At 40.1% G+C, this 126,469-nt stretch overlaps 2 protein-coding genes across 2 annotated transcripts; both read right to left on the reverse strand.

Annotated features, from left to right (window-relative positions):
- Positions 1–226: 226 nt before the first annotated feature.
- On the reverse strand, positions 227–70,186 carry agmo (alkylglycerol monooxygenase). The gene is made up of 13 exons (XM_074683786.1): positions 69,163–70,186; positions 61,207–61,337; positions 58,775–58,926; positions 42,021–42,124; positions 39,731–39,826; positions 37,693–37,759; positions 36,823–36,888; positions 36,111–36,190; positions 35,648–35,782; positions 31,130–31,246; positions 26,651–26,733; positions 23,777–23,882; positions 227–842 (listed from the first exon to the last, which is right to left on the reverse strand). The coding sequence occupies exons 1-13, from the start codon at positions 69,268–69,270 to the stop codon at positions 762–764; spliced, it is 1,326 nt and encodes a 441-aa protein (XP_074539887.1). The 5' UTR covers positions 69,271–70,186; the 3' UTR covers positions 227–761.
- Positions 70,187–74,763: 4,577 nt separating this feature from the next.
- On the reverse strand, positions 74,764–88,283 carry meox2a (mesenchyme homeobox 2a). Its single transcript, XM_074684091.1, has 3 exons — positions 87,481–88,283; positions 82,250–82,422; positions 74,764–75,518 (listed from the first exon to the last, which is right to left on the reverse strand). The coding sequence occupies exons 1-3, from the start codon at positions 88,043–88,045 to the stop codon at positions 75,300–75,302; spliced, it is 957 nt and encodes a 318-aa protein (XP_074540192.1). The 5' UTR covers positions 88,046–88,283; the 3' UTR covers positions 74,764–75,299.
- Positions 88,284–126,469: the final 38,186 nt, after the last annotated feature.

A 126,469-nucleotide genomic window follows, 5' to 3' on the forward strand; every position in this document is an offset into this window, starting at 1 on the left:
TGCTTATACAAAGCTCAAAGTGCTTTTTAACAAACATCTTGAATCGTCCCTTCTTGCAGAACACAGGAGCAACAGGGAGCTATAGTGGAGGCAAACAGCACCACCTGCTGTGAAGTTCGCCCTCCCACACAAGATCTGCTGCTTCAGAGATTTTCACAGCTCTTCACGTCCTCCTTTGTGCTTCACGCTGTCTGCTTTTTTAAGAAAATGAAGAACAAAGGGTGGTCGGGTTGTGTTTTATTGCAATCAGAGGAGGAAAACATTGTATGGTACAGCTCTGTGCAAGTTAACTCTACAATTATCATCTATGAGTGTGAGCACTATCTGCTTTAAGAGGTATGTGTTGCATAGTTAAGGCATTACACGGCGGCTCAGGTGATACACAAAAACAGGTTATTGATTCATATTACTGTAATTATCACAGTAGCACCTTTGTTCAAACAGCACCAGGGACATTCAAAAAGAGGCTACTAATGCAGTGAGACAACACCATCTACCTTTCCTACGTTACGCTCTGACATGAAGCTTCAGTCAAAAACAGACGATAAACAGGTAAAATTCAAGTAAAAAGTGAATCAGGCAAACACGTTTGTTGTGCTTCTCTAATAAAAAACTGCAGATGTTGATGAATGGCACTAACAGACGAGGTTAAATACACGGTTAAAGGTGATTACAATGTGTTAATGTGGAATTATTCTGACAATTATGACTTAAAATATGAAAAGTCCTCCTCTCATCAGTCTGTGTCGTCTGCTGTGGACTCAGTCGGCTTTTTTCTTGATGCTGAGCAGCTGAGAGAAGCTCTGCAGGGCCCAGTACAGCAGAGAGAGGGAGACAAAGGCCTGGAAAAGAAGGAGAGGGGGTCACATCAGAGGGCTCCTGTTGGTCTGTTTCCTTCAAAATAAAAGCGTTGGCAATTTCAAAGGACAACGTGAAGAGGATTGAGACTTTAATTATGCTTTTGTGATGGAAAAAAATGAGCATTCAGAGACACAAGATGAGACTTAAGTTATGAAATGGTGAAGAAAAAATAGCTCATAATGCAGGATCAGAAATGTTTGGGGCTGAAAATGTTGTCTGCAGGTCAAAATAGTCTGAAAACAAAAAGAAAAACATCCTGACATAGTTTCCTCATATCGGCCCCTAATGGAGAACATGTTCCTTGGTCAGAAGCAGAGTTTGCTGCTTCTAAAGGTTATTTACAAAGCGTCTTAAGCCTTCAGAAAGCTCCAAAGGTGAAAAACTGAGAGGAGGAGGACTTTGAAGAAGCCTAAAAGTGGACACCAACACTGGACTTTCCCAACACGCAAAACACTGTTTCTACCACCTGAGACAGCTGTTTATCTGCTGATCCACCCCCTAAACAGTCCGGTTAATGAGCAGATGAGATTCTATAACATTCATAAAGTTATTCATATCAATAACAACAACAACATCATATGACAATAACTTTGCTTAAGCTCTTAAATCTCTGCTCTCGCGTTGGATTGCAGCGCGTACCAGGGTGTCTAGTTCTTTATTTACCCATGTCATTTGTTGTTTTGGTCGTTCTAACAAATCAAACAGTCTCTTAAAAAAAAAGGATGCCAGTGATCACAAGAAGTGCTGAGAGCTGAGTCTGCGTCCACCATTATAATCAAACACACTGAGCAGTAACACGACAAGCATAGACAGTAAACGGATCAATAAGCAAATCAATATAATTGATGTGTGAATGAGGTATGTTCAAACATTTTGGCGCTGTGTCACTATTAATTTAATTTAATTTAGCAGAGTTTTATCCATTCATTATTGGAAGCACGTGTCAATTCTGAGAGCAGAGTTGCTGAGGGGACTGTGAGAAGTTTTGGTGTCAAGAGACACTTGAGGAACAGGTGTAGTTTGATTTAGGCTGTTGTACAAACCACGTACTACACTAGTTGTGCCTGCTATTTTGGCCGAAATTCAGTATGTTATATATTTTTTTGCTCTAATTTCCCCCCCCCCCCCCAATACATTCCACAGAAAAAACATTAGAAATCATGAAATTACTGTTTTCATAACTAGCTCCAAGAAATCCAAAAATTAAAAAAAAAAAGCTTCCAAGCAAGTGAGACTACCACTTGTTGTATTTTGATCTGAAAAAAATAAAAAAGCTGCATTTAACCTAACTACAAACAAAACTACAGTTCCCATTAACTAAAACATGCACAAGTCACTGTGCTGTCACGTGTTTGATGTAACATTTTCCCCAAATCTAAAAAAAACCATTAGCAGTGTCAGTAACTAACTTCATTAAAACCTTGTTTCTAACAACACAGAGGCTGTTTTCTAAACCGCCTACTACACTAGCAGTGCCAACTGTTTTGGCCAAAATTCAGGATATAGTAGGCAGTATGTGAAAACTTGCAAAATCTGCAGTATGACAAAATCCGGGGATGTACTACTGATCACATTTGAAATGATACGGTACCGATGTCCGGTACTTTTTTGTGTTTATGTGGTAAAAATTATCAATTTGTTTTATAAATATATATTTATTTTTCAATTCAACATAATTATTCTTTAATATATAACAGTCTGATGTTGTGTTCATGTCCAGCATGGAAAATTGTCAACTCTTCCACTCCCTCACAGATACAAGGATGCGTTTAGGTACCTAAACATGGTACCTTTTAGCCGCGTTTCCACTAAGCAGTCTGGTTCGGCTCAGTACAGTTCAGTACGGTTTGGCACAGTTTGGTACAGTAAAGCCTGATCCTGTTTGTGTTTCCACAGCAAACTGTGCCCTCTTGTGGTAGGTGGCGTATAAGTCGGATGCTGAAAGCCGCAGCTGTTAAACAATAGCATGAAGCCGTAGCAGAGTTTACCCCGCTGATAAATCCAACTAAAAAGAAAAATGCAACACAGTAAACAAAGAGCAACGATGGAAGACATGCAGCATTTCGTCCTCTCTGTGATTGGCATGTAGCTCTTTGATACAAAGAACAATCAAGCTTTGTTTCAGAGAAGTCTGTGTGCCACCAGGAGAAATGCAGCCGCTGTTGTGGGGTAAGTGATGATTCTTTTGACCAATCAACGGTCTGCAGTGTTGTAGCTCCACCTTCAGAGAGTGGATCGGTTCAGTCTGGCACCCATACGCAAGGGTCCCAAAAAATGGGACGGCTCGTCTCGGTTATTTGGGGATCTGTCCCGGGATGAGTCAGTGAAAACGCCACAAAATGCGCACCGTACCTAGACGAACCGAACCAGTCTGCTTGGTGGAAATACTTTTGATTTTATGTGAATCGGTACCCTGTACTTTTGACAGACCTAATTTCGATTCCCATCCCTACTACTGATCCAGGAAAATTACTCAGTATGCAACAGACCAGTCTACCTGGCATACTGTTTCCCACAATGCACGGTGCTAACGCCGTTTGTCTATGCAGGTGGCAGGTTTCAGTGAATTACTGCCATCTACTGGAATGAGGCCCCGTTTACACGGAGACTCCCGCAACGATTCTTCCTTTGCGTTTTCAAAAGCCACCCGCGTTTACATGAGGACGGCGTGAAAATGATCCGCGTTCATACGACTCCAGGAGGAGAAGTCTCCTCTTCTGTTCTTTCTTTTTCTGCCGTTTTGTTGTGTGAGACGGTCGGCAATCCAACCATAACGCGCATTACCGCCAACTACTGGCTCAACTGGAAATGTGGCTGAGCGCAGAGCCTTCACCTAAAACTGCGAGTGCGCATGCGGTGACGTCAACGTTTCACCCTGAGACGCTCCGCTCTGTGTTTACACGAAGCTGGATGGAGGAGCGGATTCAGATCTTTCCACTCTGGGGAGTGTTTTCAAAAGTTTGCGTTTTCACTGAAAACGCAACGTGGTCTCGTCTAAACGGAAGGCCAAAACGCAAAGAAATGTTTGCGGAATCGACCGTTTTCGGCGTCGTGCAAACGGGGCCTGAGTCAGCAATACAACTACAATACAACAACTCTAACGTTAGACAGTCTGTGAGATAGAAGTGGAGTGATGTGAAAGAAACACACGATCTTTTTACTTCCAGTTAGAGGCGTTTACTTCTGGATACGTACGTGGATTATATGGATGTGGTTTTTCCATCAGCTGTAAAAATAAAAATCCCTTCCAGATTTTTTTTTTTTTCTGTATTGAAAATCAAATGTAATGATTCTGCTGTGATATGTTAAGCAAAATAACTAAAATGGCAACATCTGCCCAAAGTTTGTGTTGTACATTTAAAATAAAGGTAAAATAAAATCCATCAGATGTAGCTCCATTTTCTCTGAAACTAAAAAACCAGAGTAGTATATGACAAAACAGACCCCTACATACTACAAAAAGCCTTAGAGACTGTATGACAGAAACTCCTGAAAGAAACAGTCAACAAACATTCATATGGTAAAAATACAGGAGAGAGGAAAAAGACATTTCATCATGTTTATGTTGTTTGAAACAGTAAAATGATATTTGTCTCCTGCTATAAGAAATAGACGAGCTGTTATCTTGTCCTCAGTGGAAATCAAGCCGAATCAAAATAACCCATGAAAAGTCAAAGACAAAAACACAAGAGCAGAGAAAGTGTGACAGATATCATTTACGAGCAGTGAGCAGAAAGACAAACAGTGGAAGTGAATTCTAATTGAAAGAAAACAGAGCGCCTGATGTGGAGAAGGAGCTCGGAGCTCTTCTCCCTCGGCGCTCTCAGGACGGAGTCAGGAGGTCAGCGTCACGGGGGACCAGAGGAGAGGAGAGGAGGAGAGGAGGAGGGGGTACTTCTACCAGAAACAGCCGGGCCTCCACCCCTCGCTGCGTTCTGGCTCATAAACTGCATCCTACATCGCAGCTCGAGCCAAAACCGGACCGCAGTCCATCACAGGCAGAACGGCCTGATGGGAAAAAAAGCAGCGTTTCCTCGCGGACACGGCAGCTGTTTTCCTCAGAGAGACACAAAAAGAGAGAATAACACAAAGCTCTCTCTGCGCTCCACCTCTCACTACCTGCTCTGGAGTCTGAGAGCTGAGTGACGGACCAAACAGAGGGAGCGAAGGAGCGAAGGAGTGAAGGCCGCCTTCTTTTTGTCCACCGACCCTGATCCTCTGAGCACAAACATTCCCCTGACACTGTTTGATGATTTCAAACTTCAGCCTCATGAATCTCACAGTCACAGTTTTATTCAAGTTAGAAACTCTGTTTGAGCTGAGACTTTGTTGTTAACTTCAGTATTTATAGTTCATGTTACTCAAAGATTTATGGAAGACGATTTCTGCCCAGGTAAAAAAACCTTGCTTAATGAAACAATAAACAGTAATGATACAAGATTAAAAATGTGGAGAAACTAGATACAAAGCCAAAAAAGGTAATAGAAAATTGAATGAGATACTAAAATTAAGTAATGAGATTTTTTTTTAAACTATACTTCTTCTACATATTTTTTTTCTTTTACCTATCTTTTATATATTTTATATACTTTAATATACTCTTTTATTACTGTGAAGCACTTTGTGACGTTTGTCTGTGAAAAGCGCTATATAAATAAAGTTTACTTACTTACTTACCTACTTACTTAATTACTTAGATAAGTAAAAAACAAGACTCAAAAAATTTGACATTTTGAAAAACTGTATACAAATTTTGAGATAAAAAGTTGATACTATGAGGTAGTAAGAAATTATAATTTACTGTTTTAAAATATGATAAAAAGATGAAAAAAATAAAATAAAAATAAAAAGCCAAAGAGTCAGAAACTTTTTTAATTATTTTTTTTCAATTTTCAAAATACAAAAGAAAGTTTTTAACTTCTTTTCTCTCTTTAAAAAAAAGTTTTTTTTCCCCCCTTTTTTTTCTTCAATTTTTTTTCTTTATAAATTTTTTAAACTTTTTCCCTTTAAAAAAGTTTTTGAGTTCTTTTCTTTAAAAGATTTTTTTTTCTTTATTAATTTTTTTTTTCATTTTTTTAATGTTTTTTGGGATTCTTTTTGCATTTATTTGATAGGGCCGGTAAAGGTAGAGAAGTAATATGGGAAGGGAGCAAAAAGTGGTAGAAGTTTTGTATCAGAGGGTTGAGACAGGGAATCAAACCAGCAACTGTTGCAGCAAGGATGACGGCCTTTAAAAAACAACAAAAAAAAAAAAATCATAGCATACCGTCAATCCACCAAACAAACTGTCGTAACCCAGCAAAAAAAAAAAAAAGGAATTTTACCTTAAAGCTCTGGACATCACTAATTAGTTAGTTTTTTGACAGTTTTATATAAAACAAAACTTAATTTGTTGTGACTTATTGGCGGTCAATTTATGCTCAAAGATGCATCAGATTCACAAAATTCACAGATGAAGCTTTGCTTGGTCTACAAAACCAGGATGACTTCAGAGCTTGTGAGGCCTCCATGGAAAACTACAGCTTCATTGATGATTTACAGATAAATAAAAATACATATCAAATTCTGCATCAAATAAAACTTTTTTTTGTGTGTGTTTTCAAATCATTGATGACTTTGGAGCAAGAAGGAACCAAACAGATGTTTGAATAGATGAACGACTAAAACAGGAAATAAACTGGAACAAATGAAACTGATGCAGGGATTATTCCCGCTTTTGATTAGTTTAACGAAACTAAAGACAAACAAACAAATACAAAGGAAATAACTTATGGGCAACAGAAAACTTTGTCCTTGGGGGATACTTTGAGATTTTGATGATTTTATGGTTAAACCAACAGAAATAATTAAGGTGTTTTCTCCCCTAACTTTTTGGTCTTTTACCTTTAAAGAAAGGACGGTACAAAAGGAGAGTAAGTGCAGCACGTTGATGAACTCACTCACAGCTTTAAAGGAAGAGGTGAGACGTGCAGACTCACTTGCTGAATTAATCTGTTTCCCAACCTGTTTTTTTACCCTGAACATTCATTTTCAACATCACCACTCAAATTCGAGACGCGGATTTCAAACTATCGCTAACGGCATCACGTCCTTCATGGAGACGGATTGAGATCGAGACGTTTGGCGCAACCTCACAAATCACATTTCCCTCAAACGGCCTGAAGCCTGACAGACGTTTCTATCAAAGCCGCATGTGGAGGCAGAAGACGGGCACCTACTTTCCCTCCACATGTATCCCACTTCTCTTCACTTTAATGGACTCTGAAGAAGTCCATGTGGGACAGATTACATCGAGGAAGGAAGCCGGTTTGATCGTCTACAAATAAGCACTACGGCCCGGCGGAGGCCGCTTCCAAAGTAGAGATCTCAGCGAATCAGATCACACTCACTTTGTTTTGGGTTGAAGGTGCTTTGTTAGGGGCAGTTTGAACATGTGGATCGAGATTTTCTTTTTTTTTTTTTTAAATCTCCAAAGACGAAATCATTAAACTGGTTCAGCTCTGACTAAATTGACGTGGAGATGTCCAGAAAAGCCACCAACATAAATTATCTGTACACAGCTTTGGCACAGCACAGTCAAGCTTAAAATAAAGTCACTCTCTGTGACATTAAACACCCCAGGGTGCACTGCGTTTCCCTGGTGACCGTGCTCCGGCTCTCAGCGGGTGAACGCGGCACAGCCGAGCTGCTCTCCTGCACAGCTGCACTCGTGACTGAAATGAAAACAGAGCAGAATGGCTGCTGTCAGGCCCGTGATGTACGACCTGTAATAGGATGTTTGCAGAGCGCCTGCTCCATATGGCAGCTGCAGCCCAGCAGAGCGGACCCGACCTTATCCGGAAAGAGTCCAGAGATTTTTAAAGCAGCAATGCTGGATGTTGGATTTTAAGAAAGTATAAAATATTTCATGCACGCCTCCTCTCGCAGAGATCCATCCCTGCCTCTTCATCACAAACAGCTTCACGTCTCCGTGCGCGGGCTGTTGGAGCAGACGCAGGAAGGATACGCTGAGCAGGTTAATGCCCCCCCAGAGAGCCCCCGAGTGGAGCCGGCTCTGTAGCCCAGCCATGAGAAACGCTGCCATCACACTCCCACGCACACACACTCATGAGCAGCGCGGCCAGACAAAACACATGTGAAACTGCTCCTCGCTGAACGTGTAGCAAAGACGCGGAGCGGTTTGATGCTGCGCAGATTTCAGATGATACAGTTGTTTGGAGGTTTTCACATCTGTTTTTTTTGGTCCTGATTTACCGTGTGCTGAAGAGGCCGCATGTAAGGTCAATAATGACTCAAACAGACTGTTGTGAATCATTGAAAACATCCTGGAGAATTGTTCCTGTCAGATCTGTTCAGTTCGCCTCACACCACAGCAGCTTTGTCAAACTTCACCCTCAATAAGAGACGACTTCACATCATCATGAGCAGTCTGCTGGGTGGCCTGACCCGATCCTGAAGTGGTCACACGTCGAGGTGGGGTGGAAGAGGCCAAACCTGACTCATTCACTATCCCATTGGTTAGGGATGCAGAGAGGCGGACAATTCCTGGTTAATTTCCAAAATCTCTTAAGAAACTTTCCATGAAAAGTTTAGCTTGGGAAATCTGGAAATATTCTGAATTGTTTTTATCAGAACTTCATGTTGTCCTCGCCTCTAATGATCTTGCGCTGTGGGCTTCCTGCACAGTGCATAAAGTGGGTGTGGCCTGCAGTCAACAAAGTGCAGCTATGTGGTTGAGAAATGGCATAGATATTTAGCTGAAATTGCATTAAATCTTTTTGTTTTAGCCCATATTATGCTACAATTAATACACCCTAACTTTATTCAAAGAGGCTATGAGGAGTTTCAAAGTGATCTTGAAAAAGTCCATCCATCCATCCATCTTCTTCCGCTTATCCGGGGTCGGGTTGCGGGGGCAGCAGCCTAAGTAGGGAAGCCCAGACTTCCCTCTCCCTTGCCACTTCATCTAGCTCTTCCGGGAGGATCCCAAGACGTTCCCAGGCCAGCCGAGAGATGTAGTCTCTCCAGTCTCTTGAAAAAGTCTCCCCTAGCTAAAGGCTAATTAGCCTTTAGCTAGGGCTGTATCACTCTATAAAACAGGAGCTAAACTGTTTGTGCTAATGTTGATTCCAAACCACAGTCAGCAGTTATTCTGCAGTGGTCTGTTCAAACTTGAGTCTATCAATAAAATGAGCGAGGTTACGTTAGCTCTGATTGGTAGATGACTGGCAGGTAGGGTTGCCAACTTTGAGGCCTGACTACCAATAGCAGAGTGGGGCACCAGTTGTGGTAATGTATTTGCTAAAGTTTCATGTTGATAAGTAAGACTAAGTATTTTCTTTAAGTTCCAGTGATTTGAGCGTTCCCACTCACGTCTGTGTTTTTGTATCCTTTGCTTTTCACTGGGGCACGGGGTGAAGTACCAGATGCAGCCACAGCCACGGACATGTATACTTCTGATTTCTTCTGACTTTCTCTCAACCATTTAATAATGAGCACTTATTCCACTCTTAAAATCAACCAATCAACTGTCGCTATTAGTAGGCGGAGATCAACTCATGTTGAATTCGGGCAGAATGGTGCTAGGTCCGTGATACACGCGCATTTTTGGAGGCTACAAGTCACGCAAGATGTTTATTGTTTAAATATATTTTGATGATGTGAAATCAGCATTTTCCAAACAAAAATGTATATCTAAAAAAAACAAAAAAAACAAATCAACTTTTTACATCAAAGGCTAGCTGACTCCTCCAGTGACCAGAGGCATCCTATCGTCGAAGGATATTCTCCCTTCCATCTATAAATGACCCTCCTCTCTGTGCTTCACCTCACTTTTCTTTTCTCTCTTCCATCCTCTTTGGTTTCATGTTCCTCTTTGTCAATTTCTTTCTTTTTCTTTGCCAGAAATGCATCCAGTGCATTCTGTTTTTATCTCTTGGTCATGTTTGCACTACTCTCTGTGACTTGTTTTCTGTGGAATGGGAATATTAATATTAATATGAGCCAAAAACAAAGCACACGTCACGTGACTCAAGGTCCTCCCCCGTGGATATTTACCACAATTTACAATTTACAAGCACGTTTCACAGAGAGGTTTCAAGTTTTTATGAGTTTATGTTTTATTCAGTTGGGCATATTTGGCAAAAAAAAAAAAAAGGAAAGAAAAAAAAAAAACTCAGAAAAAATAGGTGAGGTCCGGACCTCGCTGACCTCATACCTGGCTACAGCCATGATGGTGCTGTGTTCAAGGCAAACTGAAAATACAGGACAAATCGCATCCCATATTGATTCAAAACGAGACGCAATGCTTAAGTGTGAAATATGAGACGATTCCGTATTTTACAGGACAGATGACAACCCTACCAGCAAGACCTGAATTCTGGCCATGTCCTGCCAGCGCTCATGTTAGTACTGATGTTACACATTACCGACCTGTCTTACAGCACAGGCTGTCAGTAGTGCTATGTATGGACAGCTACTAAACCACTGAATGAACTGACATAGTAGCACCGGGGTGCTAGCACTACATAAGGCTGGCTGCTAACAAACAACAGCGCTACTTAACTGTTCTGATAAATACCTTACCACGTTCCGTTGTATCCGGTAAAAAGTTGTCTTGAACAAAGAAAGTTAGCTAAAAAATAAGCAGACGCCTGGTTAAAAGTTACATCTTTACGACAGTGTGCGTGACACTCCAGGCCAGAAGGTGGCACTGCAGTCCAATTAAAACAGATCCTCATTGTATCTTTGAAGCAAATTTTTGATTTGGACATCACACCAAAACTTATTTGTCACTGTCCCAACTATTACAAGAGTGGACAGAAAGGAGACAACAGGAGATTAAATGTTCAGCTAATGTCCGATAATTCTGGGATTGTAACTAAAGGGGACACGATCCTTCTCAGTGGACCAATCACAAGGTTTGAGGTTAACTATGTAGTTTCATTTTGGAGGAGGAGCTAAGGCCAAGAGACGCTTGTTATGGAGGTGAAAAAATGTAGATTCAGTAACAACTGAAGAAAATACTCAGTCCAACAAAGCCTGGAGCCAAACTACATTGGAGTGGAGATGGACCGGACATGGATCTGGTAGAAGTCCGGCATATAACAGAGTTTTGGCTTTAAAAGTCTCCTTCTACTGTCTGAAATGGTTCCCATCTCAGGAGTTGGTTTGTTGTGGCTTGTGTTTGGAGAGGAGTGAGTAACTGCTTGTTTTGAACTTCCAGTTAAAGTCCTCATAAAAGATAAACACCAACATGTAATTTAGAGAGACTGTTTTAAGAGATTTTAGGAGTTACAAACTAATTCTCCAGGAAGAGTTAACCCTGTATCAGACAACAGTATCCGAAATAAAAAGATGCATCTGTTTTTCTAAATCATGCTTTGTTTATAACCATATTCATTAAAGTACAAGTTCAAAGCCAGCTGCTCTTAAAAGCATCCTGTGTTTCTGAAAATCAGTGATCAAACTCACCAATCTGAAGCTGTAATCAGCTCAATGATGAGAAAAAATGCCTCCTCTCTTCCAGCCTGCTCTGAGGTGTTAGCATAACAAACACACTAATTGAAGATCTACTGCCCAGCTTCAGTTTATTTGACTTAGAGGAAGAAATGCAGAATCTGAAGTCAGATCAGATAGACTCTTAAAAGAACATAAACACGCCCAAACAAAAGCATTTAACCAGAAAAGGCTGAATGGAAAGTAGAAAGCTGGAGACAAAGGGATGCTGGGAAGTTTAACAACTGAATGAACTGCTAAGAGCTGCTGTGACGTGAGGAAAGGCGCTCCACATCCCTGCGTTTTGGCTTTGGTAGCAATACTCCTGCTGATCAATCAGGCAATCAAATGTCCGCAAGATCCCAGTCCAAATCCCCGTCCAGGAACTATCTGAACTCGGCCTGCTGATTACAAATTGATTCTCTGTCAGGGCGGACGCGTTTAGCCGTACAGTAGAAGAGAAGCTAATTGTGGATCAATACGAGTCGACGGCGGCTTCAGTCTAAAAGTAAAACCAAACTCATGACCCCTGCTGCTGACAGACGCTGGCAGCTCGAGGCTCATTTCAGGCGACGCAGTGAAGCTTGAACTGCGATAAAGAGAAGAGTTTTGTTTCACTGCAGTATCAGACGTGTGATTGTTAGCCAGGGAGCCAATGAGCACGGAGGACAGAGGGAGGGATTAATAAACTGAGAGGAGACTGATGACAGCTTTCACTCTCATAAAGATTACTGAGTCAGTATGAGAAGGCTGCGTTCAGGATCACTGAGAGATTTTACTGGAAGAACTCTTTGACTTATCTGTTTTTGAAGTTTGTGAAAGTTTTTCAGACCGAGCAGAACACATAGAGCTCGTTGTTTACGCAAGTTTAAGACACAACAACACAGGCAGCAGAGAAAAAAGGTGCCGAAAGTGAAAGTAATGGTTTCTTTCTTTAAGGAATTAAAAATTAATTTTGAATAAGTTGCTTTACTTAGCAGCCATGTCTTCACAGAAAAAAACGCCACTGTCACTTTGATTCTAAGAAACTCAACAACTCTTACAGCTGATGTCTTTAAAGGAATGATTTCATCGTGGTGTGAAAGCCACAAGACCAGATTAAAGCTTTGAAATGCAGCAGAAAATTAATCCAGAGTGCAATATCAGAAATATTTGGGGCTAAAAATGATGTTAGCAGGTCAAAATGTGACGTCATGACTAGTGCTGTCAGGTGATTAAAAAAATCTATCTGATTAATTAAATGATTTGTAATTAATTAATCGAATTAATCACATTTTTATCTCATATCTGCTTAAGGTCTCCAAACATAAATTCTGAATTCTAGGATATTACAAAATCGTAGAGCTGACTATCAAATAAATACACAAAGAAAAGAAGATTCGTAAATCCACTTTTTTTCAAATGGCCAATAGTGTTCAACCATTTTCTGTGGGTGAGAGCGGTCTGCTCTTTGGACGAGAGCTCAGCATGGATATGAGGAGAAGATGTGAGATGCCAGAGGCATAGCGAGACGCTGAAAGTCAGAAAAGTTCAGACAGCTCACGCTCCAACTGAGGATGTGTCATGGTAGTTCAGAGAGAAAGAGCAGCACCATTGTGAGAAAAGACGACAGAGATCATGGAGAGGATCAAAGGATGGAGCGCCCGAGATGGATTTGATCAGAAAAAGTGCATCTTGTCTGATTTTTGGATCAAAATCAGGAAGAGAACATGGAAGAAGAGAGTCCACTCTTCTTAGGTAGTTTTGGTGTTTACATAGTCAGAGAAAACAAGATTATTTGGGTCTTGAAATGGCTGGCAGACTTAATTATGCATCAATTTTTATAACTTTTATAATTTGCGGTGTAACTAATTTATCTTATTAACACATTAAAGTGACAGCCCTATTTATAAAATGTTACTTTTGTCTTTAAAAAGCCTGTAATAACCTTGCCCCTCTCTATTTGTCTGATTTAGTGTGTGTTAGGAACCCCACTTGGGTATTACAGTCCTCAAACCAGCTCATGCTGAAAGTCCCCAGAGCAAGCAGTTGCTTGGCCAGACTCTGGAACAAGCTGGCCCCTGAAATGTGCACCACAACTGATTTTGGGCTTTTTAAAGAGTCTGTGAGGAGTTTGAAAGTGATCTTGAAAAAGTCTCTCTTCTAGACATATGTCTGATCATAATCCACACTTTAAAATGAGATTATCAGCGCCAATATTACAGGTTACAGGTTATTATAAACTGCTATTTCTTAGCTTCTAATTCGGGTCATCCAGGACTGGATTGATATACGACACATCTAAGTCTCAATGACAACACCACGCTGGCTGATGAAGTTTAGTAGAGAGAAGAGATAAAACACAGAGATCTGTGTTTTTCTCTGCTGAAAACGATTTCTGTGATTAATTTTGTAGTGATGGTGGACACTGGAGCCTGTCAGACAGAAAAAGGACAGAAGAGCAGAAGAAAGAGAAACAAGAGAGTGATAGAGCACAAGCTAAATGCTAACACAGGGGCTAAGCTGTTTGTGCTAATGTTGATTCCAACCCACAGTCAGCAGTTATTCTGCAGTGGTCTGTTCAAACTTGAGAGTTTGTCAATAAAATGAAGAGTGAGGTTACGTTAGCTCTGATTGGTAGATGACTGGCAGGACAGAACCAGGACAAACGTTACACATTACAGACATGTCTTAGAGCACTGGGCTGCTAGCTGCTCTAAATATAAACAGCTACTAAACTACTTAGAAACTGACAGTGTTTACTTGTTGTCAAGTTAGCCTACAGATACATCAGGGCACTGGGCTTCCGATAGCACTACATATAGCCGGCTACTACAATGTTAGCTTGATGTCACGTTTCAAACCGTAGCGCTTCGTAACTGTACCTTACCTCGGCGTGTTGTATCCAGTAAAAAGTTGACTTGAACAAAGAAAAGACTGGCTTTTAACACACAGTAGTGGGGTGAGATATTTTGCCATTATAATTGTATTGTATTGTCTTTATATTGAATTTGAATTTTTCTGACGTTGTTGGTTTTAATGGAAAGCACTTTGGCCACCTTGTGTGTTGTAAAAGGCTCTACTAATTACAAATAAAGAGTAGTCAGAAAATATGACCATCAGTGACGACGTGCACTTCAGCCACAGAGACTCAGTGTTTGTGTTTCCTCTCCTCCAGAGCCGTTTTCGTCAGGTTCAATCAGGTTCACGTGTTGGCTTTGGATCTGGATCATAAACTGTGTGACTGTTGTGTTTCACTCATGAGTTAAAGCACAAATAGGAAGACAAATTCAAAAGCAAGTCAACGCCGGCCTCAGAAAACCAAGCCCTGAAAGCCAAACTAAATACTGCTGGAGATCCCCCAGAGGACCAATTTCTGCGAGATTTCCACAGCTTTACCTGGCAAGTGGTTTGACAACATAAACCAAGCGGTTACTCTTTGACGGGCTCGATCCCCTGCACATTGAGTGATAATATTTCACACTGCGTACGCTCGACCACCCCGCTGTTTACTCCAACGGAACAGTCCTGCCCGCCGCTTCTCTTTCAAATCCCTCCATTTTCTCCCTGGGAGGAGATTTCCTTTCCTTTCCACTCCTGCGAGCGCTCACATGATGTCATGCTCGCAGAGTTTCCACTGCTGCAAACAATCCCGTTAACCTCTGCGCTGCTTCTCGCTACCACACATTCCTGCTTCAGATAGAAAAAAGAGGCTGTTGACCTCCCACACCTGAGGGCCGGGGAGTGGAAACACCTCCCTCTGATAACGCCGACCTCTCGCTGCGAGAGCGGGAAACACGGGGCGGGATGGACCAAGCTTTCACAGAGGAGTCAAGTGATGTGTTAAAGCTAAATCCGCCCTGAGCCTTTGTGTTTGACGGGCTCTCCATAATATTGTTCTGACCTCCTCCAGCATTCGTCTCCCCCTCATAGAGCGGCACTTTGTGACTGGAAAAGGATGAAACGATGGAAAATCAAACAGGGTGTGAGAACTATTTAAAAGCTTTTTAATATCTTGGATTGAGCTGGATTATGCAGATTTGAGTCTGCTTCTCCAGTGTCAAACTTGCATGAGTCAATAAACCACTTCTTGAACTCATTTATCTAAAGGACACACAGCATGTCATCCGTATAGGAAACAAAAGAAAAACAGACAAAGTTAACCCTTTGACCTCAGAAAGAAACAAGTCTCTTACTACAGTAGTTTTGAGATCAAGAGAAACTCACAGAACACAAAATCAGACAAAGTTTTTTGACGTCACAAGAGTAGGGGCCCATAAGTCTCCAGTCCCTCTTAGATTTTACGCCAAACAGACACTCACACACTTCCTTGAGCCATCAGTTCACCTAGAGAGCGCCCTGTTGATGATGGCTGCCTGTTGCAGCAGCTCTCTCTTCTTTGACTGTTTCTTGACATTATTTGGTCACTCTTTTGTAATCTTTGTATTTGGAGTGGATCATTACTCTGTATGGCTCATTTGTTGGTCATGGACACCAAAGTGGTTTTGTCTTCAGCGATATTTTTACTACTTTTTCTCCTGTGTTTGTCTGGAGATCCTACATGTAACCATGGCTGCATTGTTTACATGTGAAATCAGCTGTTAGCAGCCTGTAGCATGTCAATGCTAACTGGTGCTAGGCCGGATGTTTCCCCACAAGGTGAGGAGAAGGAGGTGAAGAGGACGTGCTGGTTCTCAGGTGTGAGCTAAGAAGTGACGACATGAACCTGTGCTTCCATCCATCGTTATTGGGAACGTAAGATCTATCTCCAATAAGATGGATGAGCTAGCCATGCTAACCCAGCAACAGCGGGAATACCAGAAGGCAGAGTAGCATCATGCTATTCACAGACAGGAGACAGAGACTGAACAGACTGCTGAAGAAGCTCAGTCCTGGACCCTGTGGAGGTGGAGGCTGGCTGAACTGGACAATGATGGACAAGCTGTCAGCATCTATTTTCTTATGGAGCTTTTTGCACTTTCTATACACTTTCTTACTTTTGTTTTCTTAACTGACTCCTCCTTAATTTCCCCTCTTTTCTATTCTATTCTAAATCACAGAGGGAAAGTCTAGCGGGAGAGGAAGTCATGCACGGAAACTACTTAAAAACACCCATAAACTTTCAAAATAAAACAAACTGTGTCAAAACCAGAGTATATTTGGCTTGACTACAACAACAAATGGACATCATGAGTGGAGCCAGACCAGGAGTCAACAGGTTTAAGGTTTACAGACTTTTTTTTTTTATTCAGAAAAGTTAAAACAAATGTAACACGGGAATAAAGGATTTTTTTTAATGTATTTTTATTTTAACTCTATAATCTAAAAAACTGATTCTGAAGACCTGAATACACTTTTTTCTCTCAGTCGTAGACAACAGGTGTATTTTTATGCTCCCTGCCCTGTAATAACTCTGCAGTAACTGCAGTTCAAAGTTGATTTAAGAGAAAAACACTTTCGTTCCTCTGACATGTACACGTTTCTGCTCAGCAGCATGTTTCCACGAGCCTCCGGGCAAACTGTCTGAAAACATGTGTTACATCATTACAGCACAAACACTGAGACCCTCCCTCCTCTCAGACTGCCACACACTCAGCACACAGAGGAGCATGTGTGAGTGGACACACACACACACACACACACACACGCACAGACTGTAACAAACACCAGCAGACATTAAAACCCAATCAGGTTCAACAAGCCTGTAATAAAAAAGCAGTTAAACTGTTGTGACATTCTGCCCCTGAGGTCACAGTGGTACTGATTCTACTTCCTGTTCGTGAGGAAACTGCACTAACTGAGGATTGGATAAAACAAAGTGATATAATTTGTTGGATGCCAAACTTCTGAATTTGCCATTTGAGTCTAATTTAAGTAGAAATGCCATTACAGGAGTCAAGCTCCCACAGATTGGCTGCTTTTTTCTGATTTGGAGAAAAATAAGAGAGGAGGAGAGAAAAAGTTTGTGCCACCACAAAAACCTGAAATCAGGACAGATGTGAAGTAATATAACGATCGTTTCTGTCCAAATGTGGTGACTATTGCTACAAAAAACTGAAACTCATGAAATGAAACGGGTTACTAAACCAGTGTGTGATGTTAAAGCTTCACGTTCACTTCTTGAATACAGGTTTTTGTAAGAGATTTCCTAAAAGCAACCAGCAACTTGTTTGGTTTTAATGCAACTTTAAGCCATAGACGTTATGGAAATGTATCCTCTACAATTCTCTGTGCTTTCTTCCTTGTCATTTCCGAAGGGCAACATCCGGTTTTAGAAGACTGGAGGCTATTGGCTTCATTTCACTGCATCAGGAACAGATGAGTAACGCCGGAGAGACTATGTACAATTTTTTTTACAGTCTATCGTCCTTTTTGCACAGCTCCAGTTGCACCTTGTATCTTCTGTTTCTCATAATAATTATTATTATTATGTTTTTCAGTTAATATTCTCAATCTTTTATTTTTACAATAATAATAATGATGATGATGATAATAATAATAATAATGATAAAAATAATAATAATAATAATAATAATAATTTTTATTATTATTATCATTATTATTATTATTATTATAATTATTATTATTGTTATTATTATTATTATTATTATTATTATTATTATTATTATTATTATTATATGTATTTTTGTAAATGTGCTTATTTTTTCATCTTAACTTTTTCTGTATTCTATTGGCATTTTTATTATTTTCTTGTTAATTGTTAGCACCAACACAGCAAGACAAATTCCTTGTATATTCAAATGTACTTGGCAATAAAACTTGATTCTGACTCTGATTTTAGTTAATTGCTGAGACAGACAATTTTAAGGATTTTTAAGTTAAAGCAGTTCAAGCAAAAATACTACTTAATAGCCACTGCTGATTATTCACTGATTAATCAAATGGTTCCGGCCCCCATGCAGAAAAAAAGGAGGTAAAGGTCTTTAAAAAATTAAAATGACTGTGAAAAGTTATTGTAGACAAGTTAGATATGATAAATTTATCATTGAAATCTAAGTACATACATTTTTTATTCATCACGTTTCGCATTGTTTACATGTGAAATCAGCTGTTAGCTGGGATCTCAATGCTAACTGGTGCAAGGCCGGATGGTTCCCACAAGGTGAGGAGAAGGAGGTGAGGACAACGTGCTGGTTCTCAGGTGTAAGCTAAGAAGTGATGACATGGACCTGTCCTTCCATCCATCGTTATTGGGAACGTAAGATCTATCTCCAATAAGATGGACGAGCTAGCTGTGCTAACCCAGCAACAGAGGGAATACCAGAAGGCAGAGTAGCATCATGGTATTCACAGACATGTGAATAATATTCTATTCTATTCTGTTCTATTCTGTTCTATTCAACAGACAAATCCAGAAACAGGTTTTGTGTTTATTTATTTCAAGATATTAAGAAACAAAAATGAGGTCTGAATTACTAGTAGCAAGTAAAGATATCTGCCAGTGGGGTAAGAAAAATGTGTCTTGATACAACAAACTTTTCTCTTACAAACTTTTCTCTCTTGCAGATTTTTTTTTTTTTACTTTTCACAAGAAATCTAGGCCTCATTTTTGCCTTTAAATAACTTGAAATCAGATATTATTCTGGACCCGTCAGGTGAATGTGGCTCATATTAAGTCTAAAAAGTCACTTTTTACCGAAAGCAAGACAAAAACACTTTGTAAGATTAAGGTTTTTTTTGTGATAAAGCTCAAAGAATCAACAACGAAACACGAGCAATCACATCATGTGCGTGCGTGAGGTTGAACCCAAGTTCACAGCCTCTCTCCACACAAACAGATGCTTATACTGGCTTACAGCAAACACACGTAACACCCCACACATAACGTCTTCATGAGAGCGACACAGACTCTGGTTTGGGCCAGCGAGTGGGCGGCTGGGAGCGAAAGAGGCAGCCCTGGTTTACGGGTCAAGCCTGCAGCTTTACAAGGGAAATCTCCAGAGCTGCTATAAATACCGCTGTGAGCTTTAAGGGTGCCGTATATCACACCACTGGGTTTGAAGGACCACAAACCAACCCAGTTTTTGTAGTTTTTTTTCTGCAGTCCCTCCCTTTACTTTTTTCTGAGCCTGAATACAATTAAATGTGAGTTCCCCCTCCTCCATTTCAAGTGACGCTTAATTGACTGGCACCACTTCAAAACCCGCCTCCCGTCTGAGACAAAGAGCTGGCCGTTCACCTCATGCGTCACACTCGTATATCATTAAAGCAGCTTAAAGTTTGAGGGTGGTTTTCTTTTTCCTGCCTCTTCTTTCATTCTGAGCAAAGGGTTCGAACATGTCAAGAGTCTTTTCAAGTAGATTTGAGGTTTTTCAACGAGCCCCACCTGCAAGCGAGACGTTTATTCAGCTCAACCTGATGTACTGCGACTTAAAATGAGGCCTAATGACTCGTTGTAGGAAGCGACACAGGCGTGGAGCACGTGCAGCGTAAATCAAGATCTCTTCGCTCCAGAGCTGATTGGATCTGCGCTCGGTTTGAGACGCAGCTTTAAGCAAACCATAAGTCATTCACTTTTATTTAGTTTGTGAGAGAAAGAAAAGGCTGGGAAAGCCTGGAGTCGTCTCTCGAACACCTGAGCGCAGCAGATGTGGAGTCGCAGCGTAATAAAAAAGCTGCGATTCAGCGCTCACGTGCAAATCTCATCAGCCAGCTCTAGTTAGCAGCAGACGGCGCTAATTGGTTCCAGAAGTGTTGCTCTGGTTCACACCGGCTGGGACGGCGAGCAGCGAGGGCGAGTAATGAGAGGTCAGCCGCCATCTACAGTCGGGCTGCCAGAGCCAGAAAGAAACGCCAATTTTTTGGTCAATTGGGCGACGCATCTGGACTCGTAGATCACAGGCCTGCAGGGCTGGACTTAGCACCCAGCTCATACACAAACCAGACCACACAACACACACAGTCACTGCCAAACAGGCTCCACACACACTCACACACACACACACACACCAGGGACGCATGATTGAGTCGTATGAAGATCTGAATGAAAACGCTTCATTTACACTTTTAACTGGACGATTATTTCAGGATTGAGGGAGTTTTATTTCCTCTCCTCTGGCAGCACATCACTGAAATGTTCCCTCATTTCTCTTCCTGTTTTCACTTCATGTCTGATTAACTTTGTCTCTCAGATTTTTCTCCAGAATCTTTTTATGCTTAAAAAAATGTCATGTTTTCCTAGAAAGAAAAAAATAAAAAGGGAGATTGGAGCCGTAAGCTGCAGCTCAGTTTTAAGCAGATTAAACTTCTGTTTTTCAGGTGTAGTCGAGTGTTTTGTTGCTTTGTGCTAATCATCTTAAAAGCTCTGAATCTGGAGCTCCAGGATTTGGATCCGTAAGCTGGATAATTCTCGCATATGTGAAGAAAATGAACGGTGGCTAAAGCTACAAAAGTGTGCAAGAGTTAATGTTTACTTTGACCGACTGAAGTTTGTTTATAGGATTTGAAAAAAGCGGATGTATTTAAAAGAAAATCTACCAAACACTGTAGGAATGTAGCTGAATTCCTGGGTTAATAAACCCAAACCCTAAAAACAGCCCGATTTTGGGGGTTGTACTTTCCAGATGTTCAGGAACTTTGGTGGGCGGGGCCTGCAAGCTGAATGTTTCTGATTGGTGGAGCACCCACAGTGCTTTTATTCCCTGCCCCTCTTCCAGCTGTGATGGACTTGGTTCAATAATTCCTAATTAGGGCTTTCAAAATTGACACAATAGTAATGTGTTTATTCAAATTTATCCTAAAGCCACTAACTTAGGTAAAACACAATTAACTGATGTTAAGCTGTTTTGGTCAGAAACAGCCCTCTCACACCCGCTATTGTTCAAAAATGAAAAAAGAAAAAAAAAGTGTGATCTATTCGAGATTAATTGCGAGTTAATTATGAACAATCATATGATTAATCGTGATTAAATATCTTAATCGATTGACAGCCCCATTCCTTAACAACGGTCTTCTTTGAGTCTGATAGTGTAAATGTGTCTCTGTCAGCTCCCGGTTTAAAGAGTGACCCTCTAAACTGGAGACCTTCATCTGAACGTGTCAGTGGAAATCCAGTTTACAGCAGCTGTTCAAACACAGGAGAAGTCCTCAGGAATGGATCTTATTTTAGTAATTAACATTCTGTTAAGGAACGGCCTGTTTAGCTGCAGCGTTAGCCCCATGCAAAACTGCAAATAATCGTTCAGTTAACGTATTACACCAAGAAAGAGACGCAGGTGTAGATTAAGTCATAATTAAGGGGAATCTTCTGGAAAACCCCATCAAACAGAGTCCAACTCAGTGGCGTGGCGTGGGGATTTTTTTTGAGGAAGCCAAGTGAGACAAAGCCTCTAATCTGTATGATTTTTAGGGAGTGTGGTACATAAAAGACTATGTTGCAGCTTGTATATCGCTATTTCATGTAATGGAGCGACCTGTTAGAGCGCCCAGAGAGCGCTTATTTTACTTACTTTGAACAACGACACACGCCCTTTCACTCTCCCACCCTCAGTCACTTATTCACACACGTACATTGTCCTCTTGACTTAGCTTAAACATCGTATTAATTAATTCAACCGCCCACTTAAACACACAACCGGCCGCTTCATGCACACTGCTAATGTGCTGATATCACTGATTTCATTGATGATGGCTTGATGATGATGAGGATACTGTGATTTGATTGGTTTGAGGCCAAAGACGGGGTGGCTTCCCTTGACACAGTCTTGGCCAATCACAGGTGAGCAGTGTCATGACCGCAGCCTCATCTGATTGGTTAATCATTCTTTTTTTTTTCGCGAAGGGACGCCAACTCTGCTTGGCTTCCTTGCGGACAACAGTGTGCAGTATCATATTTTCACCACTCATTCAAAGCATAACATTTAGGAGGGCGCTGTTTTACACATCGTAAAATGCTCAATAAGTAGAGGAGAGAAATAAGGAGGAGATGACAGTGATGAAACACAGAAGAATTATCGAAACTGTTATAAAGGAGTATTTTCATTAAAACACAGCTACAGTCGGAAAAAAGTGAGGAAGCATGGCTTCCCTTGGCCTCCGGGAGAAAACGCCACTGGTCCAACTGCGCATGTCTATCACTCATAAACAGCAATAAACTTGGTGAGCAGTAATGGTGTGACTGAGAGAAGATCAAGAAAAACATTTTTTAGTTGGAGAAACACAAACAGTTGTTATCTGTGAGTCGATCAGGTAATTAAAGAGAAAGAGAAAGTTTGGCGATCTTGACCAGAGTAAATGTGTGTGGTGTTTCTGAGCCCACAGTAGAAAAACCTCTATAATAAAATCAGTAATATGAAAGCTGCTTTGAGGAACAAGCACCACAGCAATGCCTCAGTACCTCTATGAATAACTCTTAAAGCAGTTTATGAACTCCAACATTTCACCACACACATCTTGGAAGTCCTGACGTATAAAAGCAAAGAGGGGATCAAATTTGTTAAACTGAAAGCAGTGAGCCCTGCTAGTTTGTCTTCCTTATTTTATCTGTTCACTGAAAGAATGTGTCTCCTAAATCTAAATTTGCTGTATACACATCCTCACCTTTCCAAAGGATTGTCCTCTGTCTTTGCATATTTCGTCTCAGACAATATCGTGTTGCGCAATGTCTGCCTTTAAACAGCCGAACAGGAGCTATTATCCTGCCGTTAGCGCCTGTAATAGTGGGGTGTACCATGCAAACTGCTAATCAACTTTTCTTTTCACCGTTAGTACAAACAGTCCCTTTTCCCTGCTAATGGCTTGTCATGCATACAGGCCCAGGAGGCTCACTTTTAAGCGGGAAACAACGATCGATGACTGCTATCTTCATGCTTTAGACAGGGAAGCAGCCCAGTTTGAGGCTTTTGAAAAACCCTTCAACCTATGACGGCTTTGTCACCAGCACTTCATCTCTTTCCAAGTGTCAACAAATCCATCAACGGTGAAATAAAGCACCATCCATCCCAGCACAGGCTGAAGCTCCTCCATGCTAACAGGCTAACTTCAGTGCTACACGGCCTCTCTGTCTCCTTCTTTAGTGTCCTTTTAAGGTTCAATGTTCACAGTTTTTAGTTGTACATGGACCCACAGTCCAGACACCTAGGATATCTTGTGAGGGGCTCTGTCAGACTTGAGTTGTATAAAAAGGTTCAAATAGAGAATATAAAAACTTTAAATAAGGAATCTAAAGCAATTTGAATAAAGAATACAGAAAAACAATAAAGCACTTTTAATTTTGTTGAAGGGCCTTTGTTGTTGCCTTACTGCCCTCTTCTGGTCTGGTGGTGTTTTGCAATCACTTTTATTTTTTCTTGATATGTCATTGTCCAGTTTTGCATGATCTCCCCGGGACTTAGGCCCCATGTTGAAAATGCAGACTAACTATGGACTGCTGGGAGAGTTTCGTTTTGGAGAATCAGAAGAGACACTTCTCAGGTCTTACCTCAGTGGGGACAGCTAGCGAAGACAGCGGGGGCGTCACATAGTCATACTTCTGCATCGTCACCATGATGACACAGCGCACAAACTCCAGGATGGCTGCTGTCGGCCTGGAAGACAAGGAAACATCAGCCAAGAGCTTTAAGTATAAAACACTTTTAACTTATCAAACTCCTGGCCTTAAAATGCCCCCGTCTGTGATATTTTAAGGGTAAAATTCTGAATTTTGGTGGAGAAAGCTTCCTAAGATTAAGAACTGTCAGTACATTGACAAAAATAGGAGTTTAACTTCGTATAAAAGCATGTAAACTGTTTCTCTGATCCTCTTCACTGTCAGGCCAAAAGTTCAACACCCCAAAATAAGCGACAACTTCAAAATGAGGCCTGAACTATTCTGAAGTAACGCACAGTTTATGTGACTTGAATCAAAGCTAACCCACTTAGCCTGTCCAAAGCAGCCTGTGGCAGCCGTCACATCATATTTTCAGCCCAGCTCGCTGCCACCAGGAGCCGAGCCAGAAGTGTTGAACGCTGCCAGAGCTCAGTCAGACGATAGTTTGAAGACAAACTCTCCAACGTTCAGCTCGGTTAGTTTTCAACTTGTGAGGTGTTGTTGTTAGCATGACAGCTGTGCTAGCTGAAGCTAAACTCATAGAAAACACTTCTTCATGCACTCCCTCTCTGTCGCAGGCTGTCCATTAATCAAGCTCTTTCACAAGTAAAGGATGTTTAATGTTTTCTTGTGGCAGATCTTCATTAACAAACACAGATTTACATTTCAGCACATTAAAACTCTTTATCACATGAGTATCATATGGGCAACCTGTACGTTTGTTTGTTTTTTTGTCTTTTAAAGAGTCAGAAATCATCCCTGAAATGCTCATTTTTTCTTCTTTTAGGGAACCATTTGAATTTGTTTTAGGCTACATTTAATATCTGAACAGTTTTGGTAATGAAAACGGCTTGCATTAATTATTGCATGTCATTGGACCATCGTTGCATGTAGATTTCTATGCAGAATTATAATAACAGGGATAATTCCATAAAGCTGGGCTTTTCTTCTTAAAGGAGATGTTTTAATTTTTGTGCTAGCCCAAATGGTTGAGTAGCTAGGCTTATTTGAAGAGCACTTCTGGTGGGTTTTAAAGCTCCTGCGAGGAACTTCAGTTTGGGTCAGTTTTGGCGCCCCCTGTAGGCAAAGTGGTTCATTACCTTGTCTGGGTGTGAAGGTCTTTGTGCACAGAGCACATTTTTTTCGTACAAAATTGACGCACATTAAAAAAGAAATTTGACACTCTCAAGCCAAAAGTTTCATTCATTATAATTTTTTCGGAAGAGGTTTGTTTTTTTTTAGTTTTCTCGCATCCGTCCTGTTGGTTTCCAGGGTAGTTTGGCCATTCAGAGACACCGTAGGCAGCTTGCAACATCATATTTTACATTTTCCAAAACATTTTCCCTACACATTTCAGGCTATGTTTGGATGATGAATAAAGACTTGTGTAGGTGTGTGTGTGTGTGTTTGTCTGTGTGTGCGTGCATACCACGGAAAACACAAACAAATACTGACAGCCGCAGCTCTGGATCAATCGCTTGATGACTGTGTGATGATTCCATTTTTCTCATAAAGCAAATTTCCCAATAAATGTTAATTAATCAGATTATTAATTAATCAGATTTAGCGTGCAGGGTGTCTTTGAGTGACACTTTTTTGTTTGATTACAGATTTTTTTAAAAATATCCGAAAATAGTGGATTCAGTGTACAAGGGCATTAAGAGTTTTTTTTTTTTTGCGATGAAAACCTCCTCCTGCTTCCTTTGAAACAATTTTTTTTTCGAGAGCAACGGTCTGCAACCCCCGGGTCTGGAGCCTCATGCAGCTCTTTGACTCCTTTGCTGTGGCTCCTTGTAGCTTTAAAAAGTATTATTGAAATAAGGAGTCTTATTTCTCTTATAGGGGATGTTGAAGATTTAAGATATTGACACCAAATAAAATTGTGCGTCAAGACATTATAAAAAATGATGAGTTGAGCAACATTATTGATATATATTATTAAATTCAAGTTAATAATTTCATTTTTTTCTTAATTTGGAACATTCATTTACTTAAACTTTTTCTAAAATTTAGCAAATTGTGGAAGTTCCAAAATTGTTTGAAAATTTTGAGTATTTTATGCATTTCAAAATTTTTAGAGTTTTTTGTCAATTTTTTTAAATTCTGAAAATTTGTTGAAATTTTTTTGCAAATTTCAAGTTTTTTAATTTTATGCAAATTGCATTCTGTTTTTTTTTTTATTTGAAAAAAATTCAAACGTCAAAAAAATATTTAAATCTTTCTTTTTTCATTTTTTTGTGAATTTTTTAATTTAAAACATTTTGGAAATATATTTGCAAATTTATTAAGAATTTAAAAAAATACTTTTTGTCTTTATTGTGAGGATAAAGTAGATTTTGTGGCTCGGAAATGACTTTGATCCAGGTGAGCTGAGGAAAAATGGCACTTATGACAATAAAGGTTGCAGACCCCTGATCTAGAGACTTGAATTGTTAAATAATTATAAATATGTTGAGGAGAAAATCATAAGAAATGAATGAAATAGGCTCTATTCAGGGTGATTTGCATCCACCATGTCTTCTGCCAGAAGAAGCAGGAAGCAGATGATGTCATGTGACAGGAACCACTTGGAAACTATTTTTTACAAACCAAAATCTTAGTAAGTTGTCAACTTGCATATAAGTAGAAAACGTTGTTTTAGTTATGTTGAGACTTTTTATTGTGAGTAGAAAATGACAGTGATAGACTAAGGCAAAACAGGTTAAACTGTAAATCCTGTAGGAGTCTACCAATCATTCAGAGGATGAGCAAATGTCAGTGCCGTACCTCTGATCGATGATGTAGCCCATTGAGGTGAGGGTGAGCAGGATGTACAGAACCATTCCCAGGATGGTGAACTGCGACAGAATCTAGGATCCAGAAAGAAAGAAAAAAATTGCATGGCATGAGAAATGTGGTTGGGGAAAAGAGACATTAGAACCTAAACCTTAAATTAATCTCATGGCTGGTTGAGTTACGATCACAGCAGGGCTCACAGGGAGAGCAGAGAGAAACCACACGGCTGTTAGCCTGTTGACGCCGCGCTGCCAACCAAAACATGTCTGACCTTCAAAATAAGTGCACTGGCACATTCGGCATCCTGCAGAACGCAGCGCAATCTGCCTCTTACTCTGCACTGACATGCCTGGTTTGCACCAATGCTCTAATCAGCCCAGATGGGTCTTGACGGGGGGACTCAACCACAGGAGAAGAGAGTTCAGTCTGCAGCCCCTGCACGGAGCCAAAATAACCAAAGTCCCTGCAGAAGTTCCACGCAGATTGGAGGCTGACCTTTTCTGAGCGTTTTTGGACGCACACACGAAACTGACAGAAGAACAGGACGTGATGTACTGCCTAATTTTCGTTCCCTAACCTACGGCCTTGGCTGAGGGCAGCAGCTGGAAGCTCAGCGTCTCCTGAGGATGCCGCAGGCTGTCAGCTTCGGTTTGGGTTTCTCCGACACTCAATACAGAGCTCGACAGCCAGATTTCACTGACTGCTCCCATACTGTGCAGCCTTATATAGTAAACACAAAATCAAGCCATCAACAGGATGCAATAAAACACCACGTCTTTATGTTTATCCAAGAGCTGTAATCCATAAACCCCCGTAAGAGCTGCATTATCCAAGCCTCATAAGGGATCTGATACAATCATACTTTCCGTGAATCAAACGTGGGATTTTCTGGCCTGGATCCATCTTCCAGAGTGAGTCAGACTGAGCCGTCAAAACATATTAAAGCTGAGTGATTATTGTGCTAAAGGTCAAAGGCTACAGGTACAGTTATTTTTAGAAAGTAGCGTTATTAAGGGATGATTATTTTGGTATCAGAGGTCACATGAAGGCATCTGTGTGTTTAACCCCGAGGGATGAACTTACAGTCACATGATCTCCTCCTTTGTTTGGATATCTATCACCCCAGGGCGCTGCTCATTCAGGAGAAAATCCCCCACAAATCCCCGGGCTTTTGCTCGTCAGGTGGAGTCAGACTTACAAACGTGCACTGTTTCTTTCATCATCTAATTTTCTGTGTGACTAAACAGCAAACTGCAGCAGTAACAGCTGAGGACAGAATGAGAATTAACATCTGCTGGCAGTAGAGTGATGGTGTGATGTTGTCCCCTGAGATGGAGCAGATTAACTCATTATTCAGGATGTTGCTGTCGAGTTTTTTATCATAAAGCTCTTGAAGGATTGTTGGAGCGAGATATCACTGAGTTAAAAACCTTTAGTCCAGCAGAAACGTCAAAATACTGAGTTTTCTTGTAACATATACGTTTTTTGTTTTCCTTTATTTACTTTTTGAAGCTTTTGTGCCTGTATTCAGAGAGGAAATGCAGCGGATAGAGCAGGAAACATGGTGAGAATGCAGGATGGATTTGAACCCAGGACATCCAACAGAGGGTTATCCTAAAAGGCACAAAATCACTTCAGTAAAAACCACAACCTGATTCCTTTTGGATAATTTCCCATCACACTCCTGGAAAGGAAAAATATAAAAACGGAGGAAACTCGAGAAGTGTTGGAAATCAGTTTGCAATAAGAGGGGTGCTCACTGCAAAATACTCTGGACTATTTTGAGTTCACCTTTCTTCCAAAGTCAGCAAAGTCAAGATATTTTGGTGACAATTTGGAAAATCCTCTCGAACATGTGGGATGGAGTATTTTAAGAGTGAGTCCATTTTCCCTAATCTGCTCAAAATGATCAGCGCTGCACCGAGCTGCTTCTTTCTGTCAGGAAAAATGTGGGCACTGAGTAAAGAAAGCTCATTGGACAGGCATTGCAGAAGAAAAATGCAGAGTGTGAGGTTGGATGTGATTAAGCATCAACTTGTTGATTTGTTGCACCAACGTGTGTACTGGACTAAAAGGGGAGGAGCTAAAGTTAGCTAAGCAGCTAGCAACCATGTTTGTTTTAGGGCAGTCCTAACAATTATTTTTCAAATGATTAATCTGGCAACTACTTCTTTTTTTGATTAATGGATTAATCTAACAACTATTTTTTTGATTAACCGATTAATTTAGCAACTACTTCTTTTTTGATTAATCAATTAATCTAACAACTATTTTTTTGATTAACCAATTAATTTAGCAACTACTTCTTTTTTGATTAATCAATTAATCTAACAACTATTTTTTGATTAATCGATTAATCTACCAATTAATTTTTAATTAATCAATTAATCGAACAACTATTTTTCGATTAATCTATTAATCTAACAACTTTTTTTGATTAATCGTTTAATCTAACAACTATTTTTCTGAATATTTCTTTAATTTAATGATTATTTAGCAGTACTTGATCAGTGTAACTGATGCATGTTGGTGTTATTTCTCCTTCCTTTAAATTTCATTTAATTAAAAAAATGACTAAGAAAATTATAGGATACATAATATGACTTAAAATAGTGTTTACTAACAAGAATCAATTATTGTGGTCCAACAAATTAATGTTAAGATCAACGTATGTTCATAAATTATTGTTGGTTGTTAAAAATGCAAATTAGCAAATAACTGAATAGAAAAAAAATGCAGTGAACTGAAGTTACAGATGAGCGTTTACCGCCTGGTATTTCATTTCACCCTATGGCTATAATAATAAAAGTAATGATAAAACACATGGGCTGTCAATATTCACATCAATGAATTATTATAGTCGGTGTAGTTGATTACTTTGACTAACCGTTGCAGCCAGAAAACTCTTCTGGTTTTATTTACAAATCAGGAAATGATCTACAAAAGGGACACTATCAGCCTGAGACACATTTCTATTTTAAACATTCGGCATAAAAATCGAGAATCTACTGCAAGTGATTGGATTTTGGCATCTAAAGAGTTTGGTTCCTGGCATTTGTAGGAAAGCATTGTGCAGAAAAAAGCATGAATTGCCACATTTATTGCCTCTAATCAGAAGTCTGCACATTATGGCAGGCTCTAATCTTCTCTTAGATGTTTTTAAACTCTAATTCCAGCCTCACTTCTTGAGTCGCCTGCTGTGCTGTAAAGAATGAATCTCAACTTTAAGTCCTCTGTATCTACCTGTGAGCTACAGTTACAGCTGAGGAGCTCCAAACTTAGTAAAAGACTGACATAGGTATGAAAATCTGAGTTAAACTTTACATTAGGATGATGCAAAACTCAAGATGACTTAACAACCCAACCCTCAAAGCTGTAACTCAGGCAACAGCAGGTATTTAAGTCTAAATTCTGCACTTATAAAAACCTCACATGTCGAGTTGAGTTGCCTTAAGATGAGAAATGAGGACGTGGTCACTTCCCCTTTCAGCCTCTAATAGTCAGAGATCATCAGAGGTATAATAAAGCGCACACGTTGGCCGGCTGATGATGTAATTGAAGAGTAGCCTGGACCTGTTAGAAATAACCTTGTTTTCATGGCTTTGAATTAACGCTGCGCCCATAAATTGTCCGGCAGTGTATCATCAATTGTCAAGCTAAATAAGCAGCTAGCGAACACGTGTGTATAAATACATAAGAGTGACATGATTTATCGCCGCGCCCGGGCGCTCACTTTGTTATTTTCCCTCCAAGTCCTGATTGCTGCATCCTGAAGGCTGTTTGGGTTGGGAAATGGTTGACTTGACAATTAAGGCGTTTGTGTTCACTGCTGGACCACCAGCTGGTGTTTCATTCGCAGCAAAGGGGAGGAAACCTCGACCCTGGACGGGAGGTGTGTGAGTGTTTGTGTTTAACAGAGCGAGGGGTGGGGGACCACAACTGAAGCAGCAGCGTGGAGGTAGCCATCACGAGAAGACGGGACGTTTTATTTGGGAGTTTGAAGGGGCTGGGCGTGACAGAACTCTCTGGCTAACCAAAAGTATGCCTGGGGAAAAAAGGCTTCCAAAGATAACTGCAGAGGAGACCTGTTTCCTTTTTTTCTGAGGGAGGAGGAGGAAGGGGGTCTCTTGGCTCGTGGAGTGGAAAATAATAGACAAAGGTTGTTCTGGAGGGAGCGTCCATCACTCATTCTGCCATGGTGTGAGACAGAGCTGCTCTTTGCTGCAGGATAAGTAGAGGACTCCTCTAAAGCACGGAGCACCCACAACAAACACACGGTATAATTGAGTCAAATAATGTCTTAGTCACAAATTAAGAACCCAGGACCACCAAGGCTTACTTTTTATGAGGGGTTACAAGGGCATGAACGCTGCGGTAGCTGCAGTAAACCAGGTTGTCTCACCGAAAAGAAAAAGCTTGGGCGATATGAACCCAAACCTTTGATTTCCAGGCTTTGTTAGATAAACATACCGTCTTGTTTTCAAACAGGTCATGGTAAGCCCATAACACCAGCAGGAAGTGGAGGACCACATAAACTTGTTGAGGAAAAGACCAGCCAGGAGGATGAGGGATTTCCTTTCCAGTCACCTGAACAAAGAGAGAAACAAACGGTCAGCTTTCCAAAGTGCTTAAGATTGATTTATCATATTTTAATCAGTTTCCTAACAAAAGTAATTTAACAAAAAATAAAATTCAAATAAAAAAGGAAGAGTAAAACAAAACATATTTTACTGTAAGATAAGGTAAGATCTAATCTGAGATAGGCATTTTGATGAAGTGAGTACAGGACAAGAAGATACATGTGTGTGTGTGTGTATATATATATATATATATATATATATATATATATATATATATATATATATATATATATATATATATACACAATATGGTTGTTGGTACGATAGAACACAATGGGATAAGATACAATAAGATAGGATATGATATGTATTATAATACAATATGGTATGATAAGATGTGATACGGTACTGTATGATACAAAATGGTACGATACGACTGTACAATACAGTATGGCACAGAATGACTACAATACAGTATGCCAAGTCAAGGACAATACTGTACTGTACAATGCTGTATGATAAGATATGGTAATGGCAAGGAACAGTTAGTGACAGTATGATATGGTTTGGAACGGTATAGTACAGTATGGAATGATTTGGTATAGAACGGTATGGTACAGTATGGAATGGTTTGATATGGAACGGTATGGTACAGTATGGAATGGTTTGGTATGGAATGGTTTGGTATGGAATGGTATGGTACAGTATGGTACGGTACGATATGCTACGTTACATTATGTTATGGTACAATATGGAATGGTACGGTATGGAACGGTACGATACGGAATAGTACGGTACGGAACAGTACGGTACGTAATGGTACGGCACGTTATGGTACAGTATGGTGCGATATAATAATAATAATAATAATGATACAATATATTAAAATGCCATACGCTTGATACAATGTAGCATGATACAGTACGGTACAATGAGATAAGATACGCCACGGTACGGAGCGGTACGGTTTGATATGCAATGGCATGGTACGGCATGGAATGGTTTGGTATGGAATTGTATGATATGGAATGGATTGGTATGGTATGGAACGGTGCGGTACGTTTTCTAACGGTACGATACATAAAGTTACGTTAAGATACGTTACGTTACAGTATGTTACGTTATGTTACGGTACAGTATGGAATGGTACGGCATGGAACAGTACGAAACGGAACAGTACGGTATGGAACAGTACGGTACGTAATGGTACGGCACGTTATGGTGCAGTATGGTGCGATATATGTTATAATACAATATGCTACAATACCATACGCTTGATACAATGTAGCATGATACAGTACGGTACGGTACAATGAGATAAGATACTCCACTACATGGCACAACACCATACAGGACTTTTCTGGTTCCAGCTGAGGAGGTTAGATTAATTCATTCGCTGTAAATAAGATGATATACCAATCATCTGACATGACCCCAAAAGCTCCCATATGCAATGGTTTTCAAAAGTTGCTTGTTGTTTTACAAAAAGTGGTTTTTGTTGTGATTTTCTTTCTCACATGTGCAGCTATTCTGTCACTAAGTTTGGCGTGCTCCGGCTCAAACTCCTCCAGGATTTATTGGATGAGGCGGTTTCCTCAGAACAGAAGGGAACATATGAGTCCTTCTGCAAGAATTCCCTGAGTCATTGACCTGTTTTTGTGCTTCTTATTAATAAGTAATCAGGCCTCAGGGCTTTTTGTTGAAACTGCATCCTTTTTGGGAACGGAGCTCGGGACATTTGGCCAATCACAGATCCCTGCCTCCCATTCAGGGGGTTTCCCAGGATCCCGAGGAACTGAATCACCACATGTGGGTTCCCCCAAAATCCCATCCTCCAACCCTGAAGGTATTTCAGAAAGCTGCTCTGTATTTTCTCACTTTGAGGCTCGACTTCTCTTTTTTTACTCCCATATCTTTCCTTTTTTTCCTGCCTCACTCAAAAATATCAATAAGCAGACGTCGACTTGATTCACTTTCAGGATATTTCGGCTGAGCTGAAGCTCTGACCCCCCTGCTGAGTTTAGGAGCCGGTTTAATTGTGAAGTTAAAATGGAGTTTTTTTTGGTGTGAAATACAAAGAAACTAAAAATGTGACACCATCAGCGTTATTTCAAAGCTAACCAACTGGAGCCTGGGTTTCTCTCTCTACACACACACACACCAACATTTACACTTTAAATGCATGTGGTTTTAATCCCGCAGACTGCTTTTAAAGACGGTGAAAATGAACTTATTGTGTTCCCTCTACAAAGCTTTTATTTGATGTGGCAGTTCCTCGTAAAACTTGCAGAAAATGTGAATCCTTCAATCAGGAATGCTCTGAGTCATTTGGGTCTGTGTTTAGCGTGTCAGGATGACGGATAATGAAGCCTGAGGCCTTTACTGTGAGAATCTGTCGCTTCGAGTCAGCCTGAGCCTTTTTATGTCATGTCTTTGATATATTTATTTCACTTGTATTTCATTTCTGTATTCCATTTTTGTAGCTCTAAAATTTCCTTCAGAACAAATCAAGCTCAACTGTATCTTATTAAAAACTTCAAATGAAGCCAAGGCTAGTTTTCACGTCAGTTTAAAAACTCACCCTGCCTTTAATTGAGACAGGCCTCGACTCATTTTCTCAGATGTTACAGCTTCAGCCTTCTCCTGCCTGTGTTTATGAATTGTGCCCAGTGCAGCTTCCAGGCTTGATATCATCCACCTTAGTTAGTCTAAGAAGCCTGATAGGTGTACAGCTGCTATAAAACTATTAACCAATCAGAGGAGACCTAACAAGTCTGCCCAACACAACCACGGCCAATGAAATAAGAAAAATGCAATATCTTAACACTAGAACCTAAGAAACTACTTTTGTATTCCCCATTGGCAGATTTTTCTTTTTTGTTTACGTTTTTGAGGCAGATCAGGGGTCATTTCTTCTCTGTTAATATCTTGAAATAAGAAATTTTCCTATACATATTTAGCATCAATTAATCATTTTGTCTAAATTTACAGTTTTTACTAAAACAGAGTAGCTACCCACGTAAAATCAAAAGGTGCCATATTTAGGGACTTAAAAGCATCCTTGTGACTGTGAAGAAGTGGAAGAGTAGACAATTTTCCATGCTGGACATGAACACAACATTGCAAGTTTATATATTAAAGAATAGCCAACCTGTACCAAACTGTACTGATCTAAACCAGACTGCTTGGTGGAAATGGGGCTTAATAATTGGGGTCGTTCTTTACTTGTGTCAATAAAGTACACCAGTAGACCCCATCCAGCAAATTAGGTTGAGTTGTAAATAAAGTGGACAGATCTGTTGAACTTTAATCACTTTATCTCAGGGATGGAACAGTTTGCAAAAAAAAATCCAAACTGTTCGTTCGTTCGTTGTTTTCCTCCCTCAGCTCAGGGTTTGTGTTTTTCATTTTTCTCTGTCTTTTTTTCATAAGCACGCATGGCGCGAACTAGTACAGCTGGATAGTTGTGGAGAGGCGTGTGTTGTTTACATGATGAGTGGAGGAGGCAGAGTCAGAGGGTGCACCTGTGGTGTTGAGTCTTTCTGCTGTCCAGGAGCTCTTTAGATTCAGTGTGAGCTCTGATGATGGCAGTAAGAAAGTGGAGGATGCCAACTCGGAGACTTTGTCGCAACATTTAATGACTTTTCAGACCCCTCTGGTGAGTTTTTTTTTTAAGACGACAACTGGAGAATCTGAGATTAAATGGTCAGTGTGTGTGAGCCCCTCCCTTAGATGAAATCTAAGTGTGTGTCTCATTATGGTCACTTCTGCCAGTCCCCAGCCCAGATAAAAGAGGAGGGTTGATTTTTAGACATTAAAAACAAGAATGGACAGAAGAAAGTTAACTTGTGGTTAAAACATATTTATGATGTTGTGTTTTACCTGCTTTCTGTCTCTCCCACATTATTTCTCTCTCCTACAGAGTCCATGTCAATTACATGCAAATGGATTATTATACAAACTAGACAGCAGCGTCATTTAGTGACTTTTAGTGACTTCTGGGACAGCTGTTGAAACTAGCAGTGCTTCACTCAGCTTTAATGATGTTTGAAATGGAAACAGCCTCATCCTTTCAGGTTTTTCATGACTATACATGACAGAGATGATTAAAAAATAATCTGTTAACAGTGGATTAGTTGGGGAAATGGTAATCTGGGGTGTTAAAAACAACAATGTACACTGAACCGAATCGATAACCGTGACCACAAAACCACGATAACCATGCATGTTTCATGATCAGGATTTGAGAGGCAAAAAAAAAAGGGACAATACTTTCAGATCTGTCAGGTGTTCTGACAATTTTGGCCACCACTGCATTTTGAGAGGAAAAATTGGGATCATCTTCCACTCCTGTCAAGGTGTTTCTCCTAGTTTGTAAGTGGTTTAGTCATATTTGTTTGATACTCACCACAGGATTGTCCACATGGTCCCCGAGCCGACCTTTGCCAGGTGACCAGCTCGGACCCTTGAGGAAAGTTGACACCCTGTCGGCCATGGTCTTGTAAGTTTGGGAGCGTCCCCACAAATAGAAGTAGTAGTGAAGCTGAAAGAGACCAAAATGTATAATTAATTTTTTCTGACGCCGTGTTAATGAACCCAGAGAAGAAATCCTGAGTTCCTGCATTCAACCTCACTCAGGCTGCGAAAGCAATCACAACACCCCCTTCCTGGTGTCTCACTCTACTGGCCTCCTCCACCTCCGTCAGGCACTTTGTTTGGAGTAAAGTAATAATGTTTTGGTTACAAAAATGGCCGCTCAGCCAGAGAAGGAAACACGAGCTCAGGCTTCATCTGCTGGAGGTGTTTAGACTGAGACAGATGGTGGCGAGCGGCCGGCTGTAGACGCAGCATTGATGGACGATAAGACTCACCTGGATGTAGAGGATTTCAAAGGTGTTGATGGGAAACACGAGGCCGAAGACGACTTTCTCTTTCTCCTCTGCAAACGTGCCTGAAGACGTGGACGTGGACAGGGGGTTAAACATTCAGATCGACTTCTTCCATGTTTCCTTCCTGATGCTTGAGCTTGAAATTGATTTGATGCAATAACAGCGTGATTTAAAAAACGATGCCTATTGTTATGATTTCCAACAGCTGTGAGCTCCTGACTCAGCATGGACGTGATGCAAACAGCAGACGCTGCGGTTGAGTGAACCTCTTATGAAACATAAACCCCACAGAGTTCTCGTGTGACGGTCAGTAATAACTGGAAGGAATATAAATAAATACACGTCTTTGTGAAGAAGATTTGTTTGACACTGCTCTTCTCGCAGTGGACAGTCTGTGTAATAACTGCCACTGATACTTTGCATTTCCTACACATCTTCTGGAGCTTTTCCACCTGCTCAAACACAGATGAGCTTCTTCAGACAATCATCAGACTCTTCCTTCCTTTATTCTGCTGCTGTCTGCTTGTTTCACACAACAAATAAGTGGCTATTACAGAAAATCCACAGAGTGATTAAACGCTGCATTAGACTGACATTATGGAGGACACATTTGTCCACAGGGGGCGCCAAAATCAACAGAAGCCCACACACAGTTCCACCAGCATTCACATAATCAAACAACACTTAGACCTACCAAACAACCGGTCCCATATGATCAGGATCCCTCCATAGTTCTTGTCGATGCAGTACAGGTTTCTTCCTGTTGGGATAGTACAAATCATTTTTAAAATCTCATCAAACATAACACCAAAGTTTGTGACACCATGCAGACTTTGAGTCATATAATTCCAGGTTTTCGCACTTAATTTTACGTATCAACCTGCACGAGATTAAACTGAAGCCTTATCTATGCTTCTGCAATGATGTGTCTGCAATACTCCTCCAAAACACATGAGGGCAGTGTGGCCCGTACTGCTAATCATCAGATCGCCTGTTTCTGGTTCTCTTATGTTTTTTAGCTTGCTTTTGAGCAATTATGGCTGAATGGTGTCATATCAAAGCTAATAGATGTTACTGTTTATCGTAAGGGGGTGCGGAGAGAGGACATGTCAGGGGAGACGAAATATTCGGCAATGATTTATGACTGGAAATGTCACAAATACAGGAAATAGGAATTATTTTGGCACTAGATAGCAGCACCTGCAGCCAAAAATAACTTGAAGCACTTTGTCTCACTATCTTGTATTTAGGCCTCATTCTAATTTCAAGCAAATTTTCGAGCACATTTCTCTTGTAATTCAGACCTCATTTTAGTTTTTAAACAACTTAAATTAAGACATTTTTCTGGACTGATAAGTCAAATGTGGCATACATCGAGTATCGAGTTACTTAAAATAAGACAAAAACACTTCATAAGATTTCAGCTTTTTTGCAGTATACATGGGGCACACTCTGTCAGCAGTCTGCCAAACCAGCATCCCAATTAACCAAAATGAGCCTCATCTCACAGGTTTGTTGTTGTTTTAACAACGTAGAGTAGATTATTTCCCTCCTCTAGTCTCACCGTGATGAACTCTGTGATGCTTCGGGGTGTTGAAGATCCACTCCAGAGGTCCAAGATCTTTGATCAGCTGAAACAAAATAACAAAAAAAGTGTGTTCAGCTTCCTGTATGAATGGACTATGGGCATCAGGGCCTTCGAGGCTGCTGCTCCCCGTCTGTGGAACGCCCTCCCGACCACCTCAGGGCTCCACGGACGGTGGACTCTTTTAAAAAAGGACTAAAAACCTTTTTATTCTGTATCGCCTTTCCGGATTAATTCTGTTGTTTACAATTATTGCTGACTGTTTTTACTGGGTTGTTTTTATTTTATTTTTTTTTAATTGCCTTTATTAATGTTTTTATTGTTTTTATCTTTCCTTCTGTGCACTTTGAGATTTGCCTGCAAATGTAAAGTGCATTATAAATAAAATCCATTAATTATTATTATTATTATTATGAATGTGACACGTAAAAATTAGATGCACAAGACTGCGCGAGAGATCGCGTGAGGCTTTTACACTTTTTTTTAACACCCGTCCGTTGGTGTCCATTCCCAAACTGCAGGGGGCGGTGTATCACAAACGTACGTCTACCAGAACACTGAACGAGACTCGAAGAATTTTGCCTTTGTTTACAACACATTTACACATCTTTCTCTGAGACTTTTCCAGTCTTTTTTAACCAATTCCTCTTCTCTGCCGAGAGTGGCCACAATTTCACGCCATGAATTATTTACCACTTGGTTATCATGGTGATCTCTGTGTGAAGAGTCATACAGATGCCTGTATTTCTGCACTTCAACCACTAGGAGATCCTGTTCTTCCACCATCTTGTCAGCACGTCTCCTTTCGGCAGGATAGAAATTTTCAGGTGTGCACGGCGGAAATTTTCCATGAGAAAAGGACCGCGTGAGGGGTCTTAGGTGTGAAAATGACGTCATTCATCCACATTTGAATTCATTTTGTTTAACAATCTAAATCATGTTTTTTTTGCTAAAAAAATCTTCTTTTTCAATTTAAGTCCTTCATTTAAGTATTTGTTTTTGAGATGGGTCGGAAAAATGTTGAGATGTCAGATCTTCTGAATAAATCCTAAAAACTAACTCACATGTGATGTACATTTTTGGGGGAAATATGGCTCCTGATATAGTCTGTAGACATCATCTTTCAACTTTTTCACATGGTCTGGTGTTAAAAAACCAAGCTAAAAATCAGAAATATGGAAGGGTCGCAATCGAAATCAAATCTGCACCCCAAAAATTATAAAAGAATCAAATCGGGGGGAAAGCATATCATCTCAGCCCTAATAAATAAGATTGATAAAAAAGGATTAAGAGGTAAAAAAATCTAATGTGAATAGACTTCTATAAAATCATGATGACTGTTGGGATCATTTCCTTGTCTTGGATATCAAACAGATCCATCAGAGCGTCATGACAGATTATATTTCCCACGTCTCCCCTCTTGATGGTGATTCCCTGATATTTTTGATGTTTTGCGTTAACACCACCGACCCCTCAGCCTGAAGAAAAAGTGCACCGCTGGTCAGAACGTCCCATGATTCATTATTTCCATGTAATGGCCGCGTCTGGCAGCCGAGCGTGAGAGTTTCACCGTGAATGAAAAGGGTCTCCACCACTTCTCTCTGAGGCTCTGCTGCCGCGAACAGAGTGCCAATAAATTACGTGACATCAAAAAAAGGCGGCCATAAAGGAGGCATAAATTACATCCCCTCAGAAAATTGTGACTATTACGACTGTTTTCACTAATAGTGCACTTAAAGATGGAAGGCGTCTCAAGCCCATTCATCCCCTCTGAAGACTGTAAAAGTGATACTCCCAGTCGCTTTAAAGGCAGAGTGGTCATGCTTCTGTTTGGAATATTTCATAAAATCTCATTATTTTTTATTGAACACAGGTTCCACTGCAGCGCTGCGTCTACAAAGGCTGGACTCAGCAGACGGATTGTTTCTGGCGCGGGGAGTATGATGACTTTACAGGCTCAGGGTTATTTCTGTGACTGCAGAGCTACAGAGTCTTTAACCAGTGTGTGAGCGTTTACCTCTGTGTGGATCCAGAACTGGTACAGGAGGTTTAGCTGGATGTGGACAGCGAAAATGGAGGGGGGCGCAACCAGAGCCAGCGGCAGGTAAAAGATCTGAAGAGGAGAGAAATGAAGACAGCTGAGAAACATCCTGTGATACACCTGGATTCACCTCTAGGGGTCTGACTCTAGACTTGAATTTGACTGGTCTACAGGCTCCAAGAAAGGGGAGTAATTCTCTACAAGAGGAACAACATGAATCTGCTGGAAGGATCCTGTCACATTCCCCTCTGCCTGTTGACACTGTGGTAAAAAGGTTAAGACTACGTCTCAGGCTGGTTTTGAGGAATAATGAAAGTTAGCTGCACAATCAATGCAACAATCAATGATTGAGGAAAGTGGAGCAGCATCCTGTCCTGCAATCCGGGCAACAGCAGCAGAGCTGAAGAGTTTAAGCCAACAATGTTTAAAGTTGTGACATTTGACTTATTCTTGTTCAAAGGTTTGTCAACGTGAACACTCTGAGAAGAAGGAGAGCTGGATGAAGACAAAGTTCAACAGAAGAATTTCTGCAGATGTCTTGTTCACCTTGTCTGATGTTATCTTTCCATTATCTCTTTACTGCTTTTACTGAAAAGGCAAACTCTGGTCTCAGTGGTTTGGGGCTGGCTGCAGGAAGACCAGAAACCACAAACACACCAATTTAAAAAAAAAGCAGATTTTACAGAATTAAAAAAAAATTTACAGCCTGGTACGAAAACGTCTTAGGTATGGAATGCTAGTTTTAATCGCTTATGGTACTGACAGGTCAGAAATCCCAATATGGCTCCCCTCGGACAAAAGGCTTCATTCCTCTGTATCAGGAGCAGATGGGTGACATCACGGAGACTACATTCATATATTACACAGTCTATGATTTTACCTTTTGAGGTCACAGGGGCTACAGCGTATCCTAGTTGTCTTTGGGTGCAAGGAAGGATTCACCCTGGACGGGTCACCTGACATTCACGCACACACTCACTCGGGATGGGTACCAAATTAGGTACTTTTATAGATAACGATCAAATTCTGTCAAAAGTACCCGGTACTGATTCACGTTGCTAGGCGCTGCCCTGTTGGCTATGGCTGCCTTTTGCAGCAGCTTTCTCTTCTTTGTCTGTTTCTTGTAATTTTTTCATCTCTTTTTCGTAATCTTTGTATTTGGAGTGGATCATTGCTTTCTATGGCTCATTTGTTGGTCATGGACACCAAACTTTTTGTGTCTTCAGTGATATTTTTTACTACTTTTTCTCCTGTGTTTGTCTGGAGATCCTTCATGTAACCATGGCTGCATTGTTTACATGTGAAATCAGCTGTTAGCAGCCTGTAGCATGTCAATGCTAACTGGTGCAAGGCCAGATGTTCCTAACAAGGTGAGGAGAAGGAGGTGAGGACGACGTGCTGGTTCTCAGGTGTGAGCTAAGAAGTGACAACATGGACCTGTCCTTCCATCCATCGTTATTGGGAACATAAGATCTATCTCCAATAAGATGGACGAGCTAGCCGTGCTAACCTAGTAACAGAGGGAATACCAGAAGGCAGAGTAGCATCATGCTATTCACAGACATGGCTAACAGAGCTAACATCAGACACCAACTCCACATTGGAAGAGCTTCACCTGCTGTGAGCAGACAGGATCCAGGAGACAGAGACTGAACAGACTGCTGAAGAAGCTCAGTCCTGGACCCTGTGGAGGTGGAGGCTGGCTGACTGGACAATGATGGACAAGCTGTCATCATCTATTTTATTATGGAGCTTTTTGCACTTTCTATACACTTTCTTACTTTAGTTTTCTTGATTGATGCTGTGATTTCAATTCTTTTGTACTTGTTACAATGACAATAAAGTTCTATTCTATTCTTTTCTATTCTATTATATTCTATGCTATTCTATTTTGTCGTGTCGCCTGTTTTTATTGTTTCTCTTTATTGATTGTTAAAGAAATCTCATTTTGGGTTTCTAGTATTTCCAAGGCACGTGCATCAGGGTCTGAACGTCAAATCACCAAAACCACTCAACTGGCTTCAGTTTTTGATCAAACATTACCAAAGAAAGAGTAAATGGTGTGTTTGTGTTGGAGTGGAACAAGCTGCTGATTTGGCAAAGTTTTGTAAACATGGGGTTAGCGCCAAACAAACTGGACACAGAGGACAACAAGGAAATAAGATATAGGAAGCAGGTAATCCTCCATAGGAAAGATGCTTCATTAATTCTGCCGTCAAAACACGGGATACTTTGAGGTTGAGGACATTTGGCGGTGAAATCTTACCCATGACGTGAACTGCTGCGTGAGCGACTGTCTGAGGGCGGTGGTGAGGTTGTAGTACTCTGAACTGTGGTGAACCTGGTGAGCAGCCCAGATGAAGGACACCTCTGCGGAGAAAAACACACACACACATCCAGCTTATTCTGACGCCAAAGAGTCCAAATCTCATACGAGGTTATCAGTTTCTCCACCTGCTCATTAATGTGTTACAGAGCTGACAGCGGCGATGTTATTTTCATGAGATTCACACTCCAGCCTTGAACCCTCACACACATATTCAGCTGTCTTTACGAGTGATTTATCTGAAAAATCAACCCCAAGATAAGAAACTAGATACCTCCATCCCCTGAAGGAGTCGTTTCGGCCCCGCTTCTGGCCGGCCGTGATGAAAAGTTGAGCCTTGAGTTTAGCCGGCCGCTCAGGCTGAAGCGGGGTTCAGGTTATTATGACTGTGGGGTATTTGGGCTGCAGCTGGTCAGAGTCCAGCTCCACGTCCCAGTGCTCCAGTTTACATTCCTCTGCTGTGTTGTGATACTTGCTACATTAATATCTGTGTTACACTTCGTTTTTACATACAAGGGAACATGCTTGTTAAGTTTCACTGGATCTCCGGGCCGCTTTCCGGACCACCCCGTCTCTGGTCTGTGCTTTTTGGCACCTCCAGTCCACTTTGGCTTCTGCAGCCGTCCTACAGAGAATAGTAACCTTCAAATATCACTGAACCACAAACCCCCGTATAGACTGTGTACGGTGAAATGTCTTATTTATAATAAAAAGGAGCTGCAGTTATTGAACAAGGTTTCAGTTTTACGAGGCAGCCTTGATGTGTGATCGAGGGGTGAATTATCAAACAATTAAAGTTGAGTAAAAACAATAAAAAGGATGAATGAATGTGGTCACACTGGGTTTGGAAAGAAGCTGTAATCTCTAGAAGTTTATTCCCTGTGTGTACACAAATCCTTATTTAAACTTCAAAAAGATTTTTTTGTTAATCCAAAGTTTGTCAAAGGTCTCATCAGTTTCAAATTCCTTTCCTTAAAGGGAGAAGTCACATATGTTGGGAAATACGCCTGTTTGCCCTTTGGAAAGGAATTAAGATAAAAGGATCCAAATAAGGGCAGAAAAATACTGCAGAAAAAAATCAGATGTTTCTCAATCTTTTCTTTCTGGAAGTTGGAATATGAAAAAAAAAAGTTTTTATACCAGATAACTTCTGTTTATATATGAATCTTTTAAGGCTGTCAGCGTTTAACACATTAATGACAATGAGGACACGGTTTAACAAGTTTTTAAAATCCTATCCTGTTTTTTTGGGACACCTAAGTTTAGTCCCGTCTACAGCTGCTCTCTTAGAGCCTCAGCAGTGACACCTGTGGCTGGAATCGGTAGTGTTTGTCCAGGATAAAAACTCTGTTTCCCATGAGCACCATCACCCACTATTAAAAAGATGGACTGTTTTCCAAACCACCTACTACAAACTACATGTGAATGTAGTATGTAGTAGGAGTTACATACTGTCTACTGCTTTTGCCTGTAGTATGTAGTATGACTGATCTGTTGGGTCTGTTTTGTAGTATACTACTCTGGTTTTAAGTTTCAGAAGCGAAGCTACACATGATTGATTTTCTATTTTGCCTTTATTATAAATGTACGAAACAAGCTATGGGCAGATCTTGGCATTTTATTTATTTTGTTAATCATATCACACAGAATCATCATTTTTGATTTCTAATCTTACACCAAAAGTTAAATCATTGACTGAAAATAAATCTGAAAGTATTTTTATTTTTACAGCTGATGTAAAAAACACTTCTATATAATCCACATATGGTTTAAAAAGTGAATCAGTGTTTTATATGGGCTTTGATAAATTTGTAGCAGTAAACACCTCTTTTATGACTGGAAGTGACAAGATTTACAGGTGTTTCTTTTTCATCACTTCACTTCTATCTCCCAGACCGTCTAACATTAGTGTTGTATTGTAGTTGTAATGTTGAATCATTCCACTAGATGGCAGTAATTCACCAAAACCTGCCACCCACATAGACAAACAGCATTAGCGTTGTGCATTGTGGGAAACAGTATGCCAGGTAGACTGGTCCATTGCATACTGAGAAACTTTCCTGGATCAGTAGAACATCCGGGGATTTTTAGTATACTGCAGATTTTGTACGTTTTCACATACTGACTACTACAGACTGATTTTCAGCTTAAATAGTTGGCTGTGCTAGTGTAGAAGGCAGTTTGGAAAACAGACATCTTCTTTTTAGTTTAAGAACTTTTGCCAGGAAGTATTTATTTGTAGTTAAGTGTGGTATTGTTTAAAATATGACAACATTCAAACTTTATAAACTCTGTAATGTGTAATGTTAGTGAATCCTGGTTATGTCCTACCAGTGCTCATCTACCCTGCAAAACCTGAAATCTTATGAAGCGTTTTTGTTTTTGTTTTTTTTTTTCAATTGAAAATGTCTTTTGAGACTTAATATGAGCCACATTTGCCTGACCAGTTCAGAAAAATGTCTTGTTTCAAGTCATTTAAAGACGAAACGAGGTCTGAATTGCTGTAACAAGTTTTAAAAAATCTGCCAATGGAACAAGAGAAAAGTTGCTTGTATTAAGACATTACTCTAGTTTCAAGCAAACTTTCGAGCAAAATGATTTTACTCGTTACAAGGAAAATTTAGGCCTCATTTTTGTCTTGAAATAACTTAAAACAAAACATTTTTCTGGACTGATCAACTGAATGTGGCTCATATCAAGTATCATTAGACAATTTTTACTTAAAATAAGACAAAAACACTTGATAAGATTTCTGTTTTCTGCAGTGTACCAACTCCAACCTCACCAATCAGAGCTAACGTAACCTCACTCTTCATTTTATTGATAGACTCTCAAGTTTGAACAGACCACTGCAGAATAACTGCTGACTGTGGGTTGGAGTGAACATTAGCACAAATAGCCTAACCCGTGTTTTACCTCGTGCTCTATAACTCTCTAGTTCAGCTTTCTTCAAGAAAAAGGACAGATCTCTCTTCTTCACTGCTAAACTTTACCAGCCTGCATGGTGTCCAAATGCTTCTTGCAACATCTGTTTTTCAAAAACATGCGCGCTCATTTTGTTTAAACTGGAACTATGAAATGTCAACAATATGAAATTATGAGGAGAAAATGTTTTTCAAAATCGAGAGAAATCAATTTATCTGCAGTATCACTTCGCTTGCTTCTTGATAAACTGTTGAGGATTTTTCTGAGGCTGCCACATTAAGAGTTAAATGCCAATTGTTGATTGGATGGATTTTATTTCCAGCTCTATTCATCCTCCAAAAGCAAACGATGGTCATGAATGAAAGGAAAGAGAAGAAGACTTATAGTATCTACGGGAGTTAAGCTGAATAATTATGACAGCTCTTCCGCTTTGAACCATGGGGGATTCAGAGAGGAACGGCCCGGCTAAGAGACATATCCAGAGGATAATCCAGCCTTTGTTTAATTCCAGGAGCCCTGAGTCTTTCCCCTTTTTCCTCCTCACTGGAATGGTGCTTGGCAGGGCCCAGGACGAAGGGCGGTTAAGATTGATGCCGCTTGTCACTGATAGGAAGTAGGAGAGGCTAGGCTTCACTGCAAGCCCATGTCCTCATCTCTGGACTCGGCAGGACGCTGCATAGTTTGGCAGGGCCTATTCAGGAGGGAAACCCTGTTAATGGTGAGAACCAATGCCACAGAGCCCACGATCCCAGATAGAGGACAGGAACGCTGGGGATGGGGCTTCCATCTGGCCTCCCCAAAGCAGGCTTTCTCAGGGACGAGGGTGGGAGCACGCTAACCAGCTGACTGACAGGTCAAAACTGTAGTTTACCCGGCGAATCAAGGTGATGTCATCTTTCAATTCCAGGTTACAGTTGAGTTATATCATGACACGTAATCAGGGCCTATAAGTTATAATCAGTCATGTAATGTGACTGAGTTAGGCGTAACAGACTGTTTACGTCCACTTCAAGCCTGTCAGGAGAGTGCTTACATAACCAGAGTCATACAAACCCAGGAACCAAAGTCCTACTGAGCGCCATAAATCCACTGGAGTAGGAGCCAGCTGTAAGGGCCAAAAATTATCAAAGTGTTGCTTGATAACTCTGCTATAAAAAGAAAGTATGACTAGTGAAAAGAAAAACAACCAGCATAAAAGGAGGTCTTAATTGACTCCTTTAAACAAGCTAAAGTGTATGAAACAGTTCCATCAATCAGCTGCCTGATCATCACCCTCAGCGACAAGTTCCTGGCACCGACACACGCGTGCAGGCCTCTGAGTGGTGGGCTCAGCTGTCAATCACGACGGTAATGGCGTGTGAACAGGCCTGCAGTGTTTGGATTGGAGGGCTCTTGGACGGGGTGCCAACGCAAACACGGAGCAGTGGACTCGGAGGGACGGTGGTCCGACTCCCCTCTGCAGCTGCCATACTTCATGCTGTCCACACGGCTCAGTCACACACACTAAACTAAACACACTCACCCCGGTCAGGCCCACTTTCAGCTCCCAAAAACACAAGTAAAACCAAGTAAAGACAGCAAGGAGTGATGGAAAGTGGCTTTTTCTTTCATATCTAATTTAATGACAACCTGTTTCAATTTATGATATTATTACTGATATTAAAAACTTTAGAGAGGGGGACTTTCCATTTTTTAAGTCTTTCTACTGTCCTTCCTGTTGTAGCTTTGCATGAGTCAAAGCTAAAAAAAAAATCCCTATTTTTCTCACAGTGCTGTTTTAGGACATGCTTATTTCAGCCTCTGTCTTCACCACTTCTAAAACCCCCTTCCCTCTGATTGGCAAGCCCTCTAAAGCCTCTCGAAAGAAAAACTATGGGCAGACCTTGGTGTTTGAGGCCCACCCTTCCAATGTGTCATAAACCAGTCAGAAGATCAGAACTTGATGATCTTATCATTTCAGCGAGTCTCATGCAAATCTCTTGCTTTTTAGATTTTTAGAACAGCCATTTTCAGAGCATCTTGAACAATCTTTAAAGACCCAAATAATCTTGTTTTCTCTGACTATGTAAACACCAAAACTACCTAAGAAGAGTGGACCCTCTTCATTTATGTCTCTCTTCCTGTTTTTGATCCAAAAATCAGACAAAACATACTTTTTTTGATCGCGTTCATCTCAGGTGCTCCATCCTTTCATCCTCTCCATGATCTCACGCCGCCCTTTCTCTCTGAACCACAGCGACACATCCTCAGTTGGAGCGTGAGCTTCCTGAACTTTTCTGACTTGCAGCGTCTCACAATGTCTCTGTCATCTCATATCTTCTCCTCATATCCATGCTGAGCTCCCATCAAAGAGCACACCGCTCTCACCCACAGTAGTTTACGATCAGGATTTTGATTGACAAGCTCCGTCAGACCCCATCTCTATAGACGTCCATGACAGCGAACACGGACGTTTTAATGCCGGCCAGTTGAAAAAGATGGATTTACAAATCTTTTCTTCTTCCTGTCTTCATTTGATTGGTCATGCCCTACTATATGTCCTAAAATTCAGATTCTTTATTCGGGGACCTTAGGCAGAAATATGATAAAAATGCAATTAATTAGATTGATTAATTACAAATCCTGTAATTAGGTAGATTAATTTTGTTAATCACCTGACAGCACTGATTCACATGTTGTAGGAATCCTTGAATCAACTGATCAAAATTGTCAGTTCTTAAAGGAACTTAAGATTCTCACAAGATCTTCACATGACCTAACAATGTTTTGCTGAAATAATGACATCATCAGAGAAGGATTTTCTAATTGATTTATGACATGTAAGAGACCAAGGTTTGCCCATAGCTCTGCTCCAGTAGACCTCCAAATGTTGGCCAATCAGAGACAAGGGGGCTTGTGGAGCAGGGAGTTTTAAAGGGACGGCAGCTAAAGCAAAGTGTTTCATGCAGAGGCTGAAATAAGTGTTTTTTCTAAAAAAAACAGTGTCAAAAAACAAGCTGTAAGTCATGTAAAGCTACTACAGGAGTACCACAGAATAAGACAGAATAAGGACAAAAAAAGCACAATACCTCCACTTTAAAGTGTACTTTTAGTAATACTGATGGCTTTCTTTCTTTATTTTTAGAGTGTGAAGCATTTTAACTGCTATCTATGCTAGGTTTGTCATTTCTTACTCAAAATCAAGTCAGAATTTGAAGTGAAAACAGATTTAACTCTCACAGAAATAATGAAGAAGTCTGAATGACCTGCAAACCAGGATCAACAGAAACTGAAAAAGTCCAGTCAGAGGTTTGTCGTCTGCAGCGTCAGCAGTGGAAGTCTGCTCGTCCATCAACGCTCTGACAGAGGGAAGTTACTTCATACAGTGAGAGGAGCACATGAGGGCAGCAGACAGCCGGACTTTGGCCTCTGCCGAGCCCAGCGACCCTCCTCTGAACACTGTGTTCATACTGACTGTGCAGACATGATCCAGACAGAGTGAATGCACACTGACCTATAGATCACTGTTGATGTTATCTCTGCTTCCCATGAGGCCTTTCTCTCACTCCCTTATGCTGCCGTGAGCAGGACCCCCTCACATCCTGACCAAAGCCAGCAAACCTAAAGGGAACCCGGATTCTTTAGCCAGCCCCACAACCTGCACCGGGCCAGGAACTCGCCGTCACAGTGAAGATTTATGGAGCCAGGGGGGCAGGTTAATCCCCCACCCCAAACAACACCCCCCAACCCTTTCACCCTGCCACACAGCCACACAGCCAGGAGGAGCTCCTCTTTAAACAATAACATCCACATCAGCTGGTCGTCCTCGGGGACGGAGGATGGAGAGGAGGTGGAGAAGTGCTGAGCACATCTGTTTGTCTTAACAACTGCTGCTGTCTGCAGCGCTGAAGAGTAGGAGGCGTGTGGACACAGCAGCTAATACATTGCAAAAAACGGAAATCTGATCAAGGGTTTTTGTCTCGATTTCGGAGAAAACTGTCTCATTACACTTGATTTGAGACACTTTCAACAGAAAAAATTGCTTGAAACTAGAATAATGTCTTGATACAAGTAGCTTTTCTCTTGTTCGGTTGGCAGAGTTTATTTTTTCATGTTACAAGTAAGTCAGACCTCATTTTTGTCTTTAAATAACTTGAAACAAAACATTTTTCTGGACTGATCAGGTGAATGTGGCCCATATTAAGTCTAAAAAGACATTTTCTCCTGAAAATAAGACAAAAACACTTGACAAGATTTCATTTTTTTCTAGTGTATGAAAGGGTATAGAGACGTTAGGGAGGGAACGGCTCAGTGTTCATTGTTGTTGTTTTTAACACCCCAGATTAGGGATGCACCGATCTGATCCTGGTATTGGGTATCCAGCCCCTCAAAGCTGGATCAGGTATTGGTGGGGAAGGATCGGTCCAAACACTAAGGCTAAACTATGATTTAGTCTACAAGGTATAAAATTTACAAACAGTCATTTCTATAAATTGGGAAGCATTTTTTAAACAAAACTTGGGTTAGACACATAAAAACTCATAATTTAAAGTTCCCATATTATGCAAAAATCACTTTATTAAGTCTTTTAGTGAAATTTGTGGGTCTTTGGCTTTCCTCCCAGCCCACAAAATGTGATATTTAATGACAAAACCTGTTCTTAGTAGTGCTTGTGAATGTAAAATCCTGACCTAAAAGGAGCTGTTTGGATTTTGGGGATTTGCCAATGTCAGCGATTCCCTTTTTTGACCAATCAGGAGCAAGTCTGACCTGATTGGTCCACCGGAGCAGATACCCCCAAACCTCCTCCCCGCTGCTGGAGAGAAAGCTCTCCAGCAGTGGGGGGGGAGTGCCAAAGTTGAAGAGCCATCACTGCTCTGTTTTTGGCTGTAAACAGCCACATAGTTCCATCATGCACAAGCTTCCCATCTCGGAAGAAGACAAAACTAAGTGTCTAGAGTTCATTTATCATTGAAATGTTCCAGCTACTCTCAGTAAAACTGAGCATATGTGTGCTAGTCACTTCACGGCCGACTGCTTTTCCAACTTTGGACAGTCCAACAGAGGGCTAGAGAATAGACTGGTCCTGAATCCAGGCGCATTACCAACCATCCACCAACAAACCTGGGACCCTGGAAATGTGAGTATTTTAAATGCTGTGTGCTGTGGAGCAGATGGAAGAGCTTTTCCTCAGTGCCCCCCCCTGTCTCTGTGTTAGCGTCAGGATGCTAACTTTAGCTGCAGTTAGCCTGTTGTTTTAGCCTGTAATGTTACGGTAAACGAGCTTCGCTGTTTTCTAAACATTGTGCACTCGGAGCTCGTGGCGCCGCTCTCAGTGACGTGGAAGAGCGGGGCAGTATCAGCGGTGGCTCATTTACATATGAAGGCCACGCCCACTAAATCAGAGCGTTCTGAACAGAGGGGCTATGAGAGCCTGGAAACAATGCTGCTGTACTTGATTTATTGGCTTTTTGGACCAAAACATGTTACTACCATTTCACGAAGACATCAATGATCCATATTACACTCCAGAAAAGGAGCAGAATATGGGACCTTTAACATCATTAAAGCTGAGTGAAGCACTGCTAGTTTCAACAGCTGTCCCAGAAGTCACTAAAAGTCACTAAATGACGCTGCTGTCTAATCTGTATAGTTATCCATTTGAATGTAATTGTCATGGACTCTGTAGGAGAGAGAAATAATGTGGGAGAGACAGAAAGCAGGTAAAACACAGCATCATAAATATGTAGGGGACTATAAATTAACTTTCTTCTGTCCATTCTTGGTTTTTTTTTATGTCTAAATATCAACCCTCCTCCTTTGTCTGGGCTGGGGACCAACAGAAGTGACCATAATGAGACACACACTTGTGTGACTTAATCTAGGGGAGGGACTCACACACGCTGATCATTTAACCTCAGATTCTCCAAACTAGAAAGTCGCAAGAATTGTCGTCTTTAAAAAAACTCTTCAGAGGGTCTGAAAAGCCATTAAATGTAGCGACAAAGTCATGAAACTTGTGTTTGGTTGAAGTCAGCCTCCAGAGACTGGTACCAACTGTAGATGTTGTGTTTACGAACCCTGACAGATAAACTCTCCTCTTTCTGCTCTTCAGGATTCCTCTGAGCTAAAAGCGTAGCGCGGCACGGTCAGTGCGGTGAGACAAAAGCGGCGTGACTCCATTACCTCGTGTATAATCAGCGCTCGGACAGCTGACTGGCTGATTAGTGGCCTCTGACTGGATATAGACGCTGCCTGGAGGCAGAGCTGCTATTAGTGGTGTTTGTGATATGAGGTTAGAATAAACAGAATCAACAGGCCTGTCAACAACCGCCCCATCCTATAGCTCACTCTAAACATCAGCTGTCAGACGGGATCAGGAGGTTTGAACAAATATAGGCGGACGAGATGACGCTGGGTTGAGGGACGCTGTTTTTGATTCCCGTCATACTTCAGGTTACTGAACCTTTAGGTTTATATAAGGTGAGTCAGGGGCTGTTAATGCATAAACCAGGGGTGAACTCTATCACAGGGTTTTGGAGGTTGAATTTCAGAGCTTATTCTTATTTTTAGAGCCTTCAACAGTTTCCCTCTGTCCTTATTCGATCGCTGAGGTCTTTTTCTCTCAAACACACCACCTCTCAGGTCACTTTCTGAAAAATATACTCAAACTAGAAGCTGAAATTTTCAGTCTTTTTCCTTGGATTATTCGACTGTTGCTATTGCCTCTTGTTTTGAGCTTCTGGTACCTCCAGCTGCAACAGGGGAACTTCAAGCTAGCGTTCAACAAAACTAAGTTGCAACAGACCCACAAACCCACATATTCAGCTCTACAGCTCATCCTTACAAACTTTGCACCATTAAACCCTGTGGTTCCCAAATGGGGGTACGCGAGGGCACTACAGAGGGTACGCGAGATTCAAAAAAGTATTTTCAAAAAATAGCAACCAAGCAAAATTCCTTAAGCACCATTCATTTAATTAATGTTTGAATCAAATATAAGTCAAAGTTTATAAATTGAGTAATGTATCCAAACAACACAAATAGTACAGCGCTGTGTTTTTGTCTTTTTGCCTTTCTTTTTGTCTTTTTTCTGTCTTTTTTTCCAAACCAAAACTGCTTTGCGCTTGTTAGGGGGCACATTAGCAGAAAAAAACACATCATGGGGGCACATCACTAAAAAAAAGTTTGCAAACCACTGATTTAACCCACTTAGAGTCAACATTTATGAGTTTTTACTTTCAAGGCTTGGTGCAACTTGTGGGTCATTTCATATGATGTTATCATTTGTAAGATATGTGAGGGAAGGAATGCTGTGCATGTTTTGGGTTTTTTATAATTCTCTTAGAGAAAGTGGAAATTTTGTGTTAACTCTGATTTCTGTTTATGAACATCTTTTTTACAGCTGACACCATCTGACATTACCTACATGTCACATCCGGTCAGAAAAGAGATAAACCTGCACATGTGGCATCCAGGGCATGTCAGCCCATCACTAACCAAGGTGCCCGCTTCCATCGCTCCCTGCTTTAAGTCCCACCCTGCCGCTTCGCTCATATCAATTATTAATTGGAGCCTTAGACCTCAAATAGGAAGGAGATAACAAAATATTTCAACTCAGACACTGTAGATTTTGGTCCAGATTTGGACATGCATCAGACTCGCTGTGAGCGGAAACAAGCAAAACTGCCGCTTTGTGCTCATTTTAAAATTTGGCCGCTGCACTCCCCGCCTCCTTGCATGCTCTGGCAGCATCTGCCCTTAAACCAAGGGGCAACATCCAATTTAGAAAAAGGAGGCCAATGCAGAAGTGCTAAAAGTTGCTGTTCATCAAGAATCCGCCTGAGGCTGGCTGCAGAAAGACTGGAAGTCACGTACACACCCAGTCATAAAAACAGACTTTTACGGCATTAAAAATATTCACAGCCTGGTTCAAAACACAGCTTGGGTCTGAAACGGTAACTTTGCTATGTGCACACACTGTACAAGGGATGATTTTTTTCTAACTCAGCGGTTTAGAAGTTATTAGGATCGTATGATTATCCAATCAGAGACACAGCTCTGATTGGATAATCAAGAGACGGTCACTGACAAGGGCTCTGGAGTTGTTAAAGAGGAAGCTTGAAGCCCTTGGATCGGCTTTGTTTCACTGTTTCAGGAACAGACATGAGTTGTCGTGGAGACTATGTCCATGTTTCGCAGTCTATGGTATATACATGTAAATGTTGCATCTAGTTAAATGGGTTAAAAGAGAAATAAAGAGGCTTTCCAACATTATAAGATTTATTGCCAAAAAAATAATCTTCTAAACACAAATTTCCTTACTTTCTGTTTTTAAATAAAGGTAAGAAGTCAACTCCGTCCAAAGATGCAACAAGATGAAAAATATAAAGACAGACCCTTTTGTTTTTTAATGTTAAAAGTATTTATTTTTCAAGTTTTATCAATTTTTTTGCATTATTTTTCTATTTTTACATCTGTAATGTGAAGTAGGGATGGGTACCTTTCACATTTGAAATGATACGGTACCAATGCCAGGTACCTGGCAATCAGTACTAGTACTCAACAGTACCGTTTTGAGGTACTTTTTGTGTTTATGTGGTAAAAATACCAATTTGTTCAATCATAAAACATATATATTTTTTAACAATTTAACATATTTATTCGTAAATATATAATCTTGTAATGCTGTATTCATGTCCAGTAAGGAAAATCAACTATTCTTCCACTCCCTCACAGTCACAAGGATGCATTTAGGTACCTAAACACGGTACCTTTTGGCTTTACTTGAACCATTACCCGTTACTTTTGACAGAATTTGGTTGGTACCTATAAAAGTACCTAACTCGGCACCCATCCCTAATGTGAAGTGTTTCTAGAGGCAAGTTTAGGTCAAAGACACCAAACAGGTTGAACTTGCAGCTGCAAAAGGACACAATTATTAAACATGATGGTGCTGCTCATGTCGTGTTTGTGCGTTTTTTGGTTGAAAAAAAAACAACAACATAAAAATACACCAAATTTCCTGTTTCCATTTGGTTTTCATGGCGGTGACTGCTCCTGTGATTATCACTCCATCATGTGGCCAGCGAGAGATTAAAAAACAGCAAAACTCAAGTAATGCAAGTTATTTCACCCAACTGTTCAGGGACGATTGATTAAACAGTCTGTATGGAGTCATTTGTTAAAGATTTAACTGTTTGCAAGTCTTTGGACATTTTTATGAATGCATGTATCTACTTTCTGTCTGTTTCTATTTTGAGCTGCAAACAGTCAAAATGCAGAGGAGTTACAAATCCTGTCCGTCAGAGACCAAAGGTTAATCCTGATTTCCTTTGAAAAAATTAAAAATAAGAAACTCAACAAGTAGACTAATTTCTGCCAGAAAGTAGAACACTCTGAAACGAGTCGTATGGATTTTGGGACAGGCACCAATGATAAGAGTTTAAGTAAACACCAATACCCAGAGTTTCGAGAAACGACAAAGGTCATTCAAATATTTGAAACTCCACATTAACCCCGTCTGCTGCCACATCTGCAGGTGGCTCATGTACATTCAGACCAGCTGCCAAGCAAAGGTCGCTCATGTTTCACTCAGTCATAAACATTATTTCCTAACATTTCCTGATTTTCATCCCTCAGACGGGGCCGTACCCCTCTGCGCTCTCAATCTGCGGCTACGATCAGCATCAGCGTCTGGAGGGAGCGAAGCCAAGCAGTCACGTGACCTCAGGAAAGATGGCATCAGCCTGCACACAGACGGCCTCTCAGAAAGACTTTCCATGTAATTATCTTTCCTCTTTCCTTTCATGTGGGAGTCATAAGAGGGAAAATATGAACATAAGGGCCATAAAAGTGCTCAAAGTGAAAGTGATATTTTACACTCAGGCTAATAAGGGCTCACATTTCCCTGCAGAGGATGTCGCTTCTGCCTCTTTCTGCAGATTTCTGTCCCAATCTTCCCCTTGTTATGCAACAGGAGGATTTATAGCTCATATGTCTGGACACAATAGGATCACAGATGCTGTATTCCTGCTGTTTGGAGGCTGGATTGTGAAACCGCTCCAAGATATGAGTGCAATAAAAGAAGACAGGCACTCCTAAAGAGGGGTTACATGAAGATTTGACACTCATTAAACAGCAGAAAAATACTTTCTACCCACATCCTACATCTGTGTCATTCCTCAGAGCTTCATTACAGGCAGCTCTCGTCCCACACGCTGGAATATTTTGGTTGAACTTCGCTGCGGAAAGAGCCGGAGGTCAGAATCTGGTTGACCGAGACGACCTCGGCTGACCGGAGTGAGGGGTGAGGACCGTGCCGGTCCTGCGCTGCGGTCAGGGAAAGCCGCCTCACGTTGGGAACAAACGGGAAAGCTTATATCCTGCGGGCACACAGCACCAGACAATTATCCACAATGTTCCATAATAACAACCCCAACAGGCTGCGAAAGGAGGAAATAAAGAAAGTGGAAAGTTTCTGAGACACAGAGATGATTGAGCTGCCCAAAAATAAAAGAATTCAGACCCAATGAACCAAGAGGGTACGTGATCCTGAAGACGTCATTTTTCTGCATCATCAGACGGAGAGGGCAATAACAGGAACACACACTTCATAAAAACCTCAGTGAGTGTTACTCAGCAGACACAAAATCTCTGTAAACAAGGTAACTAAGCTGCTTAAACAAGTTCATCTTGAAATCACAAATTAAAGAAACTGAAACCAGGCCAGTTTGCTCCCCACAGCGAACAGAAGAGTGTTTGACAGAGCTGAGGTATCACTTGGTGTCAATTTGGTGTTAGTTGTAGGTTTGTAAGATAATTTGTTTCCTGACAGTGTTGAAAATTATGATGACCCAGTGCATATTTCATTTTCCAGATCTTAGTATTCAGAATATTGCCAGGATCTGGATCGTACTTTTACATCTGTCAGAAATTATGGTGACCTTGTCTTGTATTGTTTTGCAAAGCAATCCAACCATTTATGGTGGAGTTATATACACATACGGTGAAAACAGCCCTATCTCATAATGATAAAGAATCCTTTAAAAAGTCCTGGATCCAGACGGTGATCCAGATCACCCCCAAAACGTAATCACTTCTTCCTTATCCTATTTTGAACATTTCCTGAAAATTTCATCAAGATTCATTAGATACTTTTTGAGTTATGTTGTTCACAAAGGTATTCATCAACTAAAAAAGGAAGTTAACACTTATTTATCTTTGTCTCAGTGAAAACACCTTTTGAAAACATGAATTTAACACATTAAAAACACTACTGGACTCGTCTTTTGAGCCAAAAATGAAGGAACTTAAAAGATGTGGCTAGGGATGGATTGATCAATAACCCGTTCTTGTTAAGAATCAATCAACAATGGTTAGCCTTAATGCTTAACGACTGTCAATTCTTTGCAGTACACCAGAGATGCCGGACCTTATAGGTCCTCAGATGATGTGCTACACGTCGATCACGCTCATTAGTCAGCAGCAGCATGTTTAAGACAATGGTGACGCTGACAACACAAAGCGCAATTTGTGCAACACCACCAATGTGTTAAAACTAGTGCTGTCAGGCGATTAAAATGACAGGATTTGTAATTAATTAATCTAATTAATCAAATTTTAATATCATATCTGCTTAAAGTCTCCAAATAAAGAAACTAAATTTAAGGACATTAGAAAATATTAGGGCATGACTGACCAAATGAAGACAGGAAGAAGAGAAGGTTTGTAAATCAATTTTTTCAACTGGCCGACATTAATACGTCCGTGTTCGCTGTCATCGACGTCTATAGAGGCGGGGTCTGGAGGAGCTTGTCAATCAGAATCATGATTGTTAACTACTGTGGGTGAGAGAAGTGTGCTCTTTGGATGAGAGCTCAGCATGGATATGAGGAGAAGATGTGAGATGACAGAGACATAGCGAGACGCTGCAAGTCAGAAAAGTTAAGGCAGCTCCCACTCCAACTCAGGATGTGTCGCGGTAGTTCAGAAAGAAAGAGTGGCACCATCATGAGAAAAGACGACGGAGATCATGGAGAGGATCCAAGGATGGAGCGCCTGAGATGAACGCGATGAAAAAAAGTATGTTTTTTCTGTTTTTTGGATCAAAAACAGGAAGAGAGACATGGAAGAAGAGAGTCCACTCTTCTTAGGTAGTTTTGGTGTTTACATAGTCAGAGAAAACAAGATTATTTGGGTTTGGAAGATCGTTCAAGATGTTCTGAAAATGGCCGGCAGCCAATGAGCCACTAAGTTTTTCTTTATCTTGGGGACCAATGGCAAAGCGATCCACCCACTGACAAGCCAACATTTCTGACACCAAAGACTAACGGTCACTCATATGTTGGACATTAGAAACAAAGCAGAAAGAGATTCTTTGTCCAAGACCAAATGCTTTGATAGGGTTGGACAAAGACGGTGTAACAGTTATTTTTCCGTACCCACTAGTTAAAAAACAGAAAAGCTGATTTGTTGCAAAGAAATGCCTTCACAGTCACTGCACCATAACAGCAACAACATCATGCTCTGTCACGCCTTCAGAGCATGATCGAAAGAGAGGGTGCAAAAGAGTAAAAACAACCTCCACCTAGTACTCACCAAGAACGCCCTCAGTCACCTCACGGCCATGTAGGCCACTTGTTTTCCAGCCAAAGCAGAAAACAAACACGGTTTGTGTTCAGTCAGTTTCTAACACCAACACAGCCGCAGCGGACTTTCATCTAAAACTACGCTGACCAGACGGCGGGCAGCTTGATGAGCCAATGACACAATAAACATCAATGTGGGCCACAAATAAATGCCTCTTTCCGGTGAGCTGTGTGGCAGGCGAGCAGCTGGCACGTGCATCAGAGAGCCAACACACACACAAACACACACACACATGGCAAAATACAGACTGACATCTGCAGAAACACTGTGACCAGTACACATTTTATATTTCTGGTTTTACAGTGATGCTTTCGGATGTTGTTGCAGCTTTAGAGCCATGACTACAAACATCTCTGTGCTGCAAGACCGCAGCCCTCAGGAGACCGTGACCTCTCACATGTGCACGGCTCTGAAGCAGCTGCATGTAACTCAAAAATAATTGCTTCCGTCAAAAAGTGCAGGGAAGCATGATGTGTGTATCTGCAGGGTTCTTCTCTGCAGGGAAGGCAACTAAATCAAGATTTAACAAGCATTAATCAGCACACAGCTCTGTCGTTTTCTGCTCATGTTATCGGAGGGAAACTTTGAGAAGGAGGGCAAAGATCTTCAGTTTGGTGCTGGAAGATGAAGAGATTATTTAGCAAAGTAAACTAACTCATAAATGAAAACAGCAAAAGATGCTCCAAAACTATGGAAGTGGAGTAACATCCTGTCCTGCAATCCAGACAACAGCTTTTCGACTCGCTCAAGTGATATCACCATCACTTTCTCCAGCTCCTGTTATTCATAGAAATGCGAGCGTTGCTTAAAAAAGGGAACAAGTTTGCTCCCAAATAAGTCGTCTCAGTTGTCTCGACGTGGTTTAGTTCTGCCGAGGAGGACCTTGAGAAAAACCACCGTCCTCTGAAAAGTTAGTCCAAAGTCTGGGGCAACTAAAAACAGCAGCGCAACTAATTTGTTCCACCGTCATGATCAGAGGCTGGCATACCGAGTGCTGAGTGCGGTACTGTGAGCGCCACAAGAAAATAGCAACAAATGTTTTTAGGGTAAAAGGTCATGAAAAGTAAACACCTATTCTTATTTCAGTGTCTAACACCTGTTTGAAACATGTGAGGTACGTGTCATACACTGGTACCAACCGTGAGCAAGACGATGGACCCAGTAGTAGCAGAAGTCTACGACCAGGAAGGAGAACCACCAAGTCCAGGCAGAGTCCCAGGGCAGCTCCATTATACGGTATTTGTCCCACACGTACATGTAAGTAGTCAGCTCACATCCTCTGATCAGCAACCTGAGAGGGCACAGTCAGAGATCTGTGTGAGCACAGTTATTTCTGTTTACTGGATACAACAAAGTAGGTTACAATAAGGATTATGATTCAACAAATTAGTCTAAAATGATTTGTTAGAGTTTGATATGTGACATTTCTAAGCATAATGAAACATTACGATCCAGTGAGTTACTCTGCTTTGCATACTCTTAGGATGCATTATGTTACATTGTGTGATGTTGTAAGAGTGCTTTATGCTATGCTATGTTGTGTTAGGTTCCGTAATGTTATGTTACATTGTGTTACCCAGTGTTGTGCAGTGTTCGATTCTGTAATGTAACACTATGTAACACTACGTAAGGCTACATAACATAGCACAATGCAACATTATGTAACACTACGTAACTGAACAATACGATATGTTGCAACTCAACTCAATGACAACTTAGACCTAGAGCATCAGTTTCAGTATCACTTCAGGGCACTGTTTGGCATTTTGTCCAAGCTCACACTGCAAGCAAACCATCTCACCAACCGATGTTACATTGTGTAAAGTTATGGGATTTACGCATCACAGTGTTACCCAGTATTGTGAAGTGTTACAATACATAACGTTACATAGTATTAAGAAAAGTAACGTTTTGTGATGTTAAGTTATGCAGTGTCAAATATATTACAATATGTGGTGTAACATAATGTTGCATAGTGTTATGTTATGTAGCCTTACATAGTGTTAAATAGTGTTACATTACGTAACGTTGCAAAATGTTACATAACATGATGTAGTAGGTGATGTAGTGTTCTGCAGTGTTACCTTATGTGATGTTACGCAGTGTTACAATACATAGCGTTATTTAGTGCTATACAGTGTTATGCTCTGCAGTGTAACATATTGTTATGTACTGTATATTAAGTAATGTTAGATAGAATGACAAAGTGTAACGTATTGTAATGTTGAGTTATGTAGTGTTAAATAGGGTTACAATACATAGTGTTACATTATGTTGCATAGAGTTAAGTAACGTAGCCAATCGTAGTGTTACATTAAGTAATGCTACATAGTGTTAAATAGTGTTGTGTTATGCAATGTTGCATTGTGTTATGTAACATAGTTTTACGTAATGTAACATTACATAGTGTTATGTTATGTTGTGTTACATTGCATGATGTTACATAATGCTAAGTAGTGTTCTGTAGATTCCTTACATGATGTTATGAAGTGTTCTGTAGTGTTACCTTATTTCATGTTACGTAGCAACATAGTGTTATGTTGTGTTACATAGTGTTGTGAAATGCAATGTTACATATTGTCATGTAGTGTTACATGACGCAATGTTAAGTTATGCAGTATTGCATTACATCAGGGGTCATCAACGTGGTGCCCATGGGCACCTGGGTGCCTGCACGACCCACTTAGTGTGCCCTCAAGGCATGTTCCAAAAAACAGCACTGGCCACAATGGAGCTCCTTCCTACCATCATTGTTCTGTAAATCATTAATAATAATTGCGAAATAATTAACATTGACCTATGAGCAGTCTCTTCACACAGTATTACTACTTTTTCTTTGTTTAATGTTATTAAAAATTGATATGTGGAATTTTGTTCAGAAAGTTTTTATCAGACAAGTAGCCCTTCATGCCACTCATTTCCCATGAGGAAGCCCTCGGTCTCAAAAAAGTTTGGTGACCCGTGCGTTACATAGTGTTGTGTTATGTTATGTTATGTTATGTTGTGATATTTTGTGTAGTTTTAGGTTGTGTTTACTTTGTGTTACATTATTGTGTGCGCTGAATTAAGTTGCTCTATGTTATTTTACGTCACATTGCATTGCACTGCATTATGTTGCATTATGTTGCTTCAATATTACTTCCACATAGCTTTATGTTATGCTGTGTTGTGTTATAATACATTCTGAAAACATACAGTACATAACAATTTGGTATTTTGTGTTATAGTATAACATGACACACTAAGAAATTATATGGCACTATTTGAAATGTTTTAAATGGACAAGGAAAACTCAATTTTTATTCCCTTATCTGAGATCCCTATGTCTTTGGAGCAGCAAAATGTTCAAGCTTCTCCTAGAGGACCCCAAAGTGTAGATAGAAACTATACTTCATAATCATCAGTTCAAATTTTACTAATTGGGATGACATTTTGTTCAACTTCTCTGTTCATTGTCGTTACTCTCTGTCCCTATAATAGATAAAGTGATAAAGTAACTGTCCTGTACATAGAGATAGAGAGAGTTTGTCAGATTTTTTGTGGGATGATGACAAGGTGCTTCATCACTCACATCGGGAGTCTGGAGATCATCCCAGCAGATATTGAGGTGAGTCCATCACCGAGCATGATCGCTGGAGATCCTGTCTTCAGAAAGCCCACAATCACCTCCAGCACCATCAGGCCAATGAAGAAAGGAGTGGCCTGGAGACACACACACACACACACACACACACACACACACACACACACACACACACACACACACACACACACACAGAAAATAATCTGTAACCATGATTCAGCATTGCTCCATACTATGAAAACACGGCAGTTTCAAGTCCACTGTTGCCTCTAGCAGTTTGTGTTGGGTTGAATATTTGTTTTGGCAGATAAACTTAAAGCTGGAGGACTTTCATGTCTTGTGATCCGTGATGTTTGTCTCACTGTGAGGCAGGAGCAGTGGGTTTAAAGCCACACTGAGCTGGCAGATCAGCGATCACAAACATTAGGGAAGAAATGCTCCACGTCATATTGTGTAGTAGCAGCTCGTTCCACGCTGAAACGACTTAAATCAAATGATCTTTGTTGAATTAAAGAGTTCCTCTGGATCACAAATAACGTGATACCAATTTTAAACACATGCTGAAGCAACAGGACGGATAAACGTTTCATCCAACATACAAACAAGCATGAGCTGCTCTCCACTTTAATCATCTATTTTCGAACACTTTGTTTGCTTATTTTAGACGCCACATGATTTCTTTTTTGTTCCTGGTTCAAACAAAAGTGGAAAAGATATTTAACTTCTGAACTAAAGTTTCTGAGCATGGATAACTTTCAGTAACTTGTCATGACAAAACAAATGGTAAACAGAAACCACAGAGTCAGTGACAGGCCTCTCCTCTAACTGTGCTGGAAACATGTAATAACCTCTTAATGGCTCTGTCAAATGTGGAACCAATTAGTGAGGGATGGAGTGAGCAAACGGGTCAGCTTCAGCGCCGCGTCAGACCTGCTGGTTAGCTTTAGCTCCCAGGCGCTCGTTGACCAAGTGACTGCAGTTGTAACCGGGACACATGGCCCCGCTGAGCGCCAGGAATGAGGGGCGTGACGAGGCCGCGGAGGAGCACATCTGCAGGTGGCCGGAGAGGAAACGTGCATGTGTGTGTGTGTGTGTGTGCTCATACACTCCAGCATGCAGGTGTGTGTGTGAAAGTGTGTGCATAAGCGAGGGCGAGAGCGTCACTGGGGACCTGCCATCACACGCAACGCTCCAACATCTGGCAGCAGACTGCAGAGCTGCAGTGAGTGGATGTGCTCACAGCGTTTATTCTGACTAAAAACTCTCCTCTGCAGTGGATAGTTTTTCCTTTGCAGCTCTGTGATCCTGACAAAAATATTCAGCGCTGAAAGATTTTTATCAAGCTGGGAGAAAAGGAAAAACTCTTCTCTTATCATTTTGTTTTTCACAAAAGTCTCCCATTTTCATCTCTGAATTTATATGTTGACAACATCTAGTTTGATTTAGACAAAACTATGATATCAATGAATATATTTATTGTCTGCTTCCTGGACCAACACGGCTGCAGCTGATGTCTGTCAAACATGGGTCTGGTTCTGGTTTTCTTGCCACTATTACTCACTGGGTGTTTCTTATTGTTTTTTTTTTTCATGTTATCTTTACATTGGCTCATGAATAACATGGATTTAAAGGAACAATTCTGGATGTTCATTAGGGCTGGGATGGTATGCTATTCTCCTGATTCAATTTTTTACCATTTTTGAGGTGCTGATTTGATTTAAAGGTCCCATATTATGCAAAAATCACTTCATTAAGTCTTCTAGTGAAATTTGTGTGTCTTTGGCTTTCCTCCCAGCCCACAAAATGTGATATTTAATGACAAACCTGTACTTAGTAGTTCTTGTGAATGTAAAATCCTGACCTAAAACAAGCTGTTTGGATTTTAGGTATTTGCCGACGTCAGCGATTCCCTTTTTTGACCAATCAGGAGCAAGTCTTACCTGATTGGTAGATGCCAAAGTTGAAGAGCCATCACTGCTCTGTTTTTGGCTGTAAACAGCCACATAGTTCCATGCACAAGCTTCCCATCTCGGAAGAAGACAGACTAAGTGTCTAGAGTTCATTTATCAAGGAAATGTTCCAGCTACACTCAGTAAAACTGTGCATGTGTGTGCTAGTCACTTCACGGCCGACTGCTTTTCCAACTTTGGACAGTCCAACAGAGGGCTAGCCAATAGACTGGTCCTGAATCCAGGCGCATTACCAACCATCCACCAACAAACAAAATGCTGTGTGCTGTGGAGCAGATGGAAGAGCTTTTCCTCAGTGCCCCCCCTGTCTCTGTGTTAGCTTCAGGATGCTAACTTAAGCTGTGGTTAGCCCGTTGTTTTAGCCTGTAATGTTACGGTGAATGAGCTTCGCTGTTTTCTAAACATTGTGCACTCGGAGCTTGTGGCGCCACTCTCAGTGACGCTGAAGAGCGAGGCGGTATCAGCGGTGGCTCATTTACATATGAAGGCCACGCCCACTAAATCTTTTTTCTTCGATATTTCCTATTTTTAGTTCATTTTTTTAACACCAGACCATGTCAAAAAAGTTGAATGATGATGGTGTCTATAGTAGGGATAACCCGATTGTCAGGGCCAATATTTGGCATTTTGGGGCATATCGGCAATGGCTACATCGGCTGATATGAAAACCAACTCAAAACTGTGTTGTTTTGGGTCTGATGCAGCCGCGCCGCTGTCTGCAGTCACTATGTTTTTGTATATTTTGATGTTTTTCTGCCTCTTAAAAATGATAAAAAATGTTTAAAATTGCAGACATTCAGGAGCTGCTTGTTGATGCTTCTCTGCACATAATTTCTCCCTGTCTACACTATGGAAGCCCTAGATGGTCAAAACATTTAAAATCAGTCATGTAAAACCAAACAGAAAATTAATTCAACTGTATTAGATGCCTGTAGAAAGGCAGCACAAACTAAATTCTGTCCAGTCTTTTTGCAGTTACATAGAAATTTTGGAAAACTTAATTTACTGTAGAAAACTTTAGCTATTTTTTAAGTTTTTATTTAACTTTATGAGACATGCTGCTAAGCCTGGGAGCTTTTTAATAAACATATGCTTGAAGGCATTTGAATGCAGTTAAGTGTTGGTTTTTGCATTGTTCAAATTTTTTTCTCCAATATATTCACTTTCACTACAAATGAATATCGGCCTCAAATATGGGTATCGGCCCCAAAAAATCCACATTAGTCTATCACTACTCTATAGAGTATATCTGGAGTCATATTTCATATTCTCCAACCGCCCAACATTCAGTGCCATTTTGTCAAAAGAAAAAGTAGTTACAACTTAAAAGGATTTGAAATATTTGTAAAACCAAGAGCCAGAATTACACTGAAGGAACAAAGTATTACAGCCAAAGGCATCTCTTTATTGAATGAACTGGACAGACTTTTTTCCAATCTAGTTTATAAACAAACACTGCTATGAAGAATTTGAATTTGAAATTGAAAAAAAAGATTGACAAAGAATCCTGATTTCGATATTGTTAAACAAAAAAACCTGATATATTGATCTTTAATTTTTTTCACCTGCCCCTAATATCAATGGAAGTATGTTTTTTGCACTTCCGACACTAGGAGCTTCTGTTCATTGGCACATCTCTGTGTGGAAGTCAGAAATTTCAGGAGGTGGGGAATTTTCTGCTTGAAAAGGACTGCACAAGGGGGGCGAGGCTGCAAAAATGACGCCACATGTCTGCACAAAGCAGCGGGTCAAGCATTAGCCAAACTTTAAAATCAGCAGCCAAAACAAAATGTTTCCGATAAGGGTTTTCTGAAACCCCAGCGAGAGAAAAATGGGGATTTTTCCAAGCTGTACATCATAGAAAGCTACTAGGAGGGTACCAAGGAGGCAGTATGAAGCCTCAAAAACTAGCACAATATCCCCTCTTTAAGTTTCTCTGTGAAAGATGATTTGAGGTGCATTAAAACTGACCATAATCAGAAATTTAAAGACAACTTAAAAAGGTATCTCAAATCAGAGCAATGGAATGAGGAGGAAAATTTGATAATCAACATGTACCATACCCCTCTTCAAAGTTTCATTCCTAAAAACAAAATGTTTTGACTCAGAATGAAACTACACTTGGCTGGCATGACAAGAATGAAGGTAAATGATTCTGATTGTTGTCTGATAAAGACTTTCACAGATGAAGGTTTATTCAATGAAAAATCATGATAAAAACATCTATTTTGTAACTCAGCATGCTTGCTTCTCATGTGAACTGTTTGTTGTGGTCTTCAATAATATTATTTTCTCCCCAATTTTGACGTTACATTAAACACAAAGACATTTGTTGACCAGATGTCTGTACTTTCCCCAAACAGCCTTTTTATAGGGTCACGGTCGGCCGATGTTTTCTGAGAACACGCAGGCTGACAACAGACTTTTATCACTGCTGTCTGAGGAAAATATTGTGTTTGCCTTTAAATCAGTGACTAGCTGAGAGACCTGGAAACAAGCCCCAGAAACCCATAATTCCAAACAACTCCAAAATAAGAAGATTTTGTTTTGCTTTTTCTAATTAATGAGGCCTGTTGGGATCAGAGAACAACGGCCGTGCAGAATAATTAATGACAAAATGCTGAGTCACAAAGTGCTCATACACACCCATGCTAACTGGTATCACCACAAAGCCCTGCAGCTATAACAAATCTGTTTAATCACGGTTGGTAGTGGATAATAGGAACTCCTGTTGTGAGGGTAATTGTTCTCCTCCCCTGATGTGCTCCATAAAACCTCATAACAAACATGTGTTGTTGAATCTGCAGCAGACATTGTCTGTCATAAATGACAACTCAGACGCTGTAAAATGACATTAGGTAGTGACAGAAAAACCTCAGTGTTGGTGTGGGAAACAACAGCTTTTTCCTTGTCTTGTTTTGCTGTATGAATGAACACGTTAGAGATCTTATTTCTAACCATTTTAAACGCATGTCACTCAAATTTAATAAAGACTACAATCATAATCTCTGATAATCTTCAATCCTAAAATCTCTTTCCTGTTTGGATTTATTGCACAGGGTCATTTAAGCACTGCACTTTAGACAAGGTTGGATAACTCTCTTATCTTGTACAGCAGGGAGGTCAAACTCCCCAAAAATAAAACCCTTTGCACACCAGACATATTTTTTGTGTGAATATTTCGTACATTATTTATTTTTTCAATGCAAACTTTATCACTAGCAACATTATTTCCCTGAGGGAAAATGTGGCTTTTATTTTTCGGACCTAAGATTGATTTTTTCAAAGTTTCGCTTTTGACGAGTACACAGCCGACCAATCAAAATGCTTGTTATTGACATATCACATACCAAAACATTCAACATGTCAAATCGCTTGAATCTGTTCATGTCCCAGCACTCAGTTCTTTACCACAAAAGACAAAAAAATGTTCGGAGAATAGCTGGGAAGAGTGAACATGGCGGCTCCAATTTTTTTGCAATTTCGTGCCGTTTATTTGGGTCGCCGTTGGTGTGTGCAAAGGCCTCAAGGCTGGTGGTTTAACAGTTTAGTCTCAGATAGGGATACTGAATTCTGTCAAAAGTACTGGTTACCGATTCACGTAAGATCAAAAGGTACCATGTTTAGGTATTTAAACACATCCTTGTGACTATGAGGGGGTGGAAGAGTAGGCGATTTTCCATGCTGGACATGAACACAGCATTACAAGGTTATATATTGAAGAACAGATATTTTAAATGGAAAAGAATTTACATTTTATGATTGGACAAATTAATATTTTTTACCACAAAAACACACAAAAGTACCAAAAATTGGTACAGTTGAATACCGATACCAATTGCCGGCCACCAACTTGAAAAGTCAAGTTTGTCTATTAAACTACTGTGACACTGAACTAAAGTTGCAAAAAAGTTATTGGCTGAAAGACGCAGTCAGTTGGTGTAACCAATAATTCTGATTAAAAAAAAATTGATTTTGTTAAAAAAAAAAGTTGCTATAAATATTACTTTAGAAGTATACTACACTGTAAAAAAATGTATTTCAAAATGATTTTAAACCAACTGACCCAAAAAACAGAAACATTGCTGTCTACAGCATCCAAACCCATAACCTACTGTAAGATTTTAAGAATATCCACATAATAAAAATATCAATATTCAGAGTAGAAATGTTGATGTTGTATCAAAGGTCAAAGTATTGCGATATACTGCCGTACCTATATTTTTTCCACACCATTAATTTCTAAATTTTTATTGATTAGGGGAAATAGCTTACAGCTTAAGATGCCATACAACCACTGCCAGGGGTTTATACCAAATTTCAACCAGGGGATGTTGAAAACAGTTAAAAAAAAAAAAACAATAAAAAATTTAAGATGAGATATCAGTCTGGTCATCTATTCAAATTTTATCTAAATATCCCAAATAAAAAAAGTTATTAGCATTTCATAATCAGGGAAGACGATGGTGAAAAATATCTTTTCTGTCAATTTTGGATGTCTAATATTGATCTTCTCCGATCCTTTACACCACTCCACCAAGTCACTTCAATGTCTTTATACTAAGTGATACAAAAGTCACACCCTGCTTAAATAAACTTTTTAACCAGCTTATTGTCAAAATCTAACTGTTAGCCATGAAAACTATCCAGTGATAGCAAAGAATTGAATGCAGTATCCCCTAAGTGTTTATCAACGTGGTGATGTTCTGTCTGATGTAATGTTGTCTTCTGGCACCGAATTATTATCTCAACCCATACGAGTGAAGCTTTACCTCATCTGTTGTCAGTATATCTGGCAAAAAAATGAAATCTTATGAAGTTATTTTGTCTTATTCTCAGTAGAAAATTTCTTTTTAGACTTAAAACGAGTCCAGAAAGAGACAAAAATGAGGTCTGAATTACAGGTAAAAATAAGCTGAATGTGGCTCATATCAAGTGTAGTAAGATAGTTTTTTACTTAAAATAATACAAAATAAGATTGTATTGATAAGATTTCTGTTTATTGCAGTGTAACGTTCCTATCTGATACCGTTGGAATAGTTCCAGTCATGGAGTCATACAAAATTAAAGACACACCTTTTGAGTGACTCACTATCAATTTTTTTTATCTATCTTCTTATTTGATTCTCTACTCCCCCTTTTTCTTTTCTTAATTTATTTAAACTGTTTTTATTTCAGCCACTTTCCATAAGTTTGTATATTCATACTTCCAGCCTTTCTGTCCTTTGCATCAATAGTAGTTTTACTGAACATTAATACAGCTTCTTTTTTTTTTCAAACTTTCTTGAGCACATTTATGCATGAATTTTGTTTTGTTTTCTTTCTAAATTTCTTTTTGTCCCTCAGTTAAGAAAAAAAGGAACACTGTAACCCAGATACGCTGGGTGTTCCATTTTTGTAATGAATAAAAAGCTAAATTGCACTGTGAGAGCACAATTATTATGTTTAATCATTATCTTTAAATGAATCCAAACCTTTCCGCCATTAATTTTTTCATTATAAGATGATATAATTTGGAAGTGTTGTACCAAATATTCATCACCTTTTGGTAGTTTGAAAGGCTGTAAAGCCAATTTTGCCAATGCCAAACTGAAACTCTGATTATTTGTGCACCACACACAGGAAAAAGCTCATAGTGATGGTGCAATTGCAGTTACTTTTTGGGTTGTTATCAAATCATAACTTTGTGATTGTAAATGCTAAGTTTGTAAATATTTAGTTCAAAGTTGAAGAAGCAAAATCTATGATTATCTGTTTTATAGGATCTGAAATTGGTAAATGTTTGGCATACTATTAGGTTAAAAACAATTTGAATTTTTTAAAAATCAAATCAATAAATCATCTTATCTTTGTAGCTTTAATAGAAGTTTTAATTTGCTTATTTGAGGACCCTGACTGCATGTTTCTTCAGGTTTCCTACACAGAGATATGAAACATATTTAACTGGAAGTGAATGAGAGAAGTTTCTACCCACCTGCTGCACATAGTGAGGGACTTCTTCCACCTTCTCAAACGAGGACTCGTTCGGTGTGAGCATGAAGAACATGCCCCGGACCCCCGCGGACATCACCTTCAGATCCATAGCTCCAGGCTCTGACTGACAGCACCGAGCTCACCGCTGCTGCAGGTGAGTTTTATACTACCTGAGCAGGTAATCTCTGAGTGGGCACGTTCCTCTGAGCCAGATTCCTCAGTTCGCTTATATAACAGCCTGTTTTCCTCTGGACTCTGAAGTAGGTCAATTATGAAATGAGTGCAGTCAGCAAACCTCTCACATTCAGGAAACCGAGTCCGGGTCAGTTTAGAGCAGCTGCAGGTTTCCGTTACAATCGATATGCGCAATATTCCGCTTCATTTATAGGACTCATGTTTACCTTTAGCTGTGGTGGGGCTGCTCAGTGACGTCGTCTGTCATTTAATCTCGCGAGGAGTGCCGTTGGCAGCTTCGGTCTTGCAGTTAATAGTGTCAAGTTTGCAAGGCAACTCAGGTAAAGTTATTCTTTACTGGAACACACTCGCTCACTGTTTGGTCAATGATTTAAATGTAAGAAGAGTACCAGAAAAAAAAAAATAGGGCTGTGGACAGGAAGACCGGAAGTGAAGGTTTCCCAAGACTTTATGATTAAAACATGCTAAGCTGCAACCTCCAGCTAAGTTCTATGAGTGCTAACGGTTTTAGCTCCTCGTGTGACCCCTTAAAGCAGAGTCCAAAAGCTTTAAAGGTAACATAAAACTAAACTATTTTAGGAACTAAACAAAGTGAAAACTGAATTCAGAGTTTCATCGGTGAACGTTACTCATTTACTGCCCAACCTGGCTAACTGAGGCTATAAACACGTTTAATAACTCACAGCCGGACGTCAATTATGTTTTTCACTGGTTTACACGCAGTCAATATTACGGATTCTGAAACATTCAGAATAATTCGTTTACATGCGTGAACAAACAGGGTTATTCCTCAGACAACATCTTGACACACGGAGAACGTCACAACGCAATACCCTACATTTCCACTTCTTCTTCTTCCTGTATCCATGGCAACAGCAGCAGCCCCGCGTACATGCGCAGAATGCAAACTAATGTTTGATATCAGGGATATCCCAGTAGGAGAATTCATCTCGCAATATTCAGGTTACAAAATGAGTAAATACATATTTAAATTGTGATTCTTTGATAGTTACGATATTTAATTTGCTTTTTTAACACCAGACTATTTGAAAAAGTTAAATGATGATGTTGATAATGTCTACAGACTATATCAGGAGCCATATTTCCCCCCCAAAAAAAACACATCACAAAAAAAAAGATTTTTTTTTTTTAAAAAGAATCCCAATTTTGATATTGTCAAACAAAAAATCCTGATATATCTATTTTCTATTTTTTTCCTCACCCCTAAATTTCAGTGTTTTGAAAACTGGAATATGAGCATATTGAGGTTAAATGTCTCCAGTTAGCTAAGCCACTCACAGCACACAAACACCAGTATCACAACCGACAACCAGACATTTTTTTGCTGCTTACAGTTTTACTTTAGGATTGTAAGGATGCTAACTCGCCTGAATAGAGCTGAACGTAGCTTCTGTTGCCAAAAATGTAAACAATAAACCTGTTTACAGCCTGTAGCAAAAAAAAAAAAAAAAAAAAAAAAAAGGATAGTCTGCATAGCTCATGTCTCTGTTTGCATTCAGGGTAGGGTGTCGAGATTCTGTCTGATCAGATCAATGTTAGCCCGAAAGAGAAAACTGAATGCGGAATTTCATGGTTATTTTATGGTAGGGCTAAGGTTAATTAATTAAATACAAGACTGTAGCAAACAACAACGATTAACAGCTGTTTTTGTTCATTTGGTGACTGAGGCCATGTCCACATGTAGCCTGGTATCTGAAAAACCGCAGCTTTATGTCACTAAAAAACAATGTTTTATGAAATCTTCGGCCAAAGTCAAGATTTTGGAAAACTCTAGTTTCATGTAGGCACCGATAAACAGAGTCACAGCTGAATGAAGGGGGCTCATTCTGATTGGCTGGCACAGGTTTTCACTTATCTGCGGATTTGCCCACTGTGTGTGGACCAAAGTATTTTCAAAAACAAATGAGTGGGGGGGTATTTGTTTCTGAAAATGTTGGGCTACATGCGTACAAGGCCTCAATGATCTTACAGAAATATCTGTCCTTTCAAAATAAAAGCACATTTTTCTCAAAACAGAATATAAAGCAGATGCAAGGTGGTAAAAGGCAAACTAAAAGTAGCACAATCAAAATGTTTTTGAATTAATTTCTTTTTCTAAAGACTAAACTAGAAATGCACAATAAAATCGGTTTATATCGGTATTGGCCAATATTGGCTTAAAAATGAAATATAAGATATCGGCCAACACTGTATTATTCACAACCATTTTGTTTAATTTGGGTTTAACTGCTGTACAGTTGCACTTCTCACATGTTCCCTGTGAAAAGACGTCATGTTGTCTAACTCTGTCAATTGTGAAATTGGCCAAATTTGCCCTGGTTGTGGGTATTTTTATAATTGTCTCAGTGAGAGTATCATCCAACTTTTAAGTAGGATGTATTTTTTTGTATTATAGTGTTTGAAAGTAATTCTCATGAACAAAAATGCAGTTTCAAGTATTTTTCTTATTTTGCACAAGAAATGAATAACACAAAAACATTGTGATAAGAGTATGCACCATAATACTTTTCATTACTTTCAATACAGGAGAAAGTTGATGATATCTGCAAATAGGTATGTGAAAATAATATCTGTAAGTATCGGCATATCGGATAAAAAAACAGTATTGTGCATCCCTAGATCACTGAAGTTAAAACACTATCACTCCTGATAAAAGTCAGTGTTGAAAGCGTTTGTTAACCGTCTTTCTTCGGATTTACAGCCTCTCTAGTTTAAGAAAGCAAGTTATCAATGTAAAAGTACATTGATAACTTGCAGGAACAGCGTTGGAAAATCAGCTGATATGGGGCCTGACTCAAGGCCATTCATGAGATTAGTTCAGTTAGGGTTATCATGATGTGACCTGGTGAAGGGCTGAGCTGATTTATGATGGAACAGACGGGTTTTACAGCAGGGTCAAACATTATTTAACTGAAGTTACACTGTTTCACATCAATCCGCGTTTTCAGAGCTAAATCTCAGTTTGATTTCAAATAGCAGAATTATTCCACTTTTGAAAATAAAATCAACCCTCTATGGTACCTTGTTGCCTCTAGGCATCATACCCTTTTTTGGCATTTTAGACTCCCATACAAAAATATGATTATATTAATCGACAAGTAAAGCTTAATATCTAATAGTTTAATTTTCTTCATCTGCTAATAATTTAAGAAATCATGTCAAAATGCAAATGTTACCCTGAGGCAACATCGTACCAGTACAGATTCACCATAAAAACATTTTGGTTACTGTCTTTGGGTTTAAAAACTTTTCAAAAACAAAGAGACTGGTCATTAAATTTTGTTTTTTGGACCTCTCCAGTTTTCACCTTAATAAATTTGATGTTAATTTTAGTAAAGCTCAGACTCACACTGTAGGTTCTGGTCTATTAGAGTGAACTTTGGGATCCTTCTTTACAGAGCAGTCTTAGATGCTCCACACATTTCTCCATCAATGAAAAGTGAAGAAGTGAAGTCTTTGATTAAATAGTTCATGTAAAGTTAGATAAAATATGTTGAGACTCCTTGACCCATTCATTTCAATGGGGTGTTCCTCAATGGTACAACATTCAGACATGAAATCTTCAAAAAAGAGTTATTTTCTAAAGTTTTTACACTTTCTATGGTATGCATTGTAAACTGTAGAAGGCATCAAGTATTTTCCATGTGTATTTGAAAAAAATGTGTTGCAATACAAATGAAAAACTCTTTCTTTTTCATCACTGACCATCATGGTACAGTGTTAGCTCAAGGCCACAAACCACAAAAAATATATAGAAAATGTATTTTTTTTTAAATGTCTTTAGATTATTATGTTTATTTGATCTACTTTAAAGATGCTATGAGGAAGATCTGTTTTTGATGCACTCTCCCGCCACCTTGTGGCCTGGAGTCTCCGCACACTGTCGTAGATTACTTTTAGTGAGGTGTGCGTTTGTTTTTTGAATTAAATGGAGATTGGATTGAAACAAATTTTCTTTGTTCAAGACAACTTTTTACTGGATACAACGCGCCGAGGTAAGGTATTTAACAGTACAGTTACGTAGCTTTACGGTTTGAAATGTGACATCAAGCAAACGTTGTAGCAACTGGCTATATTTTAGCCCGGTGCTCTGACGTATCTGTAGGCTAACGTGACAACAAGTAAACACTGTCAGTTTGTAAGTAGTGTAGTAGTCAGGCTAAAGGCTAATAAGCCTTTAGCTCTGCCAGTATCACTCTCCCCTTTATCTTTCTTCTGCTCTTCTGTCCTTTTTCTGTCTGACGGTTAGGCTCCGGTGTCCACCATCACAATAAAATTAATCACAGAAACCGTTTTCAGCATAGGAAAACACAGATCTCTGTGTTTTATCTTTTCTCTCTACTAAACTTAGTCAGCCGACGTGGTGTTGTCATAGAGACCTAGAGGTGCCATAAATCAATCTGGTTTTGGATGATCCGAACTGGAAGCTGAGAAGTAGTAATTTAAAATAACCTGTAACCAGTAATATTGGTGCTGATAATCTCATTTTAAAGAGTGGATTGTGACCAGGCATATATCTAGAACGAAATTTTTTTCAAAATCACTTATAAACTCCTCACAGCCCCTTTAAAACAAAAAAACACTCCAAACATTTTTTTTCTAAGTTGCATCACTATGCCTATTCGAGTAGGTTAAATTCAGATTTGTAAGCTTTGAGATAAATGTGCTTATTTTTGATATTTATGCATCAAACAGGGAAGAACCTGGAGACAGGCCTCAGCTGGTCGCTGCAGATGAAGTGGAAAGACACCTTTCTGAAGGTGAGTGTGCTGTGACTCACGTAAGTTAAGTTTTGTGTCAGATACTGAGCAGTGAGTGAAGAAGGAGACTGTCTTCTGTATTTCTGAATTCTTTGCAAAGAAAAATTTGATCTTATTAAACCTTGAGGGTTTCTCCAAGGGTCATAAAAAATGAAACCCCTCGCATGCAGTCCGAGGTTCCTCGTGGAAAAATTAGAATGCACAATCACAATGTGCTGAAAGGCGAGCTCATGTCATGAAATTATTTTCAACTGGATTTTGTAACAGAATCCGATCCTTTGCGGGTTCACTCTCAGACTCTTGGCAGGAGTCCCGACCCTGCCCCGAGGCTAAGGTGAATTTAGCATGCACCCTCATCACCAGCTTTCTGCACTCTTTGCAATGTTTAATTCATCTCGGCTCCACTTTGTGAAAAAACAGGCAGAGCAGCACGGACTGATGTGGACGGATGTCTGCGCTGATGGAAGAAAAAAAAAAGATTCAATGATTCGGAGTCCGTTTACCACTGGTTAAACTTTTATTTGATCTGCAACTGTCCCTGAAGGGATTAATGAAATGTCAGGTTTCAGATTTGTTTACAAAATGTCATCACCAGGCAGGAAAGTGTTGACCCACGAACTGTCAGTGCTGAAAGGTGTGGCTATAAAAATGTTTTTAAGGAAAGACAAAACGGAGAATTATATACAGATCATTTATATTAGCTCGGCTAATTTGACTTCCACACGCTTGATTTGATCAAATACTCATGACATGTAATGTACATCTTTACAGTAGAAACTGAAGTGCAGACTGATTGTTCAGCAGTGCAAATTTAAGACTTAGTCTGCTCCTTTTAAGACACACAACATGGAATGTTTACAATAATTTGACTAAATAGTGTTTTCCCCAACATTAAGTCAATTTATGCAGGGTAAAAAAAAATCAATAAAATTTTAAAGTGTTTCTTTTTTAACCACTGGTGCTTTGAAAAATGTCAACATCCCCTTTATGTGCTTGATTTGTACATTTTGCCTGCATGATGACAGCGTTACACACACTCCTCTGTACATCTGTACACTTTTTTAGCATCGTGGTATGACGATGGCGAACAGCAAACAGCAGTCCTTACAAGGACGGACCTGCACCAGAAGCAGGGCCGATTCTCCAAAGAGGGGGCGGGGCATCATAAGTGAGCATGCTCAGAGCTCTGGTCGCTGTCGTGACTGTCCTCATTGGCTAAGGAGTCCGTGGAGTGATGGAGCGCCGCGATGCCAGAGAACTCTGACGGCAGCAACGTCCCCTTTTTCACATTGACCAGTTCTTTCTCTCGAGCCGCTGCGCCCTGCTGGCCGCCTTTCACTCTTTTCCACTTCATCCTGCGGTTTTGGAACCAGACCTTCACCTGCAGAGCAGACAGATATAATCAGAGAGCAGAAAGAAAGAGGGACCGGCAGCAGCTTTGGGAGCTGTTTCTAACGCAGCGTTTACATTTAGACCTGGCCTCTACCTGTTTTTCCCTGACTCAACACCCGTCTCCGTATTTACGTCTCTCAGTTTGATGATTAAGCTGTTGCTTAAAACGGCGTGCACGTCAAGAAGCAGCAGAGGCCCTCTGAGTGTCGACACGTACGCCTGGAGGGAGTGGGGGGAGGAGAAGGGGGGGAGGCTCGCTCCTGTCACGCAGGGTGGGTAGAGTTTATTTTTGGGGAGTGTCACACTTCGGGGACTGAGCGGTCACATGGTCAGGAAGTGAGTTGACAGCACAAACGTTTGTCTTAAGCGTCAAGGGCGTGTGGCGTGCTGAGCCTCACCTCAGATTCTTTACAAGCCTCAGAGGAAGGGGGGGGGTCCAGCAAAGGATCACTTCTATATGCCAGGGTCTGATGTCCAAGGGTTACGTGCATACACACACACACACTCAGACCTGCACTGTACCTGGACTCTGAAACACCACACTGACAATAACACCAGGGATGAAGATAGCACCCTTTTGTAAGACGCTGAGAAGAGATTAGGTGATTCATAAACAGCTTAAAATATGCTCAATCTAAAAAAAAAGTAAATCAAGATTTACTCCTTTGTTTGTTTTGAAAAGAAATTTGAAGCAGTAACAGAAACCAGCGTTCTGAAAGCTAGTTTTCAAGAGTTTTAAGTGGACTAAGGCCTATTTACACAACCTTTCATCCCAAAACACTAAAAAAAATCTGCATTTACACTGAAAATGCTGTAGTAAGCATGCCAGGTCTGTAGTCGGCGCTATAACTGTCTTGTCCAGAAGCTGCTTTTGGTAGATCTCAACCGAAGTAGAGTTGGGCCGATCATCTGGTGTATTGGTGAATGCAAAGAGCAGAAGTGGAGCAACAGATGCACATTTTGTTAAAGACAGTCGCAGATTGAGCAGATTGAGCAGATTGAGCAGCACAAGCTCAACACGGTAGACCATGTCGATCATAACTTGTACTTGCGTGTAGCAGGGCGTGACGTCAGCATTTCAACTGAAAACTACAGCTTACTGTTAACATGACAACAGTGGTAGCAGCATTTCAAAAAAATTGCACTCTCAAGGCCGTTTTCAAATGTTTGGGTTATGCCAAGGCATAGCCTGTATGAAACATGGGCGAAGCATCCCAAGGTCACCTGTCTGTTCCTGAAACCGTGGAATGAAGCCAATCTGTGAACGCAGCCACATTTGCTACGACACCAGCTTTGAGTTCCTTTCAAACAGCTGCAGGGCACCCAGCAGCCACGTGACCTGAGCTGTGTCTCCGATTGGACAATCAAACGATCCTAATAACTCCTAAACTGCCAAGTTAGAAAAAAAGAAATCACCCTGATCAATGTATGCCGATAGTGAAATTTCAGACCCAAGCTGTTTTTTGATCCAGGCTGTAAATATGTTTTTAATGCTGTATAAGTCTGTTTTTATGACTGGGTGTGTAGGTGGCTTCCAGTCTTTCTGCAGCCAGCCTCATGAGGATTCTCAATGAACAGCAACTTTTAGCACTTCCACATAGGCTTCATTTTTACAAACCGGATGTTGCCCCTTGGTTTTAGGTTGACTAAAACGCCCTCCACTGGCACTGACATTAACCTTAAGTCACCTCAGGGGTTTCAAGAAATATGTGGAAAACAAATCAAACATTTTCTGCTAGCATGTTGTTGTTTTTTTTTCGGAAATTTTACCTCAATTTTTGGTTATATTTTTAAAATAATGGCTAAATCATGCAACTGTAAAATTTTATTTTTATCTATTTAAGAAGGAATTTTGTGATCCCATCTAGGGCTGAACAATTTATCGTTTTCAGATCGAAATCGCAATTTTAGACAATGAAGTTTTGAGATCGCCAAAGCAGCAATTTTTTTGCAGCGCGCCTGACTGACTCAGGATCTGTTGTGTCAAGTATTATACACATTCTGTTTTACAAATTTGTAGACAATCTATGTGTTAAAAGTGCTGGTAAGCAGGTCAACAACACAAAGCCTCTGTTTAGGAGTAGAAGTTGATGAAAACAGATTATTTATCATCACTATTGATGATTAAAAAATCGTGAATTGCAATATCTGCCAGAAAAATTAGATCTTTTCCTAAAATCGTTCAGCCCTACATGTGAATATCCCAAAGCTTGATTTGAAGAAAATCGTGAATCGAATTGAAATCACAATATCTGCCAGAAAAATCGCAATTCAATCTTTTCTTAAAATCGTTCAGCCCTAATCCCATCTATTAATTGTTAGCACGTTAGCTTCTGTCTTTCTCTCAGTTATCTTATTTTGAAATTGCAAAAGGAACTACCTCCTATTTTCCTGTTTTTTCAGCTCTAAACACAGAATCTCAGTATGAATTATTATTGAATTTATGAAGCATTTATAAAGATTGAAGCTAATATTGTGGTTTGAAAGTAAAAGTATTTTCTGAATCTACCAAAACAAAAGTCTCAGTTTGAGAATCATGAACCCTACTTTGGGAAATGCAGTCAAAGTTACACTCTGTGAGACCGAAATACATAAATTACACTAATTAACACCTATTTAGACTTTAATATTAAAAAAAAAAAAGCAGCACATCAACTCATAAAAAATGCTAATTTAAGCACCCATGTGGCGCCAATGGACCAATGCTTTATTAGCGCTAAGTATGCCGAGAAACATGTTTATGCTAATTCGACTTAAAGCAACAACTGCTAATTTTTCTTGCTATATGATTCACAACTCTGGAGACATTAAATCATCTATTTAATGTTGTCAAAAAATGGCATCAAGGGAACTCACAACACTTATTTTAATGCTGCTCCAATCGCTATAATTGACTGTGTCGTCACTGAAAACTTCAAGCTGAAATACTCATTCAAAGTTTGATGCAGCTTCAGCTGTTGAAAAAGCATCATTTGCCCAGATGTTTACACGTCTTAAAATACATGAATTTTGAGGGGATTTCTTTTAAAAACTTAAAGTCTCTCTTATATATTTTTTGTCCTTGTGTGAAATCCAAACACAGAGGAGTTCTGGCCCCGTAGCTCCTCCTCCACCATGGTCTACAATAAAACATCAATCAAATAACTCCAAACAGCTCATGCAGAATAAATCAAGCTCTGCAGCCGGCTGTTTGGATTGCCAATATTTACCTCACTATCTCCTGGCTGTATATTTTCCCTGACAAAAACTGACGTCACACATAACTTATCCTGTACGAGCTGAGGACATTTCATGCACTTTTTTCACGCTGCTTCGAGCCACAGAAAGATTAATTGCAACAGTCTGGGAGGCTGAAGTGGAATAATTATGGCAGGCGCTGTGAGTTGTGGGACTGTAGAGTTAAATGGAGTTTTCCCTGAGATCGAGGCACTTAGAGGTATTCCTTCAAGATTCTTACACCTCAGTAATAAGAAGCAAAAGCTGAGGGTTAGTAACGTGATTTATGATCCGTTCGTTTCTCCTCCGTCCTTCAGATTGAGCCGTAAGAAGCTAAATGCAGCTGTGCAGGTTTACTGCCCGACTTACTGAGGGAGGAACTTAAAACACACCTGCAGACATCTTTATTTCCTGGAAGAGATTCCCTTTGATGGACACTTTTATCTGAAGCCTCTCGCACTGTTGGAGCTTACTTTTTACGCAAAGCCCAGGTGGGAATTGAACCATGAACCCTGACATTGTTTCTGACATTCTTTGAGTAAAAGTTACAGTGAACTTAAGAAACCCAGAATACTTCCTTAGCATCTTCTACTACAGACAATAAAGGCATTCATAGCATTTATTTAGCCTCTTTCACAGGTCACATTAAAGCTACGGTATCTACCACTTTAAGAGGCAGCATTTTGCTTTCCCACATTTTAAACATTGCTTTAAAGTAACAATACTGGATGTTCAGACTAATCGTGCAGATTTTCAAATCTCAACATTTATTGTAGAAATCCCCAAATCTGTCTGTAAACTAGTCTAAACGGTCTGTTTCAAATACAGCACAAGATCTTCACAAGATCTTCATGAGACTTTCTGAAATGACAAGGTCATTGCTAGGGATGGATACCTTTCACATTTCAAACAATACAGTATAATATTAATTTGTTCAATAATAAAATCCCAAAGTTTTTCAATTTAACAAATTTATTTTTCAATACAGGAGGTCTTCAACTTTCATGGTTCTTGACTTGCGCTGTTTTGACTTTACGACGGCAGTAAATATATGTACATAAGAAAATAGAGAAGGTTTCGAATTTACCCTTCTCTGTTTGTAAGCTCCTATGACGCGTACTAGTTTTTGATGCGGAGTGCTACGCAGTCTATTTTGATTGTCTGAACTGTTTTCCCATGATTATGAAGTATAATACTTTCTTTTGGATAGTTATTTAGAGATTTAGGGGGTATTAAGGGTAAAAATCTGACTTGCGCGGAATTTAGAGTTATAACGCGTCATAGGGATGGTACTGGTTCGTAACTCTAGGACCGCCTGCATATAAACTTGCACTGCTGTGTTCATGTCCAGCATGGAAAACCGCCTACTCTTCCACTTCCTCACAGTCACAAGGATGCTTTTAGGGACCTAAACGTGGTACCTTTTGATTTCACATGAATTGGTACCCGGCACTACCAAGGAATTTGGTCAGTACCCATAAAAGAACGGAATTTGGTACCCATCCCTAGTCATCCCATAATTTTCTCCTGTCTGGTTTATGACCTCAAACACCAAGGTCTGACCACAGCTCTGCACTCTACAGGCCTCCAGAGGGTTGACCAATCAGAGGGTAGGGGGTTGTGGAGCCTTAGGCCTTGCACCATAGACTGTATTAAACATGGACGTAGCCTCCGTGACGTCTCCAATTGACTGCAACAACAACAACAGATCAAAGCCAAACCACGGACGCAGCCACATTTGATATGACGCCGGTTGCGAGTTTCCCTTAGGACAGCTTGTCAGTCACGTGACCTGAGCTGTGTCTCTGACTGGACAATCAAACAAGCCCAATAACTTCTAAACCGCCGAGTTAGAAAAAAAATTCACTCATCGTACAGTGTGTGCTGACAGTGAAGTCAGCGTTTTAGACCCAAACCGTTTTTTGAACCAGGCAGTAAATATGTTTTTTAATGCCGTAGAGTCTGTTTTTATGGCTGGGTGTGTACGTGACTTCTGGTCTTTCTGCAGCCAGCCCCAAGCGGATTTTTGATAAACAGCAACATTTGACATTTCGAAATAGGCGCCATTATTGCTAACCGGATGTTGCCCCTTGCCTTGTACAGACGTAGCCAGGTATTTTCAACCCCCACACACATGGTCGCCTGATAAGTGCACCAGAAGCATGCCAAACACATTTTTATCAGACGAAAAACCCGTGCCAGCCAATCAGAATGAACCCCCATCATTCAGCTGTGTTTCAGAAACAAAAACTTGGTTTTCCCAGTGTATATTTGAAACCATGAGTTTCCCAAAGTCTTCACTTTGAGCGGAGATTTAAGAAATCAACGTAGGCATGCAAAACTGTGGTTTAGCATTGATGATTGGTCTAAACCCAGATACCCAGCTACGCGTAGACATGGCCTTGTGGACGAACATTTTAACCCGTGTTTTAACCCGTGTTCTATCACTCTCCTGTTCAGCTTTCTTCTTCTCTGACCTCCTTTTTCTGTCAGACAGTTCAACTCCAGTGTCCACCATCACTACAAATAAATTCAAGAAATACTTTTCAGATCTTACTTCTCACTTCCATATTTTGCTGACTTTTGGTCTGCGTGTTTTCCTGGGAAAATCTGACCGGACTTCGGATACTGATGAATAGAAAGCTGCATCTGAGCTTTTAATACCACTGGCCAACTTGGCCCATGTTTAAATGGGTTAAATACATAACACAGCAGATTACACGAGGGGAGATTACATGTCTGAATCAATGATGGCTCTTTTCCAATTAGGTGCCCCCTTAATCTTTACCTTAAAAAAAAAAAAAGCACAATCCTGATACCCAGTGAGGCAGAGACTTTCGGGATATCATTGGTCTGAAAGTTACAGGTCAGAACGTCAACACGGGGAGGAATCTACACGACTTGATTTTTGTATCTTGCAGTGTGGTCTGTGCTGAAGCATCACCGTAATCTCTTCTCTAATTTCTCTAATCCGTCTGTTTTTTACATTCATCAACACTTAATCACACAGGGACATATCACTGGCAGGGTGTCAACTAAGTGTGACTTATAGCTTCCAAGCGGGTGTCAGAGAACAACGGGCTGTGCTCCGTTTCCTTCCCCCAACCATTTGTCTCCTGTTATTTATTTCGTGTGCTGCGTTTTTACAGCAGCCGGCCCACGCTCGGAGACCAATTTGTGCTTTCAGGGGTACTGGGAGAGAGGAAGTGACTTGCTAGACAGCGTTTCCTTCAACCCGTCTCCATGCCTCTGCCGTGGCCCGCTTGAAAGAATAGACAGAAACATCTGGAATATGATAGTCCCGTCACACAGCCACATCTGGAGCACAATAGCCCCTCGCACTGGAGTTAGGAAAACACAGTAGCAAGCCGAAAAGCCTCGTCGTCATCCCGAGGCCGCCTCTGTTTTCACAACATGGCATTAATGTGCTAATAGGGGGTTCAGTGATGTCTGAGCCCAGGGGGAAACAAGCTGCGGTGGGTGGGTGAGTGGGTGGGAACGTACTTGTCTTTCAGTGAGGTCGAGGTTGACGGCGATCTCGTAGCGTCTTAGCCGGGTTAGGTAGTTGTGGTGAGCGAACTCGGCCTCCAGCTCTCGGATCTGCTCCTTGGTGAACGCCGTCCTCTCCTTCCTGGGTTTGCTGCTCACGTCTGACTTGTAATTCCCGTCCTGGGACTCTGAAACCAAACACCACGCAGGTTTTCAGTTCCACTCAGAGCAGATTTATATGCAGCAAAAATAAAAATAAAGAGCCCGTAATGTGGCAGGTGCAGGTCGGCGGGGGAAGAGAAGTAAAGCAGGAGGAACAATGGGAGCCGTCAGTCACACTTTATTGTTCTCTCATTGTTTATGAACACTTTAAGTGGCTGGAAAGACTCACGGCAGCTTCACATGTGGCAATCGTCTGGATTTTACACGGCCAACACGGGTTTAATTTGTCTGAGTGTTAAAAGTATCCACAGCTTTAAAATGGAACAAAACAGCTCGGCAGGAAAATTTAGAAATCACAAAACTTTTTCATCTCAGGGGTTAAAGCTTCCTGCTGTAGAATAATAACAATTAAGAAAAAAATCACACAGAAAACATTTTAAAAAATACCACTTTTTCAAGATATGATGCTTAATATTGTAAAAAAAATGCTAAACAGTATTTTTTCCTGTAGAGAAATTTGTCTTGGGCTGAGCTGCTTCGTAACACCTGCAAAAACTGTGACTAATAAAACTCAGATTATCCCAGAAACTGAAGCATGACTCTTACAGGGTGAGATATCAGCATCTTATAGGATTGATTTGAAGGTTCGTTTACTGGTTTTTAAATTTCTTAATGGTGTTGCACCCTCCTATTTATCATATGTGCCTGTGAGAGACCTCAGGTCTGCAGGTCAAGGATTTTTCACACTACCAAAAGTTGACATAAAGACCCACGGTGAGGCAGCTTTTAAATACACGACAGAGCTTAAACATTTTTAAAAGAAAACTTGAAACTTATTTTTTTTGACTAGCTTTTAACTGAGTATAACCTTGACTTATTTATTTATCTATTTATCTAAATAAGTTTGGATCTTCTCCCTCTTAAAGGCGTATAATCTTAACCTTTAGTCTAATATATATCTATCTTCTTATCTGTTTTAACTTCATTATTTATCTTCTGCACTGCTTCTTCCAGCTTTTTAAGTTCAAGTTTAACGTTGTTTTCTCTTTAACCGCTTTAGTCTTTCAATATTTCATTATCTTATTTGTTTTTCTTAATTTGGTTGTTTTATTTTCTTATTCTGAGTTCAACATTTTAGTTTACCTTCAGTGTTTCCTCATTAAGGTCTCTAGATAGCGTTTCCACACTTCCTCTGTTCATCTGCACAAATTTTAATTAAACTGTGTTCCTCTTGTTCTCTAGGGGTGTGGGTTGGAGGTGGAAGGTTGTGCACTGATGTGTGTGTTAATACGGGGGTTATCAGGTCACTCATAATAATAATAATAATAATTGTTATTATTATTGTAATTATTATTATTTTTATTATTATGATTTTCATTTTTTTTTAATTATATATATATATATTTTTTTTTCTTTTGTTAAGCACTTTGTGTTGCCACTATTGTGCGTGAAAAGTGCTTTATAAATAAAGTTTGATTGATTGATTGACATGCATCACCCGAAAATGAATTTGATTCATTGTTTTGAATTTAAAATCCTCAGATTAAAGAATATTTATTTATTTATTTTTTTGAACATACTTGAAAATTTAACTTTTTTTTTCCTAAATAAAAAAAAATCATTATTCAATTCCAGTTTGCATGATTCAGATTTAGTTTTACAATCTGGTTTAAATTCAGCGTGACACACTTAGAGTCTGTGAGGTTGAATAATCAAGCCCAGATTCACATCATTTTGGCTCTGCACTCGATCACTTGTTTGAATTGTGGGAACAAAAATTGACCCCAAAATTTTTTTATCAATATTATTTATTAATTTAAGGACCACAGAGAGTTGAAAGTTCAAATAGGTAAAAAAAAAAAACACAATTTAAAAGTAAGTTTAGTTTCAAAATATTGCATTAAGTTTTAAATCACCATTCAGAATAAGTTTTTCAAAATTAGAATTTTTATTCAATTTTTTAAAATTATTTTTATTTAAATCCCCAGCTTGAGACTCTGCTCATGTTTTAGTTACTATGGTTTGTTTTATTTCTGATTATTTTTTTAAGAACAATGTAACAATTATTTTACTTTTTTTGAGCACTGCCTTTTATATACAGCGCTTTGTTTTAGCTGTTGTTGTTTTAGAGTGCTTTATAAATAAAGTTGAGTTGAGTAAATGCAGATCCTAGAGGCATTCAGTAGAAAAGTAGTTTTGAAAAACGTGATTTATGAGGATTTTTAAAAGAGATGTGGATGCTCTTATCATGGATTTGTGTGAAAAATCCAGTTAGTTGGTGCTTCTCAGTATTTTAATTAGGTGTAGATTAAGTTAATTTTCTGTTTTTATCATCGTACATCACAAAAGCTGATGTTACACTGCAAAAATGACATCTAATTAAGTGTTTTTGTCTTATTTTAAGTAAACATTGCCTTTTATACTCAATATGAGCCACATTTAACTTATCAGTTAAGAAAACTTGTTACAAGCAATTTAAACCTTGTTTTTGCCTTTGAAAAACTTGAAATCAGACGTTTTTCTGGACTGATCAGATGAGTGTGGCTCATATTTAGTCTAAAAAGACTTTTTCTACTGAAAATAAGACAAAAACACTGACAAGGTTTCAGTTATTTGCAGTGTAAACGGACAAAACGTACGATATATACGTGAGAAACAGATCCTGAGCTCGTCTCATATTTCCGCAAACTGCCTGGGGAACAAACACGCACGCTTCATTCGCCCTCCAGATCTTTCCTATTGTGCTCAGCCTCTGTGGTTTCTGTGTTGGACACGCGTTGCTCTCTGAGGCTGCAGTGATTGCACGCTAATTCATCTGCGGTCCTGTTCTGTAGTGTGTGTTAATCCAGCCGGCCTGCTCCAAGCCAGACTGTAAATATCCTGCAGCCTGGAGCCAGACTCCCAAACACTGCAGCGGCTGGAGTCACGTCAGAGCAGCGAGTGTCACCTCAGATTTCCAGCCAGAGGAGACCCTGATGGGCTGAGTTTCTGTCAGAAAGAGGGTCTACCTTCTAATTAAGTGGTTTTCAGGACAAAATAACTCCCCAGGGAGCCTCTACTAAAATCCTATTTGGACGCACGGCTCGGTTTAAGTGCAGAAATGAAACAGATCGTTGCTTGAGTCCAGTGCCCCCTTGACCTTCGTCCTCTCCCTGTAATTTCAAACTGAGAGCTCCACCAACAATCGAGACGTATTTATCCACTTTCTTCCCCTCCGTCTCACACTCTGTCTCTCATTGTCTGGAAAACACAGACGTTGTGTAAAGAGAAATAAAAGAATAACACTTCCAGCTGCTTCGGAGCAGCAGGCCTGGAGTTAAAACGAGCGGCGGGCTTTTATGACACCGCAGCAATTAGGTCCCCGCTGTAACTTTCATCTCTCCACAAAAAAGGGGGAATAATATGAGAGGAGCACACACACACACACACACACACCCAGACAGGGCACGACGTCGTGGTTCCCAAATGAGCTCAGCGCAGGAGGGACTCTGACGGAGAGGTTTGCTTAATTTCTCATTTTTGTTCTGCAAAAAAATGCACCAGCTTTGCTCAAGTTTTCGTGAGAAGTGTCTCTTTTTTAAGACTTCGAGTTTATTGTTCCACAGAGCAGATCTAGTAACTTTTTAAAGGGCCACTCCCCTCAAAACATCACTGTAACCAGACGTTGAGAAAAGTGCAAAGACACCCAAAAATCCTCCTCCAGGAAACGATCACAGCGAGTATCAAAGTTAAAATCCGAGCGATATCCGAGAAGCCAAGCATGGAAATACGGTTTCAGGTTTTGTTTTCATTTCTGAATCTAAATTCAGGTTTTAGCTCGAGTTTCTGGTCCAGATGGTGAAACCTGATCGCTGCTCGATCTCGTGCGACTGGCAGCGGTGTAATATTTAGACAGCTGATTGAGTCAGCGGCCCAGTTAGCCCCGATAATCAGTGTGATTGGTGTTAGCGTGGGGAAAATGCACAGCACATGTAATGAGGGTGCAGTCGGAGAGTGGAGGAGAGGGGGGATTTGGGAGCTGGGGCTCGGTTTCAGGATGATTTCAGGAAAAGAGGAAAGAAAACAAGATGTGATGTGTCGATTTTTACCACAAGGGGAAACCAGAACACTGAAAGCTGTGAAAAACCAAAGTCCTGATCACATCCAGAAAAAATAAGCTCTGCAGGTGTTTTTCTGTACGCACAAAGAAGCCTCTAAAAAGGGGGTTGCATGTCAGCGCTGACGGCCCAGCGATCCCGAAAAGGACAGGGAGAACGACGAGCACACTTTCCCTGGAAAACTTAGAGCTCTCACTAATATCACGTTCCCCCTGCGAGAACTCCGGCGACCCAACTCCGTCAGTTTGTCACGCGGTGATTGATTATGGTGGTGAGTGCAGGTTGGAAATGTGCTGCAGGTTGTGTAAGAGGGATTTGATCATAAATGTGCTTTAAGATTAAAATTTGTGCAGATTAAATTCAACGTGCATGATATTTAAGGAGTTTTAAAGTCTCATAAACCGCCTTAAAACATCTTATATCTACAAAAACAATTAATGCACGAGTCAGATTAAAGTGACGCTGAGTGCAGAGCGCCTGAATCTGCTTTGGTTTTAAATTTAACAAAGTCACATTTTACCAAAAGCAAAAAAAAGTGACCCAAGTTTGCATGGCACTCAGACTCCTCTCTGTGACTCAAAAACGACTGATTTTTACTGATAAAGAAATGAAACAGCAGAGATTCTACACCTGTAAACTTAATGCAAAAATTTTGTTTAATTTTCAGTAAATTTTGCGGAAATTTGTGGGAGGTTTTGAAGCAGAATAAGCCTGAAAGTGTCCGTCGTAAAGAGCAAAATGTAGCTAAAATAATTTGCAAATTTCATCAGATTTTTTCCCTCCCTCTTCTACTTTTACTTGTCTTAAAATGTGTAAATTAAAATGTAGATGTTCATCTTTCTCTTTCTGACAACGCTGGTGGTTTGTGGTTATGTTTACGTCATAAACAGTCAGATTAAAGAGATGATCAGCGAGTTAAATGAAATGTTTTGTGAGTCAAAGTCAGTTTTTCGTGGCGTAGAACCCTCAGGCCTCGGCTCCTCTTACCTGAACTGTCACTTTTCCTCTTGCCGTTCCTCTTCTCGGCCTCAGCAGGTGACAGCGTCTGTCTGCCAAAGTCTGCAGGCACACAGGAGGCCCCCGTAGGGGTGCTGCCGCTGCCCAGACTGGGGGTGCTGGCACACATGCTGGGTGCCCCCGGGTGGCCCAGGTCAGGCGTCGCCGGCCCGTTGTCGTGGGAGGAGTGGGAGTGCGGGTGGCACAGGTTGTGGCGCGTGCCCCCGCCGGGTGAGGGCATCTGTGGGATGTGCCAGGACGCGTGGTGCTGAGGCGGGTGGTGATGCTGCTGCGAGGGCAGGTGGCCGCGGTGTGGGTGGTGGTGGTGATGGTGGTGGTGTTGCCCCGGGAACAGGCTGTCGTCCACCTGGTAGCTGGAGATGATGCAGGGCGACGGAGAGGAGGTGGAGGAGGAGGAGGAGGAGGAGGCCAGGTCGGGGTAGGAGACGTGGTCCGAGCGTCCGTGCAGGGTGAGGGGGGACTGCGTGAAGGCGGGATGCAGGGCCTGAGCCGGGGCGTGTGGGCTCCGCAGGCAGCCGAACAGTGTGTGATCCATCGTGGGTAAACACACACACACTCACACACACACACACACACTCACTATCCTCCAGGAAAGTTAGGAGAAAAGAGAAAAGTTACTCAAAAGCAAAAAGATCCAAACACATATCCAGGATGTTCCTCTTTCCCCTCAACTTCCAAAAAACTTTCCCCTGAAGTGAAAAACCTCAAAGTGCAGTGAGTGTTTTTGTCCTGTGATAATCCGGAGCGTGCGGCCGGTTGCCAGGCGGTACAGGATAAACAGTGAGCCCGGATCAGCTGCAGCAGAGCCTCTCGGATGTCAGGAGACGCAGGAGAGCCGAGCTCGAGGCTGGGAGCAGAAGGAGGTTCCTAGGAACTGCAGAACGAGGGGAGCCGGCGGAGGGGATGTTATAAATAGGGTGTAACGTGAGCTGGAGGCTGGGTCACAGACTGCATACGCGCTACTGACCACATACATACGATCGCCCTCCAAAAAGCTCAGCACAATAAATCTGCACGATTAAAAATGGCTGAGTCTCAGGAAAGAGGGGCATTTATTTTGGAGTTGGAGCTGACCTCTGGAGGCCATCTTTTTTTTTATTTTCCTGTGAGATTTCAGCCCTGGTGGTTCACGGGTGGGGCTGGGGGAGCAGGGGCTGAGGGTGGGGGGACACAGGGAGGGATACGGGGTGAGGTGTCAGGGGTTGATTCAGTGTGACGCCCCGTCTTTGTCAGTTTTGACCCGTTAAAACACTGTTGGTCCTCAGGAGGAAGGAGAGGACGCTTGGTGCTTCCTTCAGGGTTGAAAGAGTTTCCTTTGCCCAAAGTTTTGTCTGCAGACTCTGAAAAATACTTTATGAGCTTCAAAAGTCACATCACCTTTGACTCCTCTCTAGTTTAAATGATTATGAAAGTTTGAGCACAGCTTAAAAATCAAAAACTAAAAAATATGACTTTTAATGTGAATCTTTCCTAATTAAGATTTCACATTGTATGAATCATTTTTAAGCATCACTCTTAAAAACAATCACTTACATACTTTTGGGGGACAAAAATACAGAACTATGAACTACTTTAGGTTAATTCCAAAATATTATCAAATAATATTTGTCAATAAACCCAAACCTGTGACACTTTCTTTAATCTTTCAGCATGTTTAAACACAAAGATAAATATTTACAACCCTAATTTGTTTGGTTGGGGAAAGGAAAGAAAAAAATATTTTTGAGATTTGATTTTTTTTTTACCCAAAATCAGAATTCTGAGAAAGGTTAGAAAAAAAAAATAAAAGTAGAGAAAAATTTATCTGAAAATGTTGGAAAATGTGATCATTAAAAGCAGAATTCTAAGAATGTAAATGATATTTAGACAAAAAAAGGGTGACTAATCATTTAATTAAAATTTTGAGAATTTAAATCAGAATGTAGGAGGAAAAAAATCTGAAGTTTGGGGGAAAATGATCAAAATACCATCTTTAAAACATGTTTCACTCTTAAAATGGTATCACGTGAAAAATGATATCTCAATTTTAAAGAATCAGGATTCTGAGAAAGAAATAAAAAAGGTTACAAAAAAAGTAAAAATTGTGTAAAAGTAGAGAAAAAAGTCTCAGAAAATATTGGGAAATTTGATATTTAAAAGAAGAATCCTAAGAATGTAAATTCTATTTAGAAAAAAAAAGTAATCAATTGGTTAAGAAAAGTGGAAAAATCAAAAAATTTGAGAAAACAAAAAACAAACAAAAAAATTCAAAAATTCTGAGGGAAAATTTTCATAATACTATCCTTAAAACCTTTTTCAGTCTCAGAATGGTGCCACTTGAAAAATCATGATGTCTTAATTTCAAAGAATAAGGATTCTAAGAAATGAGAAAGGATGGAAAAATAACCCCAAAAGTAAGAATTGTGATAAAAAAAATTTTTTTTAAAAAATCAGAAAATATGGGAAAATCTGATTAATAAAAGCAGAATCCTAAAAAGTAAACTATTGAGACAAAAATAAAATCACCAATTTGTTAAAAAATAAAAATAAAAAATAAAATAAAATAAGAAGGAACAACAAATCAAAAATTTGAGAATTTAAATAAGAATTTTGGAGATAAAAAACTAGGATTCTGAGGTAGTAGGAAGTAATCCAAATACCACATGAAAAAAATGGTGTCTCAATTTCAAAGAATCAGAATTTTAAGACGGAAAACTAAGAGAAGTTTCTGGAAAAAATGTCAGAAATCATGAAAAAACTTAAACAAAAATGAGTTTTCTGAGAAATATCTGACTTCTGAGATGAACATCCAGGATTTCATCTTGAAAAGTCAGAAACAAACTGACGCTCTGACGCTGATCCACAGACTTCTCATTACTCCTGTCGCTCATGTCAGCTCTGACTGACTGGACCACTTGTTATTCCTGGTCCCATCTGAGACGACAGTATTCACATACGTGAGTCAGAAAATAAGTCAGACGCTGGTCAGATCACTCTTTATTCAAGTTATCGACTTCCTGCCAGGCTGATAAAACACATCTAGGTTACTTAAACTTTCACCAAACAGCGTTAAGCCTGCAGCCTCTGACGGTTTGAGTCAGTTTAGGTGGTAAGACTTTGCATCAGGAGGTAAAACCAAGGCCTCATTCAATCATCAGTGACATGAGAAACATAGATTCTCTTTTCAGACACAGTGATGTGTGATATCAGCCGTTAAAGTGACTAAAGTGACCCGTCTGCTGTGCCCTTTCCCTTCTCCATGAGGGTTTTTGAGATCATAAAGAAGTGAAAAAGAAGTTGTTGCACTTGAAATAATTACAGGTTAGAAAATATGGGAGAATAAGCAGTGCCTAAAACTTGTTATTTTGTCTCAAAGTGCCCACTTCTGATCTCATTTAAAGCCAGTTGTGGACTTGAATCAAGAACAGTGTCACTACTGTAGACCTAGAAACAAATTGAATAGACTTGAAACGAAGGTGGCAACATAGAAGGTAAATAAAAAAGAGGTTATGAGCTTATTATGAGACACAAAACTTCCCAATACGAGAATAACGTGACTAAAAATGAGTTTTCCCAGCTGTTTTCAAGATGTTTCTGACCTCGAAAAGCTCAAATCTTTCTTCTTATTTTAAGAAATCTTATCGAGAGAATTTTCATTTCTTCCATTGTGAGATTTTTTGGCTTATTTCAAGTAAAAACATCTTGTTTTATTTTTTTTTTACCTATCTAGAGTGGCCTTTTTTCCTGTGTGGATCTGCAGAAACACTCTGGTTGTAAACGTTTTGTTTTACCACATTTGATGTCAATTAATATAATTTTTTTTTAAATGGAGTTAATCTAAAATGACTTTTCTTTGACAGTAAAGGGATTTTATGACACTTTACACGGAGTGTGTTTCCGTTTTCTTGCCCTTTTATCACCAAGTGTTTCTGTTTCTGAAGAGCATGTCAAACAAACTTGTCTCTATAGTCAACGAAGCAGGAATATTCCTACTTTTTTTCAAAGTAAAGCAGATTTTTAACACCTCAAACTCTTTCTGTAACATGTTAAGTTTGAAGACAGACCAAAACAGGGCTGATTTATGAAGAAATGATGATTATTTGTTCCTCGTTGATGCCGTTAAAATAGGATTTAGAATACGAGACTTTTCTTTTTCAACCTCAGTGTGTGTAACGAGGTTTGTGGCACAGGAAACCAGCTCAAATTGGAGAATATGATGTATAAAAATAATGTGAAGCTTGGTTTAAGTGTGTGTTTGCATGTGTGTGTTTCAGCCTCCCTCTCAGGCCTGTGTGTGGACGTCCCCGGCTGTGCCACAGGCGCTGTGGGCCGCCTGAGAAAGGAAATTAATTCCTCTTTGAGGGAAAATGACTTTAGCAGATATAACGGGGGAGGCCGGCTGAAACCTCCCCCCCTACGCGGACCCTCCAGAGCAGAGTCTGACGGCAGCCGAGCAGCGCGGCGCAGAGGAAAGCCACCTTAGGTGAGTGAGTGTCAAACTCTTCTACTGTTTACTTTACAAATTAAAGCTATTAGCAGGTTAGCCGGGGCCGTATATTTACTCAGAGACGTGAGCAGGTATTAATACACACGTGTTTCCAATCCTGTCCCTGGTCCCGCGGCGCTCGTGGCCTGTGGCGGGGGTGTCGGCTCTCAGGCATGGTCGTCGCCTCTCGAGGGCTGAGGCAGAGTTTCCCACTGACTGAGAAGTCTGTAGAAGTGTTTTTTTACCCACTTTATCAAACACATTTAAGAAACTAAGTTTTTCATCAGTTAAATTCAATTTCTTTAATCCTCTCATTAAAATTTCACGGCCTCCTGACACTTTCCAAACTTCTAGCCTCCTGAATTGAATAAAAATCAACCAAAATCATTTATATGAGCGTGTAAACCATCCAGTCTGAAGGGATTTTATTTGCAAAAACAGTTACCAGACACTTCTCACTGCAGGAAAAACTACATAAGGGAGAAATCCAGCCCGGTCATCTCTGGAAATAAAGTAACGGAGCATGCAATGTGGAGAAATTTGCAACAAAATATTCAAAATCTGCAGAAAAACTTCTCCTAACACCTGCAGAGTTCATGTGAGGGCATCAAAAACCAACAGAAAACTGATTGTGAGACAGTTTTGGACTTTGCAGATCCACTTTATTTGCTCGCTGATGCTTCTGTAGTGAAACACTGGAGGCAACATATGACCGACATCACCTGCTTCATCTCAGGTCACGTTTCAGAGCCTCTGAGGTGACTCACGTCCCGGGCTGTGGGCTGGTCTTCGGTGTGTCAGCGTAGACAGCAGCAGCAGAGTTTTCTGTTTATTTATAGGACGCTTATAGCTCAACTCCCTGCGTGCTCCACGCCACTCCTGTTCATAAAGACTTCAACAGGATCTGAAAAGTTTAAGAACGCCAAGTTTAACGACTGAACGGATCATTTTTAGATAATTCTCTTTTTGTTTTTTGGACTGGAAAAAAGATTCAGAGCAAAACCTTCTTTTACGCTGGTGTCAAACACATAAAATACATGGAAAAAAAATTTAAAAAAACACAAAATAATCTTTCAAATACAAGATTTTAGAGATTTTAATTTAAGATTTTAATAGGATCAGAAATGACGAAAAGAAATCAGAGTATTCTCGACGGATGAGGAATGACAGCTTAACCCACTCTCTCTGGGTTTATATGAAGCTTTTAAAGAGCCTGTGTGTGTGTGAGAGCGATGTAAAGGAAAAAACCTGCTATTGACAAGTTTGGGTTTGCAATGATGACAATTATTAGACATGTTTTAAGTGTGTCCAACTGTTGTCAGCAAGTCCTCCCTGTAAAAATAAATAGATTAATAAATAAATTAATAAACAGAGGTGTCAAAAGTTTTCACATTATTACTCAAATAGAAGAATAGATGCTAGGGTTTGAAAAGACTTTTGTAGAAGCAGAAGTTGAAGTATCAACTCAAGCTTTTTGCTAAAGTAAAAGTGTAGAAGAATTGGTTTTAAAACTACTTAAAGTATAAAAGTGGAAGTTACTTTAAGGAGGGGAAAATCTGTCTTCATACGTCTGTTATGTCCTCGCAGAACTGTGGCGTGATGGAATGGCGGTTACGTTTTTACATCCCATCCGTCCACAATCAAATTCGCTCTTTCCAGATTGTGCAATTTCACCGATTTCAGGATGAGTTTGTTACTTTTTTTGGTGTGTTTCTTTTTGAATGATAACAAGCTGTAATGAAACAGGAGCAGCGAGGCTATATTTAAAATGTGTGGAGTAGAAAGTACAGATATTTACCTGAAAATGAAATGAGTAGAAGTAAGAAGTCAGCTAAAAAATAATTACTCGAGTAAATTTCTAGTATTTGTACATGGTTACTTGTCACCTCTGTAAATAAATAAATAAAACTTCAAAAATAGAAAAGAGGTGATGAATATCTCTGCCTTACAGACACTTAAAACGGAGCTCAGGGTCTCTGCAGGTTTAAACAGGTCATTTAAGACTTTTTAAGACTAAAATGAAAAGGATTTGGAATTAGGATTTTTTTTGAAGGGTCTTAACCACTCTTTCTATGTGTTATTTTAACTCAATTTTTTTGTTTTATTGATGTTTCTATTGTTTTGTTTTTTTTTACTGCGCAGCACTTTGGTAAACTTTATTGTTTTAAAATGTGCTATAAAAATATAAATATAGTGGATTGTATTGGGTTGGATAAAAACACCATAACCCTCTCTGTTGTGAAGCAGATCAGCAAAGACATATAAAAGTCCCCTAATCCAACAGGGGGTGCTAAATTCAACTTAAACAGAAGGACAGGGACCTCTTTTAACATTACTTAAACCACATCAAGTCTAAATCCAACATTTTAAGACCTTTCAGAATCTTATTTTAGACTTTTTTTAAATGAGATTTTAACATAATTTAAGACTTTTTGAGGTCTTGAATTCATTTTATTGGATTTTAGACATTTTATGACGTTTTAAGACCCCGTTGATAGCCTGGAAGCTTCATTGCAATTACATGTGTGCAAAAATTGAAACATTATCAAGTGTTTTTGTCCTACTTTCAGTTCAAAATGTCTTTTTAGACTTAATATGAGCAACTTACAACAGACCAGTCCGGAAAAATGTCTTATTTCAAGTTATTTAAAGACAAAAATGAGGTCTGAATTTCTTGTAACAAGTTAAAAAAAAAAATCTGCCAATGGAACAAGAGAAAAGTTTCTTGTATTAAAACATTATTCTAGTTTCAAGCATATTTCTTTTTGTTCCATTGGCAGATGTTTTCTCGTCAAGTCTAATAAGACAATTTTTATTAAAAAAAAAGACAAAAACACTTGTTAAGATTTTAGTTTAGATACTCTTATCTTTTGTTTCCTGTCCAAAACTTTGTCATATTAAAATCTGCATCTCCTTATCTCCTCCTCTTTTCTGTAGTTTTTTTTGTTTCGGAGGCTTCAGAAATCACTTTGAAACAGCACACAAAAAGTCTTAAATACTTGAATAAATGTGCTAATATGAGGTTTGGAGCTGACACCAAACTTTAGGATTGTTTTTTCGTATTAAGACACAAACTTTCTTTAAGTACTTTCATGCTCCATAGTTTGTCTCCTCTGCACCTTTTATCAACTTCAAACTCGTCTTGTGTCCTCTGATGTGTTTATTTTTTTAGCACTTTTTCACATCATGATGAATCTTATTCCAACCTTTAATCTAACGACACTTATTGTAAACAGGAGCGTAAAATAAAGAGAGTGAAGAGGTCATAGCGATGAGGAGACGTTGGGTGTGTTTTTATGATCTGGAGGCCTTCACATTTCCTCCACGGTCCACAGAAAGTGAAGGTGCATCGACCTGCGTGTGTGTCTCAACCTGTGGCTGTCAGTCAGCGCGGCAGGAAGGATTACAGCAAACACAGCTGAGAGCCACTGTCACCAAAACAAACACACAACCAGCACTTTAGCTCGCTCTGCTCCGTCATTACGCTGCTCTGCTCCGGTCTGACTCTGGGAGGAAGTTTGGTTCAGACAGAAAATAATCCACATACAACACCACGCTTTCTGACTTATTAAACTCTCATTATCATCATTAGATTAAAGTTTTTATTCACTGATTCTTCTTAATTTCTCCTTTTTCCAGAAGCATCACAGAGAGTTTAACTTCCTCCTTTGAATCAGCTCAGCCTCGGCTTTAATAACTCACAGGAGTCCTTTTAAAGCTCATTAAACAGGAACCAAACTTTTATTTAAAGCCGTAATTTAGCGTTTGTAACAGAATAAAGATTAATGTCAGAGTTTACAGTCTGCAGGAAAGAGAGTTTATTATTGTGTTTGTTGAGACTGCAGGGCAGAAAAACACTCATTCAGAGAAGAAAAGGAAGCTGTTATAATATAATTTTAACTTGTGCTAATACTCATTTTTTAACCACATAAGGGTCAAAAGAAAGCTTGTATTAATAATAATGTTTATTTCTCCTTAATAAGAGGGTGGAAAATAAAGAGATGGACCAGTGTCAGAGAAATAAAGGCAAGAAACCACAGCTTTTAAAGATTTCTTTATTCTTGCTGAAAGTCGATGAAACAGTTTGATAAGGTGTCATCAGTTTAGCTTCTGTTTTTGTCTTATTTTCACCAGAAAATGTCTTTTTAGACTCAATATGAGCCACTTTCACCTGACCAGTCCAGATAAATGTCTTATTTCAAGTCATTTAAAGACAAAATGAGGTCTGAATTGTTTGTAAGTGGTTAAAAAAATCTGCCAATGGAGCAAGAGAGAAATTACTCATGTTAAGACATTATTCTAGTTTTAAGCAAAACTTCTGTTACATTTTTTTTGTTACATTGGCAGATCTCAGACCTCATTTTTGTCTTTAAATAACTTGAAATAAGACATTTTTCTGGACTGCTCAGGTGAATGTGGCTCATAATAAGTAAAATAAGACATTTTTTACTTAAAATAAGACAAAAACACTTGATAAGATTTCAGTTTTTTCAGTGTGTTGACATGTTTGAGCTTTACTGCAGAAATCTTTGATGTCCTTTTTCAGACACAGGCTCTAACTTGTGTGTGTGTTTGTGTTCGTGTGTGTTTTCTCACTCTAATATGGAAACTTTTCTCTCAGAGCGTCTCAGGACATTTACAGTGCAGAGCAGAGTGAAACAAACTACGTTTGAAAAAACAAAAAACACAAATATCTTTGTTTACACACTGCAAAAACTGAAATCTTATCAAGTGTTTTTGTCTTATTTTAAGTAAAAATTGTCTTATAACACTTGATATGAGCCACATTCACATGATCCGTCCAGAAAAATGTCTCATTTCAAGTTATCTAAAGACAAAAATGAGGTCTGAATTGCTTGTAAAAAAGAAATTGCCAATGGAACAAGAAAAAAATGCTTAAAACTAGGATAATGTGTTAATACAGGAAACTTTTCTCTTCTCCATTAGCTGGAACTTGTGTAACTTGTTACAAGCAATTCAGACCTCATCATTGTCTTTAAATAAAACAGACATTATCAAACAGACAGACAAATAAACAAGACATTTTTCTGCACTGGTCAGGTGAATGTGTCTCATAGACATTTTCTACTAGAAGTAAGACAAAAACACTTGATAAGATTTCAGCTTTTTTGCAGTGCAAAGAGGGCCACATTTGATTTCTTGAAATTGACCAAAGTCCAGCAGCTCTTGGTCTTTCCATTCAGAAAGAAACATCTGTTTACTTTTCTTATAGTGATGTCTCATCGCTAACTGTGCTCAAACATCCTTCTGCCAACCTCACCTGTCCCTCGGGTGTCTCGTGATACCAGGTGATGGTTGGTCAGTTTTCTGCAGTGTTACGTTTTGCTTTAACATCGTCAAACTCTGTTTCTGACCAAGGAAAAAGTTCTCCACTAGGGGGCGATATGAGGAAAATATGTAATACTGCAAAAAAATTAAATCTTGTCAAGTGTTTTTGTCTTATTTTAAGTAAAAATTACTTTTTAGAATCAATATGAGCCACATTCACCTGACCAGTCTCGAAAAATGTCATAATTCAAGTTGTCTAAGATAAAAATAAGGTCTGAATTGCTTGTAACAACTAAACGAATCTGCAAGTGGGGTAAGAGAAATGTACAAATCAGACCTAATTTTTGCCTTTAAATAACTTGAAACTTTTTAACAGTGTAGGATTTTTTTTATATATATATTTTATTTTCAAGACTGTTTTGACCTGTAAACAATATTTTTAGCCTGTAATATTTCTAATCCTGCATTCTGGACCAGTTTCTGCTCCATTTCATCACTTTAATCTGGTTTTGTGTTTTTTTAACTCTCACATTTTCACATCAAGATAAAAATATCCATTTAAAGACGTCAGCTGGAAGAGTTGTTAAGTTTCTGCCGAAACTTTTACTCACTTACCCAAAACACAAGAAATGATCAGTTTCAGAGACATAATTAATACCTTGTAAGGTGAAAGCTGGAGGCCTTTTCTGTGAGGATTTGAACATTTTTGCACATTTTTAAATGCAGAGCAACAAATATTCTTCTTTTTCTCTTCCCTCCTGATGCGAGTTTTCACTATCTGTGGACGGTAGCTTCAGAGATAAATCACGTCTCCTCGCTTCTGCTCCTGTTTCTTCGATCAAACCAGCGACAGACAGCGACAGAGGAGAACATCTGCGGCTGAGAGGAAACTGTCGTCGCTGCTCGTTTCCTTTCACACTCAGCCGCAGATTTACGGCGGTGGTGGGACGATGGTTTGTACGGAGGACAGGAGGACGTCAGAGAGACACAAGGATGTGAGATGATGAGTGTGTGTTTACAGTTTACAGCTCTGTCACATGTGGAGAGCAGCAGTCAGCTCAGAGACGGACAGAACGAACGCATTAAAGAAAAATGAGAGCTAATAAAGCATCAATAACTCAGTAAACTCTCGCTTGTTTTAAGATAAATGACAATCATGACTTAAACAGTCACACACTCTATCAGTGTGTTACGATTTACGGTGACAGTAAACTGCAGTGACCTCCTGAATCGACCTCTGGAGGTGACCGGACACTTACTGAAACTTTCGTGAACAGCAGCTCTTTATGAGGCCGATGCAAAAGCCCACAGTCAAGATTATAAATATGCAACATCTGCTTAGACTTTCAAAATAAAGCAGTCAAATCAGGGAAGATAAACCGGCTTCATCAGACCATCAATCCTTCAATCCACTTTATTTCTGGTGTATCATCGTCCCAATGATTCAGGATGTGAACAAAAGCACAGATCGTATTTTGAAAATAGAGACTAGAGGCAGATGTTTCATGACTTTAAGGGTTGAATGTTTATTAACAAGTGTTCACTGAAAACATAATATACTCTAGTACATTAGTACAGCTTTTTACCCCATTTTCCTACACAACTGATGGAAAGATAACAATGATGGGTCTGTAACTGAAAATATGTGTGTGGGGATGTGCACCACATGTGTTGTGGACTTTGCAGTTTGTTTTTTTAAATGCTGTGCATGTGTTGTTAGATTAATAAAGATATTTTCTCAATTTGTTTGTGTTTTGTCTTTTTGCAAGTTGCAGTGTTGTGAGCTCTCAAGGCCACACGGCAAAAAACTGAAATCTTATCAAGTGTTTTTGTCTTATTACTCTTGATATGAGCCAAATTCAACTGATCAGTCCAGAAAAATGTCTTATTTCAAGTTATTTAAAGACAAAATAAGGTCTAAATTGCTTGTAACAAGTGAAAAAAATCTGCCAATGGAACAAGAAAAATTTGCTTGAAACTAGAATAATGTCTTAATACGAGTAACTTTTCTCTTGTTCCATTAGCAGATAACTTGTTACAAGCAGACCTAATTCCTCTCTTGAAATAACTTGACATAAGACATGTTTCTGGACTGGTCAGGAGAATGTGGCTCATATTAAGTCTAGAGAGACATTTTCTATTAAAAAATAAGACAAAAACAGTCTCGGCAGAGGAGAGAAATCGGTTTAAAGCACCTGGAAAAATCTCCAGGACAGTTATGTAAATGTAGGAATGGGTACCTTTCACATTTGAAACGAAACGGTACTGATGCCCGGAACCTGGTAATCGGTACTGGTACTTAACAGTACCAATTTTTGGTACTTTTTGTGTCTATGTGGTATAAAATATCAATTTGTTTACTTAAAAAAAAACTCATTTATTTAATTTAACATATTTATTTTTCACTATATATAACCTTGCAATGCTGTGTTCATGTCCAGCATGAAAAATCGCCTACTCTTCCGCGTCCCAACAGCCAAAAGGATGCGTTTAGGTACCAGAACATGGTACCTTTGATTCAATGTGAATCGCTACCCGGTACTTTTCACAGAATTCAGTCGGTACCTAAGAAAGTACCTAATTTGGTACCCATCCCTATGTACATGTGTTGTAAACAAAGGCAAACGTCTTCTCTCATTTAGAACTCCGGTAGGCGTACGTTTGTGATACACCGCCCCCTGCAGTTTGGGAATGGGACATCAACAGATGCTGCGTGGGGCGTTAAAAAGTTTAGATGTCATGCGTCTCATTTCCATGTGTCACGTTCACGTGGAAAGCATAACACAGCCTTCAAGCATAACTACGGCAAGCTCAAGGTTCCAAACAACTTTGAGACACTAGATGGCCTACTTCAGTCAATAGCATAAAACGAAACAACACATTGACGTCAGGCGATGTGCGATTTTTACTTCTTTTTTTTTTAATCATTTAGCTTATCTTATTTGTTTTTTTTATTTATTTATTTTTTCATTTTAGAGAAAAAAATTGTATTTATTTACTGATAAACTCAATAAAATAGTGTTGAAACAGAAAACCTATAAAGCTATTTTCTTAACACAGAAAATTCATAAGAGGAATTGATAAGGGGATCCATAAGGAATCGATGAGGGCATTGGTATCAATAAAATTTTATCAATACCCATCCCTAGCTGGCACCCTCTCCAGAACTTTTATTTTATCAAAATTCTCTGCAAAACTATTTAAAACTTTGTTTTAAAGAGAGCTGGAGCATGAGGAATAAAGGTAGAAATACCCAGTTTGGAGCTTTGGGAGGCAGGAAGTAGGATCTAGTTGATGAATGACATCAGTGTGTTTATTCGTTTGGGTCTGATATTGAGGGACCTGTGAGGACTTTCTAAGTGATGTTGAAAAAGTATCACTCTTGTATCTTTATCTGTTAATAACCCATGATTTAAAATTAGATTATCAGCACCAAAACTGGTTATTTCTTAAGTATAATATCCCTCAGTATGACTAAAAGTCTCTTTGATGAAGCTATGCCAGCCAGCAATGTTTAGCAAAAAGACAAACGGTACCAGTTCCAGCCAAAGGAGGCGCTGCCAGCGTCATCAAATGGTCCCTACAGAGCCTTTAGCTGAGTAGGAAATCAGGCTGATTGTTTCCTGTCCTCTCAGAGCGTTAAAACTGGTCGATGTTATTCTAAAAGATGACATGTTGGACATAACGCAGCTCCAACCCGTCTGTAATGACGTCGCTGTAAATGCCAGTGTACTAACGGTGTAATGGAGTCGTTAAACACACGCAGAGAGCCGTGTGTGAAGCTCGCCGTGCAGCTCTTTGGTGGCCACTCTGTGTCTGTAATGGCCTCGGACAGCCGGGCTGACATCATCCTCTATAATGGGGGGCGGTTGAAGCCGCCTGGTGCGACGCTTCCCCCTCCGCCTCCACCTCCAAGTCTTTGGAGCCTGAGTAGACGCGTGTGATGCTGTGCAGGGCCTCGCGCCGACTCCGACCACACCTCAAACGGCTCGGGGTCGCTGCATTGAAACCTCCATTTAGACCTGGACCCGGCACAGCCCACCAAACCCAAAAGCGGCACCAGGCTCCAGCCAGCCGCAGCGCTAAACCCGTTTCCTCCCAGACTAAATTTGTAAACGCCCTCCCTCGCCTCGCTTCGCCCCCTTCACACTCCACGCCGTCTTTCAGTAAAGCGGGGAACTGGTGCCAGGAGGGGAACAAAACCAGACTTCTCGATTTGTGAACGGGGCCATTAGTGATTTTATTTCTTCAATTGGATCCCCCGCCCGCCCACCTACCATCCAACCAACCCCCCCTGCACGCTCAACTTCCTGCTGAAACACTGAAACATATTATGTCCAATAGTTGCAGCCATATTGCATCACTCGGCGTCCCTCTGATGCTTCGACATGCTGTTCCAATAAATCGAATCATTCAGACGAGTGAAGCCAACCTTTTATGATTTTACGGCTTCCTCCTCTCTTTAGGTTCCTGGGAGTTTCTGGATGAGTCCCAGAGCTTTTATTCTCCAGACTTTTACGGTACGGGGGGAGCAGCCTGTTTTTCCGACTGATGTTCAGTCAATGTGTCGGAGCTGGTGAATCTCATTAACACTTAATTCTGACTCAGCGCCACGACGGGGACATCTGTGGAGCTTCACCAGCGCTTATACCGCAGTGGGTCGTCAAAGTGTTTTCGATTTTCAGGACTGTCTCTTAGAAATCATCCGTGTATGAGCAGCTAATCTGAAACAGCATTTCGTTTAGGAGGCGTGTGTGGGACAAGCTGAATTTTCTGAGCGAAAAACTGGATTTTCTTGAATGTCTAAGTTTTGTGATGGCACCTGGAGAGATGGTGTTTGGATGCTCACACAAAACTTTCTGTTTTTGTAATCTCAGGGGAAAAAAAATGTAATTCTTGGTGGCAAACTGTAAACTTCCAGTTCCTGCAGCTTTGAGTTTTACACTCTTTGCAGCGGCGTGCACAGGTTTTTTGAAGTTCAGGGGTTAAAAGAAAAAAAAGGCGCATACAGCGTGCAATTTTTAGCGTCTTTTGCCAACCAGGAGGGCACTTTGGCGTGGGTTTTTTTCAACAATTGGGCCACCAGGGCAGTTGACTGCCCCCCTGCCCCCCCCTTTGTGAACACCACTGACTCTGTGGAGTGGTGAAGTTCCTCCAATGTGGCGTTGGTGCCCATTAGCCATGTCTGTGAATAGCCTGATGCTACTCTGCCGTCTAGTATTCCCTCTGTTGCTGGGTTAGCACGGCTAGCTTGTTCATCTTATTAGAAATAGATAGTACATTCCCAATAACGATGGATGGAAGGTCTTAATGCCCACCTGAGAACCAGCACGTCATCCTCACCTCCTTCTCCTCACCTTGTGGTAAACATCCGGCCTTGCACCACTTAGCATTGACATGCTACAGGCTGCTAACAGTGGATTTCACATGTAAACAATGCGACCATGGTCACATGTAGAATCTCCAGACAAACAAAGGAGCAAAACTAGTAAAAATATAGAATAGAATAGAATAGAATAGAATAGAATAGAATAGAATAGAATAGAATAAAATAGAATAGAATAGAACTTTATTGTCATTGTAACAAGTACAACGAAATTGAAGTCACAGCAGCAATCAAGAAAACAAAAGTAAGAAAGTGTATAGAAAGTACAAAAAGCTCCATAAGAAAATAGATGCTGACAGCTTGTCCATCATTGTCCAGTCAGCCAGCCTCCACCTCCACAGGGTCCAGGACTGAGCTTCTTCAGCAGTCTGTTCAGTCTCTGTCTCCTGGATCCTGTCTGCTCACAGCAGGTGAAGCTCTTCCAATGTGGCGCTGGTGTCTGGTGTTAGCTCTGTTAGCCTTGTCTGTGAATAGCATGATGCTACTCTGCCCTCTGGTATTCCCTCTGTTGCTGGGTTAGCACAGCTAGCTCGTCCTTCTTATTGGAGATAGATCTTGCGTTCCCAATAACGATGGATGGAAGGACAGATCCATGTCGTCACTTCTTAACGCTCACCTGAGAACCAGCACATCATCCTCACCTCCTTCTCCTCACCTTTTGGTAAACAGCCGGCCTTGCACCAGTTAGCATTGACATTCTACAGGCTCCTAACAGCTGATTTCACATGTAAACAATGCAGCCAGGGTTACATGTAGGATCTCCAGACAAACACAGGAGAAAAAGTAGTAAAAATATCACTGAAGACAAAACCAGTTTGGTGTCCATGATCAACAAATGAGCCACACAAAGTAATGATTCACTCTAAATACAAAGATTACGAAAATTAGATGAAAAATTTACAAGAAATGGACAAAGAAGAGAGAGCTGCTACAACAGGCAGCAATAGCAACAATAGAATCGACACTAAGTCTGAAATTAGATCCATCAGTCACAATATCTTTAATAGACTGATTTAAATGTTGAACTGATGTGAATGAAAGCTGAATTTTCTCTAACACTGATGATATTTCTTTGCTTCCTCTGGTTTTATTGCTCTAATTTAATAACCATCTTGTGTTTGTTTTGTTTTTTCAACTTGCAGCAGATGCAGCTTTCAACACCTCTGAGGTAACAGGAGGAGAAGTGTGCAGCAGGAGAACAGAGACCTCTACTGGTGGGAGGTGAACATGAAGGTTGTGTAATGCAAGGCAAGTTTATTTATAAAGCACATTTCAGCATTAAGGCAATTCACAGTGCTTCACAAAGACAAACAAATAATCACTGAAAAGTTCGGTGAAAGAAGGTAAACAAAAAAAAAATCACTCAAAGGAAACATTTTAGGTTTTAAAATATCAGTTCTGTGCAGCGTTGTGCAATAAAATGGATTCAGATGTTTGGAGCATTGAGGCTGGATGCTGCTTTTCCTTGTTTGGTTCTGACTTTGAGCATGAAAACGAGGTTGCAGTAATAACTCCTGTGTGGTTTGTTGTTCAAACGTAGATGCAAACAAATATTCGTGCAAAATGTTCTTGTGAAAAAGTTTTGTGCAGCGTCTCTGGAGGTTTGCATGTTTGGAAAGTTCTGCTTTGAATTATGGGACAAATAACTGGAGTATGTGTCCAGCAAAGTTATCGAGATGTTGCTTTTGTTCATGTTTTCTGCTCATGTTGATGCCGTGAGAAAGATTTGAGATTTGAAGGTTTGATTGTTACTGAGGTGGAGTGTCAAAGGTCTGTTGTGCAAAAGTTTCATGTGCAAGAATGCTTGAAAAAAATGCCTATGACCAATAATAATTTTACAAAAAAAAAAAAGGTAATAAATATGCAAAAAAAATAACAATTAGAAACACATATATAATTTTTATGTGTTAACAAATATAAGTTTTGTATATTTTAGAATAATAATATGTAAACATATCAAGCAAATAACCAAAAAATGTTAAAAAAAAATTTTTTTTTGTTTTTTTATTTTAGTTTTTTTCCAAATTTGGGTCATTTAGGAGGGGAAAAATATCTTTTTGAATATTTGTATATATTTTTTGAATTGCCTTATCATTTCCAAAATTAAATGCACAATATATGTTAAGATTTAGTTTAAAATTTAAAATCAAAATTCAAATGCACATTTTCTTTTTTCTTCCATTTAATCATGTATTAGTTGTTGTTTTTTTGAAAATATATAATAAAAGGTTTGATACCATTTTTATTTTAAGAAGTACTAAGGCTTTTATTTTGTAGGAGCTGTAGTTTTTGCACAAGATTGCAATGACAGAATTGTCCGACACTGAGGAGTTTTTTTTTTGTCATTATTTTTCTACAGGAAACATCCAAAAGAAACAAATTTATCCTGAACTGTGGAGTTTGTTTGTTGTTCCCCAGGGGCTGATGGGATTTAGAGTTTAGCTTGTTGTTGGTCAGCAGGACCAAACCGCCTCCCTTAAAGGCATGTTTGAAATGCAGAACTGTTTGTTTGACATTTATCCTCCTGCAAATTAATAGCGTGTCTGTGTAGCAGCTCTGGAGTCAAGGGTTATTGCTGCTCGCTGTCAGTCATATTTCGCTCTCCACCAATAGGAACCCGGTGACCTCTGCATATTTTGCACTCAGCGGGGTCATCAGCTGCGTCTCGAGGGAGCCGTTCTGCTCTGCGTCTCCTCTCACGCTGGGAAGTGGAGTTCCCAAGCATTTCCCTCCGACTGTGGACCAGAACAATCCCAAGTCGTGGTCCAATCAGGGGCCGGTTTGAGCAGCCCGCTCCGTGTGGACATGACGCATGGCGGGGACAATGGGAGGATACAGAGGCAGGCGGTATGGGTGCAAACACCCCCCTCTCTGTCATGACGACAGGGTTACATAGGTTGTTTTACAGCGTCGTGTAGATTTCCTGAAGCCTCTGCGGTGACACCTCGCTGCAGCTGGTGCTCCTTGTTAAAAAAGATGACCCAAACATGTCGCGCTAACACGTTTAATACAGAAAACCTGTTTCCAGTGGAGCAGATCCACAGAAAGTCACGCTACAAACTGACCAGAACTGAGTGTTTCTCTGCTCTGTGTGTGTCAGGACATCTGTTGAAGCCATAGCAGGACCCTGTCCCCGTCCTGTTTGCAGTTGCCATGGTTACAGGGCCAGCGCGCAGGAGGCAGAGCAGGGTTTGGTCCGAGCTCGCTGGGACTGAAGAGGAGGCGGCGGTTTGGACGGGATGGACTGCATTGAGTTCCAGGGCTTTCCAGAACCTCCCAGGGGCTTCATTAAAACAAAGGGAGGAGGAGGAGGAGAAGGAGGAGGAGGGACTTCCTGCAGGAATGCTTCAGACCAACTATGACCCCAGAGGAACTGCAGCTTTTAACGTGGACAGAAGGTCTGTGGTCACACTCCAGCTCCGTCTCACTTATCTTTATCACGCAACAAGTCCATAGCAGCGCGCTCCGATCCCAACATCCAAACCTGATGAAGAGTCAGATGAGGCTTGACTCACACTTCTCCTGGTGTCTAATCTGTATTTACAGATTCTGCACAAAATTTAGAATCTGTAGGAGCTGGACCAGATTACTAACATGTTTCATTTCCATTTTTTCTGTCTTCTCCCCATCGCAGTATCTGTTGGCAAAACATAACAGCACCTAAACTACCTGTGGGCTGCTATGTGCTGCTTACCTCCTGTTGCTGGCTTCACATGACGCCCGGAGGTCACTGATTGGCTGCCTGAAAGCATAACACATGCTCCCTGGTGTAATTCATTGGTTTCTGATTTGCAGATTTTTTCTTTTTTTGTTATGGTGCACAAATTAAAACTTGCAATTAAGATCATTTGTTGTAGGAATTAAATTTATGGAAATAAAAATAAGTCAAATGAGTTGTTTATGTTGTACAGATGTATTTAAACCTATCTGGTTAACATTTTGGTTATGGATGGAGTCCATAACAACATACGGCAGAGAGAGCAGACAGGGAGGTTAGTCTTTCTAGTTGTGGGTTTGGTCCAGGCGTCACACAAAGTGTCCTTATTGAGGCCTTTTTTTTTTTTTTTTTTTTTTAATTATTAAATTTTTTTTTTTTTTTTTTTTTTTTTTTTGGGGGGGGGGGGGGGGGGGGGGGGGGGGGGCAGTGAGTTTGTGCAAAATAAATGTTGAACGAACTGTGGTCCTGTGAGATATATGGTCAATTTTCTGAATGTCTGTGGACGCCTATATATATACATATATATATACGCCATATATATATATATATATATATATATATATATATATATATATATATATATATATATATATATATATATATATATATATATATATTTATATATACATATACATATATATATATATATATATATATATATATATATATATGTATATATATATATATATATATATATATATATATATATATATATATATATATATATATATATATATATAGGCACTATATATTCAGACTGAAACCTTTTTTTTTTTTTTGTATGAACCAGGCTGTAAATTTACTTTTTGCTGTGAAGATCCTCTCTAATGAATTGGTGTGAATGTAATTTCTTGTGCTTTTGCTGACAGCTTCAAGTGGACACTTGAGGAACTGCAACTGTTTCTGTAATTCCACATCAGCTCTATATTTCTAGCCCGGAAAATGCTGTTTGATTAAAACACGTTTTAAGCTGATGACAAACCTTTTGCTTTTTTCTGCAGCAAATACTCAACGTGAGAAAATTATTTTTGGGCGGCTTTTTATGCCTTTAATGATAGAGTAGAGGCCAGTTGATAGAGTAGGACAGGGGGCGAGAGTGGGGAGCGACATGCAGGACAGTGGGCTGCAAACCTCATGGGGTGTGATCTAAACTGCGAGGCCTGGAAAAGTTTTAAAGTTTGAAAAGAAACACTATTCAAACATATCTAGAGTAAATATCAGCAAAGGTGTGAAAGGTGCCAAAGTCAGAGAAAGTTCCTTGAAGTAGTTTTAATATATTTTCACTTCAACATCCTTTGAAATGAAAGTCATTTTTTGAATTCAAAACACGAGTGTTACTTTAAGTATTATTTGAAATTAAATGTTTTCAAGGCTTTCTTTTATTAAGACCCACCCTTGAGTGAAGCTGTGTGCAGTTTGAGAGAGCGGCTATGTTGCTGAATGTGTTCATTTCTGACTGAAAAAATGTCACAGACCACTTGTTGGAGACTTCTGCTTTGAATGATGGTGCAGACAGATGCAGAGGTAGAAAAACACCAAAGTCCAGGTTCAGACAGAAACTGTAAAATTTCAGTGTTTTTCATAATTAAGGGACTTTCATGAACACGCTGTTACAGCATCAGCTGTTGCTCTTTTGGTCCCCTGTTGCTGAGTTGGGATGAAGACATTACTGTTGAGCTTTTGGTGTGTCCAACCCAAACCTTTGACATCCTGATATCTGCCACGCTGAATCAAAATCCCAATGATGTGGGAAGAGGAAGTGGGAGTGGTTTTCAGTGTATGCCTATGCAAATTACTAACGAAGTTGCTTCATTTCAGAGGGAGGTGGGTCAGAGGGCGGAGGGCTGCATAAATAACATATACGCTTGTGTCCATGTCCATGAATCATTTTACGATACTTCTGAGGCTTTGTCACAGCTACACGTGCTCATCTTTCAACAACTTACACTTGCAGCGCTGGCCGTATACCCGTTGTAAACATATAAAGCACAACAGCTGTAAAATGAAAAGCTTTGTGGAGGTTTGGAAAACATCTTGAGCCCCAAACAGAAAACAAATGATCAACACAAAACTAACCATGAGTCACGGCTGATGAAAAACAACCTTATCAACGTCCTGCAAATATTTTGTGGTTACTTGTTGAGAGAAACTATCACAACACAGAAAGCTGACCTAAATATGAAGGACTGCTTGTTTTTCTCACGGATACAAAGGTCAGGAGGAGGCAGAGAGGCTGAGAGAGAGAAGAGAGCACCTGGTCTGAGACTGCTGCTGTTCGTCTCTCAGCAGGAAACAATAGAGAAGTGTTCGGTCTGAAGAAACAGACTCACTCAGGAAGCAGCGTGGGACGGAGACTTGGACCAGAGATTGTTTCTATGAGAGTGATTTACGTTTCCATTTGGAGGTGTTTGTTGTGTCCGCTGAATTTCCTCTGCCTTCTCACTTGGAGGAGATTTCTCTCCCTTCTTTTGTCTGCCTCACAGCCTCAGTGAGAGTCAGGATCATCTACACCTGAGCAGGGAGACTGCTCATAAGCCCACACAACAAGAGAAAAGCCACTACGGTTTCTCACGCATATCTAACTTGTCAAAAAGAAATTGAAGTCAACTTGCTAGCTAGCATTTGCAGCAGCTCGACAGGCAGCATCCAAAGCTCTGAGGACCAGATTCCCAACAGCTTCTGCATCTGCTTAGCAGACACTAAAGAGCATGTACAAAGGGTTCGATGCTCCTCTAACAGTGCTGCATGTAAATAGATTTGCTGTGCACCAATGTTTTATACATACATTAACATGAAAACGCTTTGCATTGATTTGAAGCTAAATATGCTACAGAACTAGGTTGGTTGGTTGGTTTGTTTGTTGGATCATTCATTAGTTCTTTGTTTGTTAGTTCGTTAGTTTGTCTGTTTGTTTGTTCATTGATTCATTCATTGGTTTGTATGTTGATTTGTTTGTTTGTTGGTTCATTTATTGTTTTTTTCACTGATTCGCTGATAGTTCATTCAATGGTTTGTTGGTTTGTTTGTTGGATCGTTAGTTTCTCTGTTGGTTTCTCTGTTGGTTTGTTTGTGAGTTTGTTTTTTGGTTCATTAGTTTCTCTGTTGTTTCGTTCGTGGTTCTTTGTTCGTTGGTTCTTTGATCGTTGGTTCATTTATTGGCCCACTGGTTCATTCGTTGATTTGTTCATTGGTTGGTTTGTTGGTTCATGAGTTCGTTCTCGATTCATTTTTTGTTTTATTCTTGGTTTCTTAGTTTGTTTGTTTGTTCGTTGGTCTGTTGGTTTGTATGTTGGTTGGTTCATTGGTTTGTTCGTTGGGTGTATCATTGATTAATTTTCTGGTTTGTTCATTCATTGGTTTGTTCGTTGGTTCATTCATTGGTTTATTTGTTGGTTCGTTTGTTGGTTCTTCTTTGATTTGTTCTTTGGTTGGTCTATTGGTGTGTTCGTTGGTTTGTTGGTTCATTGGTTTGTTTTTGGTTTATTCTGGGTTCTCTCTTGGTTTGTTTGTTTGTTTGTTTGTTTGTTGGGTGGTTCGTCCATTGGTTGGTTTGTTGGTTCATTCATTGGTTTGCTTGCTGGTTCATTCGTTGATTTGTTTGTTGGTGTATTTATCAGTTCGTCTGATGGTTTGTTTGATGGTTTGTTCAATGCGTTCAATAGTTCGTTGAATGGTTCATTGGATGGCATTGGATGGTTTTTTCGATGGTTCGTTGGTTTGTTTGTTGGTTCGTTTTTTGGTTCGTCCGACGGTCAGTAGGTCGGTCATTTGTTTGTTCTGAGCTCTGCCAGGTTGGCTCTCTTCAGTCCGGATACATAAGCTCTGATGGATGCTAGAAAATCGACACGTCAAGTTGCACAGAGCAGCTAGAGCAAAACAGGAAGTTCTGTGCTGAAACTACATTAAAACATCCAGTGACTTTCAAAATAAAGTACACTTAGTCAATACCAGATTTTAGTTGGCTTTACTACAAGACAGACATAATAAGTGAAGCCAGATCAGGAGTCAACAGGTTTGAGGTTTTGTGGGAAGCATCTGAAACTCTTCAGTCTCGTGACTCAGTCCTGTTACACCAGGAATACACAGCGTATGTGAACTGATACTGGCTGCATGTTTATCCCTGCACCTTGGAGGACACCAGACAGCTGGAGGAGCCACAAAACTGAGGAGTTCCTGCACTTTTCACCTCAACGATGTTCCTCTACTTGTTCATGTTGGTCTGTAAAACCTCTTGTATGTTAACTTGCTGTTGTATTCAAGATAAATAGGATCTGGTTTTGACATTGTTTTATTTTGGAGTCACTTGGTGTTTTTAGGTAGTTTTCATGTACTACTTCCTGTTTCACTCGATCTGCCCTACGACAAATTGAGGCGTCACAGCTGAAGCGTCTAGTGAAAGTAGAACGGTTGAGTTTTTGCTGGACAGGAGCCACATCTAGTGAATTTTGCCCTAACATTAGCTGTGGCAGACTTTGACCTGGATCTGAAACGGGGATTTCAAAAAGTTTAGAGTTTAGGTTGAAAATGTTTTCCTTGAAGAGTGTAAAAACCAAAAACAAAAAGTGCAGGCGCTGGAGTGAAACAGCGTCTGCGATCACACACATTTTCCTTCTTAATGAAGTGTGTTACACAAGCAGCCGTGTTTATCTTCCACCTGATTGATCCTTTATAAGGCCTGATTACATCCTGCTAATTACACAATCAGAGGCAGAACACACACACACATAAGTAGGAACACACACGGTAAAAAAAGACACATTCAGGAGGACACTCAAGGACACACGCATGACGAGGATTTACACAAACGCTATCTGTGCAAAGATAAACACACATACACACACATGGAGGCGTGGGGATAAATACACACATTCCCTTCCTCTTTCTCACACCCACACTCACACTCTAACACACACACATTCCTGGATTGTGGCTCATGTGTGGTGTGTTTACATGCTGCCATCACTTCGTGGTCTGGCGCGAGGCATCGAAAGTGATCAGAAAGCGGACCAACAGAAAGGCGGGCCAAGCCGGAGAGTAAATAAGTAATAAATCTATCCCACATCAGCGGAACGGTTCTCTGTAAACACGCTCTTAAAAGCTGGTGTGTTGTGGCGTCTCTGCGTGGAGGCCAAGATGGCCGACATTCCTGCTGCTCTCCACAAGAAAGAAAAAGCAACGAGAGTTTACAAGGGTTTTGGCCGGCTCCCTTCAGAGCATCTGGTGGCTTTAATCACAACAAAACACAATTAGTCAACGTCAGAGAGACGGAGAGGAGGAGAGATGGAGGCTGATCTGCGGTAGAAACAACGTGTGAGAAAGAGGAAGAGCGGGTGTTTCGCCAAAGTTTGTGTCATGATAGAGACGTGTTCCTCTGTGATCTCTGCAAGGAAATTATAACGAGGGGGACATGTTAACTGGCTAAAAAGTAGTAGAATATGACTAAAACTGTTCCCTGTATAATTTCTGAATTAATGCTGACAACTTTTCAGAGGAGGAGAAACTGTTTCAGTCTTTAAAGAGGGGCATTGTGGGTTTTTGTCATGCTTTATTCTGTCCCTCTGGTGTTCCTGTAGTAGTTTCACATGATTTACAGCTAAACTATTTATCTCCCTGGTGTTTTTGGAAACCCTGATTTCAGCCTCTGCCTGATGTACTTTGTTTACCAGCTCAACAAACCCCCTTCACTCTGATTGGCCAGCCCTTTGTAGGCTTTCAGGGGGCAGAGCATCCTTGGTGTTTGAGGCCTGCCCCGCAGCGTGTTTCATGATGATCTTGCGAAATAATTTCCACATCATGAGTATGTAGAGATTTAAAAAATATTCAGAATACCCCCTCTTTAAAATAAAGGTCAGAAGCTTCCTGCAGGGGATGTAGAGTCGTTCATGAGCCAGAAAATCGAAATAACAAGCTGAACAAGGCTTAAAGACTCTGTAAACCTCCGGGGAACTTTTGTGTATCAGATAATTATTCTTAGGAGACTCCTTTCCTATTAAACCTGGAGCATGGTTACCCTTTGGATACGCCATCTTTTGTGCCGTTGTGCCTGTGTTTGGTGACCCACTGCTGGCAGGATACACTAATTTTTCCAATCTAAAATCACATTAAAATTAATTAAGATATGTAATTTAGTAAAATGTATGAAAATTAGACAACGTGTGCAATTGCTTGCCTGAATTTGGGTGTGTTTACACCTGTGGCTCGTTTGATTTGTTCCGCGCAAAAATGATGAAGCAGTTGTCACTTGGTTCGTTTGTAATTTTTTTCTCTCATTGGTCGGAAATCATACATTCATTCATTCATGTTCTTACCTGCTTTCCTCAAGGAAGAACAGCCATGTGGCTTGTTTGCGTTAAAGTGTTAATATGGTTCATGAACCAGTGTGCGCCAACATATGTTGTATTTAAAAGTCCCAACTGCGTTAAGGCACTTCGATAAGGTACTTTATGTCTTTACTGCTCCACTCTCTTCTTCTGCTTCTGTGGTTGTTTCTTCTCCTCCTTCTTCTTCTTCTGTTTTGACTGTGCAGTTGTCAACCAGACTCATTACTGCCCCCATCACTACAGTGTGAGCCACAGTTATGAGTCAGTTGTGCAGGTTGCCGTAGCGTTTGTGTTCTCACTGCACTGAAACCGAATGGAGTCAAGAGAAGACCACCTATTTTTGGCGATCTCGACCTGCTTGTTTTGTCCCAAATCCCAGGATACACCCTTAATCTCCCTGCACTGATACCATTTGGGGTCTTCAGGGCCGCCCCGTGGCATAGGCAGTATAGGTAAATGCTAGGGGTAGATAATAAGATCATCAGTGTATGATAAGAAGAAAAGAAAAAAAAATGTCTACAATGACTTAAGGTTATCTTTTTTGTATAACAGAATTTCCAGACTTCTAGTCAGTAATGTTACAAAAGAATCCTGCAAAATATGACAATAACCTAAAAAGAGCTCTAGTTTCCTGCACTCAGCTCGACCCTGAAGGGCTCCTGGTACAGACTGACAGTATGCTAAATAACAGGTATCTTGTCAAAAAAGTGAAAGCCTTCAGGAGCTCAGGGGTGAAAGAGAAGAAGAAAGGAGGAGGAGAAACGCCAGAAAGACAGTTATGCTAGCTTGTTATCGGTTGGTGGACATGTTTAACTGTGTAAGTCCAAACTTCTAAAAAGTTAACGTCAGTGATTTTCACTACTTGTAATTTGGTAAACAAACATTTTTATACGTGTGGATAAAATAACCAGGTATAGAATTACAGTTTTTTTTTATGAGGTAGGAATTGTTAGAGTCCTGCTTCTTATTAACATCGTTATGCATTTAGTAAGCTAACATTCGGCTGATTTCGAATACAATGATTTTATTTCTTATTTATTGTATTTTGTTTATAGGTTTCTGTGATATACATATTTTCAAATCCTCAATTTCTATTTGTAGATCTTCGTTTCTCTTGTTTGTTTGTTTGTTTTTTTTAAATTTTGCATTTATTTAAAATTGACCAAAGTTTTTATTTGCAGGTTTTTATTTTATAAAAAAATAAAGTCACTAAAACGTAGTGCTGTATAATAGTTTTATTTAAGTAAAAAAATTGTAAAAATTGTTATCGGTGCTGGAATACAAGGGCCACCTGGTGAGATCTTGCCCAGGGCACCAAATTGGTTAGGGCCGGCTCTGGAGGTCTGTAACTGAAAGTTTTCTGTCTGCGGGGTTTTGAATTGGTTCAATTTAGATGTAACCCCTATTTTGCTGAGATTTTTTACAAAATGTAAGAAATAAAGGATTGCAGATAGTTTTTGATGTTTGAAGGCATTCACAGCCTCAACTTTGGGAGCCACTAATGTAGCGTCTCAGAGTCGTGCCTCCAGCTTCTTGTGGATATACATCCGAATATTATCCACCTCTGCATCGCACCATCATGAACTCTTTCCCTCTTCTTTAAAATGACTGTGGAAAGAAACTGTCACCTGGTTTAAAAACATCATATCCAAGTTGTGTAGTCTTCATAACATACCAAAAACTGATGCACTGATGCACTTCTTTTACACGTCTTCTACATTTTCTACTCATATGAGAATAATTTCCATATTTTTCTTTGTCGCATGAAGCAGAAACAGCTGGTTTGGTGACTTTAAAGGACACCAGGGCTTTGGAGATTTCTTAATTTTACAACAAAGTTTGTTTTTTCTCCAGCAGGATTGTGTCTCTCTTTTGTTGTTTTATAGCCGTTGTGGTTTGTACATTTTGTGTTCATGGCTCATTGTTCTTGTTGTTGTGTTTACTCTTTTAATTTCTATCTTTTTCTGTTGGATTCTGTCTTTTCTTTTACAGAGCGTCACACAGAGAAAAACATTTGGCTCAAAGCGTCCTCTCGGCTGATATCAGAGGTCACACATGAGCGCAGCGGCGGCGATCTCTTTCCTGCTCGACATCAGGTCCGTTTAACGGGGACGGAGAGAAGCTGGGATTCGTGGGGGAGTTTGTAACTGATCCTTCGCTCTCTTGTAAAAGTTGCACACTTGAGTGGACGCATGCGAGGAGGTGAAATTGATCGTAGCAGAGTGGGTGTGAAATATACGCAGAGCTCTGGGCCACCTGGAGGTTTGGTGTGTGGAGCTGTAACCCCAATAACATCCACGGCTGAAATTAGCGAAGCTTTTTTAAAGAGGCCTCCCACGTTCACCGGCGAGGAGCCCAATTATCAGCTCAGAGCGCCGCGTTCACCCCGAACGCTGGAGCTCGTAAGTCATCCACACACAGACGACCACACCTCTCCCTCTGAAGAGCAGGGACGCTATCGTAAAGCGGCCTTCCTGATATAAAACGAAGCGATTGGCTCTGACAAGGGAGGAGATTTGAGCTCATTTGGGGTTTCTCAAGAAAGGGAACCAGCTCAGATTGATCCTGAGCTTTACGGCCTGCTTCCCCCTCTGCGCTCAGTCGCTGGATTTATTCCTGCGTCTGCACAGCAGGACATAAATCATCATTGGACTCTCTTTCTTCTGCTCCTTCTTTCTTTCTTTCTGGAGCGAGGGATGTGGCTGTCTGCAGGACAGAGTCCGGCTCTCCCTCCTCCGGAAGAATTAGGCCCGCAGACATTACCACATTGTACTTTGTGGTGCACAGTTTTTCAAAAGGGGGAACCAGTCCTGGCTCTGCAGCGCTCCCTCTCCTGCAGGCCCCTCGGGCCTCTTTCCCCAGCTCTCTAATTAGATTAGCTGGGTCCCCAATCTGGCAACCCAGGGCTCCAATCTGGCAACGCGGCTACCTTTGCGGCTGCAGAATATCTGGTCGTAAGAGGAGGAAATGACCTAAATGTTGGTCAGTTTGGTATTCTGTTACGCTTGATGGTGTGCTGACAAAACGACTTGGGTAATGAAGATGTTAGAGAGAAGGGAGAAAAAAAAAAAGGATTTACAGCCACGCTCAAAAAAGCGCTGCGCCAAGCAAAGGCTTGTGGTCGCAGCGGCCATTTTGGGAGGAGAGCTGGCAGCCAGAGGAGCCGCTGCAGGTCTGGTCAGATCCAAAACAGCCAATTAGGCTCTCCGGGCCTGTCGCATATCAATAAATATCACCAGAGCATGTCGCTACTTGGAGGCCTCGAGTTAATGTGCAATAAAAACGCAAAAGTGGATCTTTCAGCTGAAACGAGCGCTGGAGTCACAGAAATATAGGCTGTGCGTTTCAGCATCTTCAAGCGTCTGAGCAGACGGCTGTAAAATATCACATCAGGAAGGGAAAGGAAGTCGTGAAGCCAACATGTGAAGCCAAAGGTTTGGACAGTTTAGGAGCCGGGGAGTCTTACAGGCGAAGTATTTCTGTCAGTACGAAGGCAGAGCTCGCTGCCAAAGAGATGATTAAGAAATGTAAAGCAAACACAAAGTGAGCCTGTGCGTAAAAGAAGCAGTTAAACCCGAACGAGGACGCTCAAACGGCACAGAGGATCCCGCTGCGAAACACATGTGCAGACAAGACTAATCCAGCCCAGCACTAAATTCCAACGCCGGCCCCGTAGATGGGACGTGACAGTACAAACCCGAGGAGGACGTCTGGAGATTTCACCGACAGGAAGTGAGCGCTGTGAGTGATTCAGCCTCATAAATCATGTTTCCAGGGACGAGATGTAGGGAGCTTCCCAACACCCGGGTGTTGTTGTGCTCCTGTGAAAAAGGTGGCGTGTTTCTGTGTGTGTTAGCGTGTTTCTTAGTGTGTTTGGTGTTTGGCCGCTCCCACGCTTCAACACAAATCATGTTGTTTTGGCAGGTTGTGAGGGCTAACTCACTGTTGTTGTGTTTGAGGTTTGGTTCAGGAGAAAATAGTTACAATCCTTCACAGAGGTCCGGAGGGAGAGGAGGACTGGAGCTGGAGCCGGCAGAGGGGGAGAGTCCTGAGTCAGGGAGGCATGTTCATGGGAAAGATCAGCTGGGGATTGGTCTCTGTGGTGCACTCAGTCTGTGAATGTGAATGTGTGTGTGTGTGTGTGTGTGTGTGTGTGTGTGTGTGTGTGTGTGTGTGTGTGTGTGTGTGTGTGTGTGTGTGTGTGTGAAAGAAGCAGCGGATTATGAGCCAATACTCACAGAAACTCAGATACAGTTATTTTGGCTTTATTACTTTTAAACATGGAGCGATGATTAATTTATTCCTTTCTTAAAGCTATTTTACTTTTTTATGGCGCCTTTCGTCCTGATTTTACCACAGTCTGTGTGACATCACCCATTTGTTTCTGATACAGAGTTTTAAAGCCTATCGTCGACAGATGCCATATTGGAAATGCTGAAATCAACCAGCTTTGTTTAAGTTATTTTATTTTATTTTTTTTATTATTAGTAATTATGTATACATATACATATACCCACATTCAAATATGCTTCCCCGCCTCTCATCCCCATGCAATATCATTTCATTATTGATAATAATCTTAAATAATCCTTAGCAACTATATCCTCCAAGTAATATTAAGTTAGGATGAGGTAAAAAAGGCGTGTTTTTAGTCTTTTTGCTGACACCAATAGGATGCCCACCTGTCAGTCAAGCCCATCATGCCCTTATATGGGCAAAACTCCCAAGATTAATTACTTTGACAATAACAAATAAGGAAAAAGAAATAATAAAAACAGGCCACTTTGGTTGTAAGAAATCAACTTTTTGAATCTGTGTGTATGTGGTTTATGTTGTTTCTGAAGCCAGCCTCAAGTGGACACATGAGGAACTGCAGTTCTGGACCGGATGTTGCTGCTTGGTGATGATTAGGGCTGGTGAAATTTGCTTTTGTTTTTTCCTCGGTTCGATTCTGTTACAATTTGGGGTGTTCCTTGGATTTGAATTGTGATTCTTCAATATTTCTGATTTTTGCAATTTTTAGTTTGCTTTTTTTTTATTATTATTAGACCATGTGGAAAAAATGAATAGTAATGTCTACAGACAATATCAAGGGCCATATTTCTCAAAACATGTACATCACTTGTGAATCGGTTTTTAGGATTTATTCAGGGGATCTGACATTAGGTTACAATTAATAGTCAAAGAAAAGCAGTAACTTTTTTCTGACCCAATTGACAAAGACTAAAACGAAGTATTTAAGATTTTAAAGCAAAATGTACCCCAAAAAAATCACAATTTAAAAATCGTATAACAAAAAAAATTTTATACTTAGTTGACTCAAAAATTTTTCCACCCCTAGTGATGACATCTATTTGTTTCTAAAGCTGAGTTATAAAGCCTTTCGTTGGTCGTTGCTATATTGGAAACAGTGACCTCAGCTAACAGTCGGTCAACTAATCAAGAGGCAAAGAGGCAGGTCTTTATTATATTGGGACTACCAGACCTATCTGTGTTATGAACCAGGCTGTAAACATGTTTATTTTTTATGTAAAAGTCACTTTTTTAGGGGCGGGGGCAGTTGGCCTAGCGGTAAAGGTTACGCCCCATGAGGCCTCTTTCTCGCAAGACATTCCCCAATCTAACCCTGTTCCCGTCTCTATCCGCTGTCCTATCCTCTTGTGAAAAGCCACAAAAATGTACTTAAAAAAATAAAATAAAAAGATAAAAGTTGCCTTTTTTTAATTGGTGTGTATGTGGTTCCTGGTATTTCTACAGCCTCATGTGGACATTTGAGGAACTGCAGTTCTGTACTGGCTTCACTGCTATAAGATTGGAGGTTGCTACTTGTTTTTTGTAATGAGGGTTACACTTTTAGTTATCAACTCACTTATCTCACTTTGTTCAACAAATTTGCCCACAGGCACCGACTGATTTCCCTAAACTTGACCATAAGCGTCCATTTTTCTCAAAAGTTTTTTTAGGAATCCTCTGTGTCTGTATTTTTAGCCCGAAAATTTTCTGAGACGATTTGATCCCAAAATAGGGGATTGCTTTGAAAACACTCCAGCAAAGACACAATTTTTGTGAAGTTTTATAGCTTTTATTTCATTTTTGTCAGTTTTTTTGTCGTAGATTGACTCTAGGTTTATTTGACGACTCAAACATTCAAGTCCAGTTTGGTTCAAACCATCTTTTCATAACTTTTGGTAAAAAGGTAGAGAAGAATTATAAACAGCTGTCAGTGCAGGAAGGAAACGATCAATCACTCTTTGATTTATTTTTTATTCTTACATCTCCGCTTTTTATTATGGTACCTCTACTTCCAAGTTTTGAATGTTGTGATCTTTCCTCTCCATATTTAAGCTCCTCTTTCTCCTCTCCATATTTAAGCTCTTCTTTCTCCTCTACCTTTTCTCCTCTTTCCTTACTTCTCCCACTTGTTCTCAATATTTTGGTTTCCTTCCTTCAGTCTGTTTTCCAGTGAGGTCCAGCCTCCCCTCCTTCGTCTTAAAGCTTTAAACTTTCATGTCTTTGTTTCTTCACTTCCTCATTTTCTTCCTGTCCATACTCTGCTCTTTATTGTTTTCTTTCCTCAGCTTGTTCTCTCCTTTATTTGATCCATTGCTGTCATTTCCGTCCATCCCTTCTTCTTTTCCTCAGGTCTGCCCTCTCTAATTTCCCAGCCTTTCTCTCCATGTACTGTAAATAAAGTCTTTTCACACTCATTTTCCCCCGGCTCTTGTTTCAGGACATCTCTGCTGAATCAAACTGTTACAGCTACAAACAGAGGAGAATCAGACACGCAGCTGATGAGTCATTCCCTCCTGTTCTCCTCAGATGATGGAGCACCCATTAACCCGCAGCAGCCAGCCGCCTCCGAACACAAATAATCAGCTCTGATGTACCATCGCGTCCCCCACCAACATAATTGTAGAAAATTGTTGGACCTAATTTGGACCAATTCAGCCCATCAGTAAACTCTGTCTTACATCTATTCTGTCCTCTGGCACAGATCATGTAGGAGGTTGGGAACCAGGGTCTATAAGACTTTACACCTCAGCTCCTGGTGTGAGACTATTTGAATTTTGGAGGTGATCTGGATCACGGTCTGGATCCAGGACTTTTTTAAAGGATTCTTTATCATTGTGAGATAGGACTGTTTTCACCATATGTGTATATAACTCTATGATAAATGGTGGGATTGCTTTGCAAAACAATACAAGACAAGGTCACCATAATTTCTGACAGATGTTAAAGTATGATCCAGATCCTGGTAATATTCTGGATACTAAGATCCAGAATATGAAATATGTACTGGGTCATCATAATTGTCAACACTGTCAGGAAACAAATTATCGTACAAACCTGCAGCTAACACCAAATTGTAGCAGACAGTCTGCTGAAAGGGAGTATAACATTAAAGTCGGACTAAAGTGTTGGTGACAATCACAATATGCTTGGTGGAGTGCTTTTCTAGTTCTTAGCGTTTCTGCGTTTTGGTTTTATCTTCTATCTAAATGTAGTATGTAGGAGGACCTGCTTACTACCTACTGCTTTTGTTTGTAGTCTGACTGATCTGTTGGGTCTGTTTTGTCGTATACTACTGGTTTCAGTCTCAGGAGGTGGAGCTACAGATGACGTTGGGTGTTTTTGCCTTTAATATAAATATACAAAACAAGCAAATGGCAGACCTTGGCATTTTAGTTATTTTGTTAATCATATCAAACAGAATCATCATTCTTGATTTCTAATCTTACACCAAAAGTTTTAGCGTTTACTGAAAATAAATCTGAAAGGGATTTTTATTTTTTAAAGCTGATGGAAAAACCACTTCCATATAATCCACGTATGGTTTAAAAAGGTAAAAAGTAGTTCATATTGGCTTAAATTAATTTGTAGAAGTAAACACCTCTTTTACCACTAGAAGTGACAAGATTTACCAGTGTTTCTTTGCATCACTTCACTTCTATCTAAAGGACCGTCTAACATTAGCACTGTTGTATTGTAGTTGTAATGCCAACTTGCTCCAGTAGATAGCGGTAATTCACCAAAACCTGCCACGTGCATAGACAAACAGCGTTAGCGCCGTGCATTGTGGGAAATGGTATGCCAGGTAGACTGGTCTGTTACATACTGAGAAATTTTTGGCATACTGCAGATTTTGCAAGTTTTTGCATACTGACTACTACAGACTGAATTTCAGCCAAAATAGTCGGTACTGCTAGTGAAGTAGGTGGTTTGGAAAACAGCCTCTGTCTTTAGTTTCCCTGGGATGGTTTAGTTCTCCCTCCTGTTTGATGGCCCCTCGTGTTTCACCTGTGTCTTGTTCTACACCTGTGTTTGTTGCTCCCCTTTCTATGGCCATGTTCACAAGTAACCCGGTATCTGGGAAACTGCATATATTTTTGTACGTTTACGCCTGTCGTCACTAAAAAAAAATGATTTCTAGAAACTGAAGTGAAGATTTTGGAAAACTCCAGTTTCATGGTTTCATGTAGTCGCCAGGAAACTGAGTTCTCAAACGTCACCCCTGAATGACAGGGGTTCGTTCTGATTGGCTGGTTAGCACCAAGCGGCAACCTCCGGTCTGAGAATATGAGCAATGCTGAAGTGCTAAAATCTGCTGTTTCTCGAGTGTTCACTTGAAGCTGGCTCCGGAAGTAGCGGAAGTCACATACACACCAAGCCAAAAAAAGCTGTTTTTAAAGCAGAAATTAACATATTTACAGCCTGGTTCAGAAAACGTCTCCTGTCTGAGTCGCTAATTTTACTACCAGCTCCCACTGTAGGGGGGTGAATTTTTTTCTAACTCGGCCGTTCAGAGGATATTAAGATCGCGAGCTTCCCCAATAAGAGGCACAGCTGAGGGTCACCTGACCGACAGGCGCCCTATGGCTGTAGGCGAAGCCCTTGTCACTACCAATATGGCCGCTATAGCCGATCTGCTTCATTTTCCGTTTCAGAAACAGACGAGTGACGTCGGTGAGACTACGTCCATGTTTTATACAGTCTATGGTTAGCACATTGCCTGGGTTTTATGTCTGAAAAACTCTACGAAATATGGGTTTTCAAACGGGGTGACAATTTGATTAAAAGTTTAAACAAGTCCTAAAAGACATACTATGAATTTCACAACATATTAAGGAGTGAATGTGGGATTTTGTAGCTCCTCGCCTTGCTGTTGAGCTCCCTAGCTCCTGTACAGTAGGTGGCAGTAATTCACCTTCAGCTATTTGCTAACCGCTAAATAATCATTTTAAAAGGAAGAAGACCAATAAACTGAAGAGAAACTAAAACAGTAGACGCAGCACAGAGCATCAATTGTGGAAAAATGTTGTTGACGCTTTTACTAATTGATTTTTATTGATTTTATCGATTCGTCGTTGCAGCCGTACTTGGTGAAAAGAAAAAAAAACACCCCTACATCGAGCTGTGGCAGATCTACTCTACATTTCTACTCAGCACACACTTGCGGTTGGCCGCAGCACCGCGTGGCCCCGGGGCCCGAGGCTGCAGCCGGCAGATGAAGGTTCCCGCTGACTGACCGACTGACTCCTCATCTCCAGCAGGTCGTTTCAGATGAAGCTGTCAGCGAGACGACCCGCGTCCTGCTGGGCCTCATTTATAAGCCTGACTCAGCTGTGAGCGGAGCAGTGACAGCTCAGGAGGGGGGAGAAATGTGGAATTCATTCGGCCCTCAGGAGCGGACGTCTCGTGAGGGCGGGGGAAATATGTGGGAGTGGGTACGGGGGCGCGAAAAACAGAACCATAAAAATTAGACGCTGAAATCTTCCAACATTTTCTGTTTGTTGCACAAATCAGTGCATCGGTGAAGATTTCTGTCATTTCTGTTGTCTCTGAAAGCTGTGGGGAATTTTAATACACAAAAAAAAAAACAGCGGAAGAATCAAAAAGGGTTTTATTAGACTGATGAAATCTCCAAAATCCCCTGTTTTCATCCGTGGAAAAACGAAACCATCGCACAGATGCTGAATGTGCTCATGGCTTTTGGTCCAAGATTTATTCAAGATTCATCGTTGTGGTTTAATATTTATTCAGTTGTGAGCATGTCAGTGCATAAAAAGGAACCAAATTACTCAGCTTTAAAGAAAGAAATGATTAAAAATTAAAATTTGGACTTAGAGTAAAGGAGAAAAATTAAATCAGTGAACATAGCAGACTTCTAAAATGACAAATTTGATCTTAATCCCCTAGATTTCATTATAAACTCCCTACTTTCCTTCTGTTTGAGTTACTGTTGAGATCTCCACAGGATGGCGCTGTTGTTCCAAGATGCTCCTCTGAGTTTAAGCGCTTTAATCTGAAGTGACTGCACGTGTTTGTAGAGTTAAAACTGAAGCTAATCCTCCAGATTACTCCTGAATAACTGTGATCCCACACCTCACCGCTCTGCGAGGACTCCACGAGGTCACATTCCAACACACCTTCCCTCCTGGCTCCTCATTGTGCTCGGCGTCCCACCTCAGCCAGCTTCCTGACCCGTCCGAAGTCCTCATATTCTTCAGACTGCTCCTTTGACCCCTGGCTCTGTTTGTTTTGACGTCTCCAGGAAGAGCGGCGAGCTTGTTTCTCTCCCTGAGCCCGTACGTTAGGTGTTACCAGGGTGGACGTGCTGCTCTTATTGTGGTCCAGGATGGACTCTGAAACTGGTGCACGCAGAGAAAAAGTGGAGTGAAGGTGACTTCTTACTGCACTCAGGTTAAGAGTGCTTGACTTTTATTTTTAGTGAAGTCTTTTTGTGTATTTCACCTTTTTCCCCAATAATAAGATCTGATTGCCTCTTACTCTGATGAGTCCTGCAGCTGTAATCAAGGCGCTGGTTAGTTGCCTGAGTGCCGTTGTGCAGACCTACAGATGCTGAAACTGGTCTCAAGTCTTGGTCAAGACATGTTTGCTACTATTAACTTAAATAAAAGTGTTTTGCATGGAAAGAGTTTGAATGGGCCCCACCAACGAGCAGTTATCAGGATCACCTGTGGTGCTCGAAGTTTGAGTTTGTGCATTAGGTTTTTATTCGTTTATTTCTGAACTGTTTATCCTGTTCAGGGTCGCAGGTGGCTGCAGCCTATCCCAGCTGTCATTGGGCGAGAAGCAGGGTATAACCTTTCACACACACTTTCACACCTCCAGACAATTCAAGGTGTTTTATTAACCTGATGAGCATGTTTTTCCACCAGCTCAGCTGGAAATCGAACCGGTGACCTTATTGCTGTGATGCTGTAGCGCTAACCGTTGTGCCACCATGCAGCCCTGATTTATCGAGTAAGTAGTTAATTTATTAAAATATTAACTTACTTATTTATTTATTTTCTTATTTACTTACTGACTTATTTGTTTATTTCTTTACTTACTTATTTATTTATTCACTTATTTGTCAATTTATTTATTCACTTACTTACTTACTTATAAACCTATTTGTTTGTTAAAATACGTATTTATTTACTCACTTATTTGCTAACTTACTAATTTATTTATTTACTTATTAACTTACTTGCTTACTTGCTCAATTATTTAATTACTCATTATTTATTCAATTATTCACGTACTTGCTTTCTTACTCATCCATGTATTTATTTATTTATAAACGTATTTATTTATTAACTTATTTTTTTTACTTACTTACTTATTTTTTTAAATTAATTTATTTAATTACTTATTTATTTACTTATTTATTATTATTATTCACTTATTTTCTAAGTTATTTATTTATTTATGTATTTACATATTTATCTATTTATTTACTTACTTTTTAATTTAAGTACTTACTTTTTAATTTACTTTTTACCTTACTTACTTGCTTACTTTCTTATTTATTCTTCAATCTTTATTTACTTATTTATTTACTTACTTGCTAACTATCTTATCTATTAAATAATGTATTTATTAATTTCTTATTTTATTCACTTACTTGCTTACTTACTCATTTATTTATTTATTTATCTACTTTTTTTATTTATATACTTACCTACTTACTTATCTTTTTTTATTTTTCTTTCTTTATTTACTTAATTACTTACTTACATTAACCATTTCCTTTACATTTTTTCTTTTTTTTGTGTAGGGAGAAGTTAATTTGTCTTTTCATACATTTATTTAGTATCTATACAGTTTAACATCCTGCAGCATTTTTAAGAGAGTTTGTTTGTCCTCCTGGTTTTATGTCAGAGGAAACATCTTAAAGTGGAACTCCAGTCCCACTTTGGTGTTAAGAAAGACACTGACATGAAAAAAGGCTGGAATGGTCCCTCTTTTCTCCCCATGAGTCGTGATGAAACTCCTTTCAGAACTTTAAAAAAAATGGCGATATGGTTTGTCTCTTTTTACATAGATTTGATCTCAATAAGAATGAAATTTTATCCTAAATTTGTGGCTACAGTCCCACTTTGCAGTCTTTACCAAGACAAGTCAAATGTCGCCACCTAGAGGACAAATGATAGGTAAATATAATTTCCTCTGGATCATTAACAGCTTTGGCCACCAGGGGTCACTGCAGGCAAAGAAATATGAAGCACACAACTTCATCCCTTAAAATTTATTTCAACTGTGAACAAACCACTCAATAGTCTCAGTTTCCACCGTCACCTGAGCTCCTCACCTGTCAACACCTGGACAGGATTGGCTGATGGGATTATGCCCCCTCTTTAAAGCAGAGAGTAGGTGACAGGGTGAAAGTCACAGTCCTCATCCCATCCAAATGCAAATCTTACTTCATACAGCATGTTTGATAGACATCATCCATTTGTTATTGTTGACGCTTTCAGGGTCGCTTGGGTGGAGCCTATCCCAGGTGACACTGGACGGGTCATCAGCCTATCAGAGAAGAGCCCACACATGCAAATATAGGAAAGCACCATCCAGGCCAGGGAATCGAACCAGGAACCTTTGTGTGTTTAGTGGTCAGTTTGTCAAATCAGGTGGAAGAGACGATTGTTGCTGGATAGTGTTGTTGAAAATAAGACCTTAAAGGGCAGTTCAGCTGTGTTTTTCAAGGCTTCTAACCTCTGCTGCACCAAAACCTTTAACAAATGAAAAGTGAAAACCTCAGAGGTTGAATAAAACTCAACAAAGCAGATGCTTGCACACATGTTACACTATCAGTTGCTTGCAGCTCCCTCTGTTTGTCACTGGGGGTTAAAATCTCCAGAGCGTGCGCGGTGTGCGAGGACTTCATCACAGGAACCTGAATCTGAAGACGGAGCTTCTCCTGCCCGAGGCGGCTCTCCATCAACAGTTGGAATTCCTCTGAGCAGCAGAGGACGGAGATGTGAAGGAAACCGGAGATGCTGTGGAAGTGTGAGAGCGGGACGCACAAAGCGACCGGGCCTTTGTGGCCGTCTTAGGAATGTTCCGGCATCAACACTTTTAAAGACTCTTTGATGTGCGGCGCTGTTTTCGCCTCTCTGGTGACAAACACGATGCTGAGGACGCCTGCAGTCACCTTAAAGATCACACCCAGAGCAGAAGTGTTTGTAATCTGATGTTTTTAAATACATCCACACTTCATGATGATAACACACAGACATTTTCTTTTTCTTTACTTTTAAATTTCTTCACAAATACTTCACTATTTTGCAAGTAAAGATGTTGCAAGACTCTTCTTTCGGCGTAATATCTTCAGTCTCTAGTTTTTTCAGACTGACACCTGTTTTCAAACAGTTTTGGTGAATTTTCGGCAGAATTGAAATCAGATTTTAACCAAAAAAAGTGGGCTGAAAAGGAAAAGCCTCATCCAAAGTTGTTGTTTTTTTTCCCAGGATGAAGACTCTGTTTCCCATGAG

The sequence above is a fragment of the Halichoeres trimaculatus genome, unplaced genomic scaffold (assembly GCF_033239565.1).
Source record: "Halichoeres trimaculatus isolate MK-OKI-2021-1 unplaced genomic scaffold, fHalTri1.1 fHalTri1_scaffold_12, whole genome shotgun sequence".
Taxonomy (NCBI): Eukaryota; Metazoa; Chordata; class Actinopteri; order Labriformes; family Labridae; genus Halichoeres; species Halichoeres trimaculatus.

What these genes read in the sequence shown, in the direction of transcription:
- agmo (XM_074683786.1), bottom strand. Translation starts at nt 69,270, where the DNA reads ATGGATCTGAAGGTGATGTCCGCGGGGGTCCGGGGCATGTTCTTCATG. An exon ending in AGTTCTGGATCCACACAGAG is followed by an intron (nt 37,760 to 39,730) that starts GTAAACGCTCAC and finishes ATTTTGTTTCAG; the next exon opens with CTGATCAAAGATCTTGGACC. An exon ending in ACCTGTTTGAAAACAAGACG is followed by an intron (nt 26,734 to 31,129) that starts GTATGTTTATCT and finishes TCTGGATCCTAG; the next exon opens with ATTCTGTCGCAGTTCACCAT.
- meox2a (XM_074684091.1), bottom strand. Translation starts at nt 88,045, where the DNA reads ATGGATCACACACTGTTCGGCTGCCTGCGGAGCCCACACGCCCCGGCT. An exon ending in GAGGAAAAGTGACAGTTCAG is followed by an intron (nt 82,423 to 87,480) that starts GTAAGAGGAGCC and finishes GTTTGGTTTCAG; the next exon opens with AGTCCCAGGACGGGAATTAC. An exon ending in TCGACCTCACTGAAAGACAA is followed by an intron (nt 75,519 to 82,249) that starts GTACGTTCCCAC and finishes TCTGCTCTGCAG; the next exon opens with GTGAAGGTCTGGTTCCAAAA.